The following is a 139,968-nucleotide window of genomic DNA, read 5'->3' as shown; positions in this document are numbered from 1 at the left end:
AATTCTGGTGCACTTTTTCAAGTCTATAAGGCCAGGTCTAGTTGGTCTATTAAGTCTATCCATGAAAATACCAGGATGAACCTTTATTATCCTATACTTCAGATAGAAACAGACAAAATTGAAACACAAGGATCTAGAAAGGCCAGTCGGTCCTCAGTTCTTCCTGGGGGAGAGGCTTCCAGTTTGTAACAAAGCACATTAGTTCAGCAAGGAAGAACAAGTGGCCAAGTGAAGTCATAGCTTTGAGCTGTCAGAAAGTATACTCCTTATGGCCATTTCACAAACACGTTCACAAAAACAGCCTCGCTAAGACAGAAGAGTGGGGGAGCATCCACTATTACCACTTCCAGAAAACAACTCAGGCTCTAAAGGATCGAGGAGGACATGGGCAAATCTTGGCAAAATCCACAGGCTTCCTAAATTTGGTGTCAGAGACACCAAGAGGTTTCAAAAGCATTGCTTCATCAGTGCAGGGTGCTTAAGATACAGGGGCTTTACAGATCATTTTGTTGAACACCTTACTTTAGGTAGGGGCACAGGGGAGAAATGTTTTTAAAAGACCACAGATGAGGGCACCTAGCTGGCTCAGTTGGTAAGGCATGTGACTCTTGATCTCAGGGTCATGAGTTCAAGCCCCACAATTGGGGGTAGAGCTTACTCTAAAAAAACAAAACGACAGATCTTAGGACTCTCAAGGATTGTAAAGAGAAAGCGTCCATCTGTTTCATCCTTTAAACCTAACATCCACAACACCTAGCACATAGAAGATGTTCAGTAAATATTTACTTTATGAGACAAAACAAATGAACCAAGCCAGGGAGAGGGAAGTGTAAGATTTGTTTCTAGCTCAATGTCAGTGGATAATAAAGAATATAATGGAAATAAAGGCTATTCACCAGTAGCCAGGTTTTTCTATAGAGACAGAAAAGCATCTCAAGTGAAACTACCAAACCACTTTGGAAAGCAAACTTAGATAGCTTTTTGGCTCCGTGATTCATCCTGCTGGTCTAAAACTACAACTGTCAGACACAAACTAAGCTTTAAAAGGGATCAGCTACAATGCTTAGATTTCCTGGTCTCACTGGCCCAACAAAGTTTTCATACCCAAGACCTAGTTCAACAAAATTGAGACATGACCATCATCAGAAGCTATAGATTTTTAATCTAAAGATTGGGCATACAGCAAAGCATTTTACATAAATTCTCACTTTTTTTTTTTAAATTATGTAACAGGAAATAGGGGCCCCAGAAAAATAAGTCTCTTTCCATAGGTCTTAATCCTTGGCCTCTGCAGTAAAGACAATCCCTGTCAACCCAGCAAGTGTTTGTGACTCACCCACATATTACTTGGTAGGACACAAAAGCAGCTATAGGTCTGTCCCTTGTCTTCTTACTAAAGGATGACCGATAGCCTGAAAAGCAACATTCTGGCCCAGTATTCAGTACTTATACACATGAGCCTTTTAATTCTACATTTTCATATTTATGAAATGAGGGAATATTGGAGGAAGGCAATTGGAGTTGTTAGCTTCTAATATTCTACCCATAAAGTTAAATGTTCAAGAGGGCCACGTATCGCAATGGGCTTTTGTTCAACGTTAGTTTTGCCAAATGTTGCAAAACAAATCCAGTGACTAAGAAAGTCATTAATTCCTATACTTCAGTTTCCTATCTCTAAGTTAGCAATAAGCTTCCCGTGCCCCACATTTAATTTTTAAGAATCTTGAGGGGAAAAATGTTTCATATGTAATTACCAACAATGTTGCTTGGTAAGACTTAGGACTGAGCTCAAAGTAATCCGCTCCTGGTAAACCCCCTTCTGGCTGCTCTGGAGAGAAGAAGGACACTGATACACATAAGGAAATAACCGAGATGAAAAGGAAGGAAGAGATACAGCTTAAAGTGAAGAAATGACACAGACCCCCCACATACACACTTTAAAAACTTTATTTATATAAAAAACTCATTTGTTTTTAAAAGCATTAACAAGAGAGAAAGGAAAACAGAAAAGGTATGGAGCAGAAGACACGCCCCTTAGTACTGTTCGGTGGGGAGGTGGGATTTTTGGTTCTCTGGAATTGAATGTTTAGTGTTTTTATAAACAAAAAAGAAAAAAAATAGTTAAAGGTCCCCAAAAGCCCATGGCTGTTCTATTACCCACACCCCACCGAGAAAAAGAGCACCAAGAAAAGAGCAGAAGAGGACAAGAGAAACCAAGAGTGGAGCCAGGTCCAGATGGGGGCAATTTCCCCTGTGCAGTATGTTCTTAGGGTCACAGAGAGGAAAAGGCTCCTTTTTGCCAGAAAAGGAGTGGGAAGAAATGGGGGGGGGGGGGGAAATAAGGGATTTTAATGCATAGGGGAAAGGGAAGGGGAGTGGTGGGTTGTGCACTTGTCTCCTACCCCATAGCCTCAATATATAAGGGAAGGGGGAGAGAGAAGGATAAAGATTTCCAGTTGCATTGAACAGAGCTTTTAGATTAAGGGGAGGAGTAAAAGGCAAATAAGGAAAAGGGTTAAAAAAAAAATCAACCAGCATAGCAGCTGATTCCTCTAGCCCAACCCACTAATAAACACTAAACAGAAAGGAGGAGATGCTGGGGGTGGGGTGGGGCAGGGAGGGCACAGATGCGACTTCCCTCCGGCCCCTTGGGAGATGACGATAAATTCTGGGCAACTAAGGAGTAAGAGTCGCACCACTCACTCCTCCCACATTTTGAGATTCATCAGAACAGGATGTTTGCAAAACCCCAACCATATACTATTGAGCAAAGCTGAATGGCTGAAATCAGAGGTTCTACCAATTCCCAATGGAGAATCTGAGGTTCTCTAGGTCATCCCTCCTTTCTGCTAGTTAGGGCCAATAGTGGGTAAGAAAGCAACAAAATATAATTTGCAAAATCATGAAAATGAGACTGCAGAGGCAAAGAAAGGCACATGGAAGGGAAGGAGGAGATGCACCCCAGGCCAAAGGCACAAAGAAGAGGCAAATCCAGGGGCGATCCCCCACCTTTTAAGGGTAAAGGGGGCAGGAGTATGTACATCAAGTCCTTTTGTCAGCCAACCAATCCAGGGAAAAGGCAGGGGAGGACAGAGCTAGAAGGGTAAGAAAAGGAGAAAGAAGGGCAGGGGGGAAGCCAGCTTCAAAGCTTCCTGCCAGTTTCAGACTAACTGATTCATGTACATTCCTACTAGCTCCTGCTAGAGGTTCTTCTCCTCCCCAGAAGACATCTTTTTGATCCTTCTCACCCAAAAAGTCTTCCTTGACACATTCTCCTCTTTCTACAGCCTCTTGCAAATGGCCAGGCCAAGTCAGCAGACATTTCACAGGATGGAAGAGGAAGATTAAGGACAGCCTTAGTAAAGGGCAGCGGCAGCAGCTGAGGGTTGGCATGAGGCTTGGAGAAGAGATGGAGTCTGTAGGTCCACAGTGGTCCCTGGCCTGGAGATGAGACCAAGGTTTCTTAATCTCAGTTCTAGGAGACCTTCACTTACTCAAGGGCCCTTGCCAGGTGGAATGTGCCAATGTTGCCAGCCTTCTTTGATTCAAAAATAGTCATCAGGAATACGGGAAGAGCTCACACTTCCGATTCTCCAAAAAAATAAAAGTCCCTTCCCCACCAAGAAAAAAAAAATCTTGATTAAGAATCATCAGTTTATCAGAGTGTTGGACACTGCATAGACAGCATGTAACTTCCAATTCTTCCCACGGCTTCCAGTGAGGATTCCCACTCTCTCCCTCCCTCCACACAAGGCCAAGAGTTCCAGGGAGAACTGGCAAAAAGAGCTAATTTGCAGCAGTTTCTCAAGATATGCATATAACTGAGTCAGGCTTCTTGGGAGCAACTGGAGGGGATCTGGAGGGGGGAGGAGGGACAATTAAGCTTCACTGGAAGAAGGTAGGAGTTGGTAGAAAGAAGGTGGCCACTTAGGGCTATAAGGGCAGGAGGCAGCCTGGCAGTTGGCACAACAGTCCAGCGAAGAAAGGGAAAAATCATCAGTCTATTTCACCACCAAAAAATAAAAGTACATATATTATAAGCCCAGATGTAGCGCAGACAGTGGTGCTAAATCTTCTGCTGTAGGGAAAAAAGAGAGAGAAACGTTAATAGGGTTGGGAATGAGGAGAACCAAAAGACAGTTGAGCAAATCCGGAGGGAGGAAAGCAGCACGGAATGGAGAATCAGATCACCGGAGGCATGTCCCAGCCTCTGAAGAGGCAATAATCACAGAAGCAGCACCCCCAAGCGCCAAGCGGCTGAGACTAGGGTCTCTGGCCCAATTGGATCAGCTTGATTGGCAAACTGCTGGCACATAGGGACCTCCTTCCTCAAGGACGATCTTGGGGGTGGCTGGAGGACATACCATGGAGGGGTTAGACACTTGGTCCCCCTCATCATCCAACTCTTCCTCCAGAGATTCCTGCCCCTCGTCCTGCTGTGAACACATGCAATTTGTTAGTATGAGAGTAAGGAAATAGAAACCTCGTGAGTATGTGCCAAACCTAAGGAAAATCCAGAAACTGGTCAACTCAAACAAAACAAGATAATAGTAAGAAAAGGGCAAGATATTCAAGAAAAGGCAAGGACAGGAAGAGAGTAATGTATGAGAATCTATTGGCATTAGTCACATCAGCAATACATTTACGGTCTTCCTTCTCCTAACCTGACCATTGCAGAATTATGACCCAAGAAATCTCAACAGGAGTCAAAACTCCTACTTTTCCTGAAAATCCCTATCAGAAAAGGATACTGTCTTTCACTAGGTACTTTCTTCCTATTTCACAAAACATGAAGGTTTCAAAACAGAACTAGCCTTAGAAGGACAAGAGTATATAAAAGAGAATTTACCATCAGGGGTGTTCCCTTCAATGGCTCCATTTCACCTAGATCCCCGGATCGATCCAGTGTTCTGTTGTGGTCCCCTCTCTCATTCAGTGTGGAATAGTTGTTATCTAATGAAAAAAGTACAAGAAATACGATATTCCCTCTGGTGTACCATACATATTAAACAGATAAGTGTGAATTAGGCACCCCTGTTGGGAAGTAAACTTTGTCAAATGCTCCAGAAAGTCATTAAGTTCTAGTCCTTGACTTAAGGTCCCTGACTTAAAAATAATTTGAATCTAGTTGGGAAGACAATTAAATGAAACACACAGAGTATGACATATGATAATAAAGCAAAACAGAAGAGATCTGTCTATAAATGGTATTGGAATTAAGAAGAGAGCGTAGGGGTGCTGCAACAGTCAGGAAGCACCTAACAAAGGAGACAGGACTTGGTTAAGCCTCTGGGGATAAAGAAAATTTAGCAAAGCAAAGGGGAAGAAGGGCATTCCAGCAGGAAGTATGCTCTGAGAAAAATTTAAAAAGTAGAGTAAAGAGACAAAATAGCAAATTAGACCAGGTGGGCTGAAACAGAGTACATGGAAAGGAGATGGAAAGGGAGCCTGGGGTCAGCCTGTGAAACTCGGTAACAGTTTAAGGACCCAAACATAATTCTGTAGTAAGTGGGGGTGGGGACAAGGGTGAATTAAGATTTGGGGGTTTTTTTTGAACCTTTGAGTATGTGGGAATGTGGAAGAAAGTAGATATATCAAGTTTCACTAAATCTCCTCACATCCTTCCAAATAGAAATGTCCAGCCAATGAATGCTCTCCCAGGATGATGAAGGTGCTAGAAAAGAAACTGCAGAGCCAGACAGTTCTCATCCCAATGAAATATAACTCCGTGTCCTTAGGCAGGAATTAATCACCTACCTAATGATTTTGTGTTTGATCCCATACTGCTCATCTGAATTTCTTCCCGATCAGGTTTCTTATCTATACGGAGTCAGAAAGTTATCCAGGTCAAAAACCAACTCTTCAAAATCTATACTCATCATAAAAATTGCTCTCTGGTTGGTCCTCCCTCCCTCCCATCAAATTTTTACTGAGCACCCACTATGTGCCAGGCACTAGACAAAGCCCTCATGGGACTTAAGAGATCCCTTTCCAATGGAACCCTAACGTTCACTCTTAACAACCATTCACTCTTAACAAGTACTTGTTAAATTATTTGGTCTCCAGACCCCTTTACACAGTCTTAAAAATTATGAAGATCCAAAAAGTATTCACTGGTGTCAGTTATATATATATTACTATTTTCCTGTATTGAGAAATTTTAAGTATTTCACTTAAAAGAAAAAATAGGGTGGCATCTGGGTGGCTCAGGTGGTTCAGCACCTGACTCTTGATTTCAGCTCAGGTCATGATCTCACTGTTCGAGCCCCATATTGGGTTCTGCACTGACAGTGTAGAGCCTGCTTGGGGTTTTCTCTCTCCCTCTCTCTCTGCCCCTACCCCACTTGGACTCGGTCTGCCTCTCTCGAAAATAAATAAATAATTAATTAAATAAATATTTTTTTAACAGTAAAAATAGGGGTGCCTGGGTGGCTCAGTCGGTTAAGCTTCTAAGTCCTGATTTCAGCCCAGGTCATGATTTATTAGATCAAGCCCCACCTCAGGCTCTATGCTGACAGTGTGGAGCCTGCTTGGGATTCTCCCTCTCCCTCTGCCCTTCCCCCGTGCTCTCTCTCTCTCAAAATAAACATTTAAGTTAAAAAAACTTATTCCATGTTAACATTTTAATGTTTTTTAAAAGCAGGTTTGTGGGTTTTTGTTTTTGGTTTTTTTTTTTTTGGTTTTTTTTTTTTACATTTTTGCACACGTCTTTAAAGTTTGGCTTAATAGAAGACAGCTGGATTTTCCTATCTACTTCTGTGTTCAATCTGTCATGATGTTATTTTAGTTGAAGTACATGAAGAAAATCCAGCCTCCCACAGACAAAAAGTTGGAAAAAGAATTTTCAACAATTTTTTAGATAATTGTGTATATTCTTTGATAGTACACTAATACACAACAAGTAGAATTTCTCTAAAGAGCAAGTTGAGTTTCTCTAAAGTTAGCAATAATGTAGAATCTGAATCCAAATGAATGACCTCTTCTTCACACTTTGTTAAATTAAAATGCATTGGTCTGTCTTGCACTTTGAATGGGTCAGTTACCCATTCATGATTCTGAAACACCACACACTAGTCATTTGGAAAATACTGGTTCATAGAGTAATGCAGATCTTCTACATGTTAACACATTTCATTATACAACATCAAAAAAAAAATCGCATTCATTACTATCACCACTGGTTTGATTAAAATGTCTTTTGGGGTGCCCGTGTGACTCAGTTGATTAAGCATCCGACTCTTGATTTTTGCTCAGGTCATGATCTCAGTTTCAGGAGTTCAAGCCCCATGTCGGGCTCTGTGTTGGCAGTGTAGAGCCTGATTGGGATTCTCTCTCTCCCTCTCTCTCTGCGTGTCCCCACCCCATAAATAAAATAAACCATAAATAAATAAGTAAGTAAGTAAGTAAGTAAATAAATAAATAAATAAATAGTCTTTGAAGTATGGGTGTGTTATCAGGCTCATAATGGCAGGTACAAGTTTTTCACTTGAAAATTCAGGCAACAAGTACTGTTAGTTATTTTTCCTGAAAGTGACAAGCTCATTGCATTCATTTTTGAGAAAATGTCTAGCAAATACTCAAGTCTAAAACCATAGCTTGCCATTTTTTCCCAAGTAAAAATGGCATTCCGTAAAAAGAGTGGCTGGTCCACTCAGAAACTCCAACTAGAGCACCTGTGCTTTCCCCCAGGTCCACTACCACACTCTGGATGCAGCACAGGGCTCGCCAAGTACTTCCTATTTCATCAGCACGGGAGATTTCAAAAAGACGTGTGCTCAAGGTCACAAACAATAAAATTAGTAATTCTTACAGCTCCATCAAGTACATTAACAAGTGAAACTGGCTCTTTTTTACATTGTGAGCGCATGGCCACGAAGCCTAGGACGGCTAGTGGTGTGGGGTTGGTGCCATAGCTGCTGCTGCAAACACTCCCACTACTTCTGCATAGTCAGCACAGATGTCAACAGACATGGGGATCCTCACACCACATCTCAAGAACCCTGATGTTGGAACACCTGGGTGGCTCAGTCAGTTAAGCGTCCGACTTTGGCTCAGGTCGTGATCTCAGAGTTTGTGAGTCCGAGCCCCATGTCGGGCTCTGTGCTGACAGCTCAGAGCCTGGAGCCTGCTTTGGATTCTGTCTCCCTCTCTCTCTGCCCCTCTCCTGCTCACACTCTGTCTCTCTCAATCTCTCTCTCTCTCAAAATAAAAACCTTAAAAAAAAAGAGAGAGAGAGAGAGAGAACCCTAATGGAGGCAAAAGCCAAGTGTCAGCAAGATAATAAGGGTTACAGCACACACTTTCATGAAAAAGAAAATGTTTCATAAAATACGCTAATTCATCTTTGGGGCGCAAAATTTATTTGCTCACACGGCAAAAGTGTTTAAAAGATAAAACCACAAATAGCAGCAGTGATCTCTGGGTAACAGAAATAAGTGATTTTTGTTGTTATTTTTCTGGTTACCTGAATTTTCTAATTTTTCAACAGTCCACATATTACATGGTATTATGTGGAAATTTAAAAACCAAAAAATAATCATTATGCAATATATACATACATCAAAGCACTATGTTGTACACTTAAATTTACACAATGATATATGTCAATTATCTCTCAAACAGAGAAAACAGTTGTAAGTCCGCAAGCAAAGACAGGATCACTTCCAGGCTACTGCCTGTTTTCTCTTCTAATGCTCAGGCTTACCAGCCTCTGTGGTACAATCCTAAGGTAAAGTATTATTACCGTCTACCAAAAGACTAGCTCATGCAGTAACAAATACGTATTCTATTCCACGGGAAGTAAGCCCACTGAAGAATAGCCATGGTGGAGTAAAAGCAGAGGGGTACGCCCCCCAGACACTGTACCTGATTTTGGGTTCCGGTCAATGAGAGGGAGAGTGCTGTCATCATATGAATGACTGCTCTGGCTTCGAGAAGCATTGTTTAGATTTACCTGGAAGCAAACATAAAATGCAACAATGTCACAGAATACTGAACTCACCCGCATTTTATTTCCCAACGGGCACAGATCTTTAGGTTCCTATTCCCAAATATAGCTCTTCCCAAAAGGTACCTCATATGGGTTAAATATCTACATAGTGAAACAAATGAGGGTTTTGTGGCTTCTATTTATGTTCCTGAACAGGAGATTACAGAGGTACCAAACACTCGCACTATCAGAAGGTGACCTAGTTTCCAGTAAATTCCTTCAAGGGGCTATGGCACATCTGGGGAAAAGTCAAACAGGCCATCTTCCCTCGTCCCCACCAATGTGGACAGCAGGCTGTGGCACCGAGGAGAACCACAGCTATTCTGGCACCAAATGAAGCATAGCATCGTTCTTTTCGGGGAAGGAGTAAACTGAATGATCTCCTTACTCAGAAAGACTTGGGATAAAGCAGGACTTAAGGCAATAGTAAGGAGGAAGGAACCAAAGACAAAAGTGTTACGTGAAACCAAGGGAAAAAAGGGTCAAGTCTCAGGCCCAAGAGTTACTCTACCTGAAAGTCTGATTTCTTCCATCCTTCTTTTTCCAGTGGCTTCCGCAGCTCCTTATATCCCCAGATTGTCTGTAATACAAGTGCTGCTGCTCGGACTTCTTTTTCTGAACGGTTCCTTTTGAGGAAAGTAATACGATATGGAATTTGGGTGTTAAGACCAAGGAGGAAGCTGAGAGCCTGTACTCTCCAATATAATGTAACATAAGAAGAAATGCCGAAATGGGCAAGATCAAGTATTCACCAAGTTCTGTACTGTGTCCCAAACAGTGACACAAAAAAATGTTTGATGCAACAGGTCTGTTATCAATTTATAGCTCAACATTAAGACAAAACATTAAGACAGCATTATCTCTTCACATTTTATATGTAAATAAGAAAGCAAACATGGAACGCTCCTTCCTAGTAACTCCCCTCTCACACACAAACTCTTCCAGTTGTCATTTTCAGTGTTAAACTCACCCTGATTTGTTGATCAACACCAGCTTCTCAATACCCTGTGTCTCTCGAAGCTTTTTGGCAGCCTCCAAGTTCTCAGCAATAACCTCATTGATGGTGTTCAAAAGAGAGACCACAGTGTCCTCAGAGAAATTCTGGGAAGAGCTCTGCTGCCCTCCTGGCAGGTTCTTTACCAAGTTCGGAATAGCATGTTTACCTACAGCGTTAAGACAGAAGGACTGTGTGCAGGGAGAACAAAGCAAGTCCAGTATATGGAGCCTAACACTGTACTTACTTGCATCAATCATATTAAGTGCAATTCACTGTCCACATGAATCAACTTCATTTTGCTATGGGGTTATCGTATCAGAAGAGCCATGAACATATGGTCCTTCTTACTCCTTTATTTATTCTCCCCTTTAGTCACATTGAAACTATGTGAATACTTTATATCAAATATGTTACAACGCCCACTAACAAAGCAAGTGCTTAATGAAGAATAGCTGTTTTTATTCTAGTTTTGAAGAGTTACCAGTTCTTGTCTTTCTAGGAACCATTAAACTAGAACCCTCAGAACCACAAACTATGGAGGACTAGCCAGGATCCCTCCTCTCAGTCACTGCAATAATAACTCTTTAGCATCTGCCAGACTAAAGGCTTGGTACTGATACTGAGATTAACCGTGTGCATCCAACTCCTTACCAATCAGTTCTTTGTTGCGAGCATCTACCGCCAGATTTCTCAGTGCTCCAGACGCAGCTTTCACTACACGCTCGTGTTCACTGGTCAGGAGGTCAGCAATGGCAGAAAGAGCCTTCTCTTGACGCAGAGCAGAGCGGATGTATCGACCATACTGGAAGTAACACACAAGAAGAGGTGGAACAGATTACAAACGGTGGCAAACTAGTTAGGTAAGTTCTCCAATCTCTAAGTCTATTTTCTGAAAGGTACTCACCGTCCAGCGCCCAGCACACAAGTTCTGGATAGCTCCAGCTGAGGCTTCTAGGATGGCAGGAGTCTTGCTCTCCTTGAGGAGTGAGATGTATATCCGAACCACCTCTGGCTGAAATAAAAGCTCATAGCCTGCACAAGAAAGGGCAGGAAAGCAGGGGATGCTAGTCATTACCTAAACACCAGGCTCTGGCTGGTTGAAGTTCAGCCTCAGTACTCTGGATTGATAGATTTATGCTCCTATACCATTAGACCCCCTATACTCTCCCACTCACCCAAGAGCAAACTCAGAGGCTTGATTCCATGCCTTCTTAAGAATAATTCATCCATGGGAAGAGCAGAACAGACCTCAACTCATATGCAACTCCTTTCTCTCTTTCCTCTTTGTCTCTTCTCTTCCACAGTCTACTTTGGCCTTGGCACTCAGGGCATTCAGGTGCCCACTGACACCGTTCAGGGTTAAAGATTCCTCATCTCAAGTGAATTATTTCTAACTTAACTGAATCATTCTGTCTACCTTTACTATGACTAAGTACAAAGCCTATCCTAGATTTAACAACATCTAAAATTTTTACATCCATGAAGAACTGTGAATTTTAAACTCACTGTACTGGTAAACATAAACACCCAAACTGTGAGAAAGAGGCTTCTTAGAACAATTACAGTCCTAAGGACAGTAGTGGTTACTTAGAGCACCTCCGTTTCTGGCCTAGATGGGTTCAGGACCCTACCCATCCTCCAATAATCTGAAAAGTTGCCACAGCAAGCCATCTTTCCTAAGTTACTGCTACAATACCAGTTTCCCAGTGCTCCACCATCATTCCATGCCCAGAGTAGGAGGACAGAGAACAGTGATCATACTGCAGAGTCTACTGTTAGGCTACCAAACGCTTGTCTGTGAACTATATATATATATATGAGACCGAGATCCCTGGAGACTAAAAAGAAAAAGATAACTTACCCCGGGCAGGACTAGTTCTTTTAGGGAAATCCACTGTATCGTTCGCTGGATCCTCTGTGGGTTTTTTCCCTTTGGAAGTTAAAAAAAGGAGGGGAGGGGGAAAAAGTTTAAGAAAGGAAAGAGTCCACATAGTGTACTTTTTATTCTTCAGTCAAAATCTTTGGATCAGAGATACATCAAGAGGGGGGAAAAAAAACAAAAAACAAGGTCCCCCCCCACAAGCTGTCCCAGCAGGGGGCTGTGCAGAAACAAGGACAGAAAACAGGCAGCAGACAGGTAAGATAAGGATAAGCACTGTTGTTGCTGTTGTCCTGAGTTCTGAGACCTGGGTCTGCTATCCAGAAATAGCATGCCATGAGCCATTAGCTCCAAAGAGTTGAACTTGTTTCAATGGTCCTCCTCAACTGAATTTTCCTACATGCATCCACAGGGAAGGGTTAGGAAACACTAGGGAAGCTAAAACCAAAGCATGCAAATTAGAAGTCCATAAGCGCCTTAAAAGATTCCACTCACCTCTGGAGAACCACTCATCTTCCAGTGCGTCACCCAAGGTGGAAAGCAGAGAGAAATGAAGGAAGAAAAATGCAGGAGAAAGATGTCAACAGGATCGTGGGCAAATAAGCAGGGAAGCAAGGAGGAAAAGAAAAACACAGGAAACACAAAGGAGGAATGGGGGAGAAGGCCCCAGATTAGTTGAGTTCTCGTCCTTCACTGCCCCCAAACTGATACCAATGACCACCACCACCACCATGATCACCACCATGAATGGAGAACACGACACTGGGGAAGCAGCTGCAGAGCGAGGAGATATCCTTGACTAGGCAGACTCGTGTACTGCTCAGCAAGTATTTTGTGCCTAAAGCTAAAAGAGTTCCTTCCCTTTCCCATCCTACATTAAAGAGCAAGGAACAAAGAACCAAAACTCACCTTTGCCCTTCTTGGCCCCAAAACAACTGGCAGCATGTGGCCCAGTATTGTTGGCAACGTTGGGAGGTGCCTCTTGGTAACGCTCTGCCTGTGGGATCTCCCGGTGAACTTGGTATGACAAATTCCGAAGAAGGCAAACGCAGTTCTCCACAAGCTTGGGGACACAAGATAAAGGGCTCGGTGAGCGAGGAGAATGCCTATAGTGATTTCCCAGCAAGTACAGGTTTCCATGATCCAAGTATTAAAATACTGATCCCCAAAAGCATAGCCCAATCCGTCATCTCTCACAAAGCCTCTTAAGAGCACCAAGCCTCTCAAAATCCTTGCAGCCTCAGGCTACTGGAAGGTTTCTGCCACCATTTGGTGTGTGACACAAAACCAAGGGTCACCCTTTTTCCTACTTAGGAAAATATAGAACCTTGGAAATATAGCTAAACAGCTTTAAAACAGATTATACAGGTGAAGGAAATTCTAAAGAAAACCATGGTGAACATCTGCTTTAGGGAACAGGAGCTGGTACAGATACCTCAGGTCATCTGAAAGCCTGAGATGGTGGGTCTGCACTACTGGTGCCTCATGGTTGCTGTGAATGGAATTCACTCAGCTGTCAACTTACCTTGCTGTCTGAATCCTTCTGCCCAATCTCAGCCTGCACAATGAAAATGAGGGCATCCACTAAACCATCACATTCCCGAAGTTTCCGGCGAGCCTCACTCCTCTCTGAGCTGACATTCCTGAGGGGAAAGGGAGAGGCTTCAAGATGACTCAAATCTAGAAATCCTCCCTTGATATCTTCAACATTTACAAGCCTCCTCTGTATCTTTTCTTTTCACTATAACGGATAGTGAGTACTTGTTATAAGCAAGGCACTGCGGTTAGAGAAAGTTAAGACAATCCCTACTTTCAGGACATTTATACTGTTAACAGTGCTTTAAGATAGAATAGATACTTCTTTCATGGAAGGACGAATGAAGAATGGGGCAGAGAACACAGGGGTATACTCCAAAGAGAGAAAGAAGGTATCAAGAAAATTTTCATGAAATAAAGGCATTTTTGAGTTTAGCCTCAAAAGATAAATAAGGAGGGGCGCCTGGCTGGCTCAGCCAGTAGAGCGTGCGACTCTTGATCCTGGGGTTTTAAGTTCAAGCCCCACGATGGGTGTGGAGATTACTTAAAAAAAAAAAAAATCTGTAGGAAAAAAAAGATAAAAGAGACAGGGGTGATGTGGACTGAAGGAAGAACAGTTCCTCCCCCTACCCTTCTAGTACATTTTGTACTCCTTTTGTTCACTCATTGCAGCCTTACTTGAAATACATATCATTGAGGACAGGGACACAGACACACACAAAAGCTCCAAGCTCAGGACTTGACAACTGCTTTACATGTGGTAGATATTGAACAAACATTTACAAATTAAATGAACAAAGTCAAAGAGGCACAGAAGTGAGGATGTGCAGGGAACAACAAGTAAACCAGCGTAGCGAACGTATGTGGCATACAAAGGAGTAGTGACAAAGGTAGAAGACAGGCTGGAGTCAGAGTCATTCCTCCAGTCACAGGAATGGAGGCTGAGTGACAGGCTGAAGAATTTAAAAAGAAAAAAAAAAATGTTAGTCCTCAAAACTTCAATCTTCATACTCTTGAAGCCCTTACGTTACCTAAGACAGCCAGCTGTGTTGGTAAGCACTGACTCCCACTCGATATGGCGCGGTTTGCAATCTTCATTTGGTTCCCGCTCCCAACCAGAGTGTGGGATGATCACCTCATCTGTCAAGGCATGCAGTGCATGGTCCACAATCTCCATTTTGATTGAGTCATGGGATGAGAGATTCCACAGGGTTCCTGGCAGAGACAACTCATCAGATAACCTCTCCAACACCCAACACAGGATGTTTGAAGAAAGCCAAAGAGAATCCCCTACTCCATCATTTCTCAGTCTTCCCCAATACTTTATAATCTGGTATAACCAGATACATTATACTGATATTTAAGCTTTTGTTTGTGACTCACGGTAAGAAATATACATTATGGCTCAACATACACATACATACATACATGTCATGAAATAAAATTTCATAAAGTAATACTTATAAGCAATGCTCTCTGGGCTATCACTACCAGAGTTTCTCAACTTCAGCGCCACTGACCTTTTAGGCCAGATAATTCTTTGTTATGGGAAGCTGACCTGTCCACTGTTAGATGTTTAGCATCTCTGGCTTTTACTCATTAGATGCCAGTAGCACTCCCCACAAGCCAAGTTGTCTGTCTCCAGACACTGCAAATATCCCCTGATGGGCAAGATCAGTCCTGAGAACTAATAATCTACCCTATTTTTTGTTATTTCTTTCTCTTGAAATACTGATTGGGATTCACAAAACTGTATTTAATATGCACTAATGGATCACGACCCACAACATGAAAAACAACTCTTCTAAAGCAAGGGCCACAAGCTCGATTGTCTACACACACCAGGCAGGTATGTCAGAAGCAGATACTTAAAAGAAATTACAAGAGAGTAGAAAAACGGCAGACACCCAGCTTCAGTGTTTGGGAGACAACTTCCTACATGGCAGTAGTTGGCTAAAAGCAATAGAATACGTTCAGGATTATTGCAAACCGGAGCGCACACGTACCAATCAGCTCAGACCAACTGTCAGGGAGCAAAATAAGCCTACTGTTACCAATCCTTGCACGTTTTTACCAGAAGCCAAGAATCTGGAATTTTAAGTGAAATCTTCTGAATTTTAAACATCAGCAACCAATTCTTTAAAATTTTGAAAACCTTGTGTGATCCAAACAAATCTGTGAGATGGATTTGACCCAAAGACCACCAGTTCACGACCTTGACTCAAAAATAAAAGGACTGGAAATCCTTCTAGCTCTCAACATCTCTAGGGGTAAGAGTAACCCCAACCGAGCAGTCCTCTTGTGCCTGTAACTCACCAGTAATGACTTCAGTGAGGTCCATATCACGAGCCTTTCGGAGCAATCGCACAAGGGCAGGAACACCATCACAGTTTTTTATGGCGATCTTGTTATCCTGGTCACGCCCAAAAGAGATATTCTTGAGAGCTCCACAGGCTCCAAGATGCACTTCCTTTTTGGGGTGGTCTAACAGCCCCACCAGTACTGGGATTCCCTTGAGCTTCCGAACGTCGGTCTTCACCTTGTCATTGCGATAGCACAAGTGTTGCAGGTAAGCAGCTGCATTAGACTTGACAGCATCCAGGCGGAACCCTAACATGGCTATCACCTCTGGCAGCTCCGGCTGTCTCCAGTTGGGAGGTGGTGGCCCTCCCTTGCGCAGGCTATCCAAGCTTGCTAAACTTCCCCGTTCATGCTGGGCCAGAGGAGCCCAATAGTACTGGTCCGATGGCACCTCCTCACCAATCATGTCTTCATAGCTCCTGCAGTGTTGGAAAAACCAAGAGGAAAGATGAACACATCAAGTTGTTGAGTCTGGTTTCCCGGTGAGCTCCCATTACCCCTCACCTCCAAGGCAAGAGTAACTTCAGCTCCAGTACGCTAGATCTTACCTCTCCTTTGCATAAATGATGCGTTGATCAATTTTTCTTAAGGAGAGAAGGTAACAATTTTAAAGGCATCTGCATTTAGATTAAAACTACCTTTTTTTCCTATCAAGTTTACTAGCTTGGAAGAGAGTAACAAATATTCAGAGACGTTAATCACAAAAAAAGAACCAAATCCTGACTGCTTAGCACTTAAATTGATACCTGACAGCTAACCTCTCTGGATAGAGACTGAAATAAACCCTCAGATGACAGGGTTAAACCAAAGAAGTCAGCAAACAATGTCTGAGAACAGTTCTTACAAGCCTTTAGCTAAACAGGAAATGAGGCATTTACACACAGGAAACAGCTGCTGGGATTAGACCCTTAAACACACTTCTTATTTAAGCCTCTCCTTATCTTATTTTGGAAATTATAAGAGAGGAGGTGATAAGAGTAAAAACAGTACATGCCTTGTTGGTACATCACATGAGGACTTCGCTTTGGTATGAGCCTGAACATTAATTTTCACAGTCCACCCCAACGTCATCTCTGCTATTCAACAAATATGTTTGAGATAGGATTTCTAGCCTCTAATTTCTAAATACCTCAGATTCTGTCAAAACAGAGGCTACAGAACACCACAGCATTTGGGATACCCAGTCACCAAGAAAACTACAAAAACAAAGCAACTGAAGGTTTAGAGAAGTCTAACCAGAATTCTTCCTATTTCAGTACTACCAGCAACCACTAGAGGGTGAATCTGTCACACTATTATTTATTCATAACCACCAGGAAGGAAGAGACCCATTATCTGTGAGCTCATCTCACTCTTTGGCTCCCATAGGAAAGAGGAGAATCTATTGTGTGGAACTCTCCAAACGAGTCTGTTGTTTGTTCCACAAAACCCCTCCCACTGTAAGCCCAACCCTCAAGGTTAGCCAGGAGCCAAGGGCCTGCCTCAAAGCTGTCAACATCAACCACTCAACAGCAACTCAGATGGACGAAGCATTTAGTAAAAATCACTATTTTTTAATATCATTGAAACAAAATGAACAGGTTATAAAGTTGAGTTTTAAAAATAAGCTACTGAACAGTATTTTAAGTAAGATTCCAGTTTAGCAGAAGAAAAAGAAAGTCAGGGTATGTTTACCTGCATAGGAAAAAAGAACTCGCACCAAAGGAAAGGAAACACACCAAATGTTAACCTATATCCATAGGTCTTTATCAATGGATGGTGTGCCTTTCTGGGTTTTCTAGTTTTTAGTGAGCATATTTTACTTTGGTTATTGTTTTAATATAACCAATCACAAAAACAATTGCTATAACCAAGATGTTGGTCACTCAGTTGTATTTCCTTCTTTTACAAGCAGTGGATCATGACATTCTTTCCCTTGTTTTACAAATAACAAAGCTGTACCCAGAAAGATTAAATGACTTGCTTGAGGCTATATAGCTAGTGGCAAAGGCACAACTAGAAGTCTTCTGGTTCAGTGCTTTTTCCACTAACTATTCTGCCTTACTGTTTCCGTTTGACCTTGTATTACTCTCCTAGGCCTAGAGCAGGAAGCAGCAAATGTTCTTGCTAGTCAAGCAGGTTTCCAAGTCCAGTGCCACCCTGGAACAGACCCAAGAACCAGGCCCCAGACGCTCTCTATGTCAATTGCCACAGCAAGGGACAGCAGGGAATGAGCTGGCCACCCACACCTGCCTAGGTCCAATCACTCTACTAATGAGGAAGTCAGAAAGGCAGATTTGTTAACAAGCAGAAGGGCCAACACCCTGGGCAGACTCTTTGGTGATAGCTGTTATCTACCAGTGCTCCAAGTTGCACCAGCTGAGGTCTGATGCCCACCCCACTGCCCCCTCCCCCCAATGAAAGGTGAGTCACATGGGAGTTGGACTAGCTGTCCAAATGATACAATACCTAAAAGGTGAGTGACTCAGGCTTAGATAATGGGGCCTCTACCCCTGGGCCCAGCCCAGTTCATTATTAACCAAAGCTACCTAATATGAGGAAAATGAGCACAAAGGCATTTGCTTTAGAAGGTTATGATCCCATAGAGAAATTCAGCAACAGCTGCTAGGATAGCCTTACCATCAAGACATCTATACATCTTCCCCTTTACTTCTTATTTTTCCTTGCCTAGTAAACACTATGTCTCTGATTTAATCTAAAGCAGAGTTGGCAGCCTATGGGCCAAACTTGTTTTTGCACAGCCCCAGAGCTAAAAATGGGCTTCTATATTTTTAAAAGTTTGTAAAAAGAACAACAACACACAACAAAAATCATACATGGCCCGCAAAGCCTAAAATGGTTCTATCTAGTCCTTCACAGAAAAGGTTTGCCAACCCCCATTCCAAAGCATTCTCTCAAGGCAAACCATCTACCAGCCCAAACATCAATCATGCCCTTTTTCAGATCACCAAAGAATCCTCCAGGATGAGTAGTAAAGTCAGAAGAGGCAGCTGCTTAGTGACCTTTCAGAATGTCACTAATGTACCACCCTCAAAGGATGCCACCCCCATTTCATTTTATAATCAAATGTAAGAACCAAAACACAGTGTCAATTTGGGCTTTTGTGAGATCAAGGTTTGTTTTTAACTTGAGATTAAAATCACCATGGGGAGGGTTCTCCCTTCACTGTCTATTCTGGCCTAGAAAGCCTAAAACCCTCAACTCTGAATACCAAATCAAATGCTGAAGAAATTCACAAGAGCAAAGGAGTGTCCCACAGCCCCAGGCACCAAGCTCCTTTGTGATGCTGCCTATCTCTAACTGGGGGTTAGGCAGAAACAGCAGAAACTCTTGGCATAGAAGCAAAGGCCATTCTTCAGGATATAGACCAATAACCATCACAAGTCATTTTCTATAATTAGATATATGACTTCTATAATGAAAAAGAGACAAAAAAGCAAGTCAATATTTAGTAAAATCACAGAAGGGAAGACACAAGTGTCTCTTATTGAAAAACACTTGGAGAAAGAAGAGGGGAGCCTGGGTGGCTCATCCATCTGACTCTTGATTTCAGTTCAGGTCATGAACCCAGGATCGTGGGATCAAGTCTGGCGATGGACTCTGCTGAGCGTGGAGCCTGCTTGAGATTCTCTCTCTCCCACTACCCCCTCCCCCACCTGCTCTCTAAAACAAATAAAATGAACAAAATAAATTAAAAAAAAAAAAAGAAGAAGAAGAGCTGTCCCTTTTCACTATTTTGAAAAGACCCTTACCTTCCCCTTTTCTTCCCTACCTGAGTCGTCGGCGAGGGTCAGAGGGTGTCCCCGTCCGTCGGGCAGTGCCATAATCAGACATCATGCCATAATCCAGGTCATCATAGCCCATGCTACGTTGGTCGTCCTCTAGCCCATAAGGCTCTGGATGAAAACGATGCAGATCCACACTGCTCCCACCTACCCGAACCTGGGGCTGGGGCCCATAGACATCCTGTCTACTAGGTGCCCGATAACCTTCCATGCTGGGCCGATACCGCTCCTCAATGCGGGTCACCCGGGACAGACTGCCATAGTTGTCACTGCTACTTGGATAACCATCTTCATAGTGGCGGCTATATCCATCAGGAGGGTAGTGGAAGTTCCTGGGAAGAGTAGCAGTGCCTGCTTGCCCCACATAGGGACCAGGTCCCCCATTGCCATTCTTGCGGAAGTCACGACCCAGAGTCTGGATATAGTTGTTAGAAACTGATGAGGCATCCACAGGCAGCCCATCTGGTCCCATAGGGACTGGCTGTACTGTCCGTGTTGTCACAGTCTTCACCACTTTCTTGACCTTCAAGTAAGGAAAGAGAAAAGAGTGAACAATAGAAGCTTAAATTCTAGACTGCTCTAAGAAATGAGGGGCGCCTGGGTGGCGCAGTCGGTTAAGCGTCCGACTTCAGCCAGGTCACGATCTCATGGTCCGTGAGTTCGAGCCCCGCGTCGGGCTCTGGGCTGATGGCTCAGAGCCTGGAGCCTGTTTCCGATTCTGTATCTCCCTCTCTCTCTGCCCCTCCCCCATTCATGCTCTGTCTCTCTCTGTCCCAAAAATAAATAAACGTTGAAAAAAAAAAAAAATTAAAAAAAAAAAAAAAAAAAGAAATGAAATAAACCCCTACTGCCAAACCACTTTATCTAGAAATGCCTTACGCTTTACCATCTACCCTCCTCTCCATCTTAGAGGAAGTCCCCAGGCAGGACAGCTGCACTGACAGTAACTGTGCCTATAAAGGAAGCTACTATAGACCTTATAAGGTCTTTCTTTCTTCCCCATTCCATTAGATTTTCCCAGATCTCTTCTATATTCCCTGTCTGGCCAGAGACCACTTTCTTTATGCCTCCACTACATACATCCAACACCTTTCATCCACCTTAATTTTTTTTTTTTAATTTTTAAATTGTTAAATTTTTTTATATGTTTATTTTTTTTTTTTAGGGAAAAAGAGAGCACAAAGAGGGGAGGTTCAGAGATAGAGGGAGACAGAATCCAAAGCAGGCTCCAGGCTCCGAGCTGTCAGCACAGAGCCCGACATCGGGCTTGAACTCATGAACTGTGAGATCATGACCTGAGCTAAAGTCAGGTGCCTAACTAACTGAGCCACCCCAGTGCCCCCACCCTAATTAAGTTCTTAATCCCTTCCAGTAAAGCCCACAAGAAGACCTCCTCCATCATCCCCGACCTCGTATAAGTCTTAGCTTACTGTGGTCTCTGTGCGCCGAGTAGTTCCATCATCAGAGGTCTCCACGGAGACAACAGACATGGCTCCCTCCGGGTCCTCCTCCGTGTAGGTCTCCACAATCTGCCCTGGCTCCTGCATCCTGGGAATGGTACTATACACAAGGTGACTGTGATCCTGTATGGAAAAGAGGAAAAGCAAGAAACAGCCATAAAGATCAACAGTCCAACCCAATGACAAGCAGTCTCCCTAGAGACAAAGACTTCTCATGCATCTTCCATGGGCCCCAGGATTTTCAGAGGGGTTGCTTTCCCCACGTTTTGAACTTCTACAAAAGAGCAGAAGCTATAATTTCCCAGTTCTAGTCATCTAACAAATATGAACTGAGGGGTATCTGGGTGGCTCAGTCGGTTGAGTGTCCGACTTTGGCTCAGGTCATGATCCTGTGGCTTGTGGTTCAAGCCCTGTGTCAGGCTCTGTGCTGACAGCTCAGGGTCTGGAGTCTGCTTCAGATTCTATGTCTCTCTCTCTCTCTGCCCCTCCCCTGCTGATGCTGTCTCTCCTCTCAAAAATAAACATTCAAATATTACACACACACACACACACACACACACACACACACACACATATATATATATATATATATATATATATATATATATATATATATATATATAAACTGAGTTAACTATAGCCACATCAACACCCAAGTGACAGAGACAGCAGACAGCAGATTTAACTTCCCAGTTCTGGTCGTCAAAGTGAATATGATCTGTGTTGACCATGGCTACATCTACATATGAGTGATCCTTCAAAAAAGAAATTCAACCAATAAAGAACTTTTAAGATGAACCAGAAAAATCCCCAAAAGAGCCATCTTCTGACTGGCTCTGTACCCTTCAGAAACTGCCTAAGGCTCAAGACCAACCAGATTTCAGGTGGAAATAGAAGCACGCCCATTCCAGAAAAGGGATGCAGTAATTGAGGGATCAAATACCGGATCAACAGCCATTAAGATTCATTCCAAAATACAATCATCTATACATTGAAGCTCCACTTTTTTATTTTCCTAATTAATGGGGGGGGGGGGGTACTTACAATGTACTTTACAAGACACCCATAAGCTCTTATAGGCTGGGGAAGGAAGAAGATACAAATGAAACAGCTGAGACTGTGAACCAAAGAAGTTACCTGGGGTCCGTTGAGTTTCAGATCTGAAAATTTCTGTCGCTCAAGGTCAGCATCGCCCACAAACCGGCCGTTCTGAAACACAGCCCACAAGGAGATAATTCATTTTGTGGCCTTCCTTTGCTCTATCAAATACAAATTATCTTTTTTTCCAAACAGGAAAAGGGCTTTCAAAATGATATTTGTGGCCTGGAGTCCTTCTGTCAAGTACTTATAAAAGAACAACATCACCCCTTAGTTTTAGCACTTTCCTCAAAACTGGAATTGGGCCTGGTACTAGCAGACTCGGTCTTTGGAGGATAAGAAGGTAAGCTCTATGAGGGCAGATGTTTGTTGTATTTTTATTTTTCATTTTTTGGTCAGTTTTGTTCAATGATGTATTTCCAGTGCCCTGACCAATGCTTGGCACATAACAGGCACTCAAAAACTATTGACTGAGTAAATAGCAGAGACTCAGGTAAGTCCTTAAAAATATAAGGCTAGGTTGGGGAGTTTCCAAAGGCCTTCTTTTTTTCAAATTTTTTTTTTAGTGTTTATTTATTTTTGAGACAGAGCATGAATGGGGGAGGGTCAGAGAGAGAGGGAGACACAGAATCCGAAACAGGCTCCAGGCTCTGAGGGGTCAGCACAGAGCCCGATGCGGGGCTCGAACCCACGGACCGCGAGATCATGACCTGAGCTGAAGTCGGATGCCCAACCAACTGAGCCACCCAGGCGCCCCTCCAAAGGCCTTCTTTATTGCTCCGTCCATATTCATGCTCTACTACCACTGGAAACTTCCATATCAGAGAGACGCAAGAGATAGGAGTCTCTCTTTCCAATAGGAAGAAAATGAGTACCCCAATTCCCCTCAAGCAGACAGTTGTCTCAACATCATCTTCACCAATGTTTAGAGCCACGGAACACAAGATGCTCTGTCTTAAGCAGCAGGAAATAATCTGACAACGTTATACTATGTAAAAATACATTTGACTGCTCCTCTTCCAATAGAAAACTGTGAGATCCAGCCACCTTGGGAGACTTCCCCCACCCTTCTCCCATTACCTAGGGAGTGTAATGCTGCAGGGAGAGGAAGTTAAATATTATTTTCAGGAAGAAGGAAGGGTGTGGCTTCACTGCTGAACAGAAGTTAAAAATAAAAAAGAGACAGAGAAATCTTGTACTAAATCCTGGAATTCCCCACCACCTCCAAGCCTGAGCAGTCCTGCTCTCCCCATTCCATATATACCTCTCATTCCTGCCCCTCAATTCTGGTTCCTATAAAAATCCTAGGAATCTTGCAAACACACTGCCTCCAAGTTCCTGATCATCCCCTAAATGGACTTCTGTCCTCTCACTCAATATGCTCCTCAGCACGAGGGACCTTCTCTGTCTTAAAAAATAAATAATCAATGAAAAAGGCAACTGGAGCATAAGCACTGTTGTTAGTTCCCACAGGAGATCTCTTAAGATGGAGTCTACTGGGCAATGCCTACTCTACACACACACACACACACACACACACACACACACACGAACGCACGCATAACCTCAGACAGATTATATCACAGCAAAGTCAGACCAGAGAAACCATAGGAAACACAAGATACTTCTCATTTCTAACACCAACTCCCCCAAGTCACATCACAAAGTCAGCCAACCCAGAGACCACTGGCTCCTGTGGTTATCTGGGTTAAATAGCAGCACGATGCTCCTTCTCCAGCTCTAACCAATGATCCCTTCCCTCCAAGACATGATTTGCAAAGCCAACAAAACAAGCACGCAAGGACAATATGGAGCAGGAACACACAATTTATGGACACTGCCACACCTTCTAAGCAGACTGTTCCCTGAGGGAGACTGAACTGGAGCCGAGAATACAAGATGCCCAACTGTGCCAACCACTAAGCAGACATTTACTTTCTTGAATTTTTGATACCAAGTTGGGGGGAAAAAATCAGAGAAAACAGAAGTAACTTGATTACAGCTCAAAACTATATGATCTAGAATCCCAACCCAGAAACCCCACTCCAGCAAAACAGAAGTCAGACGGATGCTTCTCGAGATAAGTCCACTCAACTCAGCAGAACAGCAATATCCCCTGTGTCTTGTATCAGTATTTAACACCCCTGGATAGGTTCACCATGAAGCATGGGCACTGGACAGCCCAGCACCATGAGGAAAAGTAGTTTCCCAGGTAGGATCATAGCCTCTCTATGACCATGCCAAAGTCCTACCTGCAGGTCTGATGGAGAGTCCTACCTGCAGGTCTGATGGGTTACCTGATGCCGGCGGGTGAGGGTGCCGTTGGCCATGAGTGGGTTGGCATCTTGTGGTGAGACCCGGACGCGTTCCAGTTGCGCCGAGACGTGGCGCCGCTCCTCCTCCAGCGCCCGGGTCAGCTTCTCAAACTGGGCCTCTTGCTCCTTCACAGAGGCCAAGATGCTGGCGGTCGACTCCACCTCTGAGTCGTCCATGAAGGTAAAGGGCGGAGCCGCCGCAGAACAGGGTAAAAAGGAAGGTGTGGATCACAGAGGGAGGAGCAAGGAGGGAGAAGGCCCCCCTCACTTCACACTACCGGGAGAAGGTAAGAGAGAGGAGAGAAAAGGTCACAGGTCAGAGAAGACAGATGAATCATTAATCCCAGAGCCAAAGATGCCCTCTTGTGGTTTTACTGCGATGCAGAAAGCCAGCCACCATCAAGCCTGGGAGCCCATCACCAGTGTCCGCTCAAGCAGGATCCTTTGCCCGTTACCCTTTGGTAAACACCTCACCAGAAATAATTACTGAATGGAAAGGTGCAACTAGATCCAAGTCTATACTGTTGGCACAAGAGGGAGAATACGGCTAAGGGCTGCAGTCGTGACAGGAGATTAAAACTAGATTATTTTTCCCTGGGAAAATTTGCTGGCATCAACTCAATGAAAATTGCAACTCCACATTACAGACCAGCACTCGCTGTCCTGCAAGAGCAAGCCACTGTTAGAGGTAAGGGAGCAGTACAGGTCCACAGATCTTCCTCAACCTCCTCAAATCTGAACACTGAAATTGCTGCAGTGGTGGCAAAATACACTATGCAGGAAACAAAATGAAGGCCCCCATATTTAATACATTCATGAAGGGGCCTTTCTATGTTTCAAAACTGTACTACGATACTGGAAGGCAAACCGTGTGCCTTGGCTAAAGGAGACAAGGGAGCAAAAAAACCCACAAAAATTCCATATGTAAAAACGCACCCGTGCAGCGACCTTTGCCTCCCTTGGGGAGTTGGAAAATGAGCATGAGGCTCAAACTCTGAAACTGTCCCTTGAAGTAGTTCATATTCTAATTTCCAGACAGTCAATTGCTGGAACTTCCTACATCCCTGTTATTCTACAGAAAGCTCTAATAAACCAACTATATTTTTCATCTTTACTTACTCCAACTCAGGGTAATATCCAAGTATCTAGAGGGCTGGTGTGCTAGTTATACAATAAATGATAGTTATACAAAATGAAGAGTTCCCCCTATCCTGTTACATTAACTGCAAGTTGGCCAGTAAATGGAGGGGCACTGTAGTCATACTGTTGGACTGAACAAGGTTTCTCACTTACAAATTGGCTATAGATTTTATGGCCAGCTCACAATATACCATGTAAAGAGGCAGGTTTTAAAATAAACTCTCTTCCCCTCCTTCACCACCCTCTCATCAACCCCCTAAAGAAAAAAGACACTTAAAAATTTTATTCTTAAGAAACATAATTCCATACACACCTGTTAAGAGAAGGTCGTAACTGATTGGCTTAATACAGAGAACAGCCCAGTCTAGATTCAAAAAATCATGGGAGAAGCATCCCAGCCACCACAGCAAGGAGGAAGCAGGAAGGAGACAGCTGCAGAAATATTTGAAGGAAAAATGGGAATGAGAGGAAAATAATATATACACAAAATATTAAAAAATAAGAGGAACAGGGGCAGGTATTGGGAGAAGGACAATCTGGGAATAGAAGGGAGTGAGTGATGTATAAAATATGACTTGGAATTGCTTAATGTGACAAATGCCCTTTGGACTTTGCTCTGTCTTCAGGTATTTGGACGTTGGATGTAGTTTTCACTAAAACCTGGATTCTACTGTCATAGACTACTTCTGTACAAAACCAGGGGTAGGTTATAATATGGATAAAGATTCATTTACCCCCTATTCCCAGCAACCAAATTGGGGGGGGAGAAATGTCGTTGGAATGCCCTTCCCCCTCCTTCCCACCTCTAAGGCAGAAACCTCAAAGCCCAGTCCCAGCATGCCCACAAAGACATTGAGAAACCAATGCAACAGTCGTAGTGGGGAAGACATGTGGGGACTAGCCTAGGCTGAGCCTTTTGCTTCAGTTCCCTTTCCCACGCTCCCCAGAGCCCCACCAAACACAAATGCTTGGGCCCTTGGGCCCGTGTGCTTTAAAGTATACTCGGCATTCTGTAAGCAAGAGCACCCAGAGGAGCAGATAGACAGGTGCCCAATAAACTCCCTAATTAGTCCTCCACCACTAAGCTCCTTCCAGCGGATCCAGTACCTAAATCCAAGAATGTGGCAACCCTGTCTAAATTCCTTCTACCCTGGCTCTGCGCTCCCACAGTCACACTTATCAACTCCTGTTCTTCCTTCCGGTCCACTGCCAAGTTCTTCTATTCCCACCCTATATCCCAACAGGCCACTCAAGGGTCTTTAATGAAAAGTAACCTCATTAAAAAAAAAAAAAAAAAAAAAAAAAAAAAGCTGCTCCCTTTTCCTCTCTATTGCTTCATTTTAACCATTGCCCTTATCCATCATGTACGATGACCTATGAACCTTCCATACTAAGAGGACTCTAAGCCCAAGAGAGATTCTTCCAGTTCTAGGCTTCAACAGGGCTCAGACTGCAGTTACCACTCTGGCAGCCTCTGCCCTGTAATCTCCTTTACTAATAAAAGCCCAAACCACCACTATTATGGGGCATACAGTGAAAACACTCCCTGCTGCAGAGAAACTGTTTGTCACCCACTTTTATGTCACCCATAAACGGCCACTTTTTACCCCTACAGCTTTAGTTTAAAAGAAGGGGTTAAGGAAGGTTGTAGGAAAACTACCCAAGGCTCTAGGCCAGGAAGCACGATCCTTCCCCACGTTCATGGCTTTAAAGGCCAACCACCTGGCTCTAATTTGGAGAAGAGGACAGCACAGTTAAGCAGAAAGACAGGGTCAGATTCCTGGGCCTAATAGCATGGGGAGATTTTCTGCCTGAAAGAGAGCAGAAGCAGAGGCTGTGTGGGATAGGACTCAGAAGACTGGTCCCAGTCCTGGCTCTGCCACTAGCCAACAATGGCAGAAAGTCACTGCCGTGTTCTCATCTGTAAGATGCCAACATCACCAGCCCAGTTTAACTGAGGGTTGCTAAGAGAAACAGGTGAGATAATGTACATCATACAAATGTGAGGTATTAAGTTGTTTCAGGAGTTAGTTTCTATCTCCCAATTATATTACTTAATGGTAATGCCTCAGCCCAAAACTATTCTGTGAACTAGTAGATGAGACTCACTGGATCAAGAGCATAACTGGGTTCTAAGGAGTGGATGAGCTGGTTCCCCTGCTCCAACTCTATTTACTAGGGAGGTCCCACCTAGACCAGTGTTTCTGGGACATAGGGCATAGAGTATTACAGATCTGCTATAATAAGTTCTTGACCCCTTATTTGACGCCTTGGTAGTTTATTACCAAGGAGAAAGGGAAGGTGAAAAGAACTAACAATTACTGAATGTTTTACATTTATTATCTTGGCAATACTTATAACCCTAAGGAAGTAAGTTCTGCAAATGAGAAAACAGGCTCTAGGTGAAGAAATTACCCAAGGTCTAGGTTAATAGCAAGTTCCAAATATCAACTCAGATCTATTCCATTCTAAAGCCTGTGTTCTTTCTACTACATGCTGTCAAGCCCAAAAAATACAAGCCCAGTAGAAGATGGACAGTCCAGTCCTTCTTTCCCACAGTCCTTGAGCTTTCTGCCCAAACATCACAGGAAAAGGGGGAAGGGGAAGCTTCCATTTTTCCTTAAAGGCTTATTTATATGTCTGCATATAAGATATAAGTGGAAGAACAGAACCAAATGGGAGGAAAAAGCAAGCAGAAGTAGGGGGAGAGAATGAAGCTGCTGGCAAGCCATAGAACACTGCTTCACAACTCAGACTTAAGCAAAGTCTTCTCCATGCCATACACACACAAAAATTATGGTTTAGACCAGAATCTGCAAACCATTAACCGACTTTGGCAATTAGAGTCAAGAAAGTCACGGGAGTCCAGGCCAACACCTTTCTTAATATTTTCAAGTGAGTTAACACTGGATCTCACTACAAAAAGAATCAAGGAATTCTCAAAGTGAGAAGGAGCAGGAGAAGGCCACACATAAAGTGAGCCCTGCTATTTCCTTAAGACTGTACTTTCCCTTAAGACTACAATTGGGGTTTTTTTGTTTAAATTTTTTTTAACGTTTTATTTATTTTTGAGACAGAGAGAGACAGAGCATGAACGGGGGAGGGGCAGAGAGAGAGGGAGTCATAGCATCCGAAGCAGGCTCCAGGCTCCGAGCCATCAGCCCAGAGCCCGACGCGGGGCTCAAACCCACGGACCGCGAGATTGTGACCTGAGCTGAAGTCGGATGCCCAACCGACTGAGCCACCCAGGCGCCCCATGACTACAATTGGTTTTACTTCTAACAAGCCATAGGTCCTACAGACTTGTGAGTCTACAGCAAAGCCTCAACAATGGTACAAATTCAGTCTCTTCTGTAAGAATCCAAAACCAGAAGTTAAATTGGATCAAATACCCAGCAGGACCAAACAGACAAGGCCAACCAGGTAGCTGGGCAAAAAATATCAGCAATAGCATGGTCCCCTGAAATGATCCATTCTACTGTAAACCCAGCCAAAGAAATGTAATTTGGAATTATGATTTTTAGAAGTTAAAAATACAGACTTTAGAATCAGACTAGGTTCAAATCCCAACTCCACTGTTTCTTAGCTATAGGACTTTGGGCAAAGTACCACTTAATCTCTAACCCTCAGGTTCCTTTTCTGTAAAATGGGGAAATAAAATACATGTAAGGGTAGTTGTAAGAAGTACATAAGACAATCCACATAAAATGCTTAGAAAAATGACTTCACACACAGAAAGCTATTAATATGGTTACTAATACAAACACTGCTACAAATAGCTACCACAAAGGACTAGAGTTTGGTGGTGTTAATAGGTCTTTTGAATAAACCACACGTTTCCACATGCTCCCCTCTCTGCTTTACAGCAGACCAGTAAACTAAAGGAACTCTTCACACTCTTAAAGGGAAAAACAAAATAAAACTCCAGATTAGGGTCAAAAGACCTGGGGTTCAAGTCCTATGTCTGCCAAAAACTAGCTGTGAGAACTAGCTCACAGGGGAAGTTATAACCCAAGCAATCTGCATTTTTATTACTTGTCAAGGCTTAACTTTAATGGGCTCATATATGTAAACCTATAGGCTGGGTGACTCTGACATCCATGCTATCCTGATAAACATATCCAATAAAGATATGACTAGAATTAGGCAAGCTAGCCCTTATGGAAAGAGGAAAAAGTATTTGTCCTAAGCCCCACAAAATGGTCTTTGGGGTTCTTAGGAAAGAAATTTTCTGTAGCCAATCCCAAAGCCAGTTCTCCTCCTTCCTTCCTTTTTATTCATCATGAAATTAAAACCAATGTCACAAAGTTATGCCTTCCTTCCAAAAGCAAGAATAAGCAAAACTCCTCTTCTAGGTCATCCTAGGAATTTCAAATGGTGGTTCTAAAAAGCACACTGAGGGGCGCCTGGGTGGCTCAGACGGTTGAATGTCTGACTTCAGCTGGGGTCATGATCTCGTGGTTCATGGGTTCGAGCCCCATGTAGGGCTCTGTGCTGACAGCTCAGAGCCTGAAGCCTGCTTTGGATTCTGTGTCTCCCTCTGTCTCTGCCCCTCCCCCACTCATGCTCTATCTTTCTCTCTCTCAAAAATAAATAAAAACATTAAAAAAAATTTTTTTTAAAGCACACTGAGCCTCATACTGAAGAATACCAATCAACAGAACATAGCACCTGTAACGCCACAGAGCTGTACTACATAACACTCAAGCCAACAAAAGTAGGTCTTCTAGACCCCTAAAAGGCATTTGTTTGCCTTAAATAGCACTTGCTCCAAAATTCAAAGCAATTACTCCTGTTCAAACATACACACAGAAGGTTGCCATTTTATTTTTAAAGTAAAGGAATATATTTTGTCGGTAGTTTTTCTCTGGCTTCTTCTCACAAAGAGCGCTTGTACCAGAGTCCGAGATCTAAGTACCCCACCCACCACCTGATGTTCCACCATCCCAAACTCAGTGAGAACAATTCCAGTATACCTCCTTTTGTTGGGAAGACTCACTCCCACCCTATGCCAAGTCCCTGGACATGATTTGCATTAAGACCTAAAGAAGACCCCGATCACTTCACGATCTCAACTGACCACTTCTCAGAGTTACAAATCCAATATTCCGGAAATGGCCTTGTCTCAGGTGTTAGCGGTTTCTGAGCCTCCCCTTGGATCTGCCTGATGGGGGGCCCAGCTTCTCCACTTAAGAGCACCCAAAAGGCAGACTGGGGACTTTCACTTTCCCAGGGAAAGCCTGGGTCTCACTGTGTCCACCATGAATCTCTCTGATATAAGGGAGTCTCTGACAAATCACTGTCCTCTTAGAAACGAGTGATACTTCTGATTGCAGTTCAGAAAAGAAGGAAAATAAATACACAATAGTTTGAAGTTGTTTTTTCTTTAAATACTCTTTGTTAAAAGGAGGTTGAGCTGGCAATCTCTACAGGTCAACAGGACACGTTAAACTCACTTCAGTCTTATAATCCTGACCCAAAGTTACTCATCAGGTTTTAGCTTTTACTGTGACTTTAAAAGAAAAAAAAAAAAAAAATCACCTCCATCATCTTGACCCTAAATTCGGAAACCAGATGGAATATTCTCCTTGTTCTTTTCCCCTACCAAGTATTCTGGGAACCCCCCAAACCATAACATACTAAATGGATGAATGCTAGACTGAATTTGAAAAAAAGGAAGGGTGTGGCTCTCAGTTAGTGAGGGGCCCAGGACTGAAAGGCTATGGAAAGAGACAAAACCTGCTTCTCTCTGGGGCACGTATGACACACACACAGGACTGGTCTAACAAGTCCTTCTGATCTCTCAGGCCAGGCCGCCTCCTTCTCCTCCCCCATTACCCACGTGCCTCTCCAAGGCCCTCCACTGGGCCAGCCAATGCTGAATTTTCTCTCAATCCTGAAGGTCTGAGACACGGGAGTTACTTACCTGGATCCCTGATGCAACCCTGCCAAAGGAGCCTCACCTAGCCTTATAAGGAGAAAGCAGAGCTTTAGGGAGAGGCCGATAAGGAAACAAAGATAAGAGGGAGGGCCAAAAAACCAGAAGGAGGTGTCAGACTGAAGGGGAGAGGCCAAATGCCTTTCTCCTTCCTACAGGAGAAGGGAGAAAAAAAGAGGGAGGTCAAGTACACACAATGGGAAACAGAAAAAGTCTAATCAAAATGGAAAGGTATTGTGTAACTCCTGTGTCATAAAACAGAAATCCTAAAATTAACAAGGACACCTTATACCCTTCCCTAGCCTAGGCTAGGGGAGAAAAAAAAAAAAAAAAAAAAAAAAAACATGGGGAAAAAGCTTAACCTTAGGGTTTTCTAGAGGTCACCCAACTGCCTGAGCTCACATTCCTTTTTTAAGGAGGCACCTTCTCACCAAACCCCCTCACTTTCTATCTATGGTATTCTCACCATTTCTTTGCCTGTCCTCTGATGGGGCTTGGACAAGCTGAAAGCATGCAACTGAGTCACGTTTGCAGTCCCGCTTCCTCAAAGCACTGAAAAGAGCTAAGACACCCCTTCCCCCAGGTTTAGAATATATCTCCCTTTTGAGACAAGCAACAGAGTCTATGAGGAAATGAGAGGAAGTGTGAAGGTCCTGTTTCATCTATAGGACAGACAGCTGAAGGAAAGGTTTCTCCCTACTTTAAAGAAGAAAATCTGACCTTACAGGGGAAGAAAAGTTATGAATTAATTACTGATGTCCCCCATAAGTTATCACAATAATCTTCTCAATGACCTCTGGGGTGACACTGGACCCTTTTTATAAATGAGTAAACTCTACATCAGAAGAACTCAGTATCTTGCCCAAGGTCATAGAGCCAGTGAGTGGTGGAAACTCATCTGTTTTGCTCCAAGTTCGTGTTCCTTCTTCCCAATGGAGTAAAAGAAGTCTGAACTTCCAATGGGTCTTGCGGTTAAAAGTCATTCTAATTCCAACAGAGAAGCTGACCAAAAGTAATGGCATGGGGAGGATGGCATGGAAGCAGATAGACTTTTGGGTCTTACTTTCACTTTAATGAGTAAGACTTACTTGATTCTGAGGAAGAATAGCTTACAGTCTACTTCAGATTTATATCCCATTTTACAAAGGAACGAGAACTCAGAAGGGAAAATGCTAGGGGCAAAAAGTAATACAACTTTTTACATAATCACCTACTTTTCCTCTGCAGAGCCTGCTCTAGAAATCTGGCTACATGCCACATTCTCAAATCATCCAGATCTCAAGAAAGAAAACCTAATCACAAATATCCCTACTCTCATTTTTAATGTGGCATCTCACGAAACCAAAAGCGGAGATCAGAGTGGGGTGGGAAACAGAAGGAACTAGAATCGGGGAAGATTGTGCTGGCCAGCATAAGAACAGAGGGGAAGGATTGTTCTAGCGGTATGTTAGCAATCTGCCTCTGGGGCAGCTGTCCTCCTGAGCAATCAAAGGCCGATTTGTATGAGTGCTCAGGGACTAGCCAGCTTGGCAAGAAGTTGAGGACTCAGCCACCCAATCCACAAAGTGAGAAGAGATGCCTGTTTCACAGCTGGAATGGAGGGCAGGGAAAACACAAAACAAGGGGGAAAGGAGGGAGGAGGAGAACAGAGAGTGCTACAGGTGCTATTTCAGTCTAGACAGAGGGGGGAACATATCCTAGGAAACTACCAACCATTCCTTAGTTATGTGCCAACAGTGAATTGCCAGTACCTCTCAATAGTGAAATCAAAGAATGGGTGGGTTTCTCTGGCTCTGTATGTAGTAGGGTGCCAACTGGAGAGATGAAACCTAAAGTGTTGGGCCCCAGCAACACCCACTTCTCTCTGTCCCTTTCAGACCAAAGTACCTGCAACATACAGAGTGAATAAACATCATATAAACAAACATCTCTTTCTAGAATTCCTTTCTTAATTAAATCCTAGAAATCTATAAATAACAGTAACACACATAAAACTCAGTGAGATTCCCCAATGCTAGGACGTAGAGGCCATTTACAGAATTCGAGTGCTGAGAAGGCCACGGTCCGAATTCACACTCCCTCATCCCTCAGAGTAGCTTAGATGCCCTGAGACCCATTAGACACACAAAGGCTGCTCTCTTCTCAGTAGAGCCCTGGAGCAGAGCTGCTCTCCAGGGACAAAGAGATTTCACAGGAGAACCACAAAGGCATCGCCCCTCTCCGCTCCCCACTCCCAGCTTTCTCACTTCCTGTCACAGTAGCACCAGACCACAGTCTCCCAGAAACAAACAAATACAAAGTGCTGGATTCTGGGCTGCAGGCCAACCGCATTCCAGGGCATCCTGTCTACCAATCACCAGTCAGAGCTCCCACTTTGCCCTGCTCAGTTCCTTATCATGTTCGGGAAAACAACCCTCCTCCCTGCCTCAAGCCAACACTACATAGGACAAAGCTCAGGCCTTTGAGAATCCGCAGAAAGATACTGTGCATGGATCTAAGGGTTTGAAAGGGGTGAGGGGATTCTTAAGATTCCTACTTGGCAAGGCTTCTTCACTTTGGAGGCACTGCATTGGGGATGTTAGAGCTACTGCTGCTGTTATATTCAGTTCAGCTACATGTGAGACATCCCAAAGAGAACTTCACTGTGGCAACTGGATTGCTGCTCTGGATTCAGTCAATAGAACATTCCCACCTGGAGAACTACATTAAAACACATCTTCTGTCACCTTCTCTATCACCCATTTCCAGTTTTCAAAGTCTTTCAAGCCCTTTTCCCCACAAGCATAAAGATTCCTAGAGGCCCCAAAGAGAACAAACAAAGGCAGCAGACTCCACCCTACAAAGGGGCAGGATAAGCACCAGCAGGTGCTGGGAGCAAAGTTCTCCGCTTCCCCAGGGAATGAGATGTAGCCAAGTATTGCACAGTAGTTCTGGTGGCAAAGCGGTCAAGACCGCAACCTTTTCCTGTTCACTGCTCCCCCGGAGTGGGTCAGGGCCTGTAGATTTGGAACCTCTTCAGAAAAAGAAAAAAAAAAAAAAAGCCTCCCTTTCTAATAAGGGTCCTCAGCTAATTCCAAGAATGGGATAAATGATACATTCTTCTATTATCTTATACAAACCCCATGGAGGTTAGCCCAAAACCCCGGAGGCAAAGATGCAGATAGAAATCAAGCTAATCTATTAGCCAGAGAGTCTTGAAATCCAAAGAAGTAACACCCTTTCCCCACAGGGCTCAATTCCCTTTGAATAAAGCAAAGCACAGGCTCAGCCCAGAGTCCTTCAACCAGGTGACATTCCAGTCAATGAACTAGTAATATGTTATTTCTCAGCTTTTCTCCTCCTTTGCTTTCTCCTACAAACTCCTTTATCCTTCTTCTTGGATCTGCTAGAAGTACTCTGGGCTGAACCCTGATTTCGATTAGTATATGATACAAAAGGAGCCTAAGTCTGAAACAACACAACTGAGAAGGAATTAGCCAATATCTGAATCTGACATAACCAGGTGGGGAGGAATATACACAAGAGTCAGCCATTCTAGAGCTGGGTAGCAAAGTGGGCACTTAACACTGTGTTTTAGAACAGAACTTCAACAGTAGAGCCTAGTCACTGCAAACTCTATTCTATCACTGAAGCATACACAAAAAAAGTTTAAGATCTCTCACCTAGCACTGAATCAGACGAACTCCCTTTTTCTCTCAAGAATAAGTGAAAAAGTAGTAACAACTGTTAATGTATTCTTGTCCCATTCTCCCTCATCACAGCCAGGCCAAATACATCACTCAGTTAAGCAATATTGTGTGAGGTAGTTATACAAAAAAGAGATAAAAAAATAATCTAGTGGGGGAGTTTTCTGGGATACCTATAAAAAAAAAACAACAAAAACAAAACAAACAAACAAAAAAAAAAACCAGGGTTGTCAAAGACTCATCCCAGACAGAGAACTGGATACACCCATTATCAGTACTCCTGCTAATGCTCCAAAAGGATGCTTGGCAGGTTGTCTGCCTCAAATTGAGCAGGTGAGACAGAAAAGCCGTGCTGAGTCAGAAATACAGTCACCCCAGGGTGTGAGGGAGGGAAGGAGACCAATATAGCCAACCGATTACAATTCATCATGACTTCACCAAAGGTCCTGGTTCTAATTGTATCTCTGGCTGTTTGCAGACATATTTCAAAAACCCAACCAAAGGAATAATGAATGGGTAAGAAGAAAGTCAATGGAGGGGCCCAAGACTTAGCTGAATACTCAATGGTTGGAAAAGCATGAATCTGTTTTGCTATCTAACTTCCCACATACCCCTTTCCAAATCAGGCCTAAAGCTGAAAGAATTAGAGGGAGGGGAGGCAGAGAAAAGAATGTGACTGAGAAAGGTTTAGTTACATTCCAACTAGCCAACATCCCACATGGTATTAAGAGTGCCTGACAATCCAATCCCACTACATGGGAGTTGCTGGGGCTCTGCTAACATACATCCAATTCCTCCACCCCTCCCACCCCCAAACACTCTGAAAAGAAGCGTAATTGAGATAGCTTGATGAAGGCACCAGCTGTTTCCACCACTCTCCCTCCCCCCAACCCCAGAGACCACAGTTCAAACTCACATCAAACACTTAATACAATTGACTAGCCAGTAGGAAGGAGAAGCCTGGACTAAAATAGCAGGAAGAGTGCCAACTGGCCCCACTTAGAAGGAATGTTTTCTTGGCTCAATTTAAAAATAAGAAACCTTTGTCACCCACTCCCTTCTGCCCAATTATGTTCTCCTTTCTGCAACCTACTCCTCAGTGTCAAATGGATTTCAGTTTCTTCCCTACAACTCCTTGATCTATTTTCAAATGTCAGGGAATACAGGGGAGGTAGAAGGTTGAATGTAAAGTAATGCCTGGGAGATTGGGAGGCTTCCTGGACTGTAACAGCCAAACCCAGCCCAGGGCTCTCACACAAGGGCAAGGAGACAAGAGCCCACACTGCACCCGTCTCCGCATTTCAAATTCGGAAAGAAGGGAAGGAACATTAGGTTTCCAGAGCTGAACAATGATTTCCCGAGGCATGGGTAGCCGGTCAAGACTATTAACGTGATCAGCCCCTCCCCCACCCATATTTGAAGTTGGCCTGAGTTAGCCAAGGAGGAAGGGAAGGAAGCCAGCACTTCCTTTTCAGACAGGAAGTAACAATGGCCCTTCCTGTGGAGATTTAAACAAATTGTCCAGCTGAGTTTCAACGAGAACATCCTCTCCTGAATTTGTTCCACAATTTCAAAATGGAGAGGGGAAAATGGAGATATGGCCTAAAAGTTTCCCTTCCCTCACAACAGGCAAGTCCTCCATACCATGCTGAGTGCTGGCATAACCCCCAAATCAGGCGGTGACATCTGTAATTACAAAACAATACAGGATAGATACAGAGGTAGAAAACTTCAAATTAGCCACCTTCTCACCAAGTCCACTACCACAAACTATTCTTCTCTACTTCTCATTCTAATTAAATAACCACCCATCTGAGAAATCACATAGATATGTAGCTTAACTCAAAACGTTCAGGTTTTATGGTCCTCAAACCTGAGTGATCAGAATCACCTGGGAAGTTTGTTTTTTTTTTTTTTTAAATACAATCTCGGCGGGGGGGGGGGGGTGCTGGAGGTTAGTACCGTTAAGTGTTGGGACTTCAGCTCAGGTCTCACAGTTCATGAATTCAAGCCCCACGTAGGGCTCCCTGCTGTCACCACGGAGCACACTTTGGATCCTCTGTTCCCCTCTCTCTGCCCCTCCCCTGCTCATACTATCTCTCTCGAAAAGAAATAAACATTTAAAAAAGTTATTTTAAATATAATTTCTGGGGCACGTAGCTGGCTCAGTGAGAGGAGCGTGCGACTTGAACTCAGGGTTAGGAGTTCGAGCCCCATGTTGGGTGTAGAGATTAATTAAATGAATAAACTTAAAAAAAAATTGGAGTGCCTGGGTGACTTAGTCGGTTAAGGGTCTGACTTCGATGCATCGGGCTCTGTGCTGACAGCTCGGAGCCTGTAGCTGCTTTGGATTCTGTGTCTCCCTCTCTGTCCCTCCCCTGCTCGTGCTCTCTCTCTCTCTAAAAAAAATAATAAACATTTTTAAAAATTAAAAGTTTTTAAATTCAAAATACAAAAAAAAAATATTATCACCCAAATCTACCTCCTCATCCCTTATACTTCAATTTCTAGAGAGAATGCCTAGGAATCTATGCTTTTAAAAAGCTCTCAAAGTGATTGATAGCTGCTGGGACCACTGTACTAGCCTATCACTGACAACCCTCTGGCCACCACACTTCTCCAGCAGAAAGGGCACTGGTTATTAAATACAGGATTTGGGCCTGCTCTGCTGTTCACCAGACAGTTCAGATCATTATTCCAAGCCGGATTAGTGACTCTTTGAAAGCCTCGGTTTAAATATAAGAATGACTGAATGACACCGTCCTAAATCCTATATTCTAGACTCAGAACCTAGAAAGAATTATCTCATTTTTTAGAATCCTGAGCTCCTACATTGGAGGATATCCCTGTTTACATTGCAGACTGGACAACCCTGATTATTTCTAAAACAACTTAGTTTAGAGGCGCCTGGGTGGCTCAGTCAGTTGCGCTTCTGACTCTTGACTTCAGCTCAGGTCAGGATCTGTTAGTGAGATGGAGTACACATTGGGCTCAGCACTCACAGCATGGAGCCTGCTTGGGATTCTCTCTCCGCCCCCTTCTCTCTCACTCAAAATAAGTAAATGAACTTTTAAAAACTGATTTGGTTTAATTTTCCTCCAAGAAACAAAGAACTGTGCCAACATTTTCAAAGATTGGTTCCATATATCCCAAAAGAAGTCTAAAGTCGCATATCTAGCATTCATGATCCCAGATAATTCTAGCCCAGTTGACAATATAACAGAAATAATCAGAAACTCTGGATTCAAATGTTATCTATGACATTTATTCAAGCAAGTGACTTTAACTTCTGGTTTGAGTAAGAGCAAATGAGTAGCAAAATGTTTTTAGAAGAACCATAAAGAGAAATATTTCCACAGGAAACATGTGTCACTAAAGATTTAGGAAAAAAGAATGCCACTAAAAAGCATACTTTCAAGACAACTACAAACATCTTTGAATGCTGAAGTAATACATATCAAGCAGTTATTTAAAGCGACTTCAAAATTTGGGGGATCTGTGATTGCCTAGAGTATTTCCTATGCAAGAGGATACAGTTACTTGACCAGAGAAGGGGATGGAAGGGAAATAAATGTTTCCTGATTGAGGTCATCTCCCAAGGATGATATTAAGTAACAGGATGACAACTAGGTATAATTAAAAAGAAGGACAGAGGGTAACCAGGTCAAGTTGCAGAGCTAAACTCCAAACTGAGAGAGAGGGAGACAGAGATTCTTTCACTGAAGGACAGACTAGCTAAACAAGATTATCGTGAGAGGGAAAGTAAGAATGGTGATTCAAGACACAAGTACTCTTGGTAATCAAATATCCTTTTACTTTCCCATGTGTGGTTGCCACAGAACATCGATCACTAAATAGTTGGTGCTTATTCCTCAATCCCACCAAAGTCAACCAGGCCAACCAGCTCAGTATATGCTTTAATAACCCTTAATGCTTAAACATACATATGGAAAAAGAGAAAACAGTTATCAGGGATGAATATCTCCTCCCATGAGCAAAACAGAAATATGAAAATGGTGACCTACAACATGGTCCCTGAAGCCATTAAATCTCAATGATTAGGGCTTTGGGGAAGCAGGGGCTTTTTGATCAAATGAACAAACAGAAAAGCAACAGATAAGTGGGGCAGGCATATTTGGTCATAAACCAAAGCACAAATGTACTCAGAAAGAAACTGTACCAGATGTAGGCTGTCACTTCTCCTGTTCATAGAAAATCGACTATGTAGATAAGAAGGTGGAGAAATACATCTCTAGGGAGGAAATTTTTATCTCACTTCCCAAACTCATACAAGCTTATTCTAAGTAGCTGCCCTACTATTATATTCTCCAAGACAAGGGTCATCAATCTATGCAAAATCTGCTACTCTGCAAATTATGTGCTGACTATACTCACATGGAACTTCTGCAATGGGACAAAGATAGAAGTTGGGTCAGGTATTGCCTCAACTCTTTACAAAGAACACACAAAAAATTGTTACCATTTGTTGTCCCTGTGGTCTGAAGAAGACTTTTTTTGTATTGTACAGTGCACGACAAGGTCCTAAATTAAATTGTCCCCTCTTCCCCACAACACATACCCATTGAACCTCTCTGAACAGATCTACTATTCCTCTCATCTTTCTTGCTCACTGGTAACAACCAACCTCAGGACCTTTACACATTCTACTCATATCTACATGACTTCACCCTAATATGTTTTAGGTCTCTCTCAAACATACCTAATTAAGTGAAGACTTCCTTGACCACTCTCAGTAAACATTTAAAAACCTCACTTTACCCTTGTACTTCTTATTCACCACTCTGTATTCTGCTTTATTTTTTCCTCAATAGTATCAACACACTCTAGCATACTATACATTTACTTGCTTATTTATTATCCGACTCTTCCAACTAGAAAGTAAACTCTGTGAGGTCTGATGTACTGTTATATTCCAGTGCATGGCATACAGCAGGTTCTCAAATTTCTTTTATTTAAAAAAAAATTTTTTTAATGTTTATTTTTGAGAGCACATGAGCAGAGGAGGGACAGAGAGACAGGGAGACAGAGAATCTGAAGCAGGCTCCATGCTGACAACAGAGCCCAATGTGGAGCTTGAACTCACAAACTGTGACATCATGACCTGAGTTGAAGTTGGATACTTAACCGACTGAGCCACCCAGGCTCCCCTCAAATTTCTTTTATTTTTTTTTTTATTTATTTTTTTTTTAATTTTTTTTTTCAACGTTTATTTATTTTTGGGACAGAGAGAGACAGAGCATGAACGGGGGAGGGGCAGAGAGAGAGGGAGACACAGAATCGGAAGCAGGCTCCAGGCTCTGAGCCATCAGCCCAGAGCCCGATGCGGGGCTCGAACTCACGGACCGCGAGATCGTGACCTGGCTGAAGTCGGACGCTTAACCGACTGCGCCACCCAGGCGCCCCTCAAATTTCTTTTAAATGAATGAAGATGTTTCACTCTTCCAATGAAAACAAAAAGTTAAATTTTAGAAAAATAAACTAACTTTGTTCATTTTTCTTTCTATATTTTTTAAGAGTGTATAGGCACACAGAGGTTTATTCATATCTTGTTAGGAGATTTAAAAAGATACTCTTGTATTGTTACAACTAAATATTTGGAGTAAAGAAATCCTGCCCTTCCGCTGCCAAAAAAGTTTTTAGCAATAAAGTTCTATACCAAGAGAGTGACATATACATGTGCAAAGCAATTCACTCATTTTTTTAAAAAATATATTTTTTTAGATTTTTTAAGGTAATCTTCACACCCAACATAAGGCTCAAACCTACAACCCTGAGATCGAGTCACGCAGCCCACCAACTGAGCCAGCCAGGCACCCCAACATTTTACTCTTTCAATTAATATGTTGAGCTATCTATTGTCTTCTGAGTCTTATGAATGGATGCAAAATAGATATTTTTACATGCTCATGTAAGAGCTCATGTAAGGTAGTAAGATAGGATGGGACAAAGAAAGAATGCTGTCATGTTTTCTTAAAATAGAATTGCCTAAGAAGGCAATTTTTAAAAAGAAAAATAGGAAAGAGTAAAAAGATTCATGCTTACTGTTGGGAGCTCTCTTTTTCAAAGACCTGTGATGCTGCTTAATTCAGGAAACACACTTAATGACATCTTTGATTTCCATTTAATGTAACTATGTCCTAATTGTGATCTTAGGCCCATCAACTGGGGTCTCCTGTAGCCTAACCTGCAGATTTGGCTGACCTTCAGCAGGATACACATTCAAATGGCCAACTCTGCCCTGGTTTACAACGTAGTCAATGGAGAGCAGAACAGAGAGGTTACAGAACCTCCCTTACTCCAGCAAAGAAACCGTGGAAACAAATCAGATTGGCACCAATTTTTCCTTTAAAACAGACTACTCTATTTTAAAAGTGTGCTGAATATACACAAGCTACTTTGTTTCAATGAGATTCACTTCACTTGCAAAGAAATGGAAACTGTAGGTGCTTTGATAAAAGTATTGAAAAGTTGACCTAGTTTCTATAACAAGGTCTTATGTCCTCAACCATCAGAATATATTTTGGTTTCTTAAAATATAAGCTCCCTAAAACAAAAATCTTTTCACTCCGCAAAGCAATCTCTCAATGTGCTACTCCATTCCAATGCAGAACAACATAGGAAGCTACACACAAAACTATTAATTTACTCTTAGAAAAGTATGTATTTTTTTCGCTCTACTGCCAATAGAATGAAAGAGAGTAATTAATTGGTAAATGTGGATGGAATCTGAAAATCAAAAAGATAAAAACTAACCTGTTTAAGGTTTATTTATTTTTGAGAGAGACAGAGAGAGATAGAGCACGAGCAGGGGAGGGGCAGAGAGAGAGGGAGACAGAATCTGAGGCAGGCTCCAGGCTGTGAGCTGTCAGCACAGAGCCCGATGTGGGACTTGAACCTGTGCCCGTGAACTGCGAGATCATGACCTGAGCCAATGTCAGATGCTTAACTGACCGAGCCACCCAGGCGCCCCAAAACTAATCTGCATTATTATAAGAGATCTTCTTGAATCACAATTTACCCTAATCTAGATCTAACTGAAAGAAACCAGAAGCAGTATCCTAATACTTGTACCTTTAGCATGAGTGTAGTTTATTCTATGATAAGAATCAGAAACTTCTTCCATATTAAGTGTTAGTGAGGCAAAGCAATGACCAAGAAGACTACCAACCTCAGGAGAAAAGATAGGGAACACCAGAGGTCAGGAAAGCAAATAAAAAGGAGAAAGTGTAGAGCAATCAGTGGAGGGAAATGTGGGTTTAAAAAAATGCAAAGAGTTGGGTGGGGAGCTATGATGGGAAGCTATGAAGTGCCAACAGAAATTAGTTAAAATACTATTCAGAACATTAGTTTCATGGGTTAGTTAGTATGAGGGGAAGGAAAACCTTCAGCCAGAAGAAACCTAGAAGTTTCCAGGCAAGCCTGCCTCTGACAAATATACATTTCCCACAGGCCACAGTTTGGCTTTTCCGCATACAAAAGCAGACCTCTTTCTTAAGCACACTTCTCACAGGATGCATTAATGAACTCACAATTTCTACACACCCCAGTTTTATAAATGTCCATAAATAGGGGTTGAAAATAGAGAATGAATTTTCCTGAACATAAAAGAGGGGAATTTATTTGAAGAAAAACGATAGTAAAAGCCTGCCTTTATTTCTATGGAGTTTCCTATACAACCATTCATAGCTGAATATTGTCCTACAAAATCCTGGTTGGACAAAACTTCAAGGTAAACAATCTGGTCCAAAGTCAAAAATAATAAACCAACCAAAGCTTTTCCAGTCCAGTCTCTGCAAAATTAAAGAAAGTTTACCCTTGAATGCTAGAATTCTATCTCTTGTAGATAGAAAAGATGGGAGAAACCTTCTTTTCCCCTAATGTTTCCAAGTCTCTGAAGAAATTACCGTAAGATATTCAAGCTTTGTCACCTGTTTCTCTTCCCCCACTAATGCCTCACTTTACTTTATTAAAAGTTATCCATCCCTAAATTTTGGACAACCTTGCCCATATAACTCCCCAAACTTGTCTATTATTAGACACCATTTTTCCCGTTAAAAAAAGTTAGCTTGGGGTGCCTGGGTGGCTCAGTCAGTAGAGCATGCAAGATATCAGGGTTGTAAGTTCAAGCGCTACCTTGGGGGTAGAGATTACTTAAAAATATCTTTAAAAAAAAGAGTTAGCTTACTCATCCAGGAAGCCCATTTATTCCATAATACAAACATCCATACCATAGAGTACCTTAAAGGGTATCTAGTCCAACAGACAAATGATGTTTGAATTCATTTATTTTTTTTTTTTAATTTTTTTTTTCCAACGTTTTTATTTATTTTTGGGACAGAGAGAGACAGAGCATGAACGGGCGAGGGGCAGAGAGAGAGGGAGACACAGAATCGGAAACAGGCTCCAGGCTCCGAGCCATCAGCCCAGAGCCCGACGCGGGGCTCGAACTCACGGACCGCGAGATCGTGACCTGGCTGAAGTCGGACGCTTAACCGACTGCGCCACCCAGGCGCCCCTGAATTCATTTAAAGCATCCATTCTAATAGCAAAAACTTACAAGGCATTACCATGAGCTGAGCACCATTCGATGAACTTGAGATATATTAAATCACTTAGGCATCACAACAATTCTATGAGATGGATTATGTTATTGTTTTCATTTTAGTGACAGAGCCAAAGGCATAGAGTGACAAACAATCTACCCACTATTGCAAGAGTTGAAATGGCAGAGCAAGAGTGAACTCGGGTAGTCCAGCTCAGGGATCCATGCTCTTAGCCACGATGCTACACTGCCTTGACTCTCCATATCTGTGGAACTCTCAGACTGGAAATTCCCTGTTCAGTCAGCATATCGATCAAAAAATACAGAAAAATAAAACACTCGTGGCAAAAGGTTAACTGTGGGTGTCTGGGTGACTAAAGGGTATACTGGAGTTCTTGTGCCATTCTTGCAACTTTCCTCTAAGTTCAAAATTTTTTCAAAATTAAAAGTTGAGGGACGCCTGGGTGGCTCAGTCGGTTAAACTTCCGGCTCTTGGTTTCAGCTTGGGTCATAATCTCACGGTTCATGAGTTCGAGCCCGGCATCAGGCTCTGTGCTGACAGTGCAGATCCTGCTTAGGATTCTCTCTCTTCCTCTCTCTGCCCCTCCCCCAATTGTTCTGTCTCTCTCTCAAAAATAAATAAACTTAAAAAAAATTAAAAGTTCAAGGTTGCTTTTATCATGTAATGGGACACAGTTTGCCAAAGTGATGACCAAATTACCTGCTGGCCAGCAAAGAAGGCTTTAAGAAAAAACTCTGGATCCTTATAATGTCCCCACTAAATGTCTGATCTAAATTGCCCACGCCACTCCAGTCAGACTGAAGGACTCACTGCAGAGGAAGTGGCCCTAAAAATGGAGAACACTGTCCCTGAACCATAACAGTAACTGTGGGCTCCATTCTCAGTGCTTAATATTTAATAACCAATGACACTCAATTCCAAATAGAATGGAGTGCGGACATTTACTCCCCAAAATATATTATATAATATAACCAAATGCAAATCAATCCATACCCTTATTTCCCCCTCGTTAGTTCTAACCAGAATTATCAGTTCTCTCCTTACTATGTCCCTGCCAGGCCGTATCGATGCTCTCTATTGGAAACCTTGCAGTCAGCTGCATTTTAGGCAGAGCAATTCCTAGTTTAGCTTTTCATGGCATTTTAATCCTTGTGCAATGGAAGAGAACATGAAATCACATACTGATAACCTAGGAATCATTCCTTTAGGCAGTTTCCTGTTACTATTGTTCTACATTACCCATGAAAATTAATTTGGGTTCTCTTAAATTCATACTTCCCAATACACTTGAACAAAATCTGAAGTTTCATAGCAGAAGCACTGACAAAAAAATACAATGATATCCAAACATACTTTCTTTGGAACACTGATGTTCAAAACTATCATCCCAAGCTTTTTAGGTTTTCATTAACTAGTATAAAAAACACTCAATTCTAACATGTTGGAAAGCAATACTTCCCTGCTGCTGCCCTAGTAAGTTCCAGGTAAGAAGTTCCTCTCCCCTAGATAGTGGCTATATTTAAGGTTTCAGTGGTTGAAGTTAATAGCCACCTAGATTATGAAATGTTATGATCCTTACTTTTTACACTACCCTTTACACTACTTTTTACACTACCCTGTCTGGAACCTGACAGCTCATCCAGAAAAGAGGTGTTTTATTTTTTTGATTAAAATGTTAAATCTTTGATTATTTCCAGAAACTTCACTTAAAAATGGGAGGTAGGAAATGTGTAAAAGGCTGAAACTACTGACTACAGCAGAAGCTTCTAAATCACACTGTGATTTTGTTAATCGAAGTTGTTCTGCTCCCCACCTTGACTTCCTTTCAGTCTTCCCCACAAAATCCCTCAGTGATTCCCATCAAATGCCTTATTTAACCAAGGCTTACTGACACTGCGATATATATACTTGACACTAAGGCAGGTGCTAAGAGGACATAGAAGACAGTCTCACAGTCTAGAAGGAAAGACAAAAAGAAGTAGACAACTTTAACACAGTGTGATAAACATTATTTGAGCTACCGTTACAAGCCTCTCCCTGCAAGTTGCCAATATCATTCCAAACCACATGCCTGCAAATTCTCTAGAAGAAGAAATTTCACTGATAATCAAAGTTGGAGGCATTTCTGGTAAGTTTAAGAAGTCAGGATAGCAATAATAGGCATGTGGGAAGATCCCAGTTTTAAAGACTGAGGTAATATCCATTCTAGCATATTCAGGTCCCTGTGGGGCTTATGGAAAATGGATTTTTTACATATATTATTCCAACATGCAGGGGGTTGGAATTCTAAGTGGGGGACTGGCACTCTGCAAAATTAAACACTCCTGCCTCTAGCAAGGGCTCATTTTAGTTCTGGCTCTTGTTTCTATTCTCTCTGGAGAATGGTAGTATATTAGTGGCTAAGTCCATGGACTTTGTAGTTAGTCAGAGGAGGGTTTAATCCTGGCCTTGGCCACTTACAGGCAGTGAGATTTTCAGCAAACCTCAGCTTCTCTGAGGCTCACAGTCCTTAAAAAACAACAACAAAAACAGTGGTGGGAAATTAAGTAAATAGTTTATGCAAAATGCTTAGCATGCAGTAAAAAAACAACAAGGGGGTGGGGAGAAAGGGCTGGAAGTAACAGGGGACCACTGGGTACTAAAATAGAAAGCAATAAATTATACAGAGCTAATCATTTTGTTATTCCAATTGAATAGTGATCCATGCTTAATTTATTTGCATCCGTCCTGTCTCACCCATCCCTAGAGAGCAACTACCTCATAAACCTAAGACTGAATTGCAATTACTCCAAGCTTTTTTTAAAAAAAAATCTACAATAGTCCCAATTTTTATACTGAGAGAACATATCCTAGCCCCTGCGACTCTCCATAATTTGGAACCCTAAGAAAGGCAGCAGAACTCTAACCACCCAAAAGAGACACCCACCTGGAACATACAGACCATACCTTAGTCATATAACAAAGAAACCAACAGTATATAGGAGTCAAACAAAAAAAGAAAAATCTGCACAACTCATACTTACTCGTCATTTTTTATCCCAAAACCACAATGAGGAGCAAAACAAAAAATTAAAGATTTACTTATTTGCACCCCTTATATTTCCTGAAAGAACTAGTAGGGGTGAGGTAAGAGGCAAATCTTCCATCTTATCAACCAAAAGGCTCCATAGTACACACCAGTCAAAACAAAGCCTCAGTCGTGGAAATAAATATTCCTGGACGCTAGTTACTAGGATGCTCACTGCAGCTACACAAAGCCCAGTATTTAAAGCTGGACCCAAATCACCACCACTCAGTCATCCAGAACCTATTTTCAAACTGCCTTTGTACTCCTTCTTCAGATTCCCTCATCCCTCCCCCTAAAGGTTGAGTGGGAAACCGACACTCTGGCAGCAACATGACCAACCCTCCAAAGATCCACCAAGAAACCTCCCCTAGGCTGGAGTCAAGGCAGAGAAAACGTTTAATATTTTCCAAATTTTCTTTCAAGCAAGAAGTATAGTCGAACAGACTGTACACATTATCTTTTTTCTTTGTTGCTGCACTTGCTATAATTATGAGATCCAGACATCAAAATTTGACTGTAGCCCTCGCATAGATTAGATTAAAAGAAGGAACAAAGTTGTTTCTTCGGAAGCCACAACCTCACCAGGATGAAATCATCCTTCAAGAAATACTCTCATTCTGGAAAAGAAATTCAAGGAAGTGTTGTAGTCTAAAAAGAATGGGAGGGGGGCACGAAATCAGGGGACTATTAAAGATACATACCAGTTTAAAGCTAAAGGGCAGCTTATCTATTAAGGCCTATCTTGTTACAATCAGGGCAGTATCTATTCCAGCTCTAATTTTCAGACCGATGCGCATTTTCAAAGAGAGAAAGAAGAGAATACTCAGTTTTCAGCTCCTGATGAGTTGGCTATATAATTATCTAGAAACAGTATTTTTGGAAGAATGTATTTGCAAAAAGAAAAGACGAATCTTACGATTAAGTATATGAAAGCAGTCACGGGCCTTCGGCTCTTACATATTTTTTATTTCATGGCAAATTAACCAAACCAAAAACTGACCTCCAAAAAACGACTTTCAGTTGGGTTAAAAAATAATTATTCCTGTTGTACTTTCTCAAATGCATTCTCAACACTAAAGTCTGCGTTAAATGTTTTCTCTTAACCTCACCTTATTTGATCCAAGGCCCTTTCAGAAGGCACAAATATTTCCAGGTGTGTTGCCACTTTATTCAGGTGAAGTTAAAAAGCATGATTAGAATTTCCTTATCCCTTTAAGCACATACATCAAACGTTATGGTACTTGCAAACTGAACATGTAACACCTCTACAAATCTTTGTCATCAAATGTAGTCTTAGGGAGAAAGAAATGGCAATTTGGTTAACATGGACCCATTTGTTTTCTTTTATAAAGCAAAGTAAGGAGGCTACGTCTCGCAGGAGAATGAGGCTCCCACCCACCGCACCTGGAAAAGTGAAAGAGGGATCCACCCAGGAACAGCAGGGCTGGAACTGAGCTGGGCCGTTCAAACTCTCTGGGGGAAAAAACACCACCATTTAAGCTGCAAAGCTCCCTACAACTTTCCACTTCCACAGATCTAATGATAAAGGGGGGAAAAAGTTTTGAAACATATGAAGAACCATCTGTATAACTAGCTTCCAACCCGGACAAATTCCTTTCCCAACCCACACGCAACATGCCAAAAAACCGAACTTTTGGTTTGGGCTCTGAAAATAGAAGTTTGTTAGCTGAACATCAGAAGAAAACATAAAATTAAACAACATACAAAAATGTAAATTTACATGTAAATGTAAATTTGCTCTCACCCCTCTGGATCTAATCGTCTCCCTATGTTAGAGAGAGCTTACAAGTTTGTTTCTGGGTCTTGAATATTTTACTTTTTAATCTAATAAAATACCAAAATTCCCCCAAAGTAAGTAGAAAGAAAAAATAACAATTGCTTAAAAGTCACCCGTCAGCACAGCAGAAGCTCTCGTTTTTAACTTCCCTCTGGTTACCGTAAGACAAAAATTCGACTTGGCTTATCCTCCTTCACCCGTCTGTACACACATTTTTTAAAAAGGCACACACCTCAAATGTGGACTTCTAAAAACCAGTCCTTTAAGAAAGAAACCCAAGGCTTCGTCAATGTGCTGAGAAAGACAAATCCAGCAGGGTACTTGATTTTTCGCCACTTCTTCCTCCTTTCAGGATCAGGATCTTTCCTGCTCTTCTTTCTCCCTCTCTCTCCCTCTCTCTCTCTCCTTTTTTTTTTCTCTCAGATCCAACACCTAAAATGGAAGTTGCACCCAGCCAAAGGCTAGGGAGCCTGGGTGGTGACAAACTGATCTGGCAGCCCTACCCCCTCGCTTTCCTAAGTGATGTCAGCCCCTGAGAACTTCCAATAGGAGCCAGGCATAAATCAGGGAGCTGATTTTATCCAATAGGAAACTTTATTATAGGAAATTAAAAAAATAAAAAAGGAGAGAGAGAGGAGGAGAGAAAGAGACAGGGGGAAGTTTTATATATATATTTATATTTAAAGTGGAGACTACACAATCTCTGAGGAATTACTGCAGAGCTCCAGGGGGGGCCGAAGGAACAAGAGCTCCTTAGGATGGCACGCCTAAGCTCCAGTTCTCTTTGATGGTGGGGTTCTTGCTTCCTCTCCCTTCCTTTCCGGGTAGGGAAATAAGAGAAGAGCTGATTTGATTTGCCTGCTGCTATTTGGTTTGTTGCTTTCAACCCCAAAGCATTTTCCCAAAAGAAGACAGGAAGGGAAGGAGAGAAAAATCCTAGAAACAGGACCGCTATGTATTGATTGGATGGTAGGGAATATCTGAGGTAAACTCTCAATTTCGGTGTTTTGGTTTAACTGCATTATAGCTAAGGAGAAAAAAAATAGATGTTGGACTTGTTAACAGTTTTTCGTGTCTATACTTTCAACTGGTAGGAGGCTGTATCCCACTGGGCTGTTAAAGAAAATCACTGTCTTCCCATTTGTCCCCGAATCAAAATAATGCGGGTTTGAGGGGGAGAATAAATGGAATTCAGTAAGAAATATATTTAGAGGAGATAACAGCATGTGTAAGAAAAAGTCTCACTTTAAGAAAATTCAGTTTCTTTGTGCACTTCAAGCTTACGATGATCTAGTTCATACATTCTCTTTTTACATTTAACCCACATAAAGGATTATACAGGTATTCTTTTTCTGAGCTGCAAATAATCCTTAATATGCTCTTACACTGGTAGGCCATGAAGGACAGACATTGGACTTTTTTTTTTTTTTACATGTTTGACAAAGACTAGCATTTTATGGTCATTCAGTGGTTACTAAAGAAAAATGATAATGATGAATTGAAAATTTCCTTTTTTACTCTTACTGAAAAATCTGCCTGTAGACTGCTGCCAAATGAATCTTCATAAAGTTTTCATAATCTAGAGTAATAGTTAAGAGCATAGGTGCTGCAGTCAGACTGCCTGGCTTCAAACCTTCCTTCCCTGCAAGCATACTTAAGTAAATGTATTCCTACGTGACCTTGAACAAATTATATAATCTCTCAGAGCCTCTGTTTCCTTAACTATAAAGAGGAGATAATAACTATATCTCTCACAGTACTGTTGTGAGAATCAAAACACATATAAAGTTCTTAAAACAACGTACAGTATATAATATAAACTCACTAAGAATGAGTTATTATTACCAGTATCTACCCTCTCCCAAAACCTTCAGTGGCTCACCATTGCCCGATAATAGCAAACAATGACAGAGCATCTATCATGTGAAAGGCACTTTGCACTCATTATCTCTAACTTCTAAAACACCACCATGGAGATAGTATTACCACCATTTCACAAATGAGGAAATCAAGGCTCAGCAAGCTGAAGAAACTTGCCTGAGTTCGTCTGGCTAAGAAGTGGTCCCCTCATTGATCTGACTCCAAAGCCTATGCTCTTTCCATCACCCTACACTGTGGTCAGGATAAAAGCCAAGTTCCTCATCTGCTTTCAAGGTGCCACGTTTACTCACTCAATACATTAAAGTCACCCTTAGTAACCATAATCTGACCTTTCCTTATCTATTTAAACTGGAATTCTACTCCTCAGCATGAATGTGCCCTTCTAATCAGGCAATCTAGTCATTATCCACCCCTTCATATCTGGTCTAAAGTGGCCAAAAAAGGATTTCTCTCAGAATGGCTAGAAGACCAAACAGGCATCACAGCACTTGTTTGATGGGCTTTAAACAAACTAACTAGATTGGGAAATTAATACATTAAACAGAGACATGCACGAACTTTAACCCTCATTATCTAGGAACCTTCTCTTACTATCTTATCACATCTTCTACTTCTCTTTCCATCTAGTATTCCTGGTCCTCCATAGCAAGTTCAAAAGCCAAAGATGACTGCCAAAGGAAAACAACCAGCACAAGAAATGTTCGTTGATTAATTCCTAGATCAGAGCCACATTTTAGAATATCCTGTTTTTCTAGCGATGGATTGGTCTTGTTTCCTTCACATCATCACTAAAAACTTACAAGTATTTTGCCTTCCTTTAGTGTGTGTGTTTTCCTGTCTCCTTCACCAGAAGATGAGCTCCATGAAGACATGAATGGCATCTTTCTAGCTCATGGTGTACCCCAGAGTTCAGCCTAATGTCTCGTATTTAGCAACAGATGAGTGAGTGAATGAAGTCTCTTGGCTTACTAGTTATGTAATCCCGGGCAAGTCATTTTATAGTAACGAATTTGTAGATAACATTTGAAATAAAGTTATATACAAACGAAAAAAGATAACTCAGGGGATGCCTGAGTCAGTAAAGCATGAGACAGGCTCAGTCAGTAAAGCATGGGACTCTTGATCTCAGGATCATGAGTTCAAGCCCACGTTGGGCAGAGAGCCCACTTAAAAAAAAAAAAAAAAAAAAGATAATTTAGTGATGAAAAAGTTAAAATTTAAATTTATCTGAAATAGCTGTCTCCAAATAAAGCATCACAAGGATCAATACTCACTGAGGGATAAACTCTTTACAGTCAGGTGACCGAAAGCAAAAAGATGAGTTCCACTTGGATTATTCTTAGTCCCTACTGTGAGCCAGGTACCTTCTAGATGTCAAACATAATGAGTAGACCAGTTCCCTGCTCTCAGAAAGCTTACATGCTAGTGGAGGGAGAGAGAAGATTAATAAATGTCAGATGTAACACTACGCAGAGATTTAAAACAGACTGATAGGGGCACCTGGGTGACTCAGTTGGTTAAGTGTCTGACTTTAGCTCAGATCATGATCTTGCAGTCCAGGAGTCCAAGACCTGCATCGGGCTCTGTGATGACACCTCAGAGCCTGGAGCCTGCTTCAGATTCTGTGTCTCCCTCTGTCTCTGCCTCTCCCCTGCTCATGTTCTGTCTCTCTCTCTTAAAAATGAATAAACATTAAAATTTAAAAAAAAAAAAAAAAGACTGATAATAATGACTCGTGGCTTATTCTACCCTGGATGTCAGGGACAAACTCTTCAGAGAGTTTGACATTTAAGTTGAAATCTTTAAGTTGAAATCTGAAGAAGCAGCTAATCGTAAGAACATAGGAGCATTGGTAACTACTAATGCCAAAGTCCTCAAGTGTGAGGCTGAAACATGCTGAATCCAGCAGTGTGTCGAAATGAGGAGGGAGTGATAAGAATATGAAAGATTCTACAGGTTAGAGAAAGGAGTTTGATTTCATTCTTTGTTTAAAATGTTTATTTAGGGGCGCCTGGGTGGCGCAGTCGGTTAAGCGTCCGACTTCAGCCAGGTCACGATCTTGCGGTCCGTGAGTTCGAGCCCCGCGTCGGGCTCTGGGCTGATGGCTCAGAGCCTGGAGCCTGTTTCTGATTCTGTGTCTCCCTCTCTCTCTGCCCCTCCCCCGTTCATGCTCTGTCTCTCTCTGTCCCAAAAATAAATAAACGTTGAAAAAAAAATTTAAAAAAAAAATTAAAAAAAAAAAATTAAAATGTTTATTTATTTATTTTGAGAAAGAGAGAAAGTGCTCATGCACACAAGTGGGGGAGGGGCAGAGAGGGAAGGAGGGAGAGAATCCCTAGCAGGCCCCACACTGTCAGTGCAGAGCCCAACGCGGGACTCCATCCCATGAGCCAGGAGATCAGGACCTGTGCCAAAATCAAGATTCGGATGTCTAACTGACTGAGCCACCCAGGTGCCCCTTGATTTTATTCCTAGGTAGAGGAAAGCCTGCGAGGGTTTTCAACAGCAGAATGACATAATCTAACTCAGATTTTGAAAAGATCTGGCTGTTTATGTGTCAAATGGATTAAAGAGGGGGTACGGGTGAAAGCAAGGAAATTAGTTTGAAGGTCAAGTTGCAGTAATACAAAGCTGACTACAGTAGTAACAGTGAAAACGGGGAGAAGTTAATGGATTGAGGATATGTTTAGAGATACAAGGTTGTTTTTTATTGCGGAGCTTTTTCTTTTTTTTTTTTTTTCTTTCTTTCATTTGTTTTTACCGCATGGAATATTACATTCAGTGTGCTCGGTTTCACAGCTCTCAAAGTTTAACTCCCCCCACCCAAGCCACCAGCACTTACACACAAAGAAAAACAAGATACCATAAAACGGTGAAAGATTAGGGAAGAGCTAGGAAATAATACCGTGTTTAAAAAAGAAATATTAAAAACAAATAAGAAATATTAAAGTTATTATATAGGGCTGAGTTCTGTGCTGTGTTGACTCTACTTCTAAAATAGACTGAAACTATAAATGCCAAGGAGAAGAAATGAAAAAAAATTCAACTCCAAAAAAAACCAAAAAAACCCCCCTGGCTCTCCATACAAAAGAAGACAAAATATTTTTACTCCTTTCTACCCTCTGGTGGCTACATATTACCATCAAAAGTTTGTCATTTTTGAAGCCCTGAGTAGGATGGCCATTTATCATTCCCTTTAGAAATTCTACTATCACTAGATTTAACTACAATGGTGTTGGATTAAAAAAGCAGAAACCGGGGCGCCTGGGTGGCGCAGTCGGTTAAGCGTCCGACTTCAGCCAGGTCACGATCTCGCGGTCCGGGAGTTCGAGCCCCGCGTCAGGCTCTGGGCTGATGGCTCAGAGCCTGGAGCCTGTTTCTGATTCTGTGTCTCCCTCTCTCTCTGCCCCTCCCCCGTTCATGCTCTGTCTCTCTCTCTCCCAAAATAAATAAACGTTTAAAAAAAAATTAAAAAAAAAAAAAAAAAAAAGCAGAAACCAAGAAGGGAGTCCTCTCCAGTTCTTGAAAATTAATCTAATCCTAACAACAATAAATTCATGAGGAGGTATAATATATATTTTTTTCTTACAAGCCCACAGGATCACCTCTACTGGTACTCCAGCCACCTACTCAAGTCTTGATTCCACAGTAACAGATATCATAAACAAGCATTGTTCTGCCTTCTCTTTTTTCTTCTTTTTGCTTGCTTGTGTGTCCTCCTTCTGCTAAGTTTTATGTCCTTTCACGAACTGCTTCCTCTTCAAAATATAACTGCAACCTAAATGTCTTCTGTTCCTTGATCTTTTTTCCGTCTTGAGAGCAGAGGTCTCAAACTAGGAAAATATTACCTGACTTGGAAATCCACCCCATCCTCCCATATCTGTCAACCTTCTCAAATCCTATAAAAAACAAAAACAAAACAAAACAAAACAAAAAAAACCAACAAAAACCTTAAAAAAAATTTTTTTAACGTTTATTTTTCAGAGACGAAGAAAGACAGAGAGTGAGCAGGTGAGGGGCAGAGGGAGAGAGGGAGACATAGAATCCCAAGCAGGCTCCAGGCTCCGAGCTGTCCGCACAGAACCCCACGCAGGGCTCGAACTCACAGCCGTATTTGAGCGCACCGTACTTTACTCACCTCTCTACACAGATCCTTTGCAGGTTCCCCGTGTCTTAGGCATCTTCGTGTCCTGTCTCCGGGTGGCCTCCGTGAAGGCTGCTCCGTTTTAATTCGCCGCACTCTGTCACCAAGGGCTTTGGATTCAGCTGTCTTCACCTAGAGCTGGACATCGCGGGGCGTGGAAGTGAAGCCAGGCCCCAGGTCCTAACACACACACGGGGAGGAACCGCTGTCCAGATTTATAACGTGGGCTGGCATTCTCTCTAAATGTTTAATCTTGAAATCATTTGTTACATCACCCCTGAAAACAGCTGCTGCCAGTCAAGAGGTGCGCTAACTAAATCATCTCTGGAAGGCCACTGCAGGCCCCGCCACACCCGAAGTTCCGTAACCCCCTTGGTCCCACCAGTTTATAGTGGAGCGGGATCTGTGAAAACCGGATTCCAGACACTAGCCCAACAGCCTTGTTCCCGAACATCCCTGGCCTAAGGAGATATCAAGGTTAGAAAGATCTGATCAAGGTGCGAGGAGAGCCATCCAGAGGCTTTTTCCTCCGAGACGCCTTCCTGAGCGGGGCCTGGGCCCCTTCAGCGTCTTCAAAGGGAAGACGGAGGTGTCCTTCAACCGCCTTGGAGGCTGCCCTACTGGGGAATCCTGACCCTGTCCTCCCTGTGATTTCGTCGAGTGCCGTGGGACAAGACGGCCTCCACAAGAAACCCTCCCGGGCGGGCCTTCCTACCTACCTCTTGCAGCCCGACCATCTTGGCTCAGCCCTCAAGTCCCTCGAGACGTAGCCTCCCGCCCAAAGCGCTCCTCCCCCTGTGATTGGCCGCCTGAGGAGCCTTCGGCCAATGGGGATGACGTATTCAGGCAGACGTCAGCCCGCGGGCTAGGGGAGGAGGAAGGACGTCGGGCCCCGCGACGCGCCGTGCGCGAGGGCCACAGCGCGAGGTGTGTGGCGCTGGCCGCGTGGCCTCAGGCCCTGGCTGTCACCACCTGCCGGTGCATGAGGGTGCCGGGCCCGCAGCGGTACGAGGGCACCAGGGAGTGGCTGCAAAGCTCGTGTGGCCGGAGGTGGTGGTGAGGGCGAGCCCTGAATTCGGGCCTCCGGGAGCCTCACGCTCCATTCCCAGAAACCTTTGCGCCTAGAGGTCTCTCTTCAAAGGAGTTGGGCCGGGGCGCCCAGAGCGTGAGGGGCGCCCAGCCTTGCAGGGCCTGCTGTGAAGCCCTGCTTTTCCCGCCAACCCCGATTTCTTGCTTCTGGACGCGGAGCGGAACCCTCAGGCCGTGGGCCCACCTGTGCCGCTCTGCTAACCCTCCCCGCGCAAGGCTCGACTTTGGGAGGAAGCAAGGCAGGCTGGACAGAGGACCCGAGCACCAAGAGGACGCCAAGAGCAACTTCTGCAGAGCTATTCCAGGTCGGGTCTGGGGGCCAGGCGGGGGGCTTGGTGGATCGGGAAGCTTCCCCAGAGCCTATGTTTGGGACCTTGCAAGAGCTGCCATCCTCCGCCCCTTTCAGCTCTCCGGCTGAAATTGGCATGGAGCCTACCCTTTCTGAATTCACCTTTCCGTCCCCTTCTTTCCTGGTAGTTTGACGGGAACCGTTCAGAGCCGTCGGTGCCACCTGACAGAAAACTGCATGCCAGGAAAGGAACGCCAGCTGTGCAGTGAGTGTGGGGGTTTCAGTGCAAAAAGCTGGAAATGGAGTGAGCCTGAAGTCAGAATAGCCAGCTTGTTTCGGGAAGGGAAGGATGCTTAATTATCCTTGCTCCGTTGTTAGCCAGGTGATTAACCAGACTGACAAACCGAACGGCCAAATCCTTTGCCAGTTTCCAGGCCGCGTGAGGCTCGCTTTGGTCAAGAACATCTGAAGCAAGGGTGGCAACGTCCTTATTTCTTTCTGTGAGAGACCTTCCCACGGAGTCCAGCACCTGCTTTTCTTTACTGTGCACCCTCTGCTGGTTAGTGTGATAGAGTGAGCTCAAAGAAAAGAAGGTTGTGTACAACCTCCTAGAGAATTTTATGTTCTATATTGTTTCTTTAAAAGTGTTAAATTGGGGATTATACCCATGGAACTCAGAAGTGTGGTGCTCGGGAAGAATAGGAGTTGTCAGCATTATTGGTGTTGAGTCTCAGTGGTAACGTGAATGAAGAAGGTTTAAGCATAAAGGTAATAGCTACCTTTTTTTTTTTTTTTTTTAAGTTTATCTGTTTATTTTGAAAAAGAGAGAGAACAGGGGCAGGGCAGAGAGAATCCGGAGCAGGCTCTGCACTGTCAGCACAGAGCCCGACACGAAGCTCAAACTCACAAACCATGAGATCATGACCTGAGCCGAAATCAAGAGTCAGATGCTTAACCAACTGAGCCACCCAGGTGCCCCAACGACAGCTACCGTTTTGGAAGTGATAGTTATTATGTGCCAGGCACTCACAGTACGAAGCAATTTTACCTGCATTGACTCATTTAACCTGTAAAACAGCCCTACCAGGTAAGTACTGTTATCATTACCATTTCATAGATGAGAAAAGTGAGGCTCAGAAAAGTTAGGTCAATTGCCTGAGATTATACAGCTAGGCTAATACATAACAGAAGTAAAATTCAAATGTGCACATGCTTCTGAGCTCCTACATGTAACCACTATGAAATTCTTTGTTGAGATACCCTTGGCACAATTTCTGGGCTTATGGTAACTCGACTCACGGCTATTCTCTCTCACTTTCAAAATTTCCTTGTCATTTCAAAGACAAAAAGCAAATTAGGTGCAGCCATTCCTCTGAAATGTACTATCTCGTCCACAGGAATCCGATCTGTGAAAACGTAGGTTAAGAGACCAACATGTGCTCTCCTGCCAGTTCCAAAATCCTATATAGGAATCCCCGGTTTCTGCGGTTGGCTTTTGTGCAGCTTCATCACCAGCAACAGAGTGGTGTGTTCTGCGATGTCCTTCTGCAGGCAGAAGGTAAGAGACTGGTGGGGACCCGCTTGAAAAGCCACTCACTATAGGATACTCACGATGGAATAAGATAAAATGAGTTCAGGGCCAGGGAGTAGAGCACAAAACCAAGAAAAGGTATTATCATCACCTTTGAGTATTGTACATTATTTGGTAAAGAACTGTTTGTTTCGAGGACAGTTGGCTGTTTTCAAGAATGAATAGGAGACTGTGCTCTTTTTCTTTTAAATTGTGAAACTAATTGTAAAGTTTAGTAAGCCTAGAAATTCTATAAAAGATGGATAATATTGTAAGAGGATGATTGTGAAGATGGAGTTAACATACACACAGCGCTCGGAACGGCATTCTTCATGAATTGAGCACAATGTAAGTGTTAAATAATACTATTACTTATTTTCCCATTTTCTCATCAAGCTGCTGCTTTACTTTTCTCATCTTAAAATTGGTGGGTTTTGTTGTTTGTTGTTAGACCTAAAAATAGTTAATTTCCACTCCTTCCCTTTACACTTACAATGGTCGAGCAGCATGAAGTAGAGCCTGGAATCATGTAAAAGGCCCAACACTAGGAATCAGAGTTTTAGTTTTTTTTTTAAGTCTTAGTTTTGTTACTCAGTAACAAAGTGACAAATGGGCAAGTAAGTCCCACTCGTCTCTCGGGAGCTCAGTTTCTTCATTTATAAAAGATCATGAGGGATGCCTGGGTGGCTCAGTCGGTTGGGCGTCCAACTTCTGCTCAGGTCATGATCTCATGGTCTGTGAGTTCGAGCCCCGTGTCGGGCTCTGTGCTGACAGCTCAGAGCCTGAAGCCTGCTTCAGATTCTGTGTCTCCCTCTCTCTCTGACCCTCCCCCGTTCATGCTCTGTCTCTCTCTGTCTCAAAAATAAACGTTAAAAAAAAAGTTATGACAACCAACATTGTGTAGCACTCTACAGTTTGCAGAGTACATCCAGTATAGTGTCTCATTTGATTCTTAAGACAGCCTTATGAGGTAAAATATTATGTGGTTCCAATCTTAAAGATGAGCGAATCAAGGCCTAGAGAGTTAAGCGACTTGCCTGTTGGTTCTCTTAGTAAGCACAGAATTGGGATTCATTCCTTAATTCATACTAAAAAACACAATTGCCTGTTGTATACTAGAACAGTGTACTAGCATGGGCATATAGTATATATGAAGATAAAGTCCCTCTTTGTACAAAAATCATGTAAAGGGGAGACCTTCGGATAACCAGTGCATCCAAGTAACTGTGCAGTATAGGAGTAAGTAAAGGATGATGGAGGAGCACATGAGAGGGGTACCTTCCCGGACTTGAGGTTCGGGGACAGTGGTTAGGGAGATTTTCTTGGAGAAAATAACCCCTCAGCTGAGATCTGGAGGACAAACAAGTAGAAGGAAGTGAGGAAAGATTTCCCCAGGCATGGAGAACAGCATGTACATAGATGTGACCAGGGATTTGTGAGTGGCTCACTATGGCTAGAGTGCAGACTGCAAGCATATTGATCAGAGATATGGCTAGAGAATTAGCAATGTAAGGTCTGAAGTGTTATGCAAAGGAAGCAAGTCTTGTCCTCAGAACATTGGGAAATGTATTCATCGGTTTTCAGAAGAAGGTCATGATCATGTAAAAGGCCCAAGCTTTAGAAATAACACTTGGGCTGCATGAGAAGAATTATTGGATTGTTGTTGAGCCCAGATAGAGGGCTATTTTGGAATCCAAGAGAAGGAATGGTGGCCTAAACTAAGGCATTGAGAATAGAAATGTATGGTTTATAATCAGAAAGAATTCACAAAACTTGCTGCAGTTAAGGGCATAGGCTCTGTAGACAAATTCCCTGGATTCAAATCCTCTCCCTGTGAATTGCTAACCATGTAATTGTGGTGGGCATATTACTTAGCTATGCCACAGTTTACTCATCTGTAAGAACAGCTGCTTCACAGGATTTCAGTGAAGATCGAATAAATGAATACTGGTAAAACCCTTACTTAGTACATTATATGGCATGCAAGAAAGACTCAAGAAATAGTCGCTTTTTAAACAAAATTAATGTTTGGGGGCGCCCGGCTGGCTCAGTCAGTAGGGCATGTGACTCTTGATCTCAGGGTTGTAAATTCAAGCCCCATGTTGGGAGATTACTAAAATATATGTATTTATCTATAGATCTATGTATATCTCTCTATACAGAGATATATTTAAAATAAAAATAAATTTAATATGTTTGATTAGATACAATGAGTAAAGGAGAACAAAGACTTCTAGTTTTCAGGCTTGGGAATAAAGTGCATACTTATTTTGAAGTAAGAAACGGGAGGTTTTGGGGTTGAGGAATGGAGTTCACCTTCTAGAAAGGTTGATGCAGGTTATGGCATGTTCAGTGTCTTGGGAAAGGTATCTAGGCAGAGGTAGGACCTGGGAGTCAGCATCAAGCCTTTGGAAACTGAAGTCATGAGAGATACCAACTAAGATTGACAGGGAAGTGCCCATAAAGAAGGTGGCTCACGATAGACAACTGCCTGGTAGGCAGTGCCTAAGAGGTCGGGAGAGAAATGAACCCTGGTTATATGCATCCAAAGCTCATATTCTGTTAGACCACAAGCAGCTTCTGTAAAAAAATTTAAATTCTCGTGAGTCAAAAATTTGATGCCCTCCTTTGTGTGAAGCGGTGGGTATATCTTAGCGAACAAGATAGATATGGTCTCTGTCCTCAGAGTTTCACTTTAGTGAAGGAGATGGATGGTTCTAACACTGATACCTAAGTGCTCTGATAGCTAGAGTACCTCTCTGTGCCCGGGAGCAGCTAACCTAGACTGGAAGTGGGGTGGGGAAAGGCTTTCTGGAAGAAGTGATGTCTAAACTAGATTTTGAAGGATAAAAAGTGAGTTAGCTAGGTTATGTCAGAAGGTTCCAGACAAACAGAAGGAACAGACTTCTCCTATTTGAACTTCCATGGAAGGAAGTTGAAAGGAGCAGCACGTTTGGGTAGTAAAGACTCTGCTTAGCCTGTGAACATGCCAGTTTGCAGGAAATAACAAAAGTGTTTGGATTTCCTTCCAGGTGAGGCAGTTCCAGCCCATTGCTGCATCCTGTCAGCCTGCAGCCCCTTCTTCACAGAGCGCCTGCAGCGGGAGAGGCCAGCTCAGGGTCGGAAGGTGGTCCTGGAGTTGGGGGGCTTGAAGATCAGGACACTCAGGAAGCTGGTGGACTTCTTGTATACCTCAGAGATGGAAGTATCTCGAGAAGAAGCCCAGGATGTGCTTTCTGCTGCCCGTCAGCTCCGTGTCTCTGAGCTAGAATCCCTTCAGCTAGAGGGTGGGAAGTTGGTGAAGGCCCCCCCGGGCCGAAGACTGAACCGGGAGTGCTTACAACCTCCAAGTCCTGCACCAATCTCTGCCAGGGTGGTGGCATCCACCCGCCGCCCTCGGACTCCACTGCCTGTGACCCAGACTCCTTGTCCTCTTGGACTAGTGAGACTGAAGTCCTTGGGAAAGGAGGAGGGGCCCCTGGAGAAAAGCAACCAACAGAACGCAGAGAACTCGTCTGGCAATCTTCTGCTCAAGAGGAAGGCCAGAGCTTGCCCAACTCCACAAGAAAAAAGCTCTTCACCATCAAGCCACAGTCAAGGACCTAAAGAGAACAAGAGCGACTCTGCCCTTGCTCCTACAGCAGTTTCCCCGCCTGGTATGTACCCCTCTGTGGATGAGCGACTATTGCCCAGAAAGATCAGACTGAGTCGCTCAAAACCATCTCCTGATGTCTGTACACCCAAGCCTTCCAGCACTGTGAGTGGACCCAGCTCAGTACCGACAGCCCCTGGCCGGCGTCTTTGGCGGCAGAAGAGTATAAATAAAGGACCAGAAGACAAGGTGAAGCCAGGGAGAGCTAGTCCTCTCCAAAGCATCCCAAGCCCATCTGGTCTTGGAAACACAGGTGGGGACAAGAAGCGGAGCCCTGAAGTCAGGGCACCAAACTCAGACTCTGCAGAGGAGGGGCAGGTTGGAAGGGTGAAACTTCGGAAGATTGTCAACGGGACGTGCTGGGAGGTGGTACAAGAGCCTCCCCTCAAAAACTCTCAAGAGAGCCCTCAGATCCCAGAACCTGAATGCTCGGAAGAGCCTGCAGGGACGCAGCCATCCTCCGTGAACCAGCAGGAAATGTTATCTGCCAGAGTAGATCTGTGTCAGGACTCCCCCGTGTGCTCCAGGCTACAAGATCTCCTGCTCTCTGCTAGCCACTCCCCAGACCACCCAGTGGCAAAGTCTGAGTTTGGGTCCAGTCCAGAGCCGGTAGGGAAGGAGCCCGGGTTGGATATGGACTGCAGAGAGCACTATGCGTTTGACGCAGCCCTGCTGGGGCAGCCGTGCGAGGCTGAGGAGTACCGCATCACCAGTGCCGCTGCCACCAGTGAGCTGGAGGAGATCCTGGACTTCATGCTGTGTGGCTCAGACATTGAGCCCCGCACAGCGTCTCTGGAGAGTCCTGGAGCCGAGGGCTGCAGGACCCCTAATTATCACCTGGCAGATACAGGAAAGAACTGGATCGAAGGGGAGGAATGGTGTCTGCCAGACATGGAACTCTGGCCCAGGGAGCTCACAGGATTGGAAAAGGAACCTGTTGGGGAGAACAAAGAGCCAACAGAGCCCTTTAGCCCCCTTGTCATGCCCTCTGAGAACAAAGAGCCAGATAAGTCCCTCAGCCCCCTTGTCATGCCCTCTGAGGTGAGTGAAGAGGGGGTACTTTCAGTAGGAAGCCCTTGGACTCCGGATCTGGAAATTACCAGTTCCCAGCCACTGGATGGTCAGAGAGAGAAGCTTCTCCACATTGACTCTCTTGACGTTCCTCAAAGGTCCTATGAGGATCTCTCACCCCCCTGTTCAAACTGGATGGACGCTAGGCCGGAAGTGTCCCTAAGTATGGATGAGGTATTATACCCTGCTCCAGAGGCAGGCAAGGAGGAACTTGGCAACTCCGGATCGTTGGACCCACTTCCTGCCAGCTCGGAAGAGGAAGAGATTGATGTTGTGGACTGGACGTCAGAGGGGAGGCTGGTGCCCACGGGTATTCCTTCTGTGTGGCCCGACCCTTCCTCAGAGTCAGACACAGAGGTAGACATACTAACGTAGAACAGGTAGTGCAGGTTAGCGGCAGGGGGAGGGTGGGAAATGTTGACTAGCAAAAGGTGTATTGGTAGAGGCTAGCACGGGCCCTGTCCCCTTAGCAGGAGAGGCGGGTGTACTCCCAGCTCTTGGTCGGTCCCTTCCTCTCCTCCCCAGGCTTTGGGAGCCAAGCAGAAGTAGTACCATGGGTACAGAATTATGAACCTGAACCATCTTATTTCTTTGTAATCTATTTTCTGGTTAGTGATAAACAAGTCAAACTATAAGCTGTGTGGTCCCCAAATCTACTAGGTCATAAATAACCAACGCCAGGTATCCTAAGTCGTAAGACCTCTAGTCACTGCTAATTTAATAATCAATGAGAAAAAACACCCTCTGAAACAAAGCGTTTCAGAAGGTTCGAAACAGTGCTGGGGTGGGACAACTGGGTAAGAGTGACAGGACATTTTCCAGTACCTACTGTGGGGCTTATTCAATCCATTATTGAAGTTCCGGTCAAACCTCTGCAGGGGCCAAAAAGATAGAACTCCCATCATCACTTCCAAGAAGTGAGTTAAAAAGAAATACATGCTTTTAAAAAAAATAAATTTACTTTTTTCCCATAGTTTTTGCAAGTATTTCACATGCTGTGCCAGACAGCCTAGGAGCTCCAGGATAATTGGTGACCTTAGAATATGAAAAATAGAAAGGGAGCCAATCCCACAAAAGGCTGAGCTCTGTCCATCTAATACCATAACATCAAGTTATTACTCAAATACTTTGTTTCAATTTTTATTAGGCAAACCAAATCCAAGAACTTTTCAGTGCCTTACTAGAGGGCTGCCTCACAACTGAACCATCATTTCTGGAGGGGAAGAAACCAGGGCTTCAGGCACATGACTGAAATTTGGCCATGTCCCGTCATAAATGCTCCAAACGTCACCAGGGACCGAAGGCTGTGAACGTGAGAAGGGAAAAAAGGGTTAGAGAAGGGGCCCAGGCAATCCTAAAGCCTGAGAAAGACGTGTCCCCCACCCTGGAGCCCACAAACCCAGGAGAGTTCAAGGATTGCATCCTACCGCCACATTTCACTCAGCTCATCAGTCAGCTGTCAGTGCCTGACAACATGCAGGAGCATTAGGGATAAAAAACCAGTCAGATCCTTGGGGCCAGGAGTGACAGTACACCGGTTCTCCCACGGGATCAAGAGAAGGACAACCGCATCTTCCAAGGGCACAAATTGCATTTCTATAGGGTCATTTACATTACCATCAGCATCCTACGACTTAGCTCAAGGACAGTGAAACGTGCAGTTTAGCCAAAAGCAGACTGATAAACAATTTTATTGCCGACTTCTAGCTTTCCTACCAGTAATAAGGGGACATCCTGAGAGCAAGAAGAGTTACGAGTGGTAGATCCCGTGTGATATGGGGTAGAGGGAGGGCTGCTTCGCAAATAGCCACAATCCACCCCTCCCGCCCCCTTCAAACCTCAGCGTGAGGACTTCTGCTCAAAACACCCTACGAGAGGTACTTCTTCAGCTCCTTCACCACCTCTTGAGGCTCAGGGAACTTGAGTTTGCGTGGGGGCCCCTTCTTAATCCCAGTCCAGAGCTCCACACCTGGGAAAAGACCGAGAGCGAAGTCACTTCGTCGTGCACCAGCCTCTCCCCCACATCCCGAGGTGCCGGCGGTCTGAGACCGGCGCTTCCCGCCTGCCCCCGGTCCCGGGCGCCCACTCACTGCTGCCGTCCGGGCGCAGCAGCGTCACCTCGAAGCTACCCCTCCGAGGCCTGGCAGGATTCACTTCCACCGGAAGCTCCGGGGTGTCCAGGCGCAGCGCCTGGCTCAGGGCCGCGGCGTTGCGCCCGTAGACGCGTCAGCTCGTGCTAGGGAGAGACGGGGAAGCTCAGAGGCCGGGGCCTTGGTGTGCCCTGGCCCGCCTCCCCGTGCCTCTCCAGGCCCCTCACCAATGCTCGATCACGACGGTCGCCTCCTCCACTCTCTTCCGGTCGCCCGCCGGCTTCTCCCGCTTCTCCGCCGCCGAGACCACCTCCGCTTCGGCCTTCCGCTTCCTGCCGCGGGAAGCCATGGAGCCGGGAGCCGGGCCGACCTGGGGGGAATAGGGTGGAGACTCGGGCACCGAGGGGGCGAGGACTCCGGCCGGAGCCGCTCTAGCCCCAAACCACAGTCCAGAAAACCCGCCGCCAGGACCAAGCCCCTCCCTCGCTGCGGAAAGCGTGGCCGGGGCGCACACGTGGCCTGGAGGCGGGTTCTCGGCACAACCACTCAGCCCGCGGCCTGGGGGTGGGGGGTGGGGCCCTGGGCGCAACCACCCAGCCGGAGCCCGGAGGGGGGGGGGCTCCCTGGGCACAACCATTCTGCTCACGGTCGGGGGTGGGGAAGGGGAAAAGTTCCCTGGGCACAACCACTGCCCGCGGAGGGGGGTAAGGTACAGGCAGCCCCCGACGGAGCCACCGCACTTAGGGAGGATCGCCGACTAGGTGGCTCTGAAAACAAGCCGGGCTTCGCACAGGCCTTTCTGTAACCATCTGTCCGGCTAAAGAGCGTGCCCCACGCCCCACCACCCCCCACGCCCCACCTCCTCCTTGGGAACCCGCGCACCAATCCCAAACAAAACCCACAAACTAACTTGGCGAGGTCAGGACTCTTAAGATTACGGAAACTAGTCTTCCCCAGCTCTCCCGGATCCTGGGAACCAATGCCAGGCAGGTGAGGTACACACTTCCTCTGCAGTTGCCAGGCCTTTCTAATACGCTAGGAACACACAAAGGCGCAATCAAAAGGAAATCCCAGTCTTTATTATTGAAAACCATCAACTGGGTGTTGGGAGTAGGTAGGAGACTAAGTGAAACCTCATACCTGCCCAAGGGCGGCTTTCTCCTGAGCCCCACCATACAAAGGAATGTCTCAAACCTATTCCCGTTCCTCCCAAACTCCAAAAATTAGGGGGATTATTCAAAACTATCTCCAATGAGTAAGCTCAGTGGTTAAAGGTTTCTCCTGGGGACCAATGACAAAGTTAGCCTTATTAATGAAGGCCACAGACCAAGCCAGAAATGCCTAAAGAAGTAAGGGCCCTTGAGGGAAAAATCCTAGTGCAGACTCCATACCTAGGCATTTTCTGTTAGGCTTAATATAATCTAGGTAGACTGTGCAGGTCCACTAAGAGGAAGGATGAAAACACCGCACGGTGGAGACATGTGAGTGGTGGACAGCAGCTGATACTCGGACCCAAGCTTGGAAGGCAAGCATTTCCTCCTCCATCATCAGAGATCTCTCCCCTCTTCCAGTGAAAGTTGGCCACAGCAGTGAAGGCCTTCCCGGAGGGTGCCTGTCAATTCCCTGAAAGCCTCTTTAAAATCAGAAGCAGCACCCTGCCTGACTGAGGCAGAGCCAAAGGGGAAACATAAATAAGAGGCCCAGGCCTCAGGCAGGGCCTGTGGTTACAGAAGGGGCAGGGCCTCAAAGGTGGCAGGGCCTCAAAGGTGAGGAAGCACTGAGAAGGCAGGGATTCTATTTGTCCTTCTTGCTTTCTCCTTCTGGCACTTCCGTGGTGGTTGGGGCCACAGGCTGCCCCTCAGGGATGTGATCTCCAGCCTTTGATAGCTTCTTGGCCCTTTGATACAGCTCATTCAGGTTGAATTCTCGGATCACATTCTCCTGCGCAAAAGAGGTGCACACATTAGGGTTCCAGTTGGAAAGGAGAGTTCTTACTAGGAAGTCAGAAATATTTAAACAGTGTAGGAGAGAAGGAAGGAGAGGACAGAACCAACTCTAACCTAACTCTCCCTTTCTGGGTACTGGAAAAGTCAACCCTGTACAGTTAGTTAAGTACCTGTTATGTGACCATCACTGTACCAAGAATTACAGCTACACTTGTACTCTACGAAACAACCCTGTGATCCACAGGCCTACAGACTGGGTACGATGGCCTTTGAGACTGAATCGTAACTAATAACCGTTCCCCAGTACTAGCAATTCTGGCACATGGGAGAAGCACAACAAATTTGCTGAATAAATTCATGAATTAAATCTGGTAACGAGTGCCCTCTCTCAAAACTAGGGGGCATGTGGCAGAGCCAGGAATCAGAGTGGAGCTCCAAAGCCTACCACTGTTCCACACCCTTCTCCAAATCGTTCGCTCACTCTTTCAGATACCTCAGAGAAGGTCCAAGAGACAGCTCGTCCTTTTTTGTCAATCTGGGGCCGCCGCATGACCTCCTTGCCACCTTGGAATAGGATGAGAGTAGGGAGTTGCTTGGTAAGGGGCGACGTGCTCACTTTGTACCTATAGGGCCCAGAAAGTACTCTGTAAATGCATCTGTCTACATCACTTAAAGTGATTTATTGCTCAGACCCTCTGTCCAGGCCTTTACGTACCGTGTACTAACATCAGTGTAGCGTCCAACGTCCACCTTCCCAAAATTTAGCCCTGTACAGTTGTACCTGAGAAAAATACATTATTTAACATAGTGAAAGAAGGGAATGGATCAAGGGAAGAAGTCCACATATTTGGGGAGGGGGGAGAAACGCCGTTAGCTGGGGCACCTGGGTGGCTCGCTCAGTGGGTTGAGTAACTGACTCTTGGTCTCTGCTCAGGTCATGATCTCTCAGTTCGTGAGTTCGAGCCCCCCATCGGGCTTTGTGCCACCGTGCGGAGCCTGCATGGGATTCCCTCTCTCTCCCCCCCATCTCTTGCTTGTCCCCTACTTGCGTGTGTGCATGCTTTCTCTCTCAAAATAAATGAGTTAACTTAAAAAAAAAAAAAAAAAGTCTTTGGTTGCAATGTGCAAAAATCAAGGCCAAAAACAATGAGGGAGAGTGCAGCACCTCAGTTCCCTTCCTCCCCCACCCTCTGCGGTACTCACTTGAGGGAGAGGTCAGCATAGATAGGAGCAAACGACTGGCAGTCATTAGACCAATTGGCAAAGAACTCCACGATCCAGGTGACCCTCCTGTCCCGCTCCAGCTCTTCCTGCCACACACAGGGAAGAAACAGTGAGCTGGACCACACGGGCTCCCGGGTCTGATTCCTCCCCCGGCTTTCCCTCTCCCCCCACCGCTCCCTAGCTCTGGTAATGAACCGCAGGGCCCTTGACTTCCATTCTGAAGCACCGTTACTCCTCCTAGAGAGGAAAAAGCACAGATACAAGGTCACCCACGAGGGACCCAAGAAACAGGAAAGAGCACTCACATCAATGGTTTTGTCATTGAAGTACTTGATGTACTCAGGGCCCATATACAGGGGGGGCTTGCACGTCATCAGGAACACTAACCAGAAAAAAGATGTCAGAGGAAACATATAAGGCCTTCAGCAGGGGATTTACTTGCAAACCGACTCGAAGATTTCAGGCACCAAAGAATACACTTTGTGGACACACACAGACCACGGACACGTTTCTCTCTTCCTAAAGTTTCCGTAGATTCTTCTCACCTGAGCCACACACGTAGTTCATGAGGTACAACACACAGAAGAAGGGTATGGAGAAGCCTGTTTGGGGTCGGAACTCGGGTCCCACAACCAATCTCCTTACCTATGCAAAGTGTGATGTAAAGCAGGCCCATGCGAATATCCAGACGGAAGAAAAGAATTGCATTGGCCACTTTGCTGAACATGAAGATGTTGCCTATATGTTGCTCCACAGTGACTGAAACACAAAGATGTCACAGGTCAGGCTGGGCTGCATACTCCTATATCCCGTTTGTCTCTCTTCCTGTGGTACTTTGGATTGGGAGAGGGGGGAGAGGATAAAAGTTCAAGATCAAATTCAGCCTTGGCGCGGAATGTGGGACTCCTTCACTAAATCACGCCCCTCGCATAATAAGAATGAAAGCACGACCAGAGGGCATTAGTCCCAACCTCGAGAAGCTGAGGTGCAGGCTACACTTACTGGATCTGCGGTTTTTCATCATCACAATGGCACTGAGGAACATCAGGATCTCTACTTCTCTCTGGAAGAGAACCAAAGTGACAGGAAATGCCATAAACAGAGATGATGTGGGTGGGGAAGGGAGCCAAAAAGGGAAGAAAACCCAGCAGAGCTCCACTCTGAGAATGGTGTCAGCAAAGACAGAAAAGAACCGGAGGGGCGCCTGGGAGGCTCAGTTGGCTGAGATTCTTGATTTCAGCTCAGGTCACGATGTCACGGTTCGTGGGTTCAAGGCCCGCCTTAGGCGTCTCTGCTCCGAGCAGTGGTCCTGCTTGGGATTCTCTCTCTCAGCCTCTCCCCACCGCTCAAAATAAATAAATAAACATTAAAGAAAAGGGGAAAAAAAAGGAAATAACTGCAGTCAGCTAAGATGTAGTGGGAAAACCACAGTCAGGGTCCACCCCTGCTGCAAACCGGCTGGTGTCTTTCAGCAGATCACTTAACCTCTGAGCTTTGGTTTCCTTGATGGAACTGTATCTATTTGTTCCAATATCTAGTAATATCTATTACTGTGAGGATTAAATGAGATAATGGGTATGAAAGAGTTGCATAAAGCCTGGTACCATATAAAACTGTAAGACAGGGGCGCCTGGGTGCCTCAGTCAGTTAGGTATCCAACTTTGGCTCAGGTCATGATCTCACCATTCGTGAGTTTGAGCCCCGCACTGGGCTCTGTGCTGACAACTCAGAGCCTGTTTGGGATTCTTTGTCTCTCTCTCTCTCCCTTTCAAAAATAAGTCAATAATAAAAAAAAAAAAACAAAAAAACTGGGGGTGCCTGGTGGCTCAGTCGGCTAAGCGTCTTCGCTTACCTCGGCTCACAGGTCATGATCTCGCGGTTCATGAGTCTGACCCCTGCATCGGGCTCTGGTCTGACAGCTCAGAGCCTGGAGCCTGCTTTGGATTCTGTGTCTCCCTCTCTCTCTTCCCCTTCCCTGTTTGTGCTGTCTCTCTCCATCCCAAAAATAAATAAACATTAAAAACAATTTTTTTAATAAAAAAATTAAATAAAAATATAAAAACTTAAGAAAATATAACCAACTCAGCGTGACCCTGGCAGAATAAAACTCTTCCAGGGAAACCTTCTCTGTAATATTTCATTAATACAGTATTTGGCTATTTCATTTGGGGGGGGGGGCGGATTGCTTATGTTAAATCATTTCTCCCCATTCAACAATCATAGTGATAATCCAAGCACCTTTGACCGAATTTGAAAGCTGGCAGAGACCTCAGAGCTTCAGAAGCCCTTTTTCAGGATCCTGGGCTCCCAGTTCTTTCTCACTTTCTCAACTGGAAGGTCTGTGAGACAATCATCACAACAAAGAAACAAACAAGGTAATTTCAAAGAGTAAAGACCACAGTGAAGAATAACAAGGACCATGTGAGAGAAAGCATGGGAGGAAGGGCAACTAGAGCTTAGATGGTCTGAGAGGGCTTCCAGACCTTTCTGTTTACAACACAGGTGCCCAAGTCACTATTTCAGACAGAGCTAATCAACTGTGATTTACAGCTGGGATTCAGGGACCTCTTAGGTCCTGGACTTTTAGCATCAATCTCCAACAGAAAGTAATTGACTTTAGAAAGAGACCTGTAAGGCGGGGGTCAGGGAATACAACAGACCCTACTAAATCATCCTGAGCAGAAAGGAGCAAGAGTTTTCACAAATGGAATTGGGTTAGAATTGGGACTTAGCAAATATGGAAAAATGAACTTAAAAAAAAAAAAAAAAGGACTGTGGTCTAGCAGGAGAACAAAGATAGGACTGCAAGGAATATTCTCTGAAAACAGAGCGGGTCAATGGCAAAGACTGGCTACGTATACTCCAAACCAGTTTCTCTTTCCTCCTGGGCGTACTTGGCAGTGAGATGCTCTCTGTCCACCTGCACCTAAGTAGAACTGTGCACCAGCACTCCTGAGTGGCACGTGAGTGGAAGCGATGTGCCATGTCGTGCCAGGCAGTAAGAAAGCATGTGGCCTTGCATTCAGCCTTCTGTCTTGTCTGCTGGGTGGATGATGCAAGGATGACCATAAGGCAACAGAGGGAGACTGGGGTTCCAGGCCAACAATGCAAAGCGGCCGCCCCTTTAGTTGTTCTGCCTGCTTGTTCCTAGTTTTAAACCTTTTATTATGGAAAGTTGCAAACACACACAAAAGTAGAGAGGACACTAAAAGGTAGTGGAATTTGCCACTACCCCAAAATATGCTACTTTTGATTATTCTGCGTAATAATTTTGGACTTAAAAGCAATTAAGAATAGATGTAAGAAAAGCTCCTTGGGACGCCTGGGTGGCTCAGTAGGTTAAACGTCCGACTTCAGCTCAGGTCATCATCTCACAGTTCATGAGTTCGAGCCCCACAGCAGGCTCTGTGCTGACAGCTTAGAGCCTGGAGCCTGTTTCAGATTCTGGGTCTCCCTCTCTCTCTCTGCCCCTCCCCCACTCGCACTCTGTCTCTCCCTCTCTCTCAAAATTAAACACTAAAAACATTTTTTAAAAAATGGGGGGCCTGGGTGGCTCAGTTGGTTAAGTAAGCATCCAACTTCAGCTCAGGTCATGATCTCATGGTTCATGAGTTCGAGCCCCGCATCAGGCTCTGCGCTGACAGCTCAGAGCCTGGAGCCTGTTTCAGAGTCTGTGTCTCTCTCTCTCTCTCTGCTCACACTGTCTCTCTCAAAAATAAATAAACATTAAAAACATTTTTTTAATTAAAAAAAAAAAGAGGAAAAAATTAAAAGAAAAGCTCCTTGCCCTCCCTCCCTGTGTCTAAAAGCAGGACATAAATTTTTAAAGGTGTTCCTCCAACCCTCTCTACCAGGAAGGACAAAAGTTAATCAAGGGAGACAATTTTAGACCCTATCAGCCTGGAGACAGCACCAGAGGAACCTAACGTAACTAATGGGACTTTATCTGCCATTAGTTTACCTTCCCACGGTTTGCTGCCCTTTGAAGGCTAAAAGTTCTTTCCTTTGTCCGGTCATTTCTCCAAAAATGTATTGCTCTTTGTTGAGCCAGAGTTCTTTTTTTTTTTTGAAAATTTTTTAATGTTTTTATTTATTTTTGAAAGAGAGAGAGAGAGAGAAAGAGACAGAGCATGAGCGGGGAAGGAGCAGAGAGAGAGGGAGACACAGAATTCGAAACAGGCTCCAGGCTCTGAGTCAGCAGCACAGAGCCCAATGCGGGGCTTGAACCCACAAACTGTGAGATCATGACCTGAGCTGAAGCTAGACACTCAACCGAGCCACCCAGGCGCCCCTATAAGCCAGAGTTCCAATCCACTTCTGAGTTAATTCATTTTCCCTGGGTATCTTCATGTACACATGAGGTATACATATGAATAAACTTTATCTTTTAACTGCTTTTATTTTTTTTTAAGTAGGCTGCATGCCCAGCACAGAACCCAAAATGAGGCTTGAACTCATGACCCTGAGATCAAGACCTGAGCTGAGATCAAGAGTCAGATGCTTGAGCCATCCAGGGACCCCCCTCTTGTTTTCAATCTGTCTTTTATTACAGGGGTCTCAGCTAAGACCTCAAAAAGGTAAAGAAAACTAATTTTCCACCCCTACAATACTTTAATAAATCCCTACTACTCAGATTTAACAGTAATGTTTTGCCAAAACGGTTCCATTTCACCTATGCTACCCACTTGTTTTGGAGAAACTTAAAGCAAATTCTAACTATTATCATTTCATCTGTAAATACTTCAGTGTGTATCTCTTACAGATAAAGACTTCTGTTTTGTTTTTTTTTAAGGAACCCTTTTTTTTTAAGTGTTTTTTTTTTTTTTTTTTAAGTAATCTCTATACCCAACATGGGGCTTAAACTCACAACCCCAAAAGCAAGAGTTGCATGCTCTTCCAACTGAGCCTGCCAGGCTCCCCAGGACTTCTCCTGCTTTTCTTTCTTTCTTTCTTTTTTTTTTTTAAACAAACCAAAATAGCATTGTCATATCTAACACAATTAATAATTCCTTACTGTCATTTACTACTTGGTCCTTATTCAAATGATCTCAGTTATCTCAAACTGTCTTGGTACAGTTGCTTGTTCAAATAAGGAACAAGCAAGGAAGGTCCACACAGTACATTTAGCTGATGTGCTTCTCTGGCCTTCCTTTATCTCTAAAGGCGATCTATTCTTTCTTTTTACCCTAGGCTATGTATCTGTTGAAAACACGCATCCAGGCGCCTGCGTGGCTCAGCCAATTGGCTGAGCATCCCACTTCGGCTCAGGTCATGATCTTGAGGTTTGCGAGTTTGAGCTGCTCACTGGGCTTGCCACCATCACTGCAGACAAGCAGAAGCCTGCTTCGGATCCTCTGCCCCGCTCCCCCTACCCCTCCCCTGCGCCCCTCCTCCACTCTTGAGAGCTCTCTCTAAAATAAAACAAACATTTAAAAAAAAAAAAAAAAGACAGTCATATGAACTGTCAACTTTCCCGCTTTCTGGTTTTGGCTGTTTGCAAACTGATGGTATGTGTTCTTCTGATGATGATTTTCTATCCACTGTATTTTTTATAAAGTGGCAATGAAACCTAGAGGCTTGCATACAATGAAATCCACATCTTTTGCAAGAAATACGTCATTGGTGGAGTATCTAGCACCACCTTCTGCATCCCTTTAGAGATGGTTTTAGCATCCACAGATGATCGTTGCTTAGGTTTATTATTCCATTAGGGGTTGCTACCTGTTTTTTGGTTGGTTGACTGGTTTTTTTAGTAAGCTCTATGCCCAACATACAGCTTGAACTCACAACCCTGAGATCAGGTGTCGTATGCTCCACAGACTGAGCCAGCCAGACATCCTTGCTAAATGATTTTTAAATTCTATCAGTCCTTCTGTATTTATTAGCTCAAATTTGTCTATTAAGAAGTCAAGATTCCCTTAGCAATTATTTGGGTACTCTGGAAGACAATATATACAGACAATGCAAAATGATTGATTCTTTCCTTTTATTTAATAAAACAGAAATAAACTTTTGTTAAGTCACTGAAAATCTGAGGTTTACTTTTTTAGGAAATATTTTATTTATTTTTGGGAGAACAAGGTGGGGAGGATCTGACGCCGGCTCTGCACTGACAGGCTGACAACAGCGAGCCGGATGTGGGGCTCGAACTCACAACCCGTGAGATCACTACCTGAGCTGGAGTCCACACTCAACTGATGAGCCACTCAGGTGCCTCTTGTTATTTATTTATTTTTATTTAGCTGTTATTGCTAACATTATTTACCTTAATACCCTAACTTCTCAGTCACCAAGGTAAATCAGTAAAACATGGGTTTTCTAGGAAAACAAACACTGGCTATAAACTCTAAGTAAAAAAAAAAAAAAAAAAAAAAATCTATTAGAGAAATAGTAAAATACAAAAACTCCAGTATTTTGCATATTAGTAAAGGAGAGTATACAAAGAAATTAGTTCTATAAAAGGTCCCTACACTTATTAAAATCTTTACTACTACCCACTTATGTCTTGTATCTTTGAGTCCCATTTTGGTTAAATCAGTATAGAATACAGTGGTCCTCCCTTATCTGTGGTTTTAGTTACCTGCGGTCAACCTCGGTCGGGAAACACATCATCCTCTTTCTGACTTATCAACAGAAGGTCAACAGTAGCCTAATGCTATGTTACAGTGACTATGACATTCACCTCACTTCATCTCACCTCCCTTTATCATCCGATATCATCATCAGAAGGATGAGTATAGTATGGTAAGATATTTTAGGGATGGGAAAGAGAGAGAGAGACCACACTGACATAACTTTTATTACATTATATTGTTATACATGTCCTAGTTTATCATTATTGTGGTTAATCTCTTACTGTACCTAAATTGTAAATTAAACTTTACCAAAGGTATGTATGTATAGGACAATCCATCATATATATAGGGCTCCATGCTATCCAGAGTTTCAGGGAACCACTGGGGGTCTTGCAATGAATATTTACTCCCCACTCGCCTCAGATATACAGGGGAGGGGGACAGATGGACTACTGAATTAGATAAAAATAGGATCTTCTAAAGTAGCATGGGTACACTTGAGCTAATTAGGAACACTAAGGACAGAGGAAACATGAATGAGTAAACAAGGAATGGAGGACAAAAATAAGGAGTGGGTTCTGGTAAAAGTCAAGACTCATTTGGGGGTCTGAGAAAAAGACAAAACCCCAGGTTGACCCTCCTCCCTCAGAACACAGCTGCTGTTGTACAGCAGAGAGAGCACAGAGCTTCAAGTCATTTTTCTGAGCGGTCTCTCCTCTCCTACTCAGGAAGTACAGCAAGAGGCTTGAGATAGATTTCTTTACAAATTTTTTTTTTCAATCCCTTTTTAACAGACCTAACAACGTGTTCATTTTTACGTCCGGAGGACGCAGGGCAGTGCCTAGCAGATAGTGCCCACTCTGGAAATATTAATTGGACTAAGAAACGGCTGATAAGAGTGTGCAGGTGCTATGGCCAAAACAGTGGTTTCAAGTCGCAATCACTCACTAGCTGACTCACTAGTGATTAGTTTGGCAACTCGCCTAACCACGCCGAGATCAATTTCTTCATCAATAAAACGTGAATACTACTACCCGCCTTGTTTATTTCACTGGCTCGTCAAGAGACTTTACATAATGGGCAGCCCTGTAAAACACTGTAAATGTGTAGAGTTTGGGTACGGCTCTTGGCCAGCAGGAATGCTGAGACAGAACCAGGACTCAAGAACACTAAGAGCTAGCCTGCTGTGCAGGATATCCTGTTTTCCCGTCTTAATTAAACATGAAGTGGTTTAGGCTCGATGATGGTCCAGGCCCTACATTCTAACAGTCCGTAGGTCCGCTACAGGCTGGGAACCTCAGGTATCCTCAAAAAGGTGAACCTCGAGGCTCCCGCATGCAACCGCTGGGGACAGGGACAGTCAAGGTCGCGGGGTCCGCTCACCCAGTCAAAGTCACACGGGTTGCCGTCTTCGCGTTGCGTGGGGAGACTGCTGCAGAGAGGAGGTAGCTTCCTCACGAGTAGGAATGCAGCAGAAAGCAGGGCTGACAGGAGATAGTAAGGTCGGGCCAGCCATCGTGAAAGTCGTGGCACCGAATACACCAGAGCAATTAAAGGTGCGAGGACCGCCATCTTCCCGGCCCCTGCGGCGCCCGCCGCTCTTCGGCGTCTATAGGTCTGGCCCCGCCTCTCTCACCATTGAGACTGCCATTGGGCCTAGTCTCGGATGCACCGCCTCTGTGCCCGGAAGTAGATCTCTCATTGGACGCTGCTGCAGGTAAGCAATTAAAAGGGATTTAACACCTTATTGGTCGATCTAGCTGTCGCTTTTTCCACTTAAGTCATTTTATTGGATATGCGACTGTCCCGAACGGAGAACTACAAGAAGAATTTAATTAGGTTAGATAGCATTTCCTGAACGTTCTCATAAAGCGACGGAAGTAGTTGCCGGAAAAAGGTAGGCGGAACACCCAATGAAAAGCGGCTCCTGAAGAAGGGGGCGGGACACCGTGGAAGGATTGTCCAATGAAAACTACCGACGCCAGACACCGGGACAGGGCCGGGGTGGAGGAAGACGATGGAGAATTTCTCGGCGCTGTTCGGTGCTCAGGCTGACCCACCACCGCCCCCAACCGCACTCGGCTTCGGACCAGGGAAGCCACCACCTCCGCCTCCCCCTCCTCCGGGCGGGGGCCCCGGCACGGCCCCGCAGCCCACCTCGGCCACGGCCCCGCCCGGCGCCGACAAGTCAGCGGCTGGTTGTGGTCCCTTCTACCTAATGCGGGAGCTGCCAGGTGAGTACTAGGCCCGGCCGAAAGCAGCCAATCAGATCATAGTGAGGAGATGATGGGCGTGGCTCTCAGCCGGCTGGCGGAGGTGTTAGGTAACCTAGGCAACGCGTGCCAGGACCTTGGAGCTCAAAGTGAGTCGGGAGGGGTCTGAGGATTCCCACCCCTTTGGATGAGTGACGTGAATTTTTGGCAGGGATTGGGAGCTGGCAGAGAATAAATTTCCGTGACCTTCTTTCACACCATATCTGGCTCTGTCCCTGATACTGGTTCATGATTGCCTAAAGATTATCCCGAATTTGAGTTTGGAACTCGACAGTTTAACATCCTCATGGAACTCCTCATTTAACATTCCTGGAGACCTAAGGTTTTCCAAATCTGCCACCAACTTGCTGTTGGTTTGAGGCATGTTGCTCTCCTACTCAGGGCCTCCACATTTCCTTATCTGTCCGAAGGAGCGATTAGAATTGAACCAAAAATTTGCTTTGCTGGAGCACCTACTATGTACCAAGCACTGTTCTCAATGCGTTAAGGTTCAGCTGTGAATAGGGTTGACAAGATCTTTGCCTTTTCTGGAGTTTACATTTCAGAGGAGGAGGCACAGAGTACCCTAGATAACATCAGATAATGGTTAGTGCTAACAGGAAAAAAACTGGTAAAGAATTGAGGAGGCCGAACTACTTTAGCTAGAGTGATCAAAGAAGCCCTCTCTGAGTAGATAATTTCTGAGCTTAAATGTAAAGAGTCAGCCATGTGTGAGGGGGAGAGCTAAATCAAGATGCAAGAAACGAGGTCAGAAGCCCTGCTGTGAGGGAAAAGCTTGGAATGTCTGAGAGTCAGAAGACCAGCTGGACTCCAGTGAAGGTTCAAGGGAAAGAGTTACAGGAGATGAAGGTGAGAAGGGCAGGCAGAGGACTTTGATCTGAAGTTCAGAGGGAGCCATTTTATTTGTTTGTTTTTTAGTACTCTCTATACCCAACATGGGGCTCAAACTCATGACCTGAGATCAAGAGTCGCATGCTCTACTGACTGAACCAGACAGGCGCCCCTCAGGGGGAGCCATTTTCACACAGGAAAGTGACATGATCTAATTGTTTTAATCACTCAAGCTGCTACATTAAGAATGGAAAGTGGAGGTGGGGGAAAGTGGGGAAGTCAGTCAGAAGTTACTGCTTAGTAGTCCAGGAAAGAGACGACAGTTTGGACTAGGCAGTAGCAGTGGAGGAGAGAAGTGAACAGATAGATACAGGATAAATGTTAGGGGTGAAGCTTATAGGAACGAAGGATCGAATATAAAAGTAGAGAGGAGGGGCACCTGGGTGGCTCAGTAGGTTAAGCTTCTGTCTTTTGGTTTCGGCTCGGGTCCTGATGTCACGGTTTGTGGGTTCGAGCCCCTTCAGGCGCCACGCTGACAGTGCAGAGCCTGCTTGGGATTCTGTCTCCCGCTCTTTCTGCCCCTACTCCGCTCGTTCTTTCTCTCTCAACTAAAAACTAAAACTAATGATAATAATAAGAAGAAAATGTAAAAAAAAAAAAATAAGTCTTTAATAAAAGTAGAGAAGAATTGAGAATACTTGTAAATCTCTGGCTTGAATAATTGGGTGGATGGTAGTGCTGAGACCAAGAAGGAACAAGTTTGAGAAGGTGGAAATCAAGAGTCATTTTGGACGTGTTCAATCTCCCAAGTGTCTTTTTTTTTAATGTTTATTTTTGAGAGAGAGTATGTATGTGCGTGAGTGGGGGAGGAACAGAGAGAGAGGGGGTCAGAGGATCTGAAGCGGACTTGAAGTTGACAGCAGCCGGTGGATGTGGGGCCTGAATTCACTGTGAGATCATGACCTGAGCCGAAGCCGGATGGTCAACTGACTGAGCCACCCAGGTGCCCCTCCCAAGTTGCCTTTCAATTCCTCCCAAGTCCTACTGCTACATCAAGAGTTGAGAGAAATAATAATGCATATTGGTACAGTGCTTTGAAGTTCACAATGCAGTTATATACGTATGTAATAGAGTTTAATACTTAGAATAGCTCTTTCAGGGCCCCCTGGGTGCCTCAGTCGGTTGAACATCCAGCTCTTGGTTTTGGCTCAGGTCATGATCTCACAGTTCATGAGTTCTAGCCCTGCATCAGGCTGTCTGCTGTCAGCACAGAGCCTGCTTCGGATCCTCTGTCCCCTTCTCTGCACCTCCCCCGCTCGTGCTGTCAAAAATAAACATTAAAAAAAAAAAAAAGCTCTTTGAGGTAGGCATTTTATAGCTGGAAAAAAAAAAACTGAAGCATAGAGAGATTGATTGACTTTCCTTTGGTTAGTGGTTGATGTCTACCAGAAGTTTCTCCAACCTTATCTATTCTGATGGTACCTGTTTGTATCAGTCAGTTGATAGAGATATTGAATAGGTTTTGGGCAAATGCTGGGTATGTAGGAAGTGGGGTATGTGGTGAGAAGGGGAGAGAACTAATATGTCTAGTCCTTGCTTTTTTTAAAAAATGTTTTTGATGTTTATTTATTTTTGAGAGAGAGAGAGAGAGAGAAAATGAGTGGGGGAAGGGCAGAAAGAGAGGGAGACACAGAATCTGAAGCAGGCTCCAGGCTCTGAGCTGTCAGCACAGATCCCGACATGGGGCTCAAACCCACAAAACATGAGATCATGACCTGAGCTGAAGTCTGGCGCTTAACTGACTGAGCCACCCAGGCACCCCTAGTCCTTGCTTTTAGAGAGCTTATTTTACTTAGGGATATAAAATATGTGGTTTAAAGATAGTGTCTATATTACTTGTCAAGGCTAATCTCATTACTTTGTGGTCCTGCCTCACATACAACTAACAACTACACGATGGGGGGCCCTGGTTGGCTCAGTAGGTAGAACATGCAACCCCTGATCTTGGGGTTGTGAGTTCAAACCCCACGTTGGGGGTAGAGTTTGCTTTAAAAAAAAAAAAAAAAAAAAAAACCCAGAAACTACATGATGGTTTTAAAAATGTTTACTATCCAAAATGACAGAAAGAGTTGTCACTTGAGCCAGACCTGGAAAATTCATATTGGTGAAGAAAACTAGAAAAGATGGTCTTATAATTACATCAGTATAAAAACAAATTTCCTAAAAGGAAACAAAATGAGCGTGTTTTTCAGGAGATGATGAGAGACTCATTTGGATGGATCAGAATTTGGCACAGGGGAGTAGTGGTTGATCACACCCCAAAGCTTACAGTAAGATATGTTTTATCGTGAGTGCCAAAGGAATTTGAGCTTTTTCCTTAGGGTAATAGTACATCATTGAGATTTTTGAGCTGCGTAGTACTGCTTCTAAAAATACCTGGAGAATATGGGTGCCATGTATTGAAACAGAGAAACCATGAGTGAGGTGGGGAGTATTGAGAGTTTAAAAAGATGAATCTGGGGGCGCCTTGCTGGCTCAGTCAGAAGAGCATCCAGGGGTGCCTGGGTGGCTCAGTTGGTTAAGCGTCAGACTTTGACCTAGGTCATGATGTCGCCATTCCCAAGTTCAAGCCCCACGTCAGGCTCTGTGCTGACGGCCCAGAGCCTGGATCCTCCTTCAAATTCTGTGTCTCTCTCTCTCTCTGCCCCTCCCCCACTCAACGCTCTGTCTCTCTCTCTCTCAAAAATAAATAAATGTTAAAAAAAAAATTAAAAAAGAAAAGCATCCAATTCTTGATGTTGGGGTTGTGAGTTCGAGGCCCACGTGGGGCATAGAGATTACTTAAAAATTTTCAAATCTTAAAAAAAATTTTTTTAATTCCAAATTAAAAAATGAATCTGCATGAAATTGACTAAGCGGAAGTTGGAAATGCAAGATTAGTTTTTAGGAGGGGAGTCAGGGCTGGAGGGAGAGATTTATAAATCACCTTCGTGGAACTGACAGCCAAAACGGGAAGTTGGGTGGACGCGTAAAGTGTTCCAGAAAAGCAGGAGTGCCTTCTCACCTCAACCTTGAGCATGACCACCTGGAAGAGGAGAGCCGACCGGGGCGGGTGGGGAAAGCAGGGCACTCTTATGGCAGGAGGCAGTGCCTAGTTTTGAGGAGCAGTACTGTGGCACTGAGTCCCCTGCTGTTACAGTAGACCACTGCTGAAATGTTTGGCATGGAAAAGAAAAAAGGGAAGAAGGGAGGGCCTAGGGGTATGGAGGGGAAAATACCTTGCTCACTTAATAGTTACTGAGCACTGAAGGTGTGTACTGTGTTGGGCACCAGCGACACAGGTATGAACAGGAAAGACCTGGTCTCGGCCCTCAAGGGACTCCCGGTTCAGAGCCGGAGTTTTTCCAAGTGAATGATTATGAACAAGCCACTCTTGTCATTTGTATTCTTCGTGTTCGTCATAACTGTAGATGAAACTGTAGGCAGGCTAGACAGCTCCACCCTTGCCTCTAGATCCTTACTACATTACGAATAAGTTTCTATTCTTTGAAAAAGGTCGGCCGTGCAATATTTGTACTGATAGTGCCTTGCATCTATAGAATATACTTTTCAATGTTTTCATTTAAACCTTGAAAAAAATTAAGTGTGCTTAAGAGAGCTGTTACCCCACTCCAGAGATAAGAGGAAACTGAGGCATAGAGTATGACTAGGATGAGAATCCTGTTTGCTCAGCTGCTAATCAAACATTTCTTTTTTCTAGGCAAAGCATTATACTTTAATTAGGAAGAATAGAGACGGTGATAACAAGTTAGGCAGCAGTAGGTTAAAAAAAACCCGTTTATTCCCTATGTAATTAGTGGTTCTTGCTATTAAAAAAAAAGAAAGAAAAAAAAAGGGGTCCTTGACCAAAGACGTTCAAGCCATTGGGTCATATCTGGCCCTTACCTTGCTTCTAGTTGAGCTCTGAGGTAACATCCTGCTGGTGTCAGAGAGTATAATTTCTCGCTGTGAAAAGCACTCGGAACTGTGTTTAGCCTGGAATAAGGATCATGTAAGTTACTACTGCGGTGAGTCCAAGGAGGGGAGAGTGTCTCCTTCATTGGGGAAGAGCAGTTTCCATGTGCCCTGTTTGGATTTTTGCCGACTTGTCTCCTTCCCATTCCAACCTACCCTACCATTCTACAGTAGTATATTTTTTAGTGTTTATTGTATGTTATTTCATTTTGCTGTTTTTTACTTTAAAAATAAATTTAAATCTTTGTAATGCTCACCTAAAAGATTCTTTACAGTCCTTCACTTTCCCTGTGGGGTTCTTAAAAAAATTCTTCAGGGCGCCTGGGTGGCCCAGTCGGTTAAGCGACCGACTCTTGATTTCGGCTCAGGTCATGATCTCATGGTTTCGTGAGTTCGAGCCCCACATCAGGCTCTGCACGCCAACCGTGCACAGAACTTGCTTGAGATTCTCTCTCCCCCTCCCCTGCTCGCGTGCTCTCTCTCAAATAAATTTAAAAAAAAGTTCTCTTGGGACTGATTTTTTTGTTGTTGTTCTTCTCCCTGTGTCCTCTAGGTAGCACTGAGCTGACAGGCAGCACCAATCTGATCACACACTACAACCTGGAACATTCCTATAATAAATTCTGTGGGAAGAAGGTGAAGGAGAAGCTAAGTAACTTCCTGCCTGACCTGCCAGGGATGATTGATCTGCCCGGTTCCCATGATAACAGCAGCCTCCGCTCCCTCATTGAGAAGCCCCCTATTCTTGGTGGCTCTTTTAATCCTATCACAGGGACCATGCTGGCTGGCTTTCGCCTCCACACTGGCCCGGTGAGTCCCCTCCTGGGGAGGAAGAAGGCACATGGGGAGGCCTGAAAGGCATGGAGGTGGTTTTTCTGTCCAAGTCTGTTCCTTCATAACTTACTGAGCAGAACAGATGATGGGAGCAGGGGATCTCCTCCCTCCTCTCACCTGGACCTTCCTTTGGTTCCTTCAGTTGCCAGAGCAGTGTCGTCTGATGCATATTCAGCCTCCCAAGAAGAAGAATAAACACAAGCACAAACAGAGCCGTACCCAGGACCCTGTCCCCCCAGGTAAGAAGCAGTTCCGTTCAAAGCCAGAAAACCTGGATCTGGTTGGACCTTCCTCAGCTAAAAGGCCAGAGAGGTTCCTTACACAGCCCTGGACTCCCAAATTCTCCTGAAACTGATCTCAAGGTAATTAGTGTTCCTTGCAAGTAGGTCTCCTGGGCAAGTAAAAACCTGGAACCGTGCTTTAGCAGTGACTCCCTATGCTTTCTGGCCGCTACAAGAACAGCAGTTGCCCTCGACTAGGTTTTTCTGTGGTCTTTTGAGTTCCTAGCAGTAAGGAATTTTGAGCTCTGCAGGTGATAAGCACATACTCTCCTACAGAAACGCCATCTGATTCTGATCACAAGAAGAAGAAAAAGAAAAAAGAGGAGGATCCTGAACGGAAGAGGAAGAAGAAAGAGAAGAAGAAAAAGAAGGTAGGGTAGGGGCCTGTTGCTGCAGCCCCCCGGAATCTCCCCACTTCACCCCGCCCCCAGTAGTCCTTTGCCTCAGCTTGGACCCAGGATTGAAAACCCAGGGCACATCGGTTTTTTTCCTGTACAGCCCTGATCAAGGCCAAGGCTACTTCCTAGTTGTTCTTACCCTTCCTTCCTTGTCTTCCCCAGAACCGACACAGTCCAGACCACCCAGGTGTGGGCAGCTCTCAGGCCAGCAGCAGCAGCAGCCTCCGCTAACAGGCTCTACCAGAATGGCTTTTCCTGCCTGACAAAAGCTGCCTTCCAGGCTCGGACACTGCCTTGGGAGCATCCCCTGCAACCGGGACAGAAGCCAGCTCCTGCTGTGCTTGACTGAGATTAACGCATTATATGACAGAAGGGCCATGCTTTTGTTAAGGCTCAGCCCAGTTGGCTTTCTCACGGACCTCTCTTCCTCTCCCAGGAAGCTTTCTTTTCATCTCTTTTGTGCAATTGGTCTGATTTAGGACATTGTCTCATTTGTTAGGGTCTTTCTTTTTTTTGAAAAAAAATTTACATTTATCAAACTGGGTGAACTGTGGCTGCCTATTAAGAGGTAAGTGCCTTTCTGTGTGAGTCAGGGTTTAAGCCAAGGCATTCAAAGATCAGAGCGAATTTGGGTCTTATCATTATGTTATCTCATTAGCAGGCAGGGAAACCACCAGAGTAAGATCTGGGAGCATGGTCACAAGTGAGGCAGAGCTTGCTAATACCTGTCTACAGCAGACACATAACACTCTGCCCATAGTGTTGAGAACCAAGCACCTGGATGAGGCTCCATCTGAAGAGTCAATCCAGTTAAGTCTCAACTGTCTTCTGAGTCAATCTTGCATTGAAACAGAATCGCCAACTGAAAAAGCACCCACAGTCACCAGTGTAGTTCAACAAGGTTAATTCCTGGTCAAGCCTGTGATTTTTTTTTTTTTTTTTTTTAAATAAACCTCTGGCAAGCAAAGGTAAATGTTTTTCTCATCTTCATAGGAGTCTTTGAACTGCCTCATTCCTTAATTAAGACAATTAAATTATTTGGCTGATTCGAAAACATTTCTAAGACAGCAACAAAAAGGCAGCCTAAACCAGCAAAATGCAATAGAAAACCCAAGCTAATGTAATCTGACTTTAAATAAACTTGACACAGAAGAGTTAAAATCTGTTGCCATGAGCCAAGGTTGTTACTTAGATCAGTAGGTGGAAAACCACTCGTTCAGCGAGTTTTAATCTAGGATATCAGAGCAAGAGCGTATATACTTAAGTCATGGACAGCGAAAATAATGGGTTCTGGTCAATTGCTGAGATTTAGTATCTGAGGAGGCCTATTTAAAACTAGGGCACAGCCTTTTTGCTTCTGACAAACAGAAGAGACAAAGTGAGATACCAAATTAAAGTGCCAGCCATATCCATCCAGTCAGTCCGCCTCTAACAGGCTTTTTCATCCCTCCAGCATCCACTGTCTCACCTTTGGCTACATCCAAAAAGGGCTTTACTTTCCAGAGACAAAATTCTGTATTAAAGAACTGTGGCAGTCAAGATTCTCTAAGCTTTGAAATGACCAGGAGTTTTGACGGTCACAAGAGACTTTTCAGGAATTTTTAAATTAAGTCACCAAAATAAAAACAGGACCTGTCCTGTAACGTTTCAAGTAGTTATTTTCACTATAGTCCTGCCTAAAGGTGAGCCAGGACAAGAGAAGCTTATGAAGTTTTCTTTGTAACTTCCCACCAGAGACCATTCACCCTGCCTTAACCAGACAAAATAACACAAGTCAGGGGGAGCTGGTTAGATCAGGATTTCTTTTTATTCCTTGTTGGTTTAAAATGGCTAATCAGAATAAAAAATAAAAGGGCCTCTGTCTAGAGGCTGGGGTCTCCCCTATTTAGAGGTTAGAACCCAGGTACCCCCACTACCCAGCACCATACTGAGGTGGGCGGAGGGGTAACCCCCAAGGGACAATCGGAGGGGCCTAGGCCTGCCGCTCCTTCTCTCTATCCCATTTTTGGCATGTGATGAAAAATATTGCTTTTTGGATTCATCTCTCCCGGCCTTGGATTTAAAAATAATGTTAACCGTGTGAGTTGGGGGAAGGCTCTGAGGGGACTAAAGGAGCCCACCCTAATCCCTCTCCCCCAAGAAGCAGGGGGGATTATCCAATATTGTTTCTGGAGTTCAGCCAAGCTCGTTTCCTGATCTCCCCACCACCACCAAAGTCATGGGGCTGTGACCCCTTTCCTGGGGAAACTAAGTGCCAGTGAGCCTAGAAAACTAACTCTCCTCTCCAAGTCCTTCCCTCCTCTGACCAAGACCCCAGACTCGCCTCTCCCCCAGGTGTCTTTCCTGATCACTATGCACCAACAACAGGGGGTGCTGTTTCCTTAGTGGGTAACTGGGACAAGAGAGGGAACCACTGGAAAAGGAAGACTTCGATGGATGTCCCCACTTCTTTCCTGCTGGTCTGAGGAATGGGAAGAGTACGATACCCCTCCTACATATCCCTCCCTCATTTTCCCATCCCAGGATAGATATAGAATTTCTTTGATATTTATAATATATATATATGTATATATATATATATGTACACACACACCTGGTAACGCAGAGAGGAAAAAAATAGAATCCGTAACAATAATAAAAAAAATTATTTCTGGTTTAAAAATGATCTGGTTCCCTCCAGGGCGAGCAATTGCACAAATGTCCACTGAGTCTGGTCCAGGGGTTAAGGAAGGGAAGGTCTTAAAAGGTGAAGGGGATTGCTACCCCAGTCTCAGGGCCCCAACTCTCCAACTCCCCAACCCCACTGCATTTTATAAAACGCTCCTCATCCTCTTGGAATCGGTGGTTTAAAAAAATGTCCATGCAGGGGAGGGGAGCCCCTTGAGGAAAGGAAGGTGGCCACCTGGGGCCCTTTGGTGTAGGCGCAGAGGCGTGGGGCGGAAGGGAGGTGCTGAAGGCTCACACGGAAATCTCATAGGTGGTACCACCCACCCCTGACACCTTCTTGACTCCACCCCTTGTGGGGCTGCTGAGCGGAGGCTGGCCTGGGCCAGGGGAGGCAGAGCCTATACTCTTGGGCTGCCCGTTGGATTTGCTGTAGGCGGTCTTGAGCTGTACTTCATCTCTAGGAAGGAAAAAAGATAGGTGTCATCAGAACTGGGACACGAAACACAGAAAAGGGAGACTGTTTTAAAAATTAATAGAACAGGGGAGCCTGGGTTAAGGGCCCGACTCTTGATTTTTTTTAAGTTTATTTATTTATTTATTTTGATGGGGGCAGGGGGCAGGGAGAGAGGGAGAGAGAGACTCCCAAGCAGGCTCCACACTGTCAACACAGAGCCCGATGTGGGGCTCGAACCCAAGAACCGTGAGATCATGACCTGAGCTGTAACCAAGAGTTGGATGCTTAACCCACTGAGCCACCCAGGCACCCCCTGACTCTTGATTTTGGCTCAGGTCATGATCTCACGGTTCACAGGCTCTAGGTCCGTGCTTAGGATTTTCTCTCCCTCTTCTTCCCCACTCGAGCTCTCTCTCTCTCTCTCTCTCTCAAAATGAATAAGGTTAAAAAAAAAGTTATGAGAACTGATGTGCTTTTCTACATGCATACTTTCTTACCCAAACGTTCCCACCTATTTTATTGCCCTGCTTAACACAAACCTGATGCCCTATCTCCCCTATTTATTCCTTCTCTCCAACAGCGGCTACCTGAAATACTTGCTCTCAGGCAAATAAATACATTTGGGGAAAACAGGATGAAGATAAAAGTATTGCTCTTTAGGCTTTTAACAGGAATAGCCCATGCAGGCAGCTGGAGAGAGTGAGCGAAATGAGCGATCTACAAGCAGGCGCCTCTGAGTCCACCTGCACACAAGTGAAGTCAAGACACCTTATGTAGGCCCCGAGGCGAACTTTAAAATCCACTGAGGGTCAGGAAGGACTCATACTTACTTGGGGGTCAGTAATGGCTGCAAGGCTACTTCCTCTGCCTCGGAGACACCAGGTGGGGCTTTTTGGCTGCTGTAAGACATAGATCGGCCCAGGTATGGGGCAGTTGGGCCTGGTTCAGGGGACCCTAGTCCCCGGCCCCTTAGCCCATCTGGCTTGCCAAAACGGGGGGCAGCTGGGCGTCCCAGTGGAGTCTTAACCAAGGGTGATCTCTTTGAATCATCTGAGGAGGAACTAGTACGAGGGGCATGGCCTGAGCCCGGCGTTGACTGAATGCCTGAGTCCCCCAAGCCTGGTTCTTCCTCACGGCCCGGGAGTGGGGGTGACTGGCGTAGCAGCTTCTCTCGTTCCTGGAGGGAGGCCACAATATGGCGCGACAGATTGTCGTACCGGACTGGCGAGGGCTCTCGGTGCGTTGGACCAGTTGGCACCAGACGTGGGTGCCTCTCGGCTTCCCGTTGCTGGGCCAGCCGGGCTGACAGGAAGGGAGAGGTGTAGCCTAAAGGTGGGTCTGGCTCAGGCCCTGCCTGCACGGACTCGAAATCAGGGCTGTCTGAAGGAGTGAGCAGGCTGTCATAGGATAGGCTTCCGTTGCGTGTCTGGTTGGCCAGGCTCTTATAGGAGGTGGAGGTTGTGCCCTCTGAACGAATGGACTGCAACTGGCCCAGCTCAAAGCCAGTGCCCTGGGCCGACTTGAGGCTGGAGGAGCGTGAGCCACTGGACAGTGGATCGAAGTGAAAGCTTTTGCCGAAGGTGGGAGAACGGAAGCTCTCTGGCTCCAAGCTGGGCTCCGAGCGGTAGCTGGGATGGCGGCTGCTCTCCGCAATCGAGGTTGGCTCCTTCAAGCTGTCCCCACGGCTCAACTGAGGGAGAAAATAAAGCGTGCTCTTAGCACTCCTCCTCTTGTGACAGATCCTAGGCCCAAGAGTCAGTCAGAAACAGTATTTGTCATGTGCCGCCAGTATGCTCAGAACTTTTACACGCATCATCTTGTTCAACGCCTAAAGCACACCTACGAGTTGGAACAAGTATCTCATTTTAAGATGCAAAAAATGAGGGACACCTGGGTGGCTCAGGTGGTTAAACCTCCGACTCAATTTTGGCTCAGGTTGTGAGCCCAGGGTCATGGGATCGAGCCCCAGGTGATGGGATCGAGCCCGGGGTCGGGCTCGGCGCTGAGGGTGGAGCATGCCTAAAATTCCCTCTCCCTGGGCCCCTCTCCCTGGCTCACGCGCACTCTCTAAAATAAATAATTTTATTTCATTTATAAGTTATCTAAAATAAAACAACAAATATATGAAATAAGATACAGAAAACGAGGCTCAGAGAGGTCAGGTAACTTGCCCACGATGGGTGCTGAACTCAGATGCGGTGCTATCATCAGTGCTTTTATCTAGTCTGCTACATTGCCCCCTCTTTGAAGGACACGCTGTCAAGGAGACTCAAGCCCATTAATGCCAACAATTGGTAAAATGTCTTCGGTTTCTTCCTTCCCTTCTCCGATATTCTTTTTCCCAGAACAGCTGACCTACATCAGAGCCTTACTTCTCACAGAGTACTGAGTACCTTGGCGCTGGAGGAATGAGGCATGGCGGCTGACGTACTGCTGCTACTGTAGCCCGGCCGGTACTTGTACATGGTGGGTGTGGGAGGGCTGTCCTTGCCCAAGAGGCTGCTATCTGCAGGAAAAAAGGCCCGGGGACACCGCTTTACAAGCCGTTCTCTTAACGTGGCCAGCGCTCCTTGAAGGACGGAGGGAGAACAAGGTACGAACAGATACACCCGGCAACAGAAAAGTCCCAGGAACGTGACTTTGCTGCAGCCGAGACTAAAGACTCATACCGGCCCAGAACCCAGAGAGACAGAATGCACCAAAGAGGTCTGGGAGGTTCTTTGGTCTATCTGAAGGCCGACAGTACCCCCGCCTCCCCCGCCCCCACCCAACGACAAAAGTTCAGTTCACTGCAAACAGCTAAGTGGCATCCCCTTTCTCCTGTCCCGGCTGTCCAAAGAAGCGGCCCGAGGCCCACCTGTTGGGTGTTCTCAGCCACACAACCTTGGCTCCCCGCCCTTGGCTGCCCGTCTTCTCCACAGCATACAGTAACCTTCTCACGTCTGCCACTGCTCTTACCCTCATTAGTAGCCAGGCTGAGGTGTGTTCGTAGCCCTGTGTAACGGCTCAGGTCCGGCTTAGGAGGAGGTGGGGGTTCGGCATCTGCAGACTGGCTCTCCGTTATCTCCAAGCTTCCCTTAGACTGGATAAACGAGGGAAAATCAGATTTGGAGAACTGGGTGTAAGGGCAGCTCCAAGGATTAATTAAACCGGTACAAGAGGGGCGCCGGGGCGCCAATTATGTATTTCTAAACTGGGACTAGAAGACAAGGGACAAGAGCCATTTGGGGGATGACAACGGATAAAGAAAAGTCTTCAACAAGGTTTAATTCTGTCACTTATTTGTTCATTTCCACCAACTATTTGTTGAGCTCCTACCATCTGGAAGCTGCTACATTAAGTCCTATGAAGACAAGGAAATGAATGGACTCAAATTCTACCGTCAGTGAACCCACAATCTAATGGAAAAAAGATATGTACTTAACTAGTTCTTTAAAAGATTTTCTTTCATTTATTTATTTTAAGTAAACTCTCTACTCTCAGTGTGGGGCTCAAACTCATCACCCCAAGGTCAAGAGTTGCATGCTCTACCAGCTGAGCCAGCCTGGCGCCCCTGTACTTAAGTAATTTTTAACACAAGTCAGAGAGTGATAAATACCGTTAAGAGTAATGTCAACTAAGGGGCGCCTGGGTGGCGCAGTCGGTTAAGCGTCCGACTTCAGCCAGGTCACGATCTCGCGGTCCGTGAGTTCGGGCCCCGCGTCGGGCTCTGTGCTGACAGCTCAGAGCCTGGAGCCTGTTTCGGATTCTGTGTCTCCCTCTCTCTGCCCCTCCCCCGTTCATGCTCTGTCTCTCTCTGTCCCAAAAATAAATAAACGTTGAAAAAAAAAAAAAAGAGTAATGTCAACTAAAATCAAGTTTCCATCTCTTTGCCATGCAAGTCCCCAAGTTACCTACTTTACTTCCCTAAATTCCTCACCTTGCTTCTCCTCAGCTCTCCCTGGATACCATTGTCCATGATCTTCACAGTTATCTGCCCATCTGACACTTCTGGTCGAAGGAAGGGAGGTCTGATAACAATAGTCTTCTCTTTCTTTGGTCTTCCCAAGTACCTGAGTGTCAAGAGCGAGACGGCTTTCATTCACTCATTCTAAAATATCTATTGGTTGCCTACCTTGTATTAAGCATTTTTACAAATACAAACACGGTCTCACCAAGGCAGCAAAAAGCTTAGCACTGAACTGATTTCTTAGATGCCATGAAGAACTGCACCACGACTAGGCCTCTGGGCAGATACCTAGATCAAGCCTCTCTGCAATAAATCTCACCCTGAACTCTCAAAGGACAGTAACCATAATACCTGAGGAATGTCAACTGAATTCAGAAGGTCCACTAAAGGATGCCATTTCTCTCCCTTGTAGGCACTTCCCATTGTAAGAGAACCCTCCCTAACTGGCAGTCTCCCACCCAACCCCCCCGAGACTAGAACAAGCCCAAAGACAAAAGCTTTGACCAAGAATGAACACTAGACCAGAGGGGTGGGTGTACCTGGGTGCTGGGGAACTGCAGAGCACACGGCTGACGTTGTTACAGCAGCCATTGGTGAAGGGATTCACACCTCCTCGGAATTTACCCGTAACCTAGAAGGAGCAAAATGGGGCCCTATCAGTCAGACATGGGACCTTGATCCCCAAAGGCCAAAAACAAATCAATTATTGTGCACCCACCATTTGGGAGATAAAAAATGAGTAAAACACAGTCCTGCCGTCAAGAAGCTTCTAGTTGTCATGGCTAAGAATGGGGACTCCAGAATCAGGGTCTTCAGTTCAAATCCTACATCTACTTCGTGGTAGCTACTTGACCGTAGGCCCAGTGTTCTCATGTGAAACGGGGATACGCAGATAATATACACGTAAGCAAGTAAGGTCACTGCTATTACGTGCACAGAAGTAAGTGTTTTCCTTCAAGCAGCTCTAGAAGCTTTCTGAGCACTGGCCTAGGTCTATTACTGTTTCCATCAGCTCAGAATTCAAACTGTCCAGTATATGAGTGAGCATTCTGCAAATGGTTGTTAACTGAGAATGGCTCTGTGCTCATGCCTGCATGAGGAGCGTGGACACTACATCACAGAAAGTACCCATCAAGCAGCCATCTACGGAAGCACTCCACTCCGCTCCTACTGGAGGGCTAAGACTCCCGCGTCCAGCTCTACAGAGGTTTCCCAGCCCTTCTCCCCGTACCTGCTCATTGGTTGTGCGTCCCCTGGCCACCAGCACCACGTGAAATCCCGTGAGGCCAGCTACAGGGATGAAGAATAAGCCAGCCACACACATCACTGCCATTCTAAAGCCAAAGAATCAAGGAGAACAGAGCGGCTCAATCCCACCATCCCCGGCCCCTGCAACAGCCACGTGACCTTTGACCCGCGCCACCACAGCACTCAGCTTTCCTCCTCCTCCTCCCTCCCCAGCCCGAAACCCATAGGCCTTGAAGGATACGTGACAGCCGTGCGGACCCCTGAGAGTTCCTCCATGTGGTAGAGGACGTAAAGGAGGCCAAAGCCAAACACACCCATAATGTGTGCTGTCAGGGAAAGGAGGAAGAGGAAGAAATAACGGTAGTTCCGGCGACCAATACAGTTGTTCACCCAGGGGCAGTGATGATCAAATTCCTAGGGGCAAAAAGAGAAAGACTGAGAAGCGTCCTTGGACCATAGCCCTAAATCGCTTCTGTCAACAGCAGGAACAAATGTCAGAACTGAAGTTTTACTTTCAGTAATACGTGATCAAGTTCACCGTTCAGCTGCAAAATTAACAACAGGCTCATGCAGTTTATCTTGCTCTATCAAGCTGTAAGGAAGACCTCCCAGAAGCTGATCAAAGTTTATCCAATGTGACCAAAGAACTCCAAAAGGGATGAATATCAGAGGCTTTGCAAAAACATCAAGATTCACGAGAAGAGAGGCCTGGAAGGAAAATCTGGCAGACCACTGCTTCCAGCTAAGTAAAAACTGATTGGAAAAAAAGGGTTTAAAAATAAAAGATGAGGGCTGCAGCAGTTCAAGCAGGAAGAGAAATATAGCTGTAAAGTCTGAATGCAACGGACTGCATGATGTAGTAGATGCAAGAAGTAACACAAAACCAGGACCAATAACCAAAAAGATGAGTCAAGGGACAGAAGGCTAGGGCTATGAATCCTGGTGTCGGGAAAGCCCATTCCCATTTGGGGTCCCTCCTATAACAGACAAATAGTTATGCTCTCTACCTCTCAGGCGGACAGCCTTTTTTTTTTTTTTTTTTAATGTTAATTCATCTTTTGAGAGAAAGAGAGAGAGAAAAACAGAGCACAAGTTGGGGAGGGGCAGAGTGTGAGGGAGACACAGAACCCGAAGCAGGCTCCGGGCTCTGAGCTGTCGGCACAGAGCCTGACACAGGGCTGGAACTCACCAACCACAAGATCATGACCTGAGCTAAAGTCGGACCCTTAACCGACTGAGCCACCCAGGCGCCCCTCGTGTGTACATCACTGGTAACACTTTTTGACAGAGCTTCCATACGGCCCAGACCGTTAGCCAGGGCTGTATTTCATCCATGGCCCCGAATCCAGAGGATTCAATTCTTCTTCCAAGGGCAGGAAGAAGAGAACTCAGAGTAGGCACCCAGGCCGACCCCACTCAGGGTGCTTACCTCCACACAATTGTCACAGACACTGCAGTGGGAACAGCGGGGAGGACGGTAGAAACGGCAAGTGGCGCACCATTTCATGCGCACTTGGATGCCCTTAATCTCCACCGTTTTGTAAAGGGGAGCTCGGAAGTCATCTTCCTTGTCTTCATCCTCCTCAGCTGCAAGAGAGGAATAATCAGTTAAAAAACAACGGTGCCAGGACTGGACTCGGCACAAGGGATGCAGTGATATGTAAGTATGGCCTCTGCCTTCAAGGAGTTCGGTCTAATGGGTAAGAGAGAACAGGAACTAGTAACTAAAACTGTGAGATCAGCTCTGTACCCAACGCCACGGGAACACGGTGGGAAATGAGGTTCGGGAGAATATGACTCAGAGGTAGTTCTGACATGGGTATGCTGACACTTGGTTTACATATTACGAATTACATTTTTGAGGAAATAATTTACATATCAAAGCACATACACAAAGAGTCGGCATAATAGTTCAACATCTATACGTGAAAACTACAGCAATCCAAGAGAGGAACTAACAGCAAGCTTTTTTTCCACGCACAAACCCCTTCCCCAAAAGAGCTTCCCCTAGTCTATTAATCTCCTGTATATTTCAGTATTGTTTGCTGGCTCAAGACACTCTCCTTACCTGAATGCCCTTTCAATTTTCAACTATCAGAAACTCATGATCCTACTTCAAAACTGAAAGTACATTATTTGCCTTCTCATCTGCTGTGTACAATTTTTATTTTTTATTATTAATCTAGAAAAAATACATGTGGGAAGGAAACATTAAATAAACGAAGGAGCAGGGATTAAAAATTAAGTTTCCAACTTTTACTGATCTGGGGAAGTGTTTACAATACAGATAGGTAAAAAAATGCAAGGTAAAGAACTATACAAACAAAAAGATCATTTTGAAAACAGACACAAAAACACATACACGTTTGCTACAGATAAGTGGTACATATAAATGTTATATACATAAATCCTCAAAACACTGAAGGGAAATATAAATAGTAGTTATCTTTGGGCTGTGTAATTACAGGTCATATATTTCTTTTTTATGCTTTCTGCATAATAAATACTCACTACTTATTAAGGTCTTTTAGAAAAAGTTTCCTCTTGGGGTGCCTGGGTGGCTCAGTCGGTTAAGCATCCGACTTTGGCTCAGGTCATGATCTCACAGTTCGTGAGTTCGAGCCCTGCATCAGGCTCTGTGCTGACAGCTCAAAGGCTGGAGCCTGCTTCGGAGCCAGTGTCTCCCTCTCTCTGCCCCTCCCCTGCTCGCTGCCTCCCTCTCTAAAAAATAAACAAACATTAAAAAAAACAGATAAAAAATAAAACAAGCTTCCTTTTAAAGGAAAAAAATTAAAATGCTACTTATTTTGAAATTTCTGATCTTTCCACACCCATCATCTATCAGAAACAAGCGCTTTCTCTTCTTAAGACACCACACGGTTCTTTACTCTTAGACCTTAGCACACAGTACAGGACATTTATTCATATAAACATCATCCCTATTTGTCCTTCCACACTGAGCTATTTGAAAGCAAGAACCTTTAAAAAAAAAAAAAAAAGTCATCCCAAATGACCACGATAATGCCTTCCATATTAGATCAATAAATATTTAATATATGAACATTAAAGGCTCATTAAAACAGTCCTCTTTGGCTTTAGGGACTCCAAGTTCCTTCGGTTCAACTAATCTTTGAGACAGGAGTCACAAAGCACAGCGACACAGGCTTTGTGAGTGCAATGATCTCAGGAAAACCTCATCTCTCACTCTTAAAAGCTAACTTCACGTTTGACAGAAAAACTGGTTATCAGCAACAACCCTTATCGACTTCTAACTCTAATGACAGTTCCTGACTCTCACCTCCTCTCCCAGAACAGCCTGCTTCTTCTGTAAGCACAACCCTTCCAACGTGCGCAGGAAAGCACACCCTCACTCTGGAAGGCCTCTCTTCCACCATCTCCCTCGCCTCTCTGGTTCCACCTCCTCACGTGACCAGAGTGCTTCCATCTTCTCTAGCACACAAAAAAGAAAAAGGCCAAAAGCCTCTCTCTCTTTCGTAAGACATCCATCTTCTGCCTTCTCTAACTTCTTGAAAGAGTAATCCTAGCATTCATGGACTCTGCTTCCTCACTGCCCATTCACTGCCTTCCAAACCATGGCAGTTTGGTTTATTATTTACCTGTATTTTTCCCACACACATACATACCTAAACACACTATGACAACTATTCTCGTCAAGATCACAAATTCCAACGGGCAGTTCTGAGTTTTTCACACTGGATCGAATTTCTGATACTGCGAACCATCATGAACTTTGTGAACCTTTCTTATTAGTTCCCACTCTGTGCAGTTTCTTCTCCTACTAACCTTCTTACTCAGTCCCTCTTCAGTGGCTCCTCCTCCTCCTTTGCTCATTAAAATGTCAATGCTGGTCAGATCTGACCTTGGTTCTTTCCTTACCTTGTACTTTCTCTAGACAACCTTACTCCCGTTGCTTCAAACACCACATGGCTGAAGCCTATGAGACCCAGGTCTCTGACCAAACTGCCAGCTGGCTGACTATACCTGAATGACCCATAACTATCTCAAGTTCAACATGTCTAATGGGCTGTCTTCCTTCCAAACCTGTTCAACATTCCTGTAACTCATATCTTGTTTTATAAAAATCAGCATCCAACTATCTCCCAAGTTAGGAACCTTGGGACGACCCTAGACAATTCCTTCACTCTCCTACTCTCCCCCAATAAGCAAACGGTCATGAAGAACTCTGTTGAGTCTACTGAAAAAAAGTCTATAAATCCAGCCTCAAATTCAAGTTCTCATCTAGTTTACATTATTGCAATTGCCTCCCAAAAGGTATCTGTACATTTTTATAAGATTTATTTTTGTAAAACAAAATCTGATCCCATGATTCCTCCAGTTAAAGACCTCTTGCTGTCCAAAGGAAGAAACAGCATCCATTAATTTAGCACACCAAAGTCTTTCACCATTTGGCTCTTGGTTTACCTCCTACACTGTCTGGCCTCACTGTGCACTCTGTCTGCTACCCCACTAAGCATGGCATTCGTGGCTCCTGCTGCTTTCTCAGCCGAGAACACACTTCCCTGCCATCCTCCGCTTGAAGTCTTTCCTGCCTCCTCCTCGCAGCATTTCCCCAATTTATTTGGGCAGCTCTAAATGCTCCCTTTTCTGTGCTCTCCCAGAACCCTGCCTATGCCCCCACCAGTTTACCCCATACTGTGATAACTGTCTAATCCACTGTAGATTATCATTGTGCCTACGGATAATGCCCAGCCCACGTGCTTGAAATGAATTTCTGATGAATGAGTAACTGAAAATCAAAGAGTTGACCCAAAGTGAATCACATGACTAGAAGTTAGGACATCTATTCCAGAAGACCCCAACCCGCTTTTCGCCTTAGACTACAGAAGTATCCCAAACCCCTAGGAGTCCTAAGGCCCGGGACCAAACGTGTATGTCAAAAATCACTAATTTTCAAAGGTAGTGAGGAGGTTCCAAGAGGAGAGAGAGATCTTACCTCGAGGGAAAATCCCTGGGTCCATGAAGGTGGCCATGCTGAAGTTGGCCAGCACAAAGAGGAAAACAATGGCATTGTAGATGGGCACTGCAGGTGACACGTAGAGGCTGAGTCCTGGACAGCTGTACGGATAATAAAGAAAATGAGGGGATGCTCCACCACTCTGGACACCAATCATACAGCCCCACAGCTAGAAATCTTGCGTGTGCCACCTCTACGGTCTCAAATTATCTTTATCCTTCTCAACAAGTACGTCTAGTTTCCCACAGAAACACTCATTTTAGATCAAGGTACAAGACTCAGAATCTCTCCTACTGTAATCCCTTGTACTGAGGCCTGTGTTCTTCAGATTCATTCCTCCCCGGTGAATCTTTCCATGTTTCAGAACCTGTCCTCACCTCCTTTTAGCCAGGCACAAGAGCTGGGACCAAGTATGTAACTGACACCAGCCACATTCCCTTCTCGAGCAGCCTCAGGCTGCTGGATCTCAGCCATGCCCCACTGACCTGCACATTGGCACAAAGCATAGGATACCACCTGCCTCTCTGGCTCCCCTTCCCTCTTCCCAGCTGGCTTTGAACCACTCTCAACTGCCTAAAGTTTCTTCCCTGCATCAGATATTCCTGAGAGTTTTATTCAACTAAAATCTAGTTCTCAAGGGAGGCAGGGGGACCACACGGAAAAGACTAGCTACCAAGACACAGAACTAGACCTCTTGAGGCCTATAAATGAAGTAGAAGAGTGGCAGGGCCGGGGGTGGGGGAGAGCAGGTATCAGACCAAATCAGCCCTGAATTCTATAGGAAAAAGAAACTAGCCAAACATATCCAATATTCCAAGGGTCCAAACCAAAAGATATGCTTTAGGTTAACTTTTCTTTGACAGAAGACAAGAAGAAAAGGGTGCCCTAGTCCAGGGTTACACGCTGTTTCTGTGAGGACAGGAGTCTGAGTAGGAACGCCATAAGACCTCTTCCTTTCTCTGGGAGCTGGAAGTTTCAGAACATCTGATGCGCTGGTTGTTTTGTCAGTACTATCAAGTGCCCTCTCTCCTATCTCAGCTCAGGAAGAACTTCCCCTTACAAGACAGTGGCTAAGTACCCTAATCTGCTTTGTGGCTGAGAACTTAATCTCCAGAATGAGGACAGCATCTGTCCTTGTCCCCTTTATCTAGACCAGCCAGAAGGAAAAGGGAGAGTTCACTGAAAGAAAGGAAGAAGGGGCCAGGAGAACAAGACAGCAAATGAGTCAGGAGAATTAATCCACAGCAGCCCTGGATTCTGCTGACAGAGGAGCTCTATCTCCATCAAATCAAAATGCACAGCCCTGAACAAATCAGGACAATTTTCAGGAATTGAGCTCTCCAATCAGATAAAACTAATAAGAGCCAAAACTGATGGTCACAAAGCATCTCACAAGTCTTGACCACCTCCAACTATTTATTCAAATTCCATTTAGCCATTCATTAAAACCAAAAAATGTAAGTCAATGTTTATTGCGTGCTAGGCTTTTTACATAGTAAATATCAATTAACTCTTTGCTTCTCTTGGCGGGTCAGCACATAACTGGGAAACAAAATAACGAAGCAAGGCGCAGGCCCTGATTTCAAGGGAAAACAGACCCTCCGTCACAGCTCTCGTCTTACTCCAGCCACGTCTCCCACGGAAGCCTCATCCTGTGGCAGTTCTCTGGCTCAGAAAAGATGTCCCCGTACTCTGGCAGGGTTTGGGGTGAATACAAGCAAGAAGAGGCCTTACACAGCCCCACCCAAAGCCTGACCTCCTAGGCTCCTTAGGAGGGAGGGAGAGAAACTGAAAACCAGTCATCCAGGTCAGAGCCCCTCCCTAGCACTTAGCTGTCGCTTCGATTTCCGCCAGGGGAAGAGGAGAAGGGGTGACTCACTGGACTCCTACAGCCTGGGAAGATAATTAGAAGGGGAAAAAGAAATGGAATCCTTAGAACACAGAGGTGCCCATGATTTAAAAGTCTCATTCCTAGAATGGACAACTGTAGCCACTGTGGCCTCTTGAGCTTCCGACAAACTACAGGTTCCTCAATCCCTGAGGGAAACTAAGGTGAAGGAGGAGGAGATGTCAGCCCCTCCAAGGCCCAGATGGCCGTCTTTCTGACCCCATTCCTTCTTCAGCTTCTCCATTTCCAAGTGAAGAAAATCACCCAGTTTTTCTTGGGTGTGCTGCCAACCACCACCCCTGGATAGTTGACATCACCCCTGCGACCTTCTTTTTCCCCTCCAAAGACTTTATTTTTAAGAGTAACCTCTACACCCAACGTGGGGCTCAAATGCACACCCCCAAGATCGAGAGTCGCCTGCTGTACCGACTGAGCACGCCAGGCGCCCCACTCCTGCAACTTCATATCAACTCTTCCCGGCTGAAGTGTGTAACCCCAGAATCCAGTTCTGGTATCTGTTGCCAAAATAAAGCCCACCCCCACAGGAGCAGCATCTAGAAATGATGCAAGTAAGTCAACTTCACAGGCAGCACCTGCCCCTAGATCGAAATCCAACCCACTGCTTCCAACCTTCACACTCTAGCTGAGGGAACACCCCACCAAGGAGAGGCGTGAAGGAACAGAGTCCGTTCCTGCCACATCCCATACTCTGCTTGGCTCGTGGAGAGGTTTGCAGTTGCTATAGTACTTTGCCAGATTCCTAGGTGACCACTCCAAATGGCCTGTCTGAATCTGTTGCCTTCGATGGAAGGAAGGGAGGAATGAGCTGAGGAGGAGCTGTTGGGGCTGGTCCTCAGCCTATGGCAATAATCACAGGGCTCCAAAGCCTAGGGAGTGGCCGTAGCCCAGAAGGCTGGCTGACTCACTGATGAGACTCCCAGACCTATACCAACCCAGGAAGAACAGGTTCTTCTGCCCACCCATTCAGTACTCCTGTTTTCAGGGAGAGTGGGTTTCATTACCTACACTCCCCGGGGCACCTGGCTGGCTCAGATGGAAAAGCATGCGACTCTTGATCTCAGGGTCGTGAGTTCGAGTCCCGCACTGAGCATGGAGATTACTTTAAAAAATAAAATTAAAAACAAAAAACAAAAAACCCCACACTTCTGAAAATCTGTTTCCAAGCCCTCTCTAACACTTCCCTGTTATAAAAAATGGTTAAGCTGCTGGTAAGAAAAAAGTAGGAGTCAAGGAGCTTTGGCTCCTAATCCCATCTCAGTCAATGCTTTGCTATGTAGCCTTAGGTAATCTGCGAACTCCAATCGTGTTACTTCAGCTACATAATAGATATGAGAACGAAGGAGACATATCTGAAAAGATCCTGGAATTCTTTTCTAAACCAGCTGTCTTAATATTGAGCATTCACTGGATAGAAGGCATCCCCCCACACCAAAAAAAAACCCCACATGATTAACAAACACCCTCATCATCAATTATCATTCCAGCCCCACCTTCATCCTTAATTCCACTTCCCCTCTGTGAGGTACTAGAAATTCAAGAACACTTAAAACAGAGGCGCTAAGCTCCTGAAGCATAGGTCTATGCATTCCACCGATGCCTGGCACATAGTCTATGGCTACTGCTCCTTGTTGATGAGGCAAGGCTGGAACGAATATTCCACTTCCCGCCGCTGGGGATCCTCAAGATTCCAGGAGAAAACAATTTCTCCCCTTCTAGGTAGGTAAGTTTCTCTTAAAACACTTGATTTGCGGTGTCTTTACGCACACTTTCAAGCAGCCGAGAGCAAGATGTAGGACTTGGGCACTTATTCCTGGATGTGAAAACAACGTGGGAAGTAAAAGGAACATCCACTGCTCAATTAATGCCCTAAATCACGAGGCTACTCCCACTCAAATCAGGTGCTAGCACCTCTGCAGTCAAGAAAAAAAGGACCAGAGGGAGAGGCACTGAGGTTACCCAACGCCGTGGGTAAAAGAGTTGGGAGGGGCTAGAGGCAGGAGCTGAACAGCAGAAAGCACTCTCATGGATGGGACACACCGGAAAGACCATCATGGATTTCCGGACAACCCTGACTTTTTTTCCTTCCCGCAGAGGACCCCCTGCAGCAGAGATCTTACCCCTACGCCCTCCCTCCAACTTGAGAAGTAGACACACAAAAAGACACTAGCTGACTTAACTCACAGCTCAAGGAGATTTTAGGAGAGGCAATTCAGTGGTTTATTTCAAACCTTATTGCCAGGAGTCCTAAGAAAGACTCAGGGATCCCCGAAAGAGGCAAAGAGGAGACACCAAGCGGCTGGGCCTCTCCACACCAGCCTCACTTGAAGCAGAGCAGCCCCCCTCTCGTGTCTTATGCACTGGGCTTCCACGGAAGATCTCACTGGATAAAGGGTCATGGTGCTTAAATAAACTCCCCAAGGTCAACTTCTTCATTACACAAAGAATAGCTCCACAACAGTGAACAGACTTTACCAAAATTAGTCTCCTGACCCCCAAAACAGTGCTGATTCCTCTTACCTGGCACTGCCCCCCACCCTTGCCAATCACGAAAGGGGACTTAAACTAAGATAGATGAGGATCCAGACCCATTACCTTAAACACAGCATCTAGGACCTAACTGGGAGGAAGAGGGTTCCTTCATCAGACACTCTCCTTCCCGGACAGCAAAAGAGGAAAAAAATGAAAACAGAATCCTCAATAACTCTCCTGCTCAGTTTTGGTACAGGGCAAACTGAGCGAATGGGAAGGAAGGGTTAGAGTTCTGAAGGGAAGGCCTCAACTGTTCTACTCAAGCTTTTCCAGGGCACAAGGTCACCCTTTGATGACCAAGCCCAGCCAATAATTTCTGCTCACAGCTTTCCCTACCTGACAGAGAAAGACGGAGGGTAAATTGTTCCTAATGAGTTCCTAAGGCTACATGCCTGCACTAATTATGTCAGCCGACTGAGAGGGACTCTCCCTCCCACTTCAGGTTCTCTAGGCCCCAAAGTCATCCCCTCTTGGGACTCAGACTGATGTAAGAACAGACAGTTACAGGCTAGTGAAGAGAACAGGAGGAGGACAGAGCAGTTACAGATTTAGGGTCCCAAATAGGAGCTGGTTCAAAGAGAGCCTTTCCCTGGGATGCCTGGTTGGCTCAGTTGGAGGAGCGCTTGACTCCTGATCTCGCGGTTGTGAGCTCAAGCCCCACGTTAGGTGTAGAGACTACTTAAAAATAAAAATTTTAAAAACAAAAACGAGTCTTCCTCTGGTCTATCTGAAACCAGAAATTCTTTTTTAGGTTGTAAATAGTTTCAAACAGGGAGGTTCTCCAAAGAATTGAACCTTAAAAGAGATAGAATCCATGGGGGAACAGTTTTTGAGAACAGCAGCAGCTCAGCCCAGACCTACACCTACAGAGGAACCGCTACGGTCAGATGGAAAGGAAAAGATGATAATTTCACAGGTACCAAGAGGTAAGTGATAAAGAGAAATAGGGTGTTTGTCTCCATGGGGAAGAAACGAGCCCAGAAACTGGTCCTGAGGAAACTGCCAAGGGAGACTCCAGCTAGGACAAGGCTCTTCTTCAAACTCTGGATTGGAGGCAGTCATTCCAAAGTCCATACTGTCCAAAATTCTTTTTCCTGGGGCTGAGACACCATGGAATTTGGAGGGCCCCTACTTCCAGGCACCAAGGAATGAGAAAGTAGGTTAAATAGCTTCAACTATCAGTTGAGAAAATGCCTACGTCAGGACAACTCTTTGTGGCGAAACTGGTAGAACCAGCCAAGCACTTTAATGGCTCCAGATTAACAAAATAAGAATGGGGCCTCTGCCTGCCCTATCTCAGGAATAGGTGGGTTAGAAGAAAGAAACCGCTCCGTGAGTCCCTTCAATTTCTTAGCTGCCCCAAGGCTGTGCCTTTTGAAGGAAAACAGACCCTCTCGAATTAAGCAGGCCTAAAGGTGTCAACCTGGTCTTATAATCTATCCCTCCTGACACAGCACCGCAACTGCCACAAGGATATACACATCCCTTGGTTAAAATGCTGATTCAAGGGGAGCCCGGCTGGCTCAGTCAGCAGAGCAGGAGACTCTTGATCTTAAGGTTCTGAGTTCCAGCCCCATGTTGGATGTAGAGATTATGTCAAAATTTTAAAATCTTAAAAAAAAAATGCTGATTCTACTTGCTGGCCGTAATAGCAGAAACCAAAACAAGTCATACTGAAGACTCACACCTCCTTCTCGATAATCAATGCACGAAGGACAGAACACTGGGGGTGCCTGGGTGGCTCAGTCGGTTCAGCATCTGACTCCTGGTCAGGAGATGCTGCTCAGGAGATCAAGCCCCTCATCGGACTCTGTGCTGACAGCATGGAGCCTGCTTGGGAATTTTTCTCCCTCTCTTTCTGCCCCTCCCTGGCTCACACACATTCTCTCTCTCAAAAGGAATAAACTTAAAAAAAAAAAAAAAAAAAAAGGAAAGAATACTGAACATGTTGAATTTAAGCAAGAGAGACAAACTATGAGAGGTAAAGTCAGAGAAGAGTAGGGCTGCTTTAGATCCTTGAGGGACTCAACAGGCATGCTCAGGCTGGAGAGCTGAGGGCCAAAGAATCCTCCAGCCTCCAGAGGAACAGGTGAAAGTTGGAAGATGCTCATACCTCAGATAAGAGATTCATTTTTTTTCCCCGTTTAAGACTCAACAGAAAAACATCATTGCTTTACTGACTCTACTAGCCAAGCAACACAAATCTTTTAGAATTCCTTTTGGCATCTGAAGCTCAACTTGGGGCAGGAGGTGGGGGGGTGGTCTTCCTCCCCTCCTCGAATTTAATAACAGTTCTCGGTTTCTCCGCATAATAGTAACTGCTCCCCTCTCCCCCCACCACTAGCAATTCCTGCTTCATTTTTCCTTTAATGAGTCGAAACTGCTTTTATTCCCTATCCCGTCGAACCATCTCCTTCCTCTTGCCAGCAGCCTCACACTGCTCTCAACAACACCTCACAATTAGGTCTGAGCCTCAATCTCGGCAAAGTGAACTCCCCAGAAAATCTAGCATGCTCTGATTGTTCCAAGAGCTACAGCTAGAACACTAACTCAGTGACTCAACAGTTTAAGGCTCGGAAGCCGGGTACACGTTAATTTATAAACAGGTAACAGCAAAGAGGCTGGCCAGGTGGGTAACAGCTAAAATACAGGATGAGGGAAGATCAATCAGTCTCCTCCAGTGACCGGCAGATGAACAAAGTCTGAATACCCTAAGCAGGAAACCTTTCGATGCCAACGGCTCTTCCTAATAGGACCAGGGAATGCAAGAATTACTGCCATCCCCTCAGCAGGGAGGGATGTGAAGGCAGCCCGCCAGGGCTCTTCCTAAATAAAGCCTGCCCTTTCCCAGTGGCCTTCACTTCTCCAGGCGTCGGCTCTTAAGAGTACAGAGAAAACCATCTGAGTAACACAAAAAGCCCAGCTGTCTCATTGGTATATCTTCTAAATCAATCCTGCAATTCTCCAGTATGCTCAGCTCCAGAGAGCCTGGGGAAAAGCCATTACTCTGTGAAAAACCTCTCATCTAGTCTGGTTCTTTCTCTCACAGAACTGATTGCTTGAGCTGCTTCAAGCCTCTCTGGTGGTTTCCTCCTACTTCCTTCCTAGTTCACGATCATCTCGTGATGGAGCTGGATAGGAAAACACAAAGACATCTGTGATTCCAAAGGAAGGGAAGCAATGAAAGGTAGGGGATTCAGAAGAGTACAATTTATACACAGCAAGGCTGACAGGACAGGCTTTTTCGCACTCGTCTCCCCAGGTCTCTGAGGTTTGTTTTCACCTCTATCGGACACCAAGCCGCCCAGGCCTGGCAAGTACCTGGCAAAACTCCAGAGAAACCGCACCCCCACCCCACCTCCCACGGAATGCCCCCCCAGATACCACCACTGGGGGAGAACTCACGTAAAGGCAAAGAAGAGGGTCGTAGCTCCCACTAAGAAGATGGCGGCTGCGGAGACTGGAACATACTTGCTGGGCTTGAATCTCTTTCCAGACTCTGCGGGCATGTTGGAGCTCTGATGGGAGGTCTGCCCTGCCGCATAGCCCAGGCCCACACAGCGGCAGAACAGACAAGAAAATGGGATGAGGGAAGCAGCAGACAACGAGAGCACAGAAGGAAACCAGGGGAAACCGAAATTGTGAAAGTATCACCCTTCCCCCTCCCAAATAAAACCAAAGGTCAAAAGATCTCAAATGAAGGAAAGCACATGGGAGGGGGAAAGGTGATTCGAAATGATGAATAACCACCTCCCCAGAACAAGGCAGAAGGAGAGATTAAGAAACACAACTCGTACAGTCTACAAAGAGGGGACAAACAGCAGGCTGTACACATGCAAATGGTTGCGGGTGGAGAACATGGGCCACCAGACAGATCGAGGAACAGCTCATGGATGGAGGCAAGTCTTCCAAGGGCAAGAAGGGGAGACTGTCAGGCAGGGCAGAACACCTCGGGCAAGGCAAAAGTCTTCTGAGGAGACACTATAGCACCTCCAGGACTACCACACTCCACAAGATGTGAGGTGCCCCTCAGAGAGGTGCGCCCTGTGTTTCTATTTTAATCCAAAAGGGAACCTGAGACCCCTTCCAGTTCTGAGGAGAAGCGGTTTTCACTGCAGTCCTTGTCCCTTTTAGGCAATTTCCTCAATGCCACCACTCCCACACCTTGACTTCAGGGTCTGTAGTCCAGCAATGGTGGTTTAATTTTATTTATTTTCTCTTGATGGCTAAAGCTGGGCAGCAGCTGTTACAAGGTTGAGTTGCAAATCCTTTTCTTCAAAGGGGGAGGGAAAACAGAGAGAGAGAGAGAGAGAGAGAGAGCGCGCATGCAAGCGAGCTTGTCGGTCTTCAATCTCTTCTTGTCATTCCCAAGCCCCCTAAGGGCTCCGTTTCCTATCAAGTTCATGCAAAACTAAGGAGAAACGTAAAATCCCTGAAGCCATGTTCTTCCCAACAAGCAAAATAAGATGAAGAAATCAATTCCACTCAACGATAGTTTTAAAAGGGTACTGTGGATGATGAAACCAAAGTTCCAAAGAAGTCCCTGTTTCCAGGTTAGTCAATGTCTCTGATCTTTCTTCTTCAGTCTTGGGCTTTCTAGATGCAGAATTCAACTGGGTTACAGTGATTCACCTGGGGAAAAAAAAAAATACCTTTATCAGATAAATTCTTTCAGGGAATTTCTTGAAAACATCATGACTAAACCCCACAGGCTACTCTGTTTAAAAAGTGCCTTTTATGGCATACATTTCACTTATGTGCAGGTGGGAAAGGACTCTGAATTGAGAGAACAACGGATTCACAATCTTTACTTCTTCTCAGTGCTGTTCATATTGGAAAGAAGAACATGGCTTCACTGGCCTAAGGTCATCAAAGAACTAGCTCTTGTAAGGGGTGCGTCTCACCTGACACCAACGGGCAGTAACAAATATCAAGAATATCAAAATCTAAAAACATACAAGGGCACCGCGGTGAAGGGCAGTCCTAGAAAAGAGACTTCTCTTTGGAAAAAGAGAGTATTTATTGCAACAATGAAAAAAGAAGAAAGTAACCTCAAAATTAGGACAGTATGTCTCATTTCCTTTCTGTGTAGGTCTCTGTCTCTTATCTCTCTATGCTTTTTAGTTATAACCCTGAAGAGGCAGATGCTGAGTTTTTGGTCTGCTGGAATAACCCATGAAAGGACCTGGGTGAGAAATGTCCTTGAACTGAGAGGTGAGCCACTCTCTATGAGACTCCGAGTCAACCATAGGGGCTGGTCCTGTTCTTGCCAATTCAACACCTTATTCCTACACTGGCCTATCAGAAGTTCAACTGCGCCCCACATTCCCCATATGATTAAGAGTAACAATTATTTCTGTTGACGGTAGTACCCAAATAACACCAGCACTTTGGATTTTATAGGATGCTTTTCATCTAGTGATCTCAAAGCACTTAACTCACATTATCTGGTGACACAGTCCCTTACCCCACTCCATAAAATTGAAGGCTAGAGAATGCCTGAGGCCATTCTACTTAATCGCTTGAACAGTCAGGTTAAGAACCAGAGTTCACATGCCCCTTTGCCAAACCAAAGCCTTTCTACCACTTTCTCATCCACTACACTACTTGCCCAGTGATTACATTTTGGAATCTGAAGACCAAAAATTTTACTTAAGTTAGAATTTAAAAATAAAAGTTCAGGAGTGCCTGGATGGCTTAGTTGGTTAGGCATCTGACTCGTGATCTTAGCCCAGGTCTTTATCTCAAGGTAGTGAGTTCAAGCCCTGTGTGGAGCCTACTTTAAAATAACTAACTAACTAACTAACTAACTAACTAACTAACTAGATAAATAAATAAATAAATAAATAAATAAATAAATAAATAGGTAAAAAATAAAAGTTTATTTGACTGAAGCAGCCTGCTATTTCCCTTAATACCAAAGGCAGAGATTCAAACGTCAGAAGATTCAGACAGCAAAATACAAATGTGCCCTGGAATTTACCGCTTCCTCTCTTACCTGTGGTATGGAAGGCAAAGGCACCTTCCTTCAAGATTCACTGTCTCTTTCCTTAAAAAAACAGAGTTTTACAGGGCCAAACAGCAATATTAGAATACAGTGAACACTTAGAGACTATAAGAAATTGTTTAAGGCCTAAAAAAGATAAATCTCCTCTAGCTCTTGATTTTATGATTATTTAACACTGAGTTTCTATAGGACTGAAAGCCCAACCGTCTCAATTTAGGCCTGAGTAACTTTGTAAACACTGAGAAGCAAATTCTTGGTTTGTGGGCAGTACTATTAAACTTACCCCTCAAAAGCCCAAAGATGTACAGAAGGCAGAAAGCTGCACTGCTTAAATTTTACCCGAAGTAATAGCATTTAGACACCTTACTTTATTTCAGATTGTATCTTCTGACAAGAAAAAAGTCACATGGGCTCATATTGCCACAGCAATACAGGGTCACAGGGTCATAAAAGGCCATGCAATTTGGGGAGTACTGTGACGGGAAACAAAAGAGATCAGCATCTGAAATCTTTAGGGCACGTATGTGAGAAGGGAGAAGACAAAAACTGAACAATTTACTCGGCATAATAAACACATACCAAGTCTTAACAGAAGAATGTGCTACGGGCAGTAGGGATGAGACTGCAAGGTGAGTGTGGTTCATCACAGCCAGCAGTCTGGATCCACACCAGCATGAGAAAGGTGTACAAGAATGTGTATGACACATGCAGACACAGAGTAATCTACCGAATGGAAATATGTATATGTAAAACAAACTATAGAGGGCTCGCTATAAAGGCTTAACACAAGTGGGTACCTCCTTAAAGGGGGCGAATGGGTATGGGCAGTATTACCATAACACAAGTATTATTTGTCGAAATAAAGTAATGTTAACAGAGCAATATAGTAAATCTGAACACAAAGCAACCAAGGTATCATGGAATAATCCACATGTCAAGATGTTGGCTGGAGTCAAGCCTAAGTTTAATACTGGTGTTACCACATAGGAGGTATGTATGTATGGCAATACAATTCCTGTAAGCATCGGGCGGATTTTTAAAAATGGGTGATTATGAGCATTCTGAAGAGATTTGATGGAGTACAGAGGGATACTGGGACAAAAGGACAGGGATGCTAATATAAGATCAACCTAGACAAAATGGTACTAACCAGGAAGTGAAAAATCCAACGCAAATAAAAGGACCAGAATATAACACATATCCGATCCTACACCTCCTTCCATAACTTTTAAATCACTTTCTTACTTCTCGTTAAAGTGTTTTCATTTGGCCAAGTGGGTAAAACACTTTCCACCCCTTTGTCCCACAAAGAGAGACCTATAGGTAAAATATTGGCCAACACATTCGAGCCCCACTAGCAAAAAGTACAAAGTACTAAAAGCACGGAGCACCCAGCTGGTGGGGGTAGGGGGAGAAAGCGGACGGATGCGAGAGAACAGGTAACAGGATGAGGCTTGAGCCAAAATAAGTATCAGCAGAGGAGGGCAAGGGACCTGAAATGCAGGGAGGCAAAAGGGGAACAGCACCCAGTCGCCACCCTGGAGCTGGAGACGGAGAATCACCATACGGGGCAGAGCTGGCTGAGACCGAGAAGACGGAATCCGCGGCCGCAGGGCCCACCGAGGCTGCGGGAGACGGCAGAGCCCGGGGGCGCAGGACCGGGGGCGGAAGGGGCGGCGGCCGGGCGCCAGGCGCGCAGGGACCAGGGTCCCGGGCCAGGACCGGGCGGCCGGGCACTAACCCGTCCAGAGCCCCGGCGGCCGCGGATCCCCGGCCTCTACTCGTCGCCCGTTTCCGGGGCCCACGGGTCCCGCCGCAGTTGGATGACCCGGCCCGGAGCAGGAATGGGGCCTCAAACCACCTCCCCCCTTTCTCGGTCCCCCTTCCCTAGAGGTCACTCTCCCCTCCCACCTCCCTGGCCCGGCACTTCCGGTTCCGCAGGGGCCGGTGTCCCCGGTACTCACCCCCGGCGCGGTTCCCGTCACCGCCGCCGCCGTTGTCGCCGCCGCCTCGCGGCAGTGCCGTCCGGCCTCTGAGAGGCCGCGCGCGGCCCCCGCACGCTCCACGCCCGCCCTGCTACGCGCGCTCCCGCTCGGCGACGCTCGTCTTCGAGCCGGCGCGCGGCCGCTGCCCTCAGTGCCGGGTCTCGAGCCCTCCCAGCGTTCCCATTGGCTCCCCGTCCCGGGCGCGCGCGACGTCTCGCGCGGGGCACGTTTCTCTCATTCATGCGGCTCGCGCCGCCGCGCCCGCCCCCGCTCACTCTCCCATTCACCCATAGCCCCCACCCCCACTCCGCTCCAGGGCGTGCGCGCGAACCCGGCGACCGCGGCGACCTCGCGGCCTGATTGGCTGCAGGAGCACGGCGCCGTACACACGCGAGAGAACGAGCGCGCGCGCGCAGGGCCGTCGGGTTCCGCAGACGACTGGGAGAGGAGGATTGGCGTACTGCGGAATGGGGGAAATGGGGGAATGTCCGGGAAAGTCTTTTTCCTGCTTCCCATAGGCTAGCCCCACAGTATCCAGGAAGAAATCCTTGGAAGTAAAAATAATTACATGTGTGTGCTGGAAATACTCAAAAGCAAGGACCTATCCTCTCTCATTCTCTAGAACCCCTCCAAGGAAGTGTGGTACGACCCAGACAGGCTTCCTGTGTAACCAATCGCCAGTCGGCCCCGCGGTCCTCGCCTTTCAGCCCCTTCGTGCATTGGCTAACCCCTTGGAGACGAAATAGCTCCCACCCAGCCAACCACCTCCATTTTTTTTTTTTTTTTTTTTTTTTGATGGCGAAAACTTTATTTAAAGCAATCTTAACGGAGGAGTCCTCGGTCGAGCGAGCTCCCTAGTGCCAGCAGAATCCCGGAATAATAGAATGGTCTGGCTGGGGCTCGCGCACGGTGGGGGCGCCTGGACTAGAAGAGTCGTGTGGGGCGAAGCTCCTGCCCAGGCCCCGGAGGAAGAGGAAGGAGAGGGGCGCCAGTCTTGCAGCGTCCGTGGTGCCGACCGTGGCAGGAGGCGCAGGGAGCGAGCGCCTTGTGAGGCGGTGGCAGCCCCCCTGAGTGCCAGAGGGCTCTGGGCTTCATTTCCTTAGTTTCTCACTGCGGCACAGGGGATGGGCGCCCGCTTCCCTAACTTTGCCCAGTCCGGGAATGCAGGCTGGAGGATGGCTGTCAGCCCTGGCGAGCTGCTGGCCGACCGCGAAGATCACAGTGCCACACTTTGCCCTAATTAGCCCTACACAGCTGTGAACCCAAGAGGAAGGCCAGGTGTTGTTCTCTCCTCATTTAGCTCAAGGCCATTTCTCTTTTGAAAGCAGCTCTGGCTATTACATAACCAAAGTGTTCCAGCAGCCACTTCTCTGAAATCAAGGTTCTTCACCTGTAAAGTGTGATTCTAAATCCTGCGGTGTGTCCTCGGGTTTGGTGTCAAATGTTTCTGGTTTAACTGTGGTCTGATACTTTAGTACTAGGCAGCAAGGTAAAGAACAAAGGTTTTCTGGGATCTAGTCTAGCTCCTCTGACATGGCGTATATAATCAGGTTCTAGTTCATTCTTTAAAAAAAAAAAATTAACGTTCATTTATTTTTGAAGGGGAGAGAGACAGAGTACGAGCAGGGAAGGGGCAGAGAGAGAGGGAGACACAAAATCTGAAGCAGGCTCCAGGCTCTGAGCTGTCAGAACAGAGCCCCATGCAGGGCTGGAACTCATGAGCCCCGAGATCATGACCTGAGCAGAGGTCAGATGCTTAGCCGACTGAGCCACCCAGGCGCCCCAATTCATCCCAATTCAGGATTTCAGTCCATTTACTGCAACAGACTATAGAATTCTTTAACTGACAATGTGTACTAGAAAATGAAAGCCCCCCCCCTTTTTTGATAAAAAATGAAATCTTGATAACATTTTAGACCATATAAAAGGCAAAGCTAAGGTATTATTGGAGACACAGTATTTCTTTTATTTATAGAGGCTTTTCTATCTGTAAATCAGGTTAATTTGTTTCCTTAGGAAATCATATTTCACTTTTCTACTGCATATTTTTGATTTTAAGACTTCATTTCCCCAAATTCACAAATCGGGCGTCTTTCTTTTCCTACTTTCAACAGTCTAATAACCTGTCAGTTGTCTTGTCTTTTAGCTAGAGACACTACCAAATGAAAATAAAAATTTCATCTTCCACCAACCAACCACACAGCTAAAACTCCCCTAGGACACTTGACTACTAGATGCCAGCCTCTTAGCCGGATGAGCAATAATGGTGGCATAATCATTATCCCAAGATTTAGATGAGATTCCATTTTCTTGTCCCATTTGTTTTAGGATCATGCAAGGTATTTCCTGGAAAGGATGTTTAATAGAGCATAAGGTTTAAAGTACCAGCCACTTCTGAAAACTACTGCACAGTAAAATCTAGGCTAAAACAATGAGGTATCCACACCACCCAAACTTCAAATAAATTAATTTGCTATGTAGATCACATAACACCTTATAGTTTTTGTCTAATGTATAGTTTTCCAGTCCTTTACATCTTCTCATGCTGATAGACGGCAAACTACAAGGTCAATTTTACTTCAACTTACTGGTAAACAGGCAGGGGCGCTTGGGTGGCTCAGTTAGTTAAGTCTCAGACTCTTGGTTTGGGCTCAGGTTGTGATCTCACTTAGTTAGTGAGATGGAGCCCTACATTGGGCTCTTCGCTGAAAGTGCGGCGCCTGCTTGGGATTCTTTCTCTCCCTCTCTCTCTCTGCTCCTCCTACACTCTCTCTCAAAACAAATAAACTTAAAAAAAAAAAAAAACAGACAAAAACAAAATGCTACCCTTGGATTTAGGCACAGAGACGAATGCCCTTTCAGTACCAAAACCACCAACGATCTTTTATTTTTGTAGTAATCTCTATACCCAACCTTAGGCTTGAACTCACGACCCTGAGATCAAGAGTCACATGTTCTTCCGACTGAGCCAGCCAAGCACCCCACCCTCTTTATGTTTAAATCCTGCTGCCTTCCCACCTGTCCTTGTGAGAGGTCTCTGCTTATGTTAAAGCACTTTCTCCCCTTGTGCTCTGGATCTCACCCCCTTCACTCCTACATTTTCTTCTGAATTTCTCCTTTGACCTTGTATTTGAAACACAGAAAAAAATAGAATGGTGTCAAGAAGATTCCCATACCAATCATTAAATTCTCTCCCTCTAGTCTGTTGATATGCTGTGTCACCCTATCTTAAAAAAAACTAACAAACCCTCCCTTAATCCTACATCCAGCCCCCTCTTAGCAAAGCTTCGTGAAAGAGTTGTCTATAGATGTTATCTTTACTTCTTCAGTTCATATGATTTTTTTCAATAATATATATATTTCAATAGGACTTTTATCTCCACCATTCCAAAACTACACTCATAAGGTCAATACTGACCTCCATGCTTTCAGATCCATAGCCAAGTCTCCTTTGCTAGCTCCCGTTATACTTTGCCTCTTATGTTTGGGTGCCCTGAAAGTCCATCTCTATCTTCTGATTTCCATTTATACAGTTCCTAAAGAATTTTATCCAATACTACTGCCTTAAAAGCCTTCTACAAGCCAACAGCTCCCATAAACCTTCAGCCTTAACTTTCCCAAACCTTCCAGATTCTTTCTTTTTTCTACCTGTCCGCACAGCATCTCCATATGGATGACTAGTAGACAGCTGACACTTAATATTGCTAAAGTAGGACTCTTGATATTCTCTCCTCCCTCCATGAATTTCCCCAATCTCCTATCCAATCTAGCTACTCAAGTAAGAAATACAGAAATCAGCTTTGATTCCACCTTCTTTTCTCCACCACTTCCATCAGCCAAGTCGTACCTTACCTCCAAAATATCCCGGCAATCTACTCACCAATTCCACCTCTGCTACTCTAATCCCCTATCAATTCTCACACTGAAACTACCCAAGTCTAACTTGTATCCTTGATCCTAACTCTTTCCATTATCCACAGAGCAACGATCTTTTCAAAATCAGACCATTCCTCTGTTTAACCACCTGCTTTAGTCTAAGTGTTTATGTCCCCCCAGAATTCATATGTTGAAATAATAAGCCCCCAAAATGATGGTATTAGGAGATAGGGCCTTTGAGAAATGCTTAGATCATGCTTCGTGAATGGGATTAGTGCCTTTGTAAAAGAGGCTCCACAGCGTATCCCTGGCCCTCTACAATGTGAGGACATAGCTAGAATTAGGCAGTCTGCAACCCCAAAGTGAGCCATCATCACAATAGGACCTTGCTGGTGCCCTAACCTTGGACTTTCCTGCCTCCAGAACTGTGAGAAATCTCTGATGTTTATAGGCTATCTAGTCTGTGGCATGTTGTTACAGCAGCCTGAAGGAACTAAGACACCACCCCTCTCCCATCATTTGCCACTGCTCTTGGATTACAAAAGCCTTACATTATCTGGTCTCTGCTGCCCCCTCCAGCCTCAATTTTTACCAAGCTTCCCTTGATACACCAGCCTCTCCCTTCATCAAACACATCAAATTTTTTCCTTTCTTAGCGTTTTGCAGGGTTTCCTCCCCCAGGAAGATTTTGTCCCAGTCTCACCCAGCCATTTAGGTCTTAACGCCAAACGTGCTCAGGGGAGGCCTGTCCTGACCACCCAGTCTAAAGCACTGTCCTAGTCACTCTGTCTCAGATCACCCAATTTTCAGTCTCTGCATAGCACTTACTGTTTTTGTTTTTCATTCTATGTAAGCTCTGTAAGACTTTGTCTATGTTGTTCCCCATCTACAATAGCAAATAACAGATACTCAATAAAGATCTTGTGGAAAGAAGGAAAGAAGGGCATCACATATGTACTCAATCCAATCTAAACTAGGAACACAAATAATCCGCAAGAAATCAAAAGAGAATGGGCTTTCCCAGCTTCTTACCACCTGAAAAAGCTGAATTTACAGTTGGACCTAGGACCCAGTTCCCAACCGGACAGACAATAGGAAAGACCACTGCAGCCGAGACAGCAAATGAGCTACGTCTGGAAACCGATCAGGCTAGAAATCTCAATCCAACTTTATCACCAGCCACTTCAGCTCGTCATAGTAAACCAGCATGGACAACAGATTTAGCATCTATTTACCTATGAGGGAAGGGAAGGGAAGGAGAACGATTATAAAAATTCACTTGCTTGGTTCACAAGTGGGCTCTTGGCTTTCCTCTCCTCTAAGAGTTTAGCAGTAACTCGTTCCAGTGATGTTTCCATAGTGCTTAGGGGAAAAAACAAAATTTTTAAAAATTATACCAACTTCCGTGATATGGCAAAAATATTTATTAAAATTTTCCAAGTTTAAACTTGAAAGAGGCCTCCTGATTCAATCTTTCATCCTGGATAAATGAGATAACAAGTACTATATACAGAATATAAAGCAGTAATAGTAAAAAAAATTCCTCCAAAAAATTAGTCCACCAAGTGGACAGTGGCAGAAATGGGACTCTCCAGAGCCTCAGAGAATTCAAAGTGGCACCTTAGGTGATCCAAGAAACCAATTATATTCTCCTAGTTTTCCACTTGGCTCAAGATTGGAAGAGTTAGGTTACCACCAGCTGTTTCAAGAGGTAGAAATATGCTTTCTACTAGTTCACTATTTACTGGCCCGCATGGCCTCAACAGATTCTCAGACCTCAGCCCGTCTGCCTTTGGTGATGACCAGAAGACCTCTACGTCCCAGGCAGCAAGGCTTCCTGCTAGTCTCTACTTAAGATCCATGAACCTGATATCCATGATGAGAAGGAAGTTCTTAGGCAGTGGGCGGGGGGCTGGAGACAGAACAGTAAACACCTGATGCTCCAGGTCCACGCTGGTCACCACGATGAAGCCAGCGACACTTGTCTCAGAAAGGTTCTCCTCTGTGCCCTCAGCAGTGCTAACACTCAAGAGGTGGTGCACCATATCGCGGCCAGGCGTGACAGGTACTAGCTTGAGCTGATTGTCCTCCTGAGACATGCCCAAAGGCAAACAGGAGTCTGGAATGGTGGGTGCCCCAACTTTGTAGATTTTCACATCCGAAAATTTGACATTGAAGGCATGGGGATAGAAACAGCCCCGGAATCCATAGAAATACTCACGGATACGCTCATCCCTACATTCCCGCCGGAAGTCTTTGGAGCGTTCAACCACACCCCCGGATTTAGGGAGCAGCACAGTGCGTACAAAGTGAGGCAGGTCCCGTTTTAGTTCATTGTACAATCGTTCTTGATCCAGAACCACAACCACATCTACCTCAAAGGCTGAGGCAGCGTGCACCAGGGCCTGGTAACCAGAGCCCTTGACCCAGCCACAGGTATTAATGACACAGCCACTCACAGAGGCCCTTCGGTTCACTTCACATCTTTGATTGAACACATCCGCTAAACGAGAAGTAATCTGCAGAAGAAAGCACGAAGGTGAGGAAAAGAGACACAAAACTAGCAAACTCATAGCTATGTAGAATAAGTGGTTATTAGGTACAAGAGAAGATGACATTCTTAATGGCTGTGGTTTTAACCTCATTAACATGGATTTCGTTTTTATGTTGTTTCTTCTGTTTATTGTTTCATGTCCTAAGTAGAGATTGAGTTAATTACTTAACAACGGGTCCACAGACTTGTTTAACAATCTGAGGTTGACTTATATCTGAAACGGTCTTTCCCAAAATCATCTGGAAGTAATACCAGCTGAGAGGGAGCAAAGAAATGGCCACAGATGGTTTTAATTAGCACACTTTTGCACAGCTTCCTATCCTGATAGCAGCCCTTCCCTCCATCCCCCCTTGGCGCCGGCTCTGACCTTATTATAAAGCTTGATGTTGGTGCCAGGAGTGGTGGAGCCAAAATGATACACCAGAGGGGCCTGGATAGAGAATCCCTCTTCAACATCTGCCGGCCGCTCAATGTAGAGGGCCCCCATGGTACCAGGGATGGAAACAGAGCCCTGACCCACATCCAGCTCCACGTAAGTAGGACGGCGGCCCAAACGCACTGCGTAGTTGAGCAGTAGACGGCACACTGTGGACTTGCCCACATCAGTGGGGCCCACTACCATCACCCGGGGGCCTCGCTCTTCTTCCTTCTCCGCCTGCCTCCTCATCTGCTCCAAAGCTGTGTGAGTGTTGAGATAAAGTAACATAGGAGTGTCCTTGGAGACATAAGCCACCTCGGTGCGGCCACTCAGCTGTAAAGAACAGCCATGCCAAGTGAAAACAGCCACCTTGGCACCGGCATCAAAAGTGAATTTCTTGTTTCGGGTCAGCTCTGTGCCGAAGATTTCTGCCATCCCAGCCAGCAGCTCCAACTGAACTGACTGAGATGCCTCCACCTCAAAGCGAAGTTCTGTTTCTCGCTCTAGTTCAAATTTAGTTGTTGGCTTCTTGTCATCACTGGCCTCCTCTCCCATCTTTTCTGTGTAGCTGCTGAGCCTAGAACACAAATTAATTATCAGATCTAAACAGAAGTTAGGACACTGTCCAAAATCCTCCAATGGATACTTCTCCTTACCTGCTTTATCTCTCTCCTTATCTGTGATCACCACCTGTCTCACTATACATTTATTGTCTGTCTACCCCCACTGGAACGTAAGGGTTGGGCAGTCTGGTTTGCTGCTGTATCTCTAGTATCTAGAATAGGACTGGACAACCGGTAGGCACCTCATAAGTACACCGAGTAAATAAATGACTCAGACATAAGAAAACTGTATCTACAGATTGACCGAAGACTTGATTATATCACCTCCATTGCTCCTTTCGTCACTCGGGATACTCGACTTAAGAGGGCAACTGATGCCCTCGTATTCAACAAGAAAGGGCGTCTGCAATCTGGATGCAAAGCAGAGAATATGGAGTTTGCACTTGGAAACAGCATTAAGGTCCCGCTCAGCAACTACTAGGTAGTGTCTTTAGACAAATCACCTAACCTTCTCCTCAGCTGTCACCTGGAGTCACTTACACTTCCTCTCACAAAGTGTTGTGCTGGGGACTGTTGGAGGGAAAAAATTACTCCGTAAACTAGAAAACGCCGAGAAGTAATGAAGAATGATTTCCGATCCCGAGCCGCAGCTCTAAGTCCAGCATCTGTCCCGGCACTCCCAGACGCCGAAGTCTGTCCAGGCTCTAAGGGGCGACGGTTGCATTCCTGAGCTTATCATCTCACCTGCACAAGCCACGAACCCAAACCGGTAAAACGACGAGCTCCCGGCCGGACCTAAACCCAACTACACGCCTCGCTCGTCCAGTTCCACGCCGGAAACAAAAGCGGTTCCGCACTTGCGCAATGGAGGAGCCGCGGTCGCGCGATGTCCCTTGGGATATGTAGTTGTGCGGGAACGGCCTCGAACTGTTGCGCTCGCGCAGCCGCTCGGCCTTCTGGGAGTTGTAGTTAAAGGATTGTTTTGATCGTGACGCCGAAGGTGGGAGGGGCGGTGGCCCGTATTGTTTGCGAAGCCGGCGCGCCGGGGGGTAGGAGGCGTGGCGGTTACGCCCCGCGCGGGGCGGGGACCCGCCGAGGAGCCAATGGTTGCCGAGGCGCGGCTGCTGCGGATTGTCGCCCCAGTGTGCCCGCTCACCTGCAGCCGGGAAAGGAGAAGGGCGGCGGGAAGCGGGGGTAGGCTCACCATCTGGGTCCCACGACCGTCTGCTTGCCGGGACCACAAGCCAGGATGTGAGAAAATGCGCAAAACCCCACGTGGAACACGAGGAAATCTGAGAGTAAGGAAAGCGAAGGAGAACAGCTTGTCCGAGGCCAGCCTGGGCTGTCATCCCCTACCTGACACAGTGCGTGGCACCTAGAGGGCATTAAGATTTTTTGTTTGTTTGTTTTAATAAAAGAATAACAACCCAAGAATTTCTTCCAGTTACTCTCTAGGTCAGTCATTATCCAACAACGTCTCTCCTATCGAGTGGGGAGTTCTGTTGGGGACTCCTTTCCCTCCCTGAATCCCCGTCAGTTACACCAGGCCAACCATTTACCCCGCAGGCAACAGGTTGGGCCACGGTCTGTAATTCTCACGAGCTTGGGCTCTGGAATCTTGTGCTCTGCTATGCCACTTTCTCACTGCGTGACTTTGGGCAGATCAGGCTCAAACTCTGAGACCCAGTTTCTTGTCTAAAATAGGGATAATAACTGTACTCAACCTCTTAAAGTTGTTTTTAAAGATTGAATGGGATGATACATGTAAAGTACTAAGCACACTGTAACACAGCATTTGATTATAGCTTTTTAAGTTTTTATTATAGGTTGAGGAGGGGGAGCACGAATAATGCCATCCATTTGTACAGTAGTTTAAATATTTTTCAAAGCCCTTTTCACTATCTTTCACAGCCACCCTGTAAAGTCAGTTTTATTATCTCCACTTTCAGACGAGAGAGGAGACTAAGGTAGGTGAAGGGACTTGCTCAAGCTAGAACTCAAACCCAGGATTTGGGAGTTTGCTATTATAATAGCCAACACATAGTGTTAGATGCTAGGTACTATTCAAGGGGCTTGACAGGCGTAAATTCATTTAATCCTCAAAAGAATCCTGTGAATATACTGAAATTGTCATCCCCGCTTTACAGATGAGTACTTTCTTCAGTCCGGTTACCACGGTTAATCCGGGTCCAGAAACCTGGGATGATTTTCTGGGTTGCCTTTTTCACAGTGGCCCTACCCTAGCAATCATTTGCGTGGGAGTGCCATCCTCACTGCTCACAGCTTTTTCTTTAATGGTTTGCTTTCATTCATTCATTCACCACGGCATGCATTCTCTGGTGACCTGTTAAATATCCCATGATCTTTCACCGTCCTTCAAAAATTCAGTTCCAGGATTCTATTTGCCAATTTTTTTCCCAGAATGAGCACAGCCTCTCCTGTTTCCCTGCAGTCTACCTCCCAGATCTGTTTCTTTGCCTCCACACTCTCTCCCTTGAGGCAATTTCTCCCAAATATCTGAAGGACATCTTTATTTGGATACTGTATAGCCATCTCAAGCTGAATTTCACGCAAAGAAACCCCTCTCCTCCTTTGGACTGTTTCACTTCTTTTTTTTTTTTTTTTTAATTTTTTTTTTTTCAACGTTTATTTATTTTTGGGACAGAGAGAGACAGAGCATGAACGGGGGAGGAGCAGAGAGAGAGGGAGACACAGAATCGGAAACAGGCTCCAGGCTCTGAGCCATCAGCCCAGAGCCTGACGCGGGGCTCGAACTCCCGGACCGCGAGATCGTGACCTGGCTGAAGTCGGACGCTTAACCGACTGCGCCACCCAGGCGCCCCTGGACTGTTTCACTTCTTAAACAAAGTGACGGCACAACATATAGAGCATCCATGCTTGCCTAAGCTCTCCTCGCTTTTTAACTTCCACCAAGAGCCCTTGTCATCTGCACCCCCAACAATACGGTCCTCGTGTCTTTTTTATTCTCCTCTCCAGCTGAATCTTTGATCATTTTCTTCCTGAGTTAAATTCATTGGTATCCCTTTTTGCTTCCAAGCTCTCAATCCTTGCCCTAAGAGCTACTCACCTACCCTTTCCCCACTTCCGTCGTTTCCCTGCAAGAATGGTTCCTCAAATGCCTCCCTCCACTTACCTTTCCTTTCTCATCTGCTGCCCGGACAGAAACACTTCTTCCTTTACCCAGTTCTCTCTCTCACTTCCAAACCTCTGGTGATATCACTCACGGCACCTGCACTGTGTTTTCACAATTTACCTCAAACCCCAGAATCTTCCCTGATTAAATATTCAGAATTCCTTGTATTTTTTCATACCCAGCTAGCAAGGCCTCCCATTACCCACATCTCCCTACTCTTTCCTTCCTTGCATGTGAAAAGACAAACCACCCACAAGCTGTCCTTTCTAAGTCCCTATCTTTGTCACACTTCATTTTCTTTCTTTCTTTCTTTCTTTCTTTCTTTCTTTCTTTCTTTCTTTTTTCTTTTTTTGTCACACTTCATTTTCTAGATGGTAGCCTCTGTTAGAAGTTGGGGTTTTTCATCTCAGAGAATGTGTTCTGTGCCCACATACTTTAAAGATATGCACAGGACAGCACTACATGAAAAATAGAATCTGAGTCAAATGAAAAATACTTGGAAGCTGATAGAAAAAATAGCACTGAGAGATATAAGTTCTTCCTAAGATATCAAGTTGGTATGCGTCTCTTGAGATCTCAGAATTTAAGAGTAAATCCTCTCTGGGTTTAAGGATATTAAGTTGAGCACACTATTTTCGAAATAATAGTAGCTGCTGTTATTTATATTTTTATATTTATATTTATATTTACATTTATATTTGTATTTATAGCCCGCCAGGCACTTTTTAGGTGTTTACAGGTTACTTCACCTTATTTCACCTCTCCATGGGGTAAATGTCACAAGCTTCATTTAGCAGAAGAGGAAAACTGAAGGACAAACAGGATCAGCAACTCGCCCAGTGGTTCCTCGTGAGCATATTGGCAGAGCTGGATTCAAACTCAGATCTCTCTGAGACCCAAGCCAGACACTCGGACCACGTCTGAAGATGCAACTCAGCCGCTGTTTTCTGATCGTCTTCTGGATGCGGGGCTCTGCGCTAGGCACTGCAGTCCTGGGATGCAGAAAGGAGTTTCCCAGAGGACGCTTCTCAGAAAGTTTACAGCCCGTTAGAGAACCTTATGTAATGTGGGTGTTTCTGTCCAGAAAGCACAAGTAGCTTGGAGGTAGCTGAGCAGAGGTTCCTGCTTGTGAGATGTCCAATTTCATCTGTGACCCTTTCGGGGACATTAAGCTGAGGCTTGGAAGTGTCCGGTACAAGCTTGGGGGCACAGTTTGCCCTGTGTGACAATATGTCTCTCTTTTCCCTGCGTCAGGGCGGGCATCGGAGCTGAGATGGGAAATATATCATCTTGGATGTGTGTGCACACGCCTCTCTGCATCCGTCTCTCACTGTCACCGCCTGGCCACCTCCTTTCCTCCAGCCCTGCCACCCATACTCCATCCTGGCCAGCCCTGTCCTTCCTCCAGGTTCCTTCTGTCTCCTTGGCCACACCGCCTTCCTCCTCGGCAACCAGCCTTTCCTCCTGCGCCCCCCTGGCCACCCCGGCCCTCTGCTCCCTCCCCTAGCCCCATCCCTCGCCGCCTGCCCCCTCCCTTCCTCCCGACCCGCCTCCTGTGTCTCCCAGCCCTGCTCTGACGTGGGAGGTGAGGGGGTGGGGGGACGGATGACTCACAGTGTTATGATGCAGTTCCACAACACACAGCTACATTCACCCACAGACCGAGGTACAGACGAGAGACAACCTCTGGCCCCCCAGCAGCTGGCCAGCTTGGCAGCCCCAGTCTCGAGCCCCTAACTACTCTCCCCTGCCCCCATCCCCTTCCCAATTGAAGGAGCGGAAAGAGAAGAGAGAAGAGTGAGCAGAGAGATTGAGAGATTGAGAGAGAGAGAGATAGACGGAGATCTCTGGAGCAGACCTCAAGGTGAGGGGGCAGCCCTTCTCCAAATGAATTTTTTTCCCCTTTGCAAATTTCCTCCTCCTGCTGCGTGTTGCTTTCTCCCCATCGCAAAAGCATTATTCATCCACCCTTTGTCCTCCCTTCCCCCTCCCCGCTGCCTCTGCTCCTCTCTCCCTCTCCGAGCTCTGACGGTTCCGCACTTAGATTTCCCGGCAACTTCGGCTGCTGCATCAGGCCTCACTGTTTATTGTTTTGCTGCTGATGCAGACCCCCGAAGCCCGACCGGGGAGCTGGCTGCGCTGCTGATTATTTGGACCATACCATACCGAGAACGCCAGCCCGGGGGGGTGGGGGATGAAACCTCGGAGGAGATGAGAAAATCCATTGTGAGCAGGTGTTGCGTCCGCCCCCCCCCCCCCTTACTCCCCCAGGCACAGGATTCGCACCTGGTTCCCCGAGCCTCTGCCTGGGCGCCTCTGCTGTCAGCACTGGTTGCTCAGCACACCGCCCGCCCCCCCCCCCTCCACCAGCCCTCCCTCTCCCCTACCTCCCACGGTCCAGCCCAGGCTCACTTGGGGGAATATCCTCTCCCTAACACTCAGCTTGCCTTTGTTTTTCCATCATTTGCCCAACTTGCTTCTCCCTGTGATCTGAGCCGGGAAAGAAATGAACCCATCTCCCCTTCCCAGCCCCCTTCCCCCCCCCCCCCCCGCGAGTGATTCTTTGGCCTTCTGTGCAGCCTCTCTTTGGCCTGATGGGGAAGCAGGGGAGAGAGAGGGAGGGAGGCGTGACATAGGCTGGGGAAGGAGCTAGAGAGCAGGGACCCAGCCAGCCCCTTCACAGGTGCACTTAGGTGGAGAGCAGCAGAGGGGAACTCAGGCAAAGTTTGAAGGCAGACCTGGGAAGTGGACGCTGGTGAGGAGGGCCCAGACTCCTGCGGCCAGAGCCCAATGTCACCCTGAACTCAGCTCAAGGTGTCTTTCTGGGGCCCAGCCACAGGGAAAGGACCTCAAACTGAAGATGGGCTCTGTTGGGGGTTCTGTGGAGAGACTGCTGCCTGGCGGCCCCAGGAAACACTAAAGTGGCTGGGGCACCAGTGGCCACCACAGAGGACATGATGAGAGCCTCTTTGCCCTGACTACTCGCAGCCACACTGTCCCTGCTCTGCTTAGTGGCCTTGCCTTGCCAGAGCACCGAGCTGGCACCTCTAAACTGGACTTGAGCTAAATCACCCACAACAGGCCTGAAGGCCCCATGAAGGAGACGCCTTATCAGAGGCAACAGAGGACACCTCCCTTCTTATCCTCTGCCTCTTGTACCCTCAGTCACTTTGGGACTGGAGTCTGGACAGATACCAATATCTTTCTCACCATTCCTAACCAGAAACCAGCAATTATTTTATCTGCTGTCACCCACAAGAGTCACTGCTGTTCGTCCCTGGCCCTGGGAAAAGGTGGAAACGTTCTCTGCCTTATACCCCAGAGCATAGGTTTTGAAAATAAGAATCTCCCACTTCTGCTCCCACTGCACATCACCTAGCCCAGGAGTGCCACCCTCCCCGAAGTGATCCCCACTTCCCATGGCTTCCGGCTGTCAGGTCTGTCTCTCCACGGGCTGAATGTCCACGTCTTTAACTGAGGCTAAGGCAACAGTTAGAGCAGTACAGACAGACCAAGGGGCTCAGAAGCTGAGAAAAGCTGGAACGAGAGGACCAAAGTGCGGGACCGGGCGAACAGCCACATCTGAGGTTGTCAGTACCAACGGAGACAGCCACGAAGTTCTAGTTCCGGGAGTGCAGGACCCCAGGCCCAGGAAAGGGCCGAGCAGGGCGTGTGTACTTGCCCGCCTGCTGGCCTCTCTCCCACGCGACACCTACGAAGGACCAATTGCGTTGCAAATGGAGGCCACAGAAAAGAAAAACCGCCAGGCTTCCCCAACTTGCAAGAGGCTCTGAACCTGAGCCTTCCGGCGCACGTGGGACGCAGACCCTCACCAAAGAGCCAAAACCCAGGCGAGAGCAACTCGCAGATGACGTTGCTCCCATGGCAGCATTTGCACCAGCAGGCTGCTCTCAGTGGAAAATGGTGGCGGCTGCTCCCGCCCCAGGAGGGAAAGACACCACCTCCCCGGCTGTGGCACCGGAGGCCTGGAACAGCTGCCAGAGCAGGCGGGAATCCAGGGACCAGGGACCGGGGAGAGAGTGCGACTGGGCGCTGCGGGGGGACGATCGTGATGGGGGAAGTAGGGGCAGGGGAGGGCTGAGCCCATCTTCCCGGTTCCCTCGTTCCCTCGGGAGGGGCTCTCCTGATGCACTCTCCCCTCTTCCCAGGTGACTTCCATTTCTATCTGGTTCACGTCTGGGGGGGCCCTGGCCGGGCAGCCCCCCCACATTTCTCCTGCCCCGAAACACGGCTCTAGCCAACCTGCTTCGCTGCTTCACCTGCGACCGACTGTGTGGGGGCTGCACGGCGCCAGCCCCTCCAGCCCGCCAGGGCATCGTCCTCCAGCCCGTCATGCCCAGCTGCGACCCGGGCCCGGGCCCTGCCTGCCTCCCCGCCAAGACGTTCCGCAGCTACCTGCCTCGTTGCCACCGCACCTACAGCTGCGTCCACTGCCGTGCGCACCTGGCCAAACACGATGAGCTTATTTCCAAGGTACGCCAAGCAGGGGGGGCCCGCCGCTCGGCCCTGCCGGCTCCCACCAGATTGTCCAAACTCACCTGGCGGAGAGGCAACAATGCCCACCCGCCCTCTTCCTTGCCCCTGGGGGACCCAGGCGGTGGGGCCCAGGGCACCCCGGCAGTCACCGTCTGTCCTATGTCTCCACAGTCTTTCCAAGGGAGCCATGGCCGAGCCTACCTGTTTAACTCCGTGTGAGTCTACCTCTCTCTTTGCGTGTATGTGTGTGTGCGCGTGTCTGAATGACTTTCCGGTGTGGGAAAGGGAGGTGAGCCATCCGCAGGTGGCCTGGCGCCTCCTGCTTTGGCAAAGGGGGCCAGAGACCCAGTGTGCAGTTCTCCCGTGGAGCATGTGGGCAGAACTGGAGAGGGAAGGCCCGGGCACTAGTCATGAACGGGTGGATTGCTGCCGGCAGGCCTTCCAGTTGGGCAGGGCTCAGCGCTCTCCAGATGGCAGTTCCTTTGGGCTGTTTGGGGGCTGAACTGATGGAACAACTCCACTGGTGCCGGGTCCTTCCTCTTTCCTGAGACAGGGTCAACGTGGGCTGTGGACCAGCCGAACAGCGCCTCCTGCTCACGGGGCTCCACTCGGTAGCTGATATTTTCTGCGAGAGCTGCAAAACCACGCTGGGCTGGAAATACGTAAGTCCCAGGAGAGAGGGCCACCCTCTCAAGCAGACAACCAACCCCCCCCCCGCCAATGCCCACATGGCCAGGTTTTTGCATGACGCCCAGAGGCAAGAGGGAGTTAGTTGCTGGGTTGGGGGGGGGGGTCTTGGGGGGCAGGGGTAGTACAGCAGTAGTAGGAGGTCCTGGAGGGGGCCTGCTTTGTCCTGCTTTCACTGCTTCCCCTCCACCAGGAGCAGGCTTTTGAGACGAGCCAGAAGTACAAGGAGGGGAAGTACATCATTGAAATGTCACACATGGTGAAGGACAACGGCTGGGACTGAGGGGCTCAGGCAGGCTGTGCCCTTCCTCCGCATGCCCACCCTCCCCGCACCCGTCCCCGGGCCCTGCCAAGCAGTCCATACCAGCATGAGTACTGCCCCACCCCTGGGGGGAACCCAGCTCCCGGCACCCCTCCCCCGCCTCCACCTCATCACCCCCAGGCCCCTTTGGAACAGGGGTCTGGGGTACCCCAGGGGTGTTCAAGGCTCAGGAGTGGGCAGCAGTCAGGGAGAGCCAGAACTGGGGAAAGGGGATGGTTGCGGGTTCTTCTAGCCCTAAGATCCTGAAAATGGAGGTGAGGGCAGGGCGGAGATCAGGCAGAGGACCAAGGGAGGACCCGTTTCTGCCCCAAACTCTTTTTGAGTGAACGGAGGACAAGTTTTGAGGCATGGGGCTGGTAGATCCCAGCCCACAGAATAGCAGGTGAGAAGGGGCTCGAGTTGGGAGTGAAATTTTGGCTTCAGACAGTGCGACACAACGGAGTCTGAGGGTGAAGTTTCCCACCCCTGTTTGTAGGAGAAAGCATTCGGGGGTGGAAGGAAAGAAATCCCAGATCCCAGGCCCTGGGAAATGAAAGAATCACAGGGGTTTCCATTTTACTCCACTTGTTAGTTTATCTTGGCACTAAAGAGGCACTTTTGAGTACGTGACTTTCGCCAGGGGGTGGGGTGGGAGAAGCTGCCGCTGGAACAGCCCCCACCCCCCACTGGCTGTTTCCAGAGCGAGCAGTCCGTACGGGCATTCTGAGCCCCAGCCACTGCTCCCTGGGACCCAGTCCCTTGGAGGGGAGGTGGGACATCAGTGCCACGGGGCCAGGCTTCCTCGTGGCTGCCACCAGCGAACGAAACTTTTGTATGATACATAAAGTGTTTGGGTCTATTTTTAATAAAAAGGGGAAAAGCAACCGTGAGGCACTCTCTCCTCTTGACTTTGCTTCCCATGCACAGACCTTAACTTATACTATTCTGTCACACTCCCCCCAGTACCTGTCCCTTTAGGCCACTAGAGGGCAGCAATTGCTTTGTCTGTGTCGAGACCCCACTTGAGCCCTCACCAGGGGGATGGGTCTTCAGGTGAGGTTTGCTTAGTGAAGCGAGGGCTTTTGTGAGCAGTGTTTCCAAAGGGGGCAACCAAAACAGCGCCTCTTCCAGAGCCCTTGACAATGAATCAGGTATTGCCTGGATCCAGGATTGGGCACCTGGAAGAGGCTCACCCCTGAACAAGGGTGTTCTTGGGTCCTATTGCCTTTCAGCCTGGACTTGGAATGTTTGGGTCAGCTCATGGCCACACTCGAGGCTGAAAGGAAAATCGATCAAGCAAGGCAGCTTGATCCAAAGTGGAACTGAACAGCTCAAGATGGCAGCCATCAGTGCAACCATGTGACCCACGTGCATTTTCGGGGCAGTGATGTGAAATTCCCATTGTTGTTGGGTCACTGACAACCGCAGGGAGGACTGTACACATCATAAAAATCACCTTTTGTAAGCTAGCTTGTTATCCAGATTCGTTCATTGATATTGCAGATCTTTGCAAAGCACCTGTTACCTGCCAGGCATTGTGTCATGCACTGGAGATGCAGTGGACAGCAGGGCAGCTGTGGCCTGACTGGGGGGGGGGGCGGTGCTCTCGATCTAGTGGGAGGACAAACAGTAACCAGATGATTCCAGAACAAGGGCTCTGAGCAGGGATGGGGAGTAGGCTCAGGGGCTCCTAGCAGAGACTCAGCCTAGATATGAGGAGTCAAGGGAAGACTTCACAGAAGTGATGACTGAAGGCACGTGGAAGAGACATCGAGTGGACACAGGGGAAATGGGGAGGGGCATATTTCAGACACAGAGAACTGTGTGCCAAGGCTTGAGCTTAGTTAATTGGAGGAGGGAATAGAAGTTTCCCCAGAAAAACAGACCATTTGGGGAGCTAGATTTCGTCCCAAGGGCATTGGGAAAACACTGAAAAATTCTTAAGAGTGGAGTGACATCATCAAACAGCTGTTTTGTGCCCAGAGAAGAGGCTCAAACAGAAACGTTAAGATGCTGAAGAAAGTTAAGGGACAGAAGCTAACTGTACTACCAAATACCATACGGTCAGTGTCAGAATGGAGAGGCTGTTTGGGCAGAAAGGGAGAACTGGCAGATACAGAAGTGCGTGAAGAAGGCAGATACAAGCCCTGAAGGAATGACGGCCAGCACCTCCGAGGCCTCGGAGGCGTCTGTCCCGCCATTCACTTTCTGCGTGCCTGGTGATGCCTAGAGATCCAGAAACCCAGAAACCCTCAGTCCTACTTCTGGTGCCAAAGTTCAGGAAGGGTTCTCTTCTCAAGCCCCAAGCACTAACCCTGAAAATCAGGCACAAATGAGCTACCTTCTTAAAGCTCCCCCAAACTGCCCCCCCTTTGCTTACTTTCACAACTTCTTATTTCCTAGACACTGTGGGAAACAGAGAAGTAAATGGTGTAGCCATTGTTCTCAAGTTCTTTGTCATCTCCCCAGAAGGAATCGTTCTGTGGCTTGGCTCCAAGGATCCTATTTAATCTCTAAGGTCAGGCCATGGGCAGTGCTGCCCAAACCTTGGATGCCCAGACAGGTGTACCCTGGATAAGCATCATGACCAAACACTCTATTTCCCAGCAGGGTTGTGCGAGGAACTACAGGTGGAGATGAGGGATCCTTTTTATTCCCCAAGAGCCAGGGGAGGAGCTGCAGGTGCAGAATGCAAGGTGCACACAGGTTCTTGTCCCTGGCGAGCAGTCCTTCCAGGTCAGCCCTATCTCCTTTCCTGTGCATCCAGTTTTTCTCATGGAGGTCCACTTCGGTCCTATCGGTGACTCTCCCAACCTTCTCCACGCACCCTCCGACCCCAGGCTGAATCTGGGAACTCTTCCTTCTGAAAGGTTTGAGGCTTTGGAAGATACCCCCCTACAACCAGCAGGTGGCATCAAAACCTTCCAACCCTCAGCTCAGGCAACCTCCCCGCATACAGAACCTACTCCAATCTCTCCAGATAGGTCTACAAAAAAGACGGGTGAGCTGTCAGACTTAGGACAGGGTTATAGCTAGGCGCTGCAATGTAAGAGCTGTATAACCATGGCCCACACTGCTTAAACCTGCCTGGCCCTCAGTTTTTTCATCTGTAAAATGGGGATGTTACTTGCCAGGAAGTTATTAGTATGACGTGCCTAGCGCGTGGAAGTGCTTCCAGACGTGGGAGCGGTTAGTGCCGCTAACGGGCTTCCCAAATTCTCACCAGGAGGATAGCTGATTGGTGCCCAGATGGGAGAGGGAGTCTTGATACAGGAGACAGCCGGCGCTGGGTAGCACTACACGGCCAATGCCCTTTTAACATTGCACTGCTAGTGGTAGGTGCAGACAGTAGCACAATGTGAAAAGAGCTCCGGCCCGCAGCAGAGGCATGCCGGCCCTGCCTCCTCGCCCCTTCTCCCAGGCCCCGGCCCACTCAGCTCTCTTGGCCTCCCTCTGCCCCTTCGCATCTTCAAGACAGCTTCCCTCCCTTCTCAATACTAACCCTTTATTCTTTCCCTTCCTCCTCTGGCCTCCTTCCTCATACCCTTCCCAGAAGAGACTGCCTTTTATCTTAGTGTTTTGGGGCGCAGGAGGGGAGGCGGGGGTCCATGGAAGCGGCCAAAGGGACACCTTGAGCTTGGCACTCAATTGGAAGTGACCGGCAGCAACCCCAAGTGTTTGGGGGTACACTCACATGAAACTCTGTTTCCCTGGATTTGATCTCTGCCAGCTTCTCTTCCGGGGGAGCTTGCTGACCAGGACCGCACCACACTCTAGTCCTCCCTGCTCAAAAGCTCTCTCCTCTTCGTTCAGATAAAGGGGAGTTCTAGGCCTCCAGGGGACCACCTCAGATGCACCTCCAGGACCAGAGGGAGGAGGAGTATAGTCACAGCTCCCAGGCAGCACAGTGAAGCTTCCAGGTCTAGAGGAGGAAGCCCCACCCCTGCATCTCCCCTCTGCGGTCTTCAAATCCACCTTACGGAGTTCACATTGAACAACATCGTGAGGATGATCCCCTCTCTTGTACTGAGCGTCAAGGATGGGCTTTCAATGGCAATGAGAGCAGAATCGGAGTTGTTCCCAGACTCCCCTTAGAGTCCAAGCTCACTCACAACTTGCCCATCCTGGCCCAGGGAAGGGGGCTTAAACACTGGATAAACAATCCTGAGACTGATCAAAAGCCAAAGCCAGAAGACTGCCTCCAAGGGGCACCTGGAGAGCCCCGCAGGACCCGCTCCTGGCTAAAGCAGTGGTCCCAGAAGCCGAACTCCAGTTCTGACCCGGTAAGCGGTGTGTGGCCCAAAGGGGCAGAGGCTGGAGGGTGATTCCTCAGGCACACTGATCAGTGAAGGCCTTCGCGGGATGGAGCTGCCTCTGGGCGATACCCTCGTCCCCACTCCACCGCGGGCAGGAGGCACGGAGGCAGGGTTCCGGTTAGGAGCCCTTCCTCCGGGCTTCCCCTTCCAGCTTCCTCCCACCCCTCCAGGATCCGCAGACAAGGGGCCCTGTCCTGCAGTTTGCACAGTTGCAATGACGGAAACCAAGAGCCCGCTAGGGTCAGTCATCAGGCCTCTGTGTGGGGCAAACCAGTCCGGGCTGGGAAGTGGATCATGCCAACAGGGAGCAAAGGAGTGAAGGTGGGACTGCCCAGCCAGTCTCGGGGGGTGGGGGTGGGGGGCAGTGAAAGATTATATTCACCGACGAGCGCCCAGATCTCTCCTTGGGGAGGGCAGGGAAGGGAGGCTAGGGCCAAGATCCCCTCAGCTCTCACACCCAACTCCTTCCAGAGCGGGCCTAGCGATTCACCAGCCAGCAGGGCCCCTCCCCCACCTTGGGCCCAGGAGCCATCCCCCAGCTCCTTCCAGAGGCGGGTGTAGAGACCGAGGAGGAAATGGGGGAGGGGAGGCCCCGGCTCAAGTTCTCTCCACTCCCCCTCCTCATTGGCCACCATCTTCCGGCCCCTGCCCCCCAGAGCAGCAGGGGATGGGGCCCAGCCTGTGGAAGGGAGAGAAAGGGCAGGTGGAGGGTTAGCCGGAGCAGCAGGGGCAGGGGCAGGCCCCAACTGTCTCCTCCCACCCCCTCCCCGCAGCCATGGCGACAGGCGGAGGAGACCAAGAGGGTCCTGAAAGCCGTGTTCTGTGAATGGGATGAGAAGGGCAGGGCAGGGGGTGGGGAGGTGGGGAGAAGAAGGGGGTGCGGGGCTCTCTGCCTCAACACCCAACTGTGCTGTACCACCCCCCGCCCCCCCCACACACACACCTCCAGGCTGGACCACACACGCGCGCACACAAACTCCCAGCCATACTTGCCACACAGCTCAGCCCTTACTCCACACTTACCCAAACAGCAAGCGCTGGAGTGTGAGCACACAGCTCCCCCACATCCCCGCACCCCTGAACACCGCACACTCGCAGCTCAGGAGCGGGCCTCCCACCCACCCCCAGCCCCTTGGCTCACCCCACAACTTCTCGGGATGCAGAACTCCCTGCCCGGCTCCAGCCCCTTCAGCCACGGCGTCTCCCCCCGCCCCGCCCCCCCCCCCAGCCAGGCCCCCTGTGCCCCGCACCGCCCCCCCCCCAACACACACCCTCCCACACACGGCCGGGCACGGACAGATGGCCCAGCCCCAGCCCTGCCCAGCCGAGCCCCCCGCCCCTTCCCCACCACACCCCCCGCTGGAAAATGACAGGGAAGCCACCCCGGCGAGACGTGCCCAGTGCTTCCCAGTTGCAGTTGTTTCGAAAGGAGAGACCGAAGAGATGCCCACGAGTGGGGGAGCACGAAGAGGGGAGCGGGAAGACGAGAGAAAGAGCCCAGACCACCCCCTCCCCGCCCGAGAGAGAATAAAACCGAGAATCGGTGGCGTTACCCTTCTGGGAGCTCCCGATACCTACACATTTCTCTTCGTTACGTTCCTCTGCCTGCCACCTCCTTCTTCCCGGGCTCTTTCTCTGCCCTGCCCTCCCTCTCGGCTTCCCTCCCTGGCCTCGCTCCCCCTCTCGCACGCCCTCCCGCGCCCCGCCGGCCCCTCTCCCGGCCGGGGCCCCCGGCCCCCCGGCCCCCCGGCCCCCCGCGCCCGCCGCGCCGCCCGCCGCCCGGACCGAGTCCCGAGGCCGGCCGGCCGCGGCGCCCGCGTCTCTGCCCGGCTCGCTCTTCCCCCCTCGCCCCCTTTCTCCTTCCACACTCCCTGCCGTCCATCTTGAATACTTGGGATTCTTGAATGGAGTGAGCAGGATCCGCTCCCCCAGGCTCCCATTGGCTGTGGGTTAACCCTTTTGAAACGAGATCCTCCCTCCCATTGGCTGCCGGGCTCCCCTCTTCTCCCCCAACCCCCATCCCCTCCGCCTCCCGGCAGCCGGCGAGGTCAGGGCGCTCCCGGGCGCCCCCTCCCCTGGCCTCTCGCCCCCTGCCCACACCCCGGGACGCCCCTCTTCCTGCCCTTTCCCTCACACCGCCCCCCGCGCCCCCCGGCGCAGGGCGGCAGGTGAAGGCAGGTCCCGTTCCCGCCAAATGGGGCCCCAAGGTTGGGCCGGCAGAAACCTTGTTCCCAGATGCCCCTTGTGCTGGACTTGGAGACCTTGTTAGGCGCCGGGGTGCAATTTCCTGCCCCCCTGCAGCCCCTCCTGGAGCAGAAGTACCTCTCCAACGGGGAATCCGCGCAGCTTTTCGGCCTCACCCCGGAGATCGGGGAGCTCGGGAGCGCTCCTGAACCAGGCAGCCCCCTGGGCTGGGCAGGAAGAGGGCAGCTCCGGAAAGAAGATCTGAGGCTCTTCAGAGAAGCTAATTCCCTGAGTGCCGCGGGGCAGGTCTGACCCTACCAGGAATGTGCAGCATCTGGAGCTCTGCTCAGTCACAAACATCGCCTGGGACCCGCTCGGCCTGGCCCACGTGCTGGGCCCACTGGGGGCTCTGAGTTGGGGGAGCCCAGAGAGGCATGGGGGAAGGAGGCAGCAGGGAGTAAGGGATGAGTCAGGCCCGGCCTAACATGCATGGGGAACCTTTGTTCTAGGCCCAGATCCGCCCATAACATGCTTGGCGAGGTCATGCCTGCTTGGCTGGGCCTCAGTTTCCCCATTTGCAATAGATCGGTCTAGCAGAACACTGTCCTATAGAAGTTTCAGCGGGAACATGGAAATGGTCTGTATCTGTGTCATCTGATGTGGTGTCCACTAGCCACATGTGGCTACTGAGCACTTGAAATGTGGCCAGTGTGACTGAGAAACTGGCTTTTTAACTTGATTTAATTGTAATTTTTTTCCTTTTTTTAAGGTTTTGTTTTGTTTTGTTTTTGTTTTTGTTTTTTGAGAGAGAGAACACGCTTGCGTGAGCGAGCAGAGGGGCAGACAGAGAGGGAGAAAGAGAGAATCCGGGGAGCCTGAAGAAGGGCTTGAGCTCACTGTGAGATAATGAAGCCAAAATGAGCCAAAATGAAGAGTCAGACGCTTAACTGACTGAGGCACCCAGGTGCCCCAAATTGTAATTTTTAAAAAGATTTTTAAAAAATTTTTGAGTCATCTCCACACCCAATGTGGAGCTCGAACTTGCAACCCTGAAACCAAGAACAGCATGCTCTATCGACAAAGTGAGCCGGGCGCCCCTGTAATTACTGTTAAATAGTCACATGTCGCCAGTTGGCTATCATTTTGGACTGTGCAGGTCTAGAATCCTTGTGGTCCTGCTGGTGAATAACATCCTATGATTCTTGTTGGGGGAGGCGGGAGTGGGGAAGTCCTTTCACTTCATCTTCAGGTACAAAATGCTCTAGATCCAAATCACAAATCACCAAGGGCATCAATACCCGGGAAGTGAGGCTCAAATCCCCGCCACCTCTATCAGGAATCGTTTTCTTATGCTCATCTCTGTTCTGAGAAGGGATCTGAGGTACACAAACCCGCAATCCCGTGGCGGATTTGGGCCAGCAGGGAATTTGCGGGTTTGCCCAACCTTCTTGGTTTTTCAAGGATGGAAACCACGATGTTGATGAGGGTGAGGGTGGTGGATGTCACTTGCCCAAGGGGGAGCAGCAGGTTACTTTGCTTATAAGTTAACACACACCCATACATTTAGCACATGTCTTTGGGCCTCTGCACCCCCCCACCCCCCACCACCACATATGACTCATGAAGTCCATTCGATAACTACTTCTCTGACCCAGGACAAATGTATGGCTGATGTCAAGGGATAGCCACCTCCATGGGAGGGCCAGACAGGCTCCTGGGTATGCCACCTGTTCCCTGAATTCGTGTGCTTGAGAGACTCCGTTGTGGCATCTTCAACCACGAGGAGAGAAAGCTATGGGGCAGAAGAGTGACTCTGGGCTGACTGGGAAGCAGAATTGGCGAGGGACCGAGTCTTCTGGAGGAGGAGGGGTGCAGGGTGTCAGGATTCTGGTAGCTACAGGCTGGGATGGGTGCATGCAAGGCCCTAACACCAGCAGGGACAGAGCTCTACAGGAAGCTGGCAGAGTGGAGACTTCTGTGCCAGACTGAGCTGGTGCAGTATTTATCCACTTCCCACTTCCAGAGGGCCTCTGCCTGGCTGATGTGCCACCGGGGCGGGGGGAGAGGAAGACACAGCACCTCCTGGGGAATGGCTTCTGTCTTCAATACTCCCTTACTTTCAGGTGGAAATTGCTAAATGCCTTCTCTGGGTAACAGACAGATAAGGAGTTCAGCGGAAGAAGGACCACTTCCGATAGAGAATGGAATCTAAGAAGGCATCCTGGAGGAAGTGGCATCTAAGACTCCAAGGCTAAAAAAGATTTAGAGATGAGGAGATGGGAGGAAGGAGGACAAGGAGACGCAAAGGAGAGGAAACAACACGCACTGAATGGTGGGATGTGTTCGGGGTGGGTGGGAAATTCAGTGAGAACCTAGGATGTACGAAGGGGAATAATAACAAGGATGAAAAGCTGGGCTGGGACAGATCATGGAGGTCTTGAACACGTCCATCTTTCCTCTTGTTTTTCTTGAAGTTGCTCGTCTCCTTTTCCCACCAAGAGACGCGTCCCACTTACTCCTCCCTCTACCTCAGTGCCTCCACCCCCAGCTCTCTGCCGCTTTCACTTTAGCCCGCAGGCCCCCTGTCCACAAGTGTCCTTCCTGGGGCACAGTGGACACCAGGTCCCCAACAGGGGACTCTCCTGGGTCCCTCTCAGCTCAGTCTCCAGTCTCTGGATTCCCCACGCCCAGGAATGAACTGCAATGGAGAAAGCTTCCTGTTTCGCTTGTCACCTTCTAAATCCCTGCTTGGCCCATTCGTCCTCAGGAAAGAGTTGGAAGGAGGCCAGGAACAGCCAGACGAGGTCCAACCTGTTGTAAGAGTGTAAACCCCACCCCACCTCCGCGTCCTTCCCTTCTCCCCTGGGAGTTCCAGAATGCGCCTGGGCTTTGTCGTAGTCTCGCTTTCCCATTGTCCTCCTAGCAAATCCAGGACCATTTTGGAGGTGCCCGCTCCGCCTCCCTCCCCAACCCCCAGAGTCCTACCCAGCTCTCTATTTGGGTGCACCCTGTGGAATTCTGTAATTGTGAGGCGGGGAGACCATCTGCCCCAATCCTCCCCCTCTCGGAAGTACTGAATCTGGAATGTTTGGGAAGAGTTGCCTCCCTTCAACATCAGGGGGTCTAACTTATTTGCTGATCGGTGGCTCCCATGTCACTGAGATGATACAGGCCTTTACATGTGAGCCTCTGCAATTTCCTCTCCTTCCAGGATAAAGTGCCTCTGCCTTTTTACCGCCCTGCTTCTCTCCACCGTTTCTGTGTCTCAGCGCTTCCTGTGTGGAAGGCTGGGAAACATCCCTGGCCCCGAGGTGCTCACAGTTGAGGAGTACAAGGCAGACACACAAAGAGGGAGTCAGACTGCAAAGGTACCCAAATAAATGTAAGAACCTTCTTTCTGGGGCGCCTGGGTGGCTCAGTCGGTGAAGCGTCCGACTCCAGCTCAGGTCGTGATCCCACAGTGTGAGTTTGAGCCCCACCTCTCTGCTGTCAGCATAGAGCCCACTTCAGATCCTCTGTCTCCCTCTCTCTCTCGGCCCCTCCCCTGCTCGTGCTCTCCCCCGCCCAAAATAAACATTTTTTTAAAAGTCTAAAGAAAAAAAAAGAACCTTCTTTCTGAAGCAAACCCATTTCTCTGAGGTCTTAGTACTATTCTTGCTTTATCATCTGCCGCATGTATTAGGCCCCCCAATCCCTTTCCATGAGCCTAGAGCAAGGTCAGCAAACTACAGCCCACAGGCCAAATCCTGTCCTCTGACTGTGAATAAAGCTCTTTGGGACACAGCGGTGCCGATTCCCTTAAGGATGGTCTCTGGTTGCTCTCAGACGACAGCGGCAGAGTTGAGTACTTGTGACAGAGACCACACGGCCGGCAAAGCCTAGCACAACTGGCTCCTTATAACAGGAGTTGGCTGACACCTAGTTGGTAGGTAGTTTGGGACCCTGTTGGCTCAGCAAGATGTAAAGGAACTCAGGAAAGATGACCGAGTTGGGAGTGGAGGGGCCTAGCCCAGACTTTCCTCCTCAGCCTACACGTACGCTCTTCCAGAACCTACGGGGAAACCTCTCACCGTGCCAGTCGGCTTTCTACCTCTCTGCTTCATGTCCCACCCATTCCTAAGCCCACACAGCCGGGCCTTGCCCCTATCTTCAACTGAAATGTTCCCACTAGGACCACCAATGACCTCCTCATTACCGATTCCATTTTTTTCCTCAGTCCTCCTCATACACAACGTCTCTTAAGCATTTGCCTCTATTGACTATGTCAGAAATTCCCATGGCTTCTGGGAAGACTGGTCTCTCTTGGATCGCCTCCTATTTGTTCAGCTACTTTATCTCTGGTCCTTTCTCATGTGTCCTCTTCCGTCCCCCTGCTACCTACATACACGCGGTCTGCAAGGATTTGTCTGGTCCTCCTCTCCCTCCATACTCTGTCACCGGGACAAAATCATACACGTGCCTGATTTCACCTGTCACTTTTGTATTGATGGCTTCCCAATATACAACCTCTGAACTAAAGGCCCAGATTTTTTTTTTTTTTAAAGTAGGCTTCATGCCCAGCGTGGAGCCCAACTCGGGGCTTGAATTCACGACCCTGATGAGACTGAGATTTCTAACAGAAGTCAACCTCTGTGGCTCCTCAGATACATGTCTAACTGGCCAAACAAACTGCGTTTGTCCAGCATCAAACGCTGTCTTCCTCTACCTCTCTCCTCGCCTAATCGCCTTTGCTCTTCTTCCAGCTGCCCCTTATTTGCTGCTGTTTCCAATAGATCCGCCCTCGACCCTTCTCTTTTGGGAGCAGTTGTATCCATCCTCACAGTTCCGACAGTCGCCGATCCCCGAATCACTGCCCAAGCTATGTCTCCAGATGTGTTTCCAGCTGCCTCCTTACATTCCCAAATATTTGTATGAGGTAGACATCTGATGCTTTTGCCTGCCCAGATTTCATCCCCCTTCTGGTAACTACACCTTCGCTTTCCTTCGTGGAGACACCTATTCTCCACTTTGAGTCCCCATGATTCACCCGAGGCTGACCTCACCTACCCCTCCAGGGGCAATCACACAACCCAGTTGTATCAGTTGTCTGTTGCCGTGTAACCATTTAGCCCACAGCTTAATAGCTGAGGACAACACACATTTATTTTCTGTGGGGCGGGAATCTGGGCAGGGCTTAGTTGGGTCCTCTGATCATGATGTCTCAGGTAGCTGCCCTAAGAGTGTCTGTCACTCAGGGCAGGGGTTCATCTGAAGGCTCAGTGGGCAAAAGGAATTGCCTGCAAGCTCACTTTCTTGGTGGTTGGCAGGATTTCGTTCCTTGAGGCCCTCATTTCTTTGGTGGCTGTTGGCTGGTCCTCGGTTCCTTGCAATGTGGCTGTGTCCAGCATGGCGGTTTGCTTGAGTCATCAAAGCCAGCAAGCGAGAGAGTCTTTGGCAAGTGGCAAAGCGCAATCTTTTGTCACCTAATCACAGAAATGACAACTCCTCAGGGCGCCTGGCTGGCTCAGTCAGAAGAACGTGCAACTCTTGATCTTAGGGTGGTGAGTTCGAACTCCACGCTGGGTGTAGAGATTACTTAAAATAAATAAATAAAATGAACTTTAACATTCTTTTAATGTTTATTTTTGAGAGAGAGAGAGAGAGAGAGAGAGAGACAGAGCGTGGGAGGGGGAAGGGCAGAGAGAGAGGGAGACACAGAATCCGAAGCAGGCTCCAGGCTCTGAGCTGTCAGCACAGAGCCCGACACGGGGCTCGAACTCACGAACCGTGAGATCGTGACCTGAGCTGAAGTCGGAAGCTTAACTAACTGAGCCACCCGGGCACCCCAAATAAATAAAATAAACTTAAAAAAAAAAAGTGACAACTCCATCGTTGCCATATACTATTAGTTAGAAGTAAGCTACCCAAAAGAAGGGGATTACAAATACTAGGAAGTACCGTCACTAAAGGGCCAACTTGCAGACTGTCAACCACAGAGGATTTAGCCAATTAAATCACCGTAATTGATTCAAGGTTGGGTATCCACTCAGAGTCCATCAGCATTAAGACCCGAGAGGTTGGCGGGAACCTTGGGGACAGTGGCATTGCTGGGGTTGTTATGCTGGCGAAAGGCAAGCTTGAAATTGATGATGGCCTTCTTCTATTCACATAGGGTTTAGGACCCTGTGACCCACAAGCCAAAGGTTCCCAGCTGATCAAAAGTCTCAGGGATGCCTTGGATTCAGTTTGCCCAAACCCACGTTGATTACCATACCTTCATCTTTCCCACAGACCCACTTCTCTCCCTAGGTTCTTCTTCACCATTAAAACTATAACACAGTCGCTCAGGCTGAAAACCTTGGAGTCACCTCCAGCCTTCCTTATCTGCTGTGGAGATTGGATTGACCCTTGCAACATGGCTTAATTCTATAGAACTGTAAGAGAGACCTTCTGCTGTATTTGCAGAGATGGGGGAGGCTCTGAGGTGACCCCCCGACACACCATTTTCGTATAGGCAAACAAGTCACTCTAGGTTTTTCACCAAGCCACTAGAATCTTACAGAATTTCTGGATGTGAAGCACATGGTGTAGAGAATGAGAATAGGGCGTCTGACTCTCCTAGCAAAATGCACCATAGGCTACGGGGAAATTCTGGCAAACTGCCTGGTAGTTTGTGGTTTGGAAGGCACCCTGGGCTGGATTGGTGAGAATATTCCTTCTGTCTCTAAGGCAGATTAAAAGAAATTGTGCCGATGGGATGTCAACTATACTCCCAAAATTAAAAAAAAAAAAAAAAAAAAAAAAAAAAAAAAAGAGGAGCGTCTGGGTGGGTCTGTCGGTTGAGCATCCGACTCAGCATTTCGGCTCAGGTCATGATCTCACAGTTGTGAGTTCGAGCCCCACATCAGGCTTTGTGCTGACAGCTCGGAGCCTGTTTGGGATTCTCTCTTTCTGCCCCTCCCCTGCTCTCTCTCTCTCTCAAAATAAATAAGTTAATTAAAAATATATTGAAAAAATAAAAATAAACAAATACAAAATTAAAAAAAATTTTTTTAGTGTTTATTCATTTTTGAGAGACAGAGAGAGACAGAACATGAGTGGGGAAGGAGCAGAGAGAGAGGGAGACACAGAATCCAAAGCAGGATCCAGGCTCTGAGCTGTCGGCACTGAGCCCCATGTGGGCCTCAAACTCACAAACCTTGAAATCATGACCTGAGCCGAAGTCAGCGCTTAACTGACTGAGCCACTCAGGCGCCCCAACAAATACAAAATTAAAAAAAAAGAAATTGTGCGATTTGAAAATCAGTCACAATGTCCTTTATATCTTCTTCCTTAGGGTTCCAGTCATAAAGCTAATCCGTACCTCTCTTTCCCTATGCTACTTTCATCCAATTGACCTAAATCCTGGGCTCAGATGTTCCTCTTTTCACCATTCCCCTGCCAGCTGAATATCAGCCTCTGAAAACTTTCCTCTTTTTTTTTTGTTTAATGTTTATTTATTTATTTATTTTGAGAGAGACAGATAACAAGCAGGGGAGAGGCAGAGAGAGACGGAGACAGAGAATCTCATGCAGGCTGTGCATTGCCAGTGCGGAGCCCCACGCGGGGCTCGAACTCACGAAGCTAGAGATCACGACCTGAGCTGAAATCGAGTCAGATTCTCAACCTACTGAGCCACCCAGGTGCCCCTGAAAACTTTCCTCTTAACCTCCGCTCCATCAGAGTGCAAGTCCACAACACAAACCTCCTATCGTTCACCTGCCCCAAATTGTGATGGCTCCCTAATTGCTTCCTGACCTTTAATAGGTCATGGACTCTGTTTCTGAGAAGGTGATGGAAACTGTGGGTAACTCATTCTAGAAAAATCTGTATTTTGTGTTTGGGTGTACATCACAAGGCGAAATGAACCCTCTGGATTCCATTTGCATACTGCCTCCCTGACAACATACCCTTCCATCTTCCTCCAAGTTAGACCTTCGTAAAAAGGATGTAGTCCAGATTTTTTTTTTAAGCAAGGTATACTTTCTGTTTTTCTTCTCTTTTTATTTTTGAGAGAGAGTATAAAGGGGGAGGAACAGAGAGAGAGACACACAGAATCTGAAGCAGGCTCCAGATTCTCAGCTATCAGCACAGAACCCGACCTGGGGCTTGAACTCATGAACTGTGAGATCAAGACCTGAGCTGAAGTCGGACACGCAACCAACTGAGCTACCCAGGGGACCCCTCTAGCCCAAACGTTTTAGCACAGTATTCAGGACCTTCCAAATTCATCTCCACCTGCCTTTTTAGCTGCACCTCTGCCTTGTGTGATTATTGTTATTTTATGTCTGGCTCCCCATCAGACCAAAATCCTCCCTGACAGCAAAGACTGTGTGCCCTCTCATTTTTCCTTGTTACATCTCCCCAGATGGAATGAAAGTTTCTCTGGAGCACTAATCAGAACACCTAGCTTAGTCTAGATAAAGTGTTGGCTCACTGTTAGACTTTTAAAAAATTTTATTTCATTGTGCTGAGAGCACTTAACATGAGATCTACCCTCTTAACAAATTTATAAGTGGACAATACAGTATTGTTGACAATAGACGCAATGTCTTCAGCAGATCTCTCGAACTTACTCAGCTTGTTTAACTGACATCTTACGCCATTTGATTAGTAATTCCTCACACCCTCCCCCCACCTTCGGCTCCTGGCAACCATCATTCCACTCTTGGATTCTAAGGGCTTGACTATTTTGGATACCTCATAGAAGTGGAATCATGCAGTACTTGTCTTTCTGTGTCTGGTTTATTTCACTCAGCATAATGTCCTCAAGGTCCATCCATGTTGTTGCATCTTGAAGAATTCCCTCCTTTTTTTAAGGTTGAATAGTATTCCAGTGTGTGTGTGTGTGTGTGTGTGT

The 139,968-nt window shown here is 46.3% G+C and overlaps 8 protein-coding genes across 19 annotated transcripts; 3 read left to right on the top strand and 5 right to left on the bottom strand.

Annotated features, from left to right (window-relative positions):
• Positions 1-1,142: 1,142 nt before the first annotated feature.
• CTNND1 (catenin delta 1) lies at positions 1,143-49,135 on the bottom strand. Of its 8 annotated transcripts, none has more exons than XM_030331238.1 (20): positions 48,867-49,109; positions 25,874-25,992; positions 24,403-24,694; positions 22,145-22,216; positions 20,978-21,130; positions 19,535-20,070; positions 15,718-16,181; positions 14,433-14,616; positions 13,391-13,508; positions 12,775-12,928; positions 11,848-11,916; positions 10,891-11,018; positions 10,638-10,788; positions 9,960-10,152; positions 9,501-9,615; positions 8,866-8,953; positions 5,758-5,820; positions 4,850-4,953; positions 4,365-4,436; positions 1,143-4,078 (listed from the first exon to the last, which is right to left on the bottom strand). In XM_030331238.1, exons 3-20 carry the CDS (start codon positions 24,595-24,597, stop codon positions 4,067-4,069), a joined length of 2,871 nt encoding a protein of 956 aa, XP_030187098.1. In that variant the 5' UTR covers positions 24,598-24,694; positions 25,874-25,992; positions 48,867-49,109; the 3' UTR covers positions 1,143-4,066. The 8 variants fall into 8 exon arrangements, with proteins under 8 accessions (XP_030187098.1, XP_030187100.1, XP_030187102.1 ...); XM_030331240.1 differs by having other exon boundaries at positions 1,143-4,075; XM_030331242.2 differs by lacking the exon at positions 4,365-4,436 and having other exon boundaries at positions 48,867-49,135.
• An 8,336-nt stretch (positions 49,136-57,471) lies between these two features.
• BTBD18 (BTB domain containing 18) lies at positions 57,472-62,839 on the top strand. Its single transcript, XM_030333141.1, has 2 exons — positions 57,472-57,595; positions 60,640-62,839. Exons 1-2 carry the CDS (start codon positions 57,472-57,474, stop codon positions 62,703-62,705), a joined length of 2,190 nt encoding a protein of 729 aa, XP_030189001.1. The 3' UTR covers positions 62,706-62,839.
• Positions 62,840-63,454: 615 nt separating this feature from the next.
• On the bottom strand, positions 63,455-64,916 carry SELENOH (selenoprotein H). Its single transcript, XM_030330792.1, has 4 exons — positions 64,648-64,916; positions 64,421-64,566; positions 64,169-64,299; positions 63,455-63,634 (listed from the first exon to the last, which is right to left on the bottom strand). The coding sequence occupies exons 1-3, from the start codon at positions 64,767-64,769 to the stop codon at positions 64,199-64,201; spliced, it is 369 nt and encodes a 122-aa protein (XP_030186652.1). The 5' UTR covers positions 64,770-64,916; the 3' UTR covers positions 63,455-63,634; positions 64,169-64,198.
• Positions 64,917-65,477: 561 nt separating this feature from the next.
• TMX2 (thioredoxin related transmembrane protein 2) lies at positions 65,478-75,785 on the bottom strand. The gene is made up of 8 exons (XM_030330790.1): positions 75,549-75,785; positions 68,593-68,653; positions 68,236-68,349; positions 67,896-67,972; positions 67,570-67,676; positions 67,082-67,147; positions 66,860-66,989; positions 65,478-66,361 (listed from the first exon to the last, which is right to left on the bottom strand). Exons 1-8 carry the CDS (start codon positions 75,735-75,737, stop codon positions 66,215-66,217), a joined length of 891 nt encoding a protein of 296 aa, XP_030186650.1. The 5' UTR covers positions 75,738-75,785; the 3' UTR covers positions 65,478-66,214.
• A 354-nt stretch (positions 75,786-76,139) lies between these two features.
• MED19 (mediator complex subunit 19) lies at positions 76,140-83,957 on the top strand. Its single transcript, XM_030330791.2, has 5 exons — positions 76,140-76,399; positions 81,837-82,093; positions 82,260-82,356; positions 82,675-82,769; positions 82,959-83,957. The coding sequence occupies exons 1-5, from the start codon at positions 76,183-76,185 to the stop codon at positions 83,025-83,027; spliced, it is 735 nt and encodes a 244-aa protein (XP_030186651.1). The 5' UTR covers positions 76,140-76,182; the 3' UTR covers positions 83,028-83,957.
• A 624-nt stretch (positions 83,958-84,581) lies between these two features.
• Positions 84,582-108,800, bottom strand: ZDHHC5 (zinc finger DHHC-type palmitoyltransferase 5). 2 transcript variants are annotated; one of them, XM_030330787.1, is made up of 12 exons: positions 108,520-108,800; positions 103,954-105,180; positions 96,090-96,211; positions 92,544-92,701; positions 91,356-91,528; positions 91,098-91,200; positions 90,406-90,497; positions 89,837-89,969; positions 88,876-88,999; positions 88,311-88,423; positions 86,748-87,607; positions 84,582-85,920 (listed from the first exon to the last, which is right to left on the bottom strand). In XM_030330787.1, exons 2-12 carry the CDS (start codon positions 104,055-104,057, stop codon positions 85,755-85,757), a joined length of 2,148 nt encoding a protein of 715 aa, XP_030186647.1. In that variant the 5' UTR covers positions 104,058-105,180; positions 108,520-108,800; the 3' UTR covers positions 84,582-85,754. The 2 variants fall into 2 exon arrangements, with proteins under 2 accessions (XP_030186647.1, XP_030186648.1); XM_030330788.1 differs by lacking the exon at positions 108,520-108,800 and adding an exon at positions 106,547-107,267.
• A 5,022-nt stretch (positions 108,801-113,822) lies between these two features.
• CLP1 (cleavage factor polyribonucleotide kinase subunit 1) lies at positions 113,823-116,792 on the bottom strand. 3 transcript variants are annotated; one of them, XM_030332675.1, is made up of 4 exons: positions 116,276-116,485; positions 116,045-116,174; positions 115,338-115,965; positions 113,823-114,935 (listed from the first exon to the last, which is right to left on the bottom strand). In XM_030332675.1, exons 3-4 carry the CDS (start codon positions 115,941-115,943, stop codon positions 114,264-114,266), a joined length of 1,278 nt encoding a protein of 425 aa, XP_030188535.1. In that variant the 5' UTR covers positions 115,944-115,965; positions 116,045-116,174; positions 116,276-116,485; the 3' UTR covers positions 113,823-114,263. The 3 variants fall into 3 exon arrangements, with proteins under 3 accessions (XP_030188535.1, XP_030188533.1, XP_030188536.1); XM_030332673.1 differs by lacking the exons at positions 116,045-116,174; positions 116,276-116,485 and adding an exon at positions 116,696-116,792; XM_030332676.1 differs by lacking the exons at positions 116,045-116,174; positions 116,276-116,485 and adding an exon at positions 116,492-116,689.
• A 3,953-nt stretch (positions 116,793-120,745) lies between these two features.
• On the top strand, positions 120,746-126,059 carry YPEL4 (yippee like 4). Of its 2 annotated transcripts, XM_030332679.1 has the most exons (5): positions 120,746-120,969; positions 123,275-123,599; positions 123,774-123,817; positions 124,156-124,264; positions 124,483-126,059. In XM_030332679.1, exons 2-5 carry the CDS (start codon positions 123,459-123,461, stop codon positions 124,570-124,572), a joined length of 384 nt encoding a protein of 127 aa, XP_030188539.1. In that variant the 5' UTR covers positions 120,746-120,969; positions 123,275-123,458; the 3' UTR covers positions 124,573-126,059. The 2 variants fall into 2 exon arrangements, with proteins under 2 accessions (XP_030188539.1, XP_030188538.1); XM_030332678.1 differs by lacking the exon at positions 124,483-126,059 and having other exon boundaries at positions 124,156-124,473.
• The last annotated feature ends 13,909 nt before the right edge of the window (positions 126,060-139,968 follow it).

This window comes from Lynx canadensis, chromosome D1 (genome assembly GCF_007474595.2).
Source record: "Lynx canadensis isolate LIC74 chromosome D1, mLynCan4.pri.v2, whole genome shotgun sequence".
Lineage (NCBI taxonomy): Eukaryota > Metazoa > Chordata > Mammalia > Carnivora > Felidae > Lynx > Lynx canadensis.
The sequence above is the reverse complement of the archived record's forward strand: the minus strand, read 5'-3'. Positions and strand labels throughout refer to the sequence as shown.

Coding starts and splice junctions, on each gene's coding strand:
- CTNND1 (XM_030331238.1), bottom strand. CDS start 24,597: ATGGACGACTCAGAGGTGGAGTCGACCGCCAGCATCTTGGCCTCTGTG. Junction 10,153..10,637: donor TCGCAACAAAGAACTGATTG/GTAAGGAGTTGG, acceptor TTAACGCTGTAG/GTAAACATGCTATTCCGAAC. Junction 4,437..4,849: donor TGAAGGGAACACCCCTGATG/GTAAATTCTCTT, acceptor ATGTGTTCACAG/CAGGACGAGGGGCAGGAATC.
- BTBD18 (XM_030333141.1), top strand. CDS start 57,472: ATGTGCTCTCCTGCCAGTTCCAAAATCCTATATAGGAATCCCCGGTTT. Junction 57,596..60,639: donor TGTCCTTCTGCAGGCAGAAG/GTAAGAGACTGG, acceptor ATTTCCTTCCAG/GTGAGGCAGTTCCAGCCCAT.
- TMX2 (XM_030330790.1), bottom strand. CDS start 75,737: ATGGCGGTCCTCGCACCTTTAATTGCTCTGGTGTATTCGGTGCCACGA. Junction 68,350..68,592: donor GATGAAAAACCGCAGATCCA/GTAAGTGTAGCC, acceptor TTTGTGTTTCAG/TCACTGTGGAGCAACATATA. Junction 66,990..67,081: donor TACACTGATGTTAGTACACG/GTACGTAAAGGC, acceptor TGGGCCCTATAG/GTACAAAGTGAGCACGTCGC.
- MED19 (XM_030330791.2), top strand. CDS start 76,183: ATGGAGAATTTCTCGGCGCTGTTCGGTGCTCAGGCTGACCCACCACCG. Junction 76,400..81,836: donor CCTAATGCGGGAGCTGCCAG/GTGAGTACTAGG, acceptor TGTGTCCTCTAG/GTAGCACTGAGCTGACAGGC. Junction 82,094..82,259: donor TTCGCCTCCACACTGGCCCG/GTGAGTCCCCTC, acceptor TGGTTCCTTCAG/TTGCCAGAGCAGTGTCGTCT.
- ZDHHC5 (XM_030330787.1), bottom strand. CDS start 104,057: ATGCCCGCAGAGTCTGGAAAGAGATTCAAGCCCAGCAAGTATGTTCCA. Junction 91,529..92,543: donor TCTGTGACAATTGTGTGGAG/GTAAGCACCCTG, acceptor TTTTGCCCCTAG/GAATTTGATCATCACTGCCC. Junction 88,424..88,875: donor CAGCCTGGCTACTAATGAGG/GTAAGAGCAGTG, acceptor TTTTTCCTGCAG/ATAGCAGCCTCTTGGGCAAG.
- CLP1 (XM_030332673.1), bottom strand. CDS start 115,943: ATGGGAGAGGAGGCCAGTGATGACAAGAAGCCAACAACTAAATTTGAA. Junction 114,936..115,337: donor ACATCAAGCTTTATAATAAG/GTCAGAGCCGGC, acceptor TTTCTTCTGCAG/ATTACTTCTCGTTTAGCGGA.
- YPEL4 (XM_030332678.1), top strand. CDS start 123,459: ATGCCCAGCTGCGACCCGGGCCCGGGCCCTGCCTGCCTCCCCGCCAAG. Junction 123,600..123,773: donor ACGATGAGCTTATTTCCAAG/GTACGCCAAGCA, acceptor ATGTCTCCACAG/TCTTTCCAAGGGAGCCATGG. Junction 123,818..124,155: donor GCCTACCTGTTTAACTCCGT/GTGAGTCTACCT, acceptor TTCCTGAGACAG/GGTCAACGTGGGCTGTGGAC.